The sequence below is a fragment of the Talpa occidentalis genome, unplaced genomic scaffold (assembly GCF_014898055.3).
Source record: "Talpa occidentalis isolate TD23 unplaced genomic scaffold, MPIMG_talOcc4v2.1 talOcc4.5, whole genome shotgun sequence".
NCBI lineage: Eukaryota > Metazoa > Chordata > Mammalia > Eulipotyphla > Talpidae > Talpa > Talpa occidentalis.
In genome coordinates this window covers 128,731,871-128,876,049 of record NW_023604861.1, presented here as the reverse complement: position 1 = coordinate 128,876,049, position 144,179 = coordinate 128,731,871, and positions in this window count along the sequence as shown.

Sequence of the window (144,179 nt, the reverse complement as noted above, 5' to 3'; positions counted from 1 at the left end):
CTCTTAATCCACTCACCCACTGATGGAACGCTTAGACTGTTTTCAATTCTTAGTTGTTGTTTACAGTGCTGCAATGAACACAGTGATGTATATATTTCTTCAAATTAGTGTTGTTGCTCTTCAGACCCAACTGTGGGATAGCTAGATAGCTGATTAATGTTTTTTTCTATTCTTAATCATTTATGTGGTCTCCATAACATTTACCATAATGAATGCTACCAGTTCACATCCTCATCATGTTTCATGATGATGACTTAATTCTTAACCTACTTAAAAAGACAGACATTTTCAAATTATGAGGTCTTTTGACAAACGAGAATCATGAAACTTTCCAAAGGTCATAAGGACAGGAAGTGATACACATACACACACACATGCACACATGGTGTTTCAGGCACCCTGTTGGGGTCAGCATGTCTACACCAGAACAAGCATTGGCTCCATGATTATATTTCCTCATTGAGCAACCAGCTATCATGGCAGGATTACTTGGTCTCTGCCCCACGTGACTTGCCTAACATATAAATAAACTATTTAACATGTTCACTATCCACCAATTATCCATATCACTCTCATGGCCGTAAAGAGTTTAAGTTTCTAACTAGTCAGGAGTCAACTGATTGACTGAAAGTTAAAATGTCACCAAAGTAAGTTGTGAGGGAAAATTTTCACTGCAAATGATCTTAAATGTCTCCAACCAATAGAACATCACAGTCTTCTGCTGAGTGGCCTCTGCTAACAAGTCTGTCTTCAGCATGTCCATGTCTCTGCACAGAGCATCTTGTTTCTAATCAGGTAGTATTGATCATCTTCACTTATTCATTTGTCAAACTGGCATCCACAACAAACATCTAGACACTGAAAATAACATCCACTATTTTGCAATATTATCTTAATTGAATGTCAAATTCAAGGAATGTCATTTTCAATTGTAGAATTAAGAGCCAACAATAACTGTTGGTAAAATTGTATCCCTGTTAATTCGTTCTGCTTCCTAGACATTGCTTTACCATCTGTATGACCAGGTGCTTTGTTCTGGTCTTGACTTTCCTTTTTTTTTTCCCTTTTAGAGGGGATGGAGAATAGAGAATCAGCCAGAGGAAAAAAGGGAGAGAGAAGAAACTAGAAAAATCGGTTAGCTAAAGTTTAATTACAAACTTGATTCAAGCTAATATGGTCACCAATTCATGTAAAGCACAAAGTCTCTGGAAGCATAAAATAAATTTACATTGGTGCACATGGCATGTATCTCGATCAGTTGAAAACATGTGCCTAAAAAGAGCTTAAAGTTCTGGAGAAATATCATAAGGCCTATCTATTACTTAATTAGAGCTGTACGGCCTATCTATTAATTAATTAGAGCTATACAATCTAAATCAGTAATCAAATAATTAGATTTCTGGGCTAATATAATTTGAATCAACTGAATAAATGGATACTTGATTTCATATATATTTCTATGCTAAGTCAATGAAGTTAATTCATTATGAAATTTTCAAAGCAAATGCTGATTTCTTTCTTCAACATTTTGCAATGCACTACCATGAATTTTTTCTTGCCAAGTTACTTTATAAACATTTTTAATTGAATATATTTATCTCTATAGAATCTTCTTTGTTGAAGTAACATTGGTTTACAACATTACATAGGTTTCAGGTATGAACATTTAGAGTCTGACACCTGTATATATATTTTGCTCATCACCAGTATTCTAGTTTATAATCTGATTTCACAAAATAAGGTCATTTGAATGTGGTTCACACACAGAAAATCTTTCAGAAAAACTTCTGCCCAAGGTTATATCCTGCCCAAGGTTATATCTGAAATAGAAATATTTTCCCTTTTAAAATTGTATGTATGGAATAAAAATGTAATACCAAAGTTAAAAATAAAAATTTCAAAAATATAAATACAAGTACATTCTGATAGAACAAAAATATTTGAAAATACCAAATGAAATATATACATGTATATGTACATATGTGCATACACACATATATTAAAAAGAAGCCCTGCCATTTGCAACAACATGGATAGGGTCTAGAGGGTGCTGCGCCCTTAGTGAAAGACAAATACCATATGATATCACTTCTATGTGGCACACAGAGAAATAAAATCAACTGATGGACTAAATAAAACAATAAACTTTTATAATCACCAACCAAATTAGTGGTTAGAAGGGAAGGGCAGGAGGGTGAGTAAATAGGACAAAGGGGCCAACTATATTGGAAGGATGGAATTAGACTTACACTGGTGAAGTTAATGTAGTGTAGATGTTGATTTATGATTGACACCTGAAACCACAGAAGGTTATTAACTAATGCTACTACAATAAAATTAAAAAATAAAGTTGTGATATATAGATGAAAACTTTAAATGTTAATGCATATCATGGAATCTTTACCATTTAGTTAATGTGCATCACCCTAGAGTCTCATTTTTTTCTCTTAAGATTAGAATTCTTAAGACTATTTTCTTGTAAATTTCAAATATAAATTATTGTTAATTATAGTCATATGCTGTATATTACATCCCCAGGATTTGTCTTATACCTACACATCTATACCTCTTTACCACCTTTATCCATTTCCTCTCCAATGCTTTCTACTACTTAATCTGGCTATGTATAAACATTTGTATAACTTCACATTTATATGATGCTTTTCCAGCTAATGAAGCATATATATATATATATATATATATATATACACACACACAAACACACACACATATGTATTATCTCATTAACCTTGCATAGGTAATAATAACAATATCTTTTACATTTGCCAAGTACTCTCATATATTATTTCAATTGATATTTTAGTGACTTACTAATTACATCTCATAAACTACATCCCCCCTTGCAAGAGGCCGGTCCCGAGAAGAGTGCCACACAGACTTGCAGACCCTAGAGACACAAAGAACCCACTCAACCCAGCAGACTTCTGAACACCTTCCATGCATTCAACTACTCTGGTGGAAAATTCTTGAATAATAAATTGATTTTAAATGATATGAGTAATAAACCCATTCACTTGGTTTCATTCTCCTACAGCGAATGCTGACCATCTCATTAATAATTAATGACCACAGCTGCTAATGCCTTGGAAGGAGATGGCTAATTTACATATCCTGGACTCTAGCAAGGGTTCCAACACATTTCACTGGATCCACAGAGAATTATATTTTCTCCAAGGCAGGTAAAGGGCAGAGAGGCATCTACAGTTGAAACATGAATATTAATAAAGTTATAAAGTAGCAGATAACTGAACCATATCAATTATTTATCTAATTATGAGGTTATTAGTCATCTAAAATTACTCATCAAGCAACTCCAGAGAGCATGAGGCACTAATATACAGTGTTGTCCAGAATCATCAGGTCTGCGAAATTTCATCTGACAATACTTCAACATTAATTAACTTTAAGATCTGAAGGATGAGCAGAAAAATGGGAATAGGTAAATTATTCTATGTCAAAAGGGATGGCTCTTTGAAATCTGGGAATGAGTGAAAGTTTTAGTGCTTTTTGCTTGTATTTTACTCAACTACTCCTTACTTTCTGAGGTTACTTCATTTGGAACAACCTTGCCCTTATTCCACTGGGTCAACAGGCTTCTTGGGACTGAAGCCATGCATAAACCAGATTTTAAGTCCATTAATTTAACGCAAAGGTAGGATTCTGCACTCACTGAAAGCCTCACCGTTTTCCTTGTATCTCCATGTAGGTAGTGAAGTTTTCATTCACTGTGGTAAACAGAACAGTTCTCCAAAGATGTTTACATCCTAATCCCAGAAGCCATAAATATGTTACCCTACATGGCAAAAGGTACTCGGCAGCTGTGAAACATTAAGGATCTTGAGATGGGAGATTACCAGGTATTATCCAGGTTGGCCAACACAGTCACGGAGGCCCTGAAGAAAGGAAACTAGGGGCCATAGTCAGAAAGGGAGATATGAGGACAAAAATAACATGCCAATGAATGAGGAAAATGGGGACAGACACTTGAATATGCAATGAAGATGGAGGGAGAGGCTGCAAACCAAGAAATGCAGGGAGGCTCTAGAAGCTGGAAAAGACAAGAAACAAATCCTCACCTAGAACCTCCATATGAAACACAGCTCTACTGACCTATTTCAGACCTCTGACCTTCAGAGTAGTAAGACAGCCCAGTTAAGTTGGTGGGCATTGTCATCACAGCACTGGGAAAAAACATTCACCAATCATTTCCTGAATAAATTCATCATCAGCTTAATTGTTCATATTGCTATCCCAAGGCTGTAGAGACAGTGACCTAACAACATGCACTTTTAATATTTTGTTTTTACATGTAAGAGTAACAAACAACTCCACAAAGAGAAACTTCCCTCAAGAAAATATGAAGGGGTGATGTAAATACACAAGGACAAACTGAGTTAACCAGCTGTCCTCTCAGTCACAGGAATATCAAATAAACCAAAATTTATCAGTGTGTTAGAGTTCCAGCGATAGGAAGGACAAGAGAGCCCTCTAAGACACATTCCAACTTTCAATACATGGCCATTTATAAAAGTCTACAACCTGAAACATCTAAAAACAATTAAAAAAAGGTATCTGGGAGAGTGGAGAGTGAATTGAGTTCTCAGCGGAACTTTATTCAGGATGGACTGAGGGCAACAAAGGGAATTTGCAATTGTCAGCTGAACGGCAATATTTAGTTTTGGGTTCTGGGGGAATGAGGACTCAGCCCCAACTTACCTTTGCCCCTCGGCCTCCCAGGTGAAGCAAGAGCACCGCTGCAGTTGTCTAACTGAAGTACTTAGAAAAGTGAGAGCTTTTCTTCCAACCAAGAGTGACCTTTGTCTCCAATTCCTGCAGGACTTTCTTTTTAATTAAAATAAAAATGACTCCAGTCTCCTTATACTATACTGTGGAAAACCCAATATCCTTCGCAGTGCTTTGGAAGCAACTTGGGAGCAGGCAAAGATTGTTCCCTTCTCCAAGGGTCCTCTGAATCCTCACACACAGTCCTTCCTTCTGCATCCCTTGAAACATACCTAATACAATCCCACTCATTCGTAATATGCTACTTCTGAAGATTTAACAGGCGAGTTCTTGGGCACAGTGCTTTGCCCCAGGCAGGGTAGGTTCACTGTGGTTCAGGCCTCTTAAAAGAGAAGCTGTTGGCATCATCCCCACAGGTTTTTGAAGAGTGTGCAGGAGAAGCAAGCCAGCAGGGGGACAGCAGCTTGGGGCCCCTGCAAATCTATATGCTCTTTTTTCTGGGCTTTATCTGGCATTTTCTCGTGGTCTCTTCCTCTTGCAGCCATTGCTCTTCCTGGCGTGGCCTTCAGCCATCTCGTCCTGAGGAATGCCTCCCCTATATGCCCGACCTCCAGTCTCAGGTGTGCACACTTGCACATGCGCACACACCCACGCTCAGGTGTCCATAGTCGGGCACACTTGCCCCACACCCACGTGCCCTATACATTAACACGATCAAGGCCACAGGTGATAGCCATAGATACCAATGGTGCAAAGGCCTGACCAATTCACTTACCCTACACACTGCAAATAACAGGGAATGGCTTACAATTAAAAGTTAGTCATAACTAACTTGAATCTCTCAGGCTATCCAGATAGACAAAAGACATCTTTTTCTTCCAAAGGGCATTCTTTTCCCAAGGGGCTTGCTTCTTTTCATCTTCCAGGGAACCATTCTAATTCTGGTTACTCCGCAACACAGCTACTCACTTGTCTTTGTCTTAGTCTCTCACACCAGGAGAAACTGGATCCCCTAGCTAAAAGCCCATTAAGGTGTTTTCCAAACAAAAAAGTGATGTGCTCCTAAGGCTCCCACATGTCCCGAGGCCACAGGTGCAAACTGTAGGCAGCTTCTGAAGTAGCTGCTTAGTCTCCTGTGCAGAAGGAAGCAATCTCTGGCCCAGCAGTGATTCGCTGGCCAGCCTGTCTCCAGCTGCAGCTTATTTTTTCCTCTCAAAGAGTACCTGCAACTCATATTTATAAAGAAAGGCCATCGTTGGTTTAAACATCTACCTCTTCACTGGGGCTTAAAAGATTTGGTAGGAACTCACACAACTTCTGACAGAATCTGCACTAAATCCCAATCAGACAAACAGTACCCTCCGAGAAAAAGTGTCAAACACATATAAACATCCCATAGTTAAAAAAAAGACAGCTAATCTGGAAAGTTCAAATACCGCCCTTTGCAAATAGTTAAAAAAGGGGGACTAAAGCTAGTGTATCAAAAACTTTTAGAAATTATCTAATTCCTATTTGCAGTGCCATCAAGGAGATATTATATTTATGAAGCTAAAAGAGCTACTCAGGGAGTTACTGGCTTGACAGATCACATTTCTCCTCAGAGCCAATCAATGCCTCACTTCAGTGGAACTTTGGTAAATTGCTGAGGGGGAATAATGTGTGTACCCAATAATTAAATATTTAGTTAAATTTTCATTTGTCAATAATGATGATTAAAAGTAAAATTATTAAACATGAAAAAATAAAGTATGCCATTTACATTTTCTTCTCAAAAAAAGTAAAATGTTCAAATAAACTGAGAAAGGAACAAATGATAAAAGGGCATTTAGAAAATAGACAGCAGTGAGCATGGAAGCAGTAGACTAACTCGGAGCTTCTCAATTTTGGCTGCACATTTGTAAAGGGCAGGAACGGGCACAGTGCAGGTTTTCTGATGCCATGCAGACCGGGTAAAGGAGGAGTCAGAGTCCTCAGCGGTTTTTTGCAGGTCTTTTATTGGGGTTCACCAGGCATATGGCAGGCAGGGGTGCTGGGGGGGCCGGGAGGCTGGCAGGCCTCCCAGCACCCAGCAAGTCTTCACTCTATCTGGGCTTGCTGGGGTTCATTCTGCTGCTTCTCGGCTTCGGCTTCTACTGCTGCTGCTGGCGTCCCCGTGATGCCGCCCTTAAAAGCACAGTCTTAGCTCAGCTGAATCCCATCTACCTATGCCCACACCCCATTCCAGGTGCCCGCCATCAGGCATGCATTCAGGACAAGGATCCATCATCTATCCTGATGGCGGAAGGGCAGAAAAGCCTGACATTTTCTTTACCCTACAACATTTTAATTACCCTACAGCTTTAAAATTAAAAAAAAAATAAAGTGAATAATAAATAAAAGCATTTCCTAGACCACATTCACAGGGGAGCTAATGAATTGCTGTTCTTAGGAGGGACACAGAGATATGGGGTTCTGCAGAGTGTGCTTAGTGATTCTAATGTGCCAAACTGGGGACTCTATTTTAAGTAAGTCTCTTTTGGTGGGTGTGTGGACCTGGGGCATGGAGACAGGAGGGAGCAGGAAGACCTAATTTTTAAAATGTTTTATATATATATATATAATATACTGTTATAATAAAACGTTACATATAAATGTTATATATAAAATGTTATATATGTACATCTCATCTTATAGGAATTGGAGGTAACAGTTAATGCTCCATTCATTTGTTTGATTGAAAACCCATACTGTGACAGGTTTTCTGACAAGTGATGGAGAAAAATAATGATCAAAATAGGCCCAATCCTATAATTCAAGGAACACAGAGTCTAGGCAGACAGATCATCAGGAAGTAGATGGGCACAGCGTTTGAAGGTGCCGGCTGGTGGGAGGGGGTGAGAGGGGACAGAGCTCCAGGGAGTCAAAGGGACCTGTCAGAGCAGCTGACATCCAAACTACTAGCTGGTCTGCTTTCTACTCATAAGCAATCTTCTCAGCCATTACTTACAATATGTTTTTCTCTTTTTCTAGTTCACTATTGCTTGTCTTCTAGTTCATACCTGATTAGAGCCAATAGATTAGATAGAAAGGAATCAATCTGCAGGGGCAGGCTTACTGGCTGGAAAGAAGAGAGTCTGAGATCTTAAGTCAACAGACAAAGCCAATAGGGGAAATCAAAGCCAACCCAATAGTATCAAAGTCTCGGGACATTTTAAACAGGAACAATCATTTTGTGTATCTCAATATTTCTCAAAGGCAGTAGTAATGAGAGTTTATCATATCTTCCAAAGACATTTATTAAAGGTTAGCTATTGCTATTGCTCATTTTTAAATGTGTGGGAAAGTGTCATTTTGGTAGCAAGGTTAAATTTCCTGTCAGGTGTTTGAGGAAGAGGGAGTTATCAGCCCCTGAGTTATGTCCCTGGGGTGTCACTATTTTGTGAACTTCTAAATTCATGCCTTGCACAGCTCTTTTGGAATTACTGACACTGCCATACACCTAATACTTATATACCCATTTTCATCAACAAGATGTCACTCTCTTCTCACAGACTTAAAAAACTGGGAAGAATAAGAGGCACGTATTCTCATTTATACAATGTTTACTTTTCCATAATGTAGTTTAACAAATTTCTATGGAATTAGTCATGGGGAGGAGTTTAGGCAACAAAAGTAAAGTACAATGCATTAAGGGATATTTCAAAAATAAAAACATGCATGTCCTGGGCTGAAGGGAGAGTCAAAAAATCACCACAAAAATTGAACCTTTCACATGACTGGTCTTATGGATATACCCACATCTTGACTTACCTACCCATCTTCAGGACCAATGCTTTCCCTGGAAAGTAACTCTTGTTCTTACCTTAAAAATAAGATTCTCTCCTCCTTTTAGACAAAACTTGTAGCTTATTTTCTTTTGTTGATCTAACTTTAGAAGCCATCCATTTCTCCCCCTACTAAGAAAATGTAAGTACCATCTTATTTCAATACATTTTCCAAAGCGTAAGCAATTCTTAAAAGAAAAACACCACAGAATAAATAGAAGGGGATGATTAGAGAATGCTAGGCTAAACTTGCCATTTGGTGCCAATCTGGACCTTGTGTTATCCCCTGATTTTTGTAAGGTACAGATCTGATGAGTGATTCTTCTTGATCATCCAAATGGTAACTATTGAGTCAAACACCCACTTTTGTGTTTTTTTTTTTTTTTTTTTTTTCAAATATTAAATTTTATTTTTATATTCCCCCATACAATTGCAAACGCCCCATTCTGACCCCAATCCTACCCCTCCCCCCCCCCACCCCCCAAAAAGTGTCTCTGGTTCATAGTTTTTGTTGATTTTGATTTTCACTTTCTTATATTCATTTTCCTGGTCCCTTATTTAAGTTTTCTAGATTCCTGCTATGAGTGAGACCATCCGGTATTTTTCTTTTTCTTTTTGGCTTATTTCGCTGAGCATGATCCCTTCCAGTGCCATCCATGTTGCTGCAAATTGCATGTGTTTATCTTTTTTGAATGCTGAGTAATATTCCATGGTATATATGTACCACATCTTCTTGATCCAGTCATCTATTTTTGGGCATTTGGGTTGTTTCCAAAGCTTAGCTATTGTAAACAGTGCTGCTATAAACATAGGAGTGCAGGTGCTCTTTGGAATTGATGTTTCTGTGTCCTTTGGATAAATACCTAGGAGTGGAATTGCTGGATCATATGGAAGCTCTATGTTTAGTAGGTCCAGAAATCTCCACACAGCTCTCCATAGTGGTTGGACCAGTTTGCACTCCCACCAACAGTGCACAAGAGTTCCTTTTTCTCCACATCCTCGCCAACATTTGTTGTTGCTAGTTTTTTTAATATGTGCCATTCTCACTGGTGTGAGATGGTATCTCATGGTAGTTTTGATTTGCATTTCCCTGATTACAAGTGATGTTGAACATTTTTTCATATGTCTGTTGGCCATTTGCATTTCCTCTTCAGAGAAGTTTCTTTTTAGCTCTTCTGCCCATTTTTTGACTGGATTATTTTCTTTGTTGTTGCTGATTCTCATCAGCTCTTTGCAGATTTTTGTGATCAGTCCTTTATCATTAGTGTTGGGTGCAAAAATGTTCTCCCAGTTGGTGGGGTTTCTCTTTGTTTTTGTTATTGTCTCTTTTGCTGTGCAGAAGCTCTTTAATTTGATGTAGTCCCAGCTGTTTATCTTTCTCTTCACTATCACTGCTTTGGGTGATGTGTCTGTAAAGATGTCTTTGATGTGCAAATCCCGTAGTGTTTCGCCTATATTTCCTTCTATGTATTTTATGGTTTCAGGTCTTATGTCTAGTTCTTTAATCCATTTTGAGTTGATTTTTGTGTATGGTGTGAGGTAGTGGTCAAGCTTCATTCTTTTGCATGTAGCGACCCAGTTTTCCCAGCACCATCTATTGAACAAACTTTCTTTGCTCCAATGCATAGTCTTTGCTCCTTTGTCAAAGATTAGTTGACCATAAATCTGTGGGTTTATTTCTGGATTTTCTATTCGATTCCATTGGTCTGTATGTCTGTTCTTGTTCCAATACCATGCAGTTTTGATGATTATGGCTTTGTAGTATAGTTTGAAGTCTGGGAGTGTGATGCCTCCATTTCCTTCTTTTTTTTTCAGTAGAGCTTTGGCTATTCGGGGTTTTTGGTGATTCCATATGAATTTCATCAATAATTGTTCTATTTCTTTGAAGAATGCCATTGAGATTTTGATTGGAATAGCATTGAATCTGTATATTGCTTTTGGTAGGATGGCCATTTTAATAATGTTTATTCTTCCAATCCATGAGCAGGGGATGTCTTTCCAATTCTTTGTGTCTTCTTCTATTTCTTTTAACAGTGTTTTATAGTTTTCTTTGTATAGGTCCTTTACCTCTTTTGTTAGATTTATTCCCAAATATTTGATTTTTTTTGTTTCGATAATAAAAGGGGTGGTTTTTTTGATTTCTTCTTCTTCAGATTTATTGTTTGTGTATAGGAAGGCTACTGACTTTTGCGTGTTGATTTTGTATCCTGCCACTTTACTGAATTGATTGATGAGTTGAATTAGTTTTTCTGTGGAGATTTTGGGGTTCTCTATGTATATTATCATATCATCTGCAAATAGTGATAGTTTGACTTCTTCTTTTCCTATTTGGATTCCTTGGATGTCTTTCTCTTGTCTTATTGCTCTGGCTAGGACTTCCAGTATTATATTGAAAAGCAGTGGTGAGAGTGGACATCCTTGTCTTGTTCCAGATCTTAATGGAATTGCTTTCAGCTTTTCACCATTGAGAATGATACTGGCTGTTGGCTTGTCATAGATGGCCTTTATGATGTTGAGGTATGTTCCTTGTATCCCAAGAATTTCAAGGGCTTTTATCATGAATGGGCAAACACCCACTTTTGAAGGAAGAGTTTGAAATTTCTGAGACAGACAATTAAAGTCCATCTAAAGAAGTATATGCATTTGCTTAACTGCTCCTGAGCCTGTTCACTGTTCAAACCTACTCAGAGGTCATACTTGACATAGTGTGTGTAATCTGTGAAAAGCAAGGAAGCTCTCCTTTGTTTCCTGTTGTTTACACAGGGCATTTCTGTGATTATCAACATGTGAGATATGAAACATTCAAATGGACATCTGATCCAAAGAAACATACAGATTCAATGCAATCACTAGTGAGCACACAATGACATTCTTTACAGAAATAAAACAAAAAATCATTTATATGAAGCAACAAAAGACCTCAAACATGCAAAACAATCTGGAAGAGGATAATAAAAATGGAGGTAACATGTTCCCTGACCTCAAACTATACTACAAAGTTACAGGAACTAAAAGAGTATGATGATGCAATAAAAACAGTTACACAGATTAGTGGAATAATATGAAGAGCACAGCAACAAAATCATACAAATATGGGCAACTAATTTATGATAAAGGAGTCAATAGCATATGCTGTAAAGAGAATGGTGCTGGAAAAACTGGATAACCACATGCAAAAGGGTAATACTACACAACTATATTACACAATATATTAAAATCGATTAAAAATTAATTAAATACATGATATAAGATCTGAAATCATAAAATACAGAGAAGAAAATAGATAATAAGATGATTAACAAAGACCTTAGTGTTGCCTTTATGAATCTGTCTCCAACAGCGAGAGAAGCAAAAGGGAATATAAACAGATGGGACTACATCAAACAATGTCTGCATAGCAAAAGTAGCCAATGTTAAAACAAAAAGGCAGCCTACTGAATGGGAGAAGATATTTGCAAGCCATGTATCAACAAGGAATCAATATCCAAAATACATAAAAAACTTAAACAATCCAACAACAAGAAAACATATAATTTGAATAAAAAATAGGCAGAGGATCGAAGTAGGCATTTCACACAAAGAAGACAACAGAAACATACAAAGACATTTTATATCACCTATCAATTAGGGGAATGCAAACTGAAACCACAGTGAGATTTAACCTCACACAGGTGAGAGTGACTTTTATCTAAAAGGCAAGAAATAGCAAGTGCTAAGAAAGATGTGAAGAAAAGGGAACATGGCACTGACGGTGGGAATGTGAATTGGTGCAACCACTTTGGAAAACAAAACTGAAATTCCTCAAAATATTTAAATTAGAACTACTATGTGATTCAGTAATCCCACATCTAGGTATTTACCCAAAGATCATAAAAACATTATTTCGAAAAGACATGTGTACCTTATGATCATAGTAGCGCTAGTCACAATAGCCAAGATATGGAAAAGTCCCAAGTGCCTAATAGATGGATGGATAAAGAAGGTGTGGTGTATATGCAAAATGGGCTTCTACTTAGCTATTAAAAAATATAAAATTTTGTGATTTGTGACAACATGGATGGACCTTGAGATAGACAAATAATTTATTATTTCATCCATTTGTGGAATATAAACCATAAAAATCAAAAGAACACAAATAAAATAAAAAAACAAACCCCTCCATTCTGCCAACTGAAGGTGGTTACCAGAGGAGAAAGATGAGGAGGGCATGGTTAGAGGGGGCAAATCAGTGGTGGAATGGTGCTGTGGTGTGCAGGGTTATATATACATTTTCTGAATGGGAAATTGTACACCTGAAACCTAATGGGTTAAATGATTATTACACAATAAAAGGAAAAAAGCAAAAATCCATGTTCTCGTCACTACTTTGCTCCAACAGTAAATACCTAGCAGGAGTTTCAAAATGGAAAGATGTTACCAAAAAGAAAAAGAAAAATACCGGATGGTCTCACTCATAGCAGGAATCTAGAAAACTTAAATAAGGGACCAGGAAAATGAACATAAGAAAGTGAAAATCAAAATCAACAAAAAACTATGAACCAGAGACACTTTTTGGGGGGAGGGGGGCGGGAGGGGAAGGATTGGGGTCAGAATGGGGCATTTGCAATTGTATGGGGGAATATAAAAATAAAATTTAAGATTAAAAAAAAAATTACCTTTGGCGACAACTCAAAAATTTGATGATAACTTTCTGAAAGCTTCTTGTTGGCAAACAAGAAGAATTTGATTTAATTTAAAGATTAAAGTATTTGAGCTTTCATATTCTTCTTGCCAGAAAGATAGACACATGTCTATACATATACAGTATGTATACATACTGGTGATTACAGGATATCTTTGCAATTTAAAGGTAAGATAAAGTTTTATGAGAGGAGGGAGTTTTCTGGATATTGGGAGACATCAAGAGCCATGAAATTCCTAGAAACTGAATATATGCCCTCTGTGTGCCTTTTATAGGTCAAAAGGGATAATTACTCCCATCCTCAAAACCATGACCTACTAAATAATGGTGACAAAATCATGACCTACTAAATATTGCTACAAAAAAAAAAAATGACCTGCTAAATAATGGTACAAAATTGTGACCTACTAAGTAATGGTAAATATAATCATTAACTAATGATATATAATGGACCTTTTTTAAGAAACAAGATTTATTCCAAGATGATAGTATGTAGGAAGTTCGTCCTCTGCAAGTCTCATCCTCTCTCTTTCTGGATCAAAGCCTTCTGATTTCTCAAGCCATGTAAAAGCAGATAAATGTTCTTCTCACTGATCTGTTCTAAGATGATGATTCCAAGAGCAAGAAAAAAAGAAATCACTCTCTATCAATTCCACAATCGACTAACTAGGTTTGCATTAATTTTAACTCTTACAGAGTTAGCTGAACTTTAGCTTTACCAGAAAATTCTACTATAATCCTGATATCACTATTGTTTTTAAAAGCCCATTTGCACGCCTAATCACATTAATTTGACTCTTAAATATTTTATTATTTAAAGAAAAGTAACTATAAAATAACCACGTGAACCTAACAGGAGTATAGGCCCAAAATACAAGGTGCAGAGCTGAAGAAAAGTACTACGTAGGATCCATGTGAAAGGTTGAGCTAGGATTTGGCAGAGGAAGCATTCAGCTATAGCCTGAAGATAAAGAGATACAGAGCAAAATCAAAAGCTGACTGCTCAGGGAGAAGTATGCAAATAAGGTTGAGAGTTGGAGACAGCCTTATTAATTTTCAGGGGAACCTTGTATACAGTATGATGAACAAAGACCACTCACATGGCAGATTCTGTAGAGATTCGCTGAGGAATAGAGAAGAAAAAAAGGGGGGAAAAAGAAAACAAAACATAATCCAAATCCAGTTGGAAAAAACTGTGTGTGTGTGTGTGTGTGTGTGTGTGTGTGTGTGTGTGTGTGTGAGAGAGAGAGAGAGAGAGAGAGAGAGAGAGAGAGAGAGAGAGAGAACATCCTTACTTAAACTCACACATGCAGTAGCTTGATGTTGTTTGAAGCATATACGTTATCCATCACTAGAAATCAGTTTAGAGTTTTCCTTTTTCTTTTTCTTTTTTTAAAAGATGTATTTATTGTTTATACAAGAACTGGGGTACAGGCCAGAAGCATGGGAGGGTGAGAGAATTCACCAGAGACAGAGCGGGGAGCAGAACAGGTAGACTGATGAAATACACTGCTGAGGGGAGCAGTGGACAAGGCAGCAGAGGTCTGCCCCGCCATGTGGGTTTCTCCCTGGCCAGTCGGGTATCGAACCCATGTTTTAGAGGCTGTGGACAGCTTCACAGTGCTGTGCTCAACCTGCTGTGCCACCGGGGAGGCCCGAGTTTTTCTTTTTTCTAACACAACAGCTTTTTGGAAAGAACATGCCTCTTGAATGATTTATATTGGGGAGAATTGTATAATAAGGTACAAGTACTATTTGATTATAGTGCATGCATTTCTATAGCAGTACTCAATAGTAAAACAGATTTGAAGACTAATGAATCTTGTGTGAGGAGGGTAGCTTGGTGTTTAAGTTAGGTCACGTGCCCTTTTACATTATCATGGCATTATTTTTATTAACCACTATTATTTAGTAACATTCATTTTAAAGAACAGGCATCCATGCACTTACTTAAGATTTTCTATCTTCTGAATGATTTTCAGGATTATGCAGCTGCAAGATTCTTCACAGCCTATCAGAAAACAATCCATGAACCTGAATTTATTTTGTGACGATTTCCCAAAGGTTTGTCCTACAAATCCTATTTTTTATGAAACAAGAATATATGTGCATGTATGTGTATTTATGTCTGTATAATATATATACAGTCATAAAATATACATACATCTATGCACATGCATGCATATACTACACATAAATATATCTGCATATGCATATATATATATATATACATCACATGTTTGTAGGATATGAAGGGTTACACAGATAAGATTTAGATGCTATTTTCCTGAGATAAATGCTTTAGATGGTTTTCACAGTCCTCAGGATTCATCTATTTATTCTAACAGCTTTAGAGATACTTCTGGTCCCAACCAGACAAAATAACCTTTGGAGAAATGAGTTAATTTTATTAAATTCTTTGAGGTTAGTGCAGTCTTACCATGGAAAGCTTAAAGTCATTAACTTCAACCTGCCAGTTAGTTGGCAGATCAATTCATAACCTCTCTGAAAGGATGCTGCCCATTCTCCAACAGAGATGCTTATGTGTAGGGATAATTGTCTATTTGGTGTTTACATATTAGCTACTTAAGTTCCTTACATGGAAACCAGACACACACCTCCCTTGAACTGCTCTTCAAAATTAGGAGTGATGCATATCTAGGTTAAAATTTTAGTAAGAATTGAAGTTACTGTGACCACCACAGAGACTAATCTCTTCAGCAAGTTAAACTCCTTTTTTTATTTCATTGTCTCAAATTACATGAGATGTATACTATAAAATTATAATAAAAATGGTAACAATTATAATAAAAATCGTATTTTACTTGCATTAGCATGTTATTTTTTTTATTAAAAACAAGGTGAGGTCTGTGATGAATATGTTAACATTACTAAAATGCAGAATAGGAAACAGACTCAGGCATTAAATATTTCTAGGTGGGCAGTAATAACAGCAGCAGGGCTAGGTTGATGGGAAAACTTTCTCTGATAATTTCTAATTGCCTCCAAGCCACCTCAAACAAATGCACATTCTAAATAGAATAGTGCATTTTCCATGCCAACAGCTTCAAGGCAAATCCTTTCATCGCAAACTTCTCCACTCACCCAGAGTGGTAACCCTCATGTCTTTCTACATGGAAATTCTGGGGTCAATACAGGGAACATGAAGCCCACCTGTTTATTTTCTAGTGTGAGATGATTCCCTTTGTACTAGCCAACCCAAAGACAAACAAGAACGTTATGAAATGACACTCCAGAAATAAGCTCAATATAGAAAACTTTGGTATGGACAGTTCAAAATACAATGATACTCTGCTACTGACACTATATTTGATTAAAGGTAACATCTACCTTATGAGCAGTCATTTGTGTTCACTCTGTTGCTGGTAAGGTTGAGCTCATAATAAGCTTATAAAATACTCATCATTTCAGTCCTGCTAGTCTAAGAAATACTGAATTCATTATTTTGGAGGATGGAAAAGTTTTCCTTCTCAAATGTGAAAAGGGACTTCCCTTCCCTCTCATTAAAAATAATAAAGAGCATGAACATATCAAGACCTAATCTGCAAATAAGGCAGCTAACTCCATACAATGAGGAAAGGACTGTATCTTTAATAAATGGTGCTGCAAAAACTGGAAGACAGCAGATAAAATAATGAAGATCACTCTTTAACTCCATACAAAAAAATAAATTCCAAAAGGATTAAATGTTTGATATAAAATGGGCAACAATAAAATACATAAATGAAAACATCAGTGATGTGTTCCATGGCATCCATGACAAAGAAGTTTTTGGAAACTTGACCTGTCTGCAAGGGAAACAAAAGGAAACGTAAACAATTCAGATTATTTCAAGTTGAAAAGCTTTTGCACAGTGAAAATAAAAGAAAATTTAAAAGAAATACTACTGAATATGAGAAAATATTCACACAATATGTAACTGACATGGGGTTAACATCCAAAATAAATGAAAACCTCAATCAATTCAACAATAGAAATAAAAAAAAAAACCAATAAATAAGCAACAGATATGGTCAGAAAATTCACCAATTCACCTTTTATCCAGAAGGCCAACAGAAGTCTAAAAAAATGTTCGGCATTTCTTCCATCAAGAGAGATTCAGGTTAAAACCAATGCAATACCATCTCACACTTGTGAGACTAGTACATATAAAAAAGACCCCCTCAACAAGTGTTGGAGAGGATGCAGAGAAAGAGGAACACTATTGTGTTGATGGCAAGAATAGTCAAACCATTATGGAAAGCAAGATGGATTCACCTTAAAAATCTAATAATGGGACCTTCCTGGTGGTGCAAGGGGTTAAGACGCAACCTATGAAGTTGTCAGCAGCCACTGAAGCACAATTTCAATCCCCCGGGCAGGGAGCTACCCACATGGTGCATCAGACCTCTCCTGACTCATCCACTGCTCCCCTCAGCAGTCTATGTCAGTCAGTCTGCCAGTTCTGATCACCATTCTGTCTCTGGTGAATCATCTCACCCCCCACAACTCTGGCCTGTACCCCAGTTCTTATATGCATAAATGATCTTTTTAAAAAAATCTAACAATGGAAATTCCTTATGACCCAGCAATCCCATTTGGCATCTACCCAAAGGACATAAAACCATCAATTCAAAAAACTATATGCTCCGCAAGGATTGTTGCAGAACTACTTACAATAGCTAAAACATGGAAGAAATCTAAGTGTCTATCTATAGATGACTGGATCAGATCTAACTAAGTTAGAGTATACTATTCAGGCAAAAGGAAAAATGAGAGGCAGTCATTTACACAAAATGGTGAGAGTTTTAGGGAGTTACATGTAGCAAATCAAGTTGGAATGACAGCAACATACTGAACATTTACATAACAGATAATTTGATAAACTAAAATATTTATGAAAGGGCCTCCCCTGGTGGCACAGCGGTTGAGCGCTCGGCTGCGAAGCTGCCCGCAGCCTCTGCAGTGCCAGTTCCATCCCTCGCCACCGGTGAGGGTCCCACATGGCGCGCAGACCTCTCCTGCCGCCCGCTGCTCCCCTCAGCAGTGTACTTCGGTCCTTCTGCCTGCTCTGCTCCCCGCTCTGGCTCTGGTGAATTCTCTCACCATCTCGTGCTTCTGATTGTACCCAGTGCTTGTATAAATGAAGAAATAAATCTTAAAAAAATAAAATATTTACAAAAACTAGCAGGCATTTAAAAATGCCATGAAGGTTCTGAGGGAAGGAGGTGGGAGAAAGGAACAAGGGGCTGTCAGCGTGGACTCATGGAAAACTATTTGGGCTATAATCCAATACTATATTTTCACTATATTTTTCAAATTTCTAGCTTGGCTCATAGGAAGCCTTTTCCATTAGTGCCTGCATTCCTTCTACCTTCCTCCATCTTAATGGAACTGTAAATTCTTTGTGTATATTTCCTGTCCCAATCTAACATTTCTTCACAATGACGTGGTATTTTTTTGTTGAGAACTGTGTTAGAAACCAATTCTCAGAGTTTTCACAGCTACTCCCTATTGCTTATATCCTTCCTAAATGGGAAATGTAAAAGAACAAAATTAATAGTAGAGAACATAGGAGGAAACTAAAGGAGGCCCATAGAGTATGGAAGGGTTTCTTTAATTAAAAAAAAAGGAAAACATGCAAAAAATTGGAATTTGCTGTAGTAAAATATATAGAATTTTATTGGAAGGTATCACAATGTATATAGGAAGAAGCGTTTATGATTAGTTTGTTGAAATATCTCTTAATGACAGGGAATTAAATCTAAAATATGAAAAATGAATTCTAAAATTAATTTTAAAAATACAGGAAATACTATAGACAATGGAAATGATAAGGTTGCATAATACACAGCTTATGCTATCCATTTGACCATGAAGTACATAACCTGAGGTACAAATGCACCAGAAACAGAGAACTCCAAAACCTCAAAAAAAGCACTGCCCCTCTGGTTAAGATGGGGTAAGAGAGCAGAGTTTGTGGCTAACAATGCAGTCACCAGGAAAAAACACAGAAAAGGGGAAACTAATTCTACTTGAAGACATTAAAGGCTTTCTTTGGCACCCAGGAATTGAAAAAACAGAATCTAACAGGATAGGAAATTTCAAAGATGTGAACTATTATTCTGTAGCTGCTTTTCACCTCAGGGTCTTTGTAAATCTGGGCACAAAGCTGATAATCTGTAAAGAGTCCAAGCAAAGGACATGCTCCTAAATGGTACAAAGAAAAAAGGAGCTGAATAGGGACTTTAAGAAATTTGTGGGGAAAACAACCACAACTACAACAACAATGCATGGATGGAAATTAAAAACTAAAGACTTGAGGAGCTAAAAATATTGATGGTGAAAAAAGTGAATTTCACTGAGTCCCATGATTAGATATTTGCCAAATTCTTAAGTTACACAATGAGAGAGAATAATAAGAAACAGAAAGGTCTAGAGGGAAATAGTAGTTGACAGTCATTGATGCTATGGAAACAAGGGCTAGAGTTTAGGATCTACAAGGAGAAAACAAAGCCTCCATGAGCACCAGAGGCTCTTAATTATAATTCCTAATGGGATATGCTCTGGGAGAGGTAATGGCTCAGATAGTAGAAAGTGGCATATCTAAAATACAAACCAGTCTCAAGTCAACTCAGCCTCCAAGGATTTATATGAATAGACTGTCACTCCATCTGTGTTATAATCTCAGAAAGTTGATAGAGAAAGTGGAAGGAAGCAATACTTGAATAAGAGCTACCAAGTGAACAGTTTCATGAAACTCTGCAAACCCCAAATAGAATAAATACAAAGAATATCACACATAAAGTAAAACTGCTGAAACATACAGAAAAAGAAAAGAATCCTGTAATAGTCAAACATGGCGAGATGATTACATTCAAAGGTACAACAATAAACTTAAAGTACAAAATCTTGACAGAGGGCCTCCAGGTGGCGCAACGGTTGAGCCCAGCAGTTGAGAGCGCTGGGTTGTGAAGCTGCCCACAGCCTCTGCAGCACCGGTTTGATCCCCAGCTGGGCCGCAGGGGGAGGGTCCCACATGGTGCACAGACCTCTCCTGCCGACCGCTGCTCCCCTCAGCAGTGTACTTCGGTCCTTCTGCCTGCTCTGCTCCCCCCTCTGGCTCTGGTGAATTCTCTCACCCTCCCACACTTCTGACTGTACCCAGTGCTTGCATAAATAAATAAATCTTTACAAACAAAAACAAAAACAAAATCTTGACAGAAATTATGGGAGGCAAACAGCAATTGGACAATTTTTGAATGACCTGAAAAAATGGCTGTCAATCTAGAATTTCATACCTAATAAAATAGCTTAGCTTAAACAGAAGTATATACATTAGCAGAAACACAAAGGCTAAACTATCTGTCATCAGCATGCCTAAATTAACAGTAACAATAAAATTCTAGACAGCAACAAAATGAAGGTTATAAAGAAAAGCAGAAAGTGGTTCTTGAGATCTACAGATGGATTATTCCATGTCTTTCCCAAAGAAATCAGCTCTGTAAACTGAATATTTCAAGCCAGAGTTCTTTTGGCTTCCTATGTCTCACTCTTCTTTTTTTTATAATTAAACATGTTAATCAAAAGCTTTTGAGTAGGAAGATTCCTCTATCTGACCTGAGCTCTCCACCTTCAGACACATTCTCTTTATTGTCTTCATTGGATAGGCATAAAATATATATATATATGTATATATATGTATAGATCTTCAGAAGTCATATAAGAACAATGTGTGTAATATTAGGGAATGAGAGAAGACTTCCAGAAATAAGTGATAGGATAATCTGGCCCCTAAAGGAAAAAAAAAAGTCAATTTTGCCTAAGGGTAGAAGTCAAACTTTGCAGGAGGTTGCTTATAATAAGGTTGAAAAGAGCACTCCACATCAATAAAATGGCAGTGGTACAGTGGATTGAAACTTAAAATACTAATAGCATTCAGAAAACTGTCGAGAGAGAGTTTGAAGGGTAAAATAAGGAGAAGGCCCAGATTATAAATGTTTCTGATCTATTTTTGATGCATAAAGAAAGAAACACATTATAGAGAATAAATTGATAGTATACAAATAAGGTCAGGAAACCTGTGAAGAGACTTGGCATACAGCTGGTTTTAACAGAGAAAATCTGTAGGTTTTCATGGGAAGCAAGTTCAAGTCACCCCATCCTCTTGTCTATAGTCAAAGAATGAGAATACTTATCTGAAAGGTATTGATTAGACAGGTATTGATTAGACAAAAATGATTTGGAAAAGTACCTACCCTTCTTTTTTGATTAAACCTTTTAGATATTTCCAAGACTTATGGTGATAAAGACATGGCCCAGGGTTTACTTCTTATCATCAGGAGACTATCATTCTCTTTCTTTAAAGCACTTCTCCCTCTATCTGACATCTTCTGTCAATCTTACACTCTCTCACTTCTCACTGCCTTTCTTCTATATTGCTGACCTAGATAATTTATGCCAGCTGCCACAGCATAGCACTCCTAAAATCTCAGTAGTTGAACACAACACAGATTTATTTCTGGCTTTCAGACAGTCTGGTAGGACTGGAGGTACACTGCACGGCAAGAGACAAAATGGATGGAGCATCCTGGTTATAAACGCCTCGAGCTGGAAGCAACACACTCCCCTCCAATCAGGGCCCATCCACTGGAAGTAGTTACCAGTTACTGGGCTTCTGCCTGCAAGGGAGTCTGGGAAAAAATGGAGGAATATATGAAATACGCTGTTTTTTAATCCTGAAGAAACTTAGAGAATCATTCTTGCGCAGCTGCTCTGAATTCTCTCCCTCACCCTGCCCCTCTCGCAGCCCCTCCCTCCCAATGTCTCTCTCTCTCTTACACACACACACACACACATACACACACCCATGCAGCAAACAGATATATGCTTAGTTTTTCTTTTTTGCACTTTTAGTTGTCTCAGCATCTGCATGTGCATTATCTAATTTGATAATCTCAGCAACCCTATGATGTAGGCTTTGTTGAGTGTGACTAATCTGCTCAATTTCATGATGCCATTTAAGAGCTGATCCAAGATTTAACTGAGAACTCGTATCTCTAAACTCGATTACTGCACTTCAGCCTGTAGTAGGACCCCTTAGACGACTTGCTAAAGCACTGAAGTCCGAGTTCCACTCTCAATGTCTCTGATTCAGTGGATCTAGTGGTTTCTGAGAATTTGCATTCTTAACAAGTTCACAGTGATGCTGATGTTTCTGGTCTTGAAACCAGACTTGAGGCAGGGCTCAATCCATCTCCATGGGTGGAAAACGAAAGTATTACCTATGACCAAGTTTGGAAACAAATAAATCTTTCCAAATCAAGAACACTTCTCAGAGGATGGGACTTGCTGTCAGCAATGACTGCAGACCCTTAATAATCCACACCCCTGACAAGTTTTGCTTGCTTCAGGTGGGGAGAGCAGAGGCTGGGCTGTGGTTTCTGAGGAAGTGGGACTCACAGGCTTGCCTCCCTCTGAAGAAGCTACCACCAGCTTTTTCTCTGAGCTTCCCATCTGCCCCAGCCCACATTAAGCTCTGGTGCACATGTTCTGTGTTTAGAGGGGAAGGAGAGCAAGAACAGTTTTTCATTTCTCTCTGCCCATGCCTCTGGCAGACATAAGCACCCATCTGTTCTCTTCTCAGATTCAGCCCACCCTTGATCTCTTTTCTTCTAGACTTCACACTTCCCAGAAGGACAGAATTATTAACAGGTACTCCTCCTCAGCTCTCAACTTCCCACAATGTCAGAGATGCCCCCCTCCACATTGCATACCTCGGTCCCCTGGGTTGCAACAGCATCACCAATGCCTACCTATATGTGAGCCTTCCTTCTTAGGGATACACCTGGTGCATAAGTAATAAATAATGAAAATCAATCATAACAAAGCATATTGAGTATGCAAACTCTTCTAAAATGTATAATGAGAAAATTAGCAGAGATCTTTGTCTCGGGGACAAAGTGTGAGACAGAAAACAACCAGCCTCCCTGTGCGTGCATGGTGGCCACTGTCCAAGTAGTTTTGGGTCTGGAAAAACTGGCCCCACAACGCAACCAAAGGGATTCCTGTGCCCTTTAGAGGGGACCAGGGCAGCACTGCCAGACCAGTCCCCACCTCCCATTCCACTCGGGAGGGGGTGCCTTCGACAGTAAGGGTTCATTACAGGACCTCGGGCAGCACGTCCTGGAAATGAATAATGCTCATAAGAGAGGCCTCAAGAAGCCTCCAAAAGGCTCAGTGGCTTGCATTCCCCAAACCAAGAAGGGAGTCAGGAAGTAACTATGGGGCAGAAACTGAAGTAAGGACACACTCTCCCCCGACCCTCCCCTGTGCCTCCTTGTCCCTTCCCCTTCCATCCTCGGGATGCTCACTGACGGCCACTGGTTTTTGAAAATGTTTCAAATTATAGAATTGTCTGTTGTGTTAATGCTCAATATTTGTTTTTACCATTGTGATTGACTTTGTTGCATGTAATTCTCTCTAATTCCCTCCGCTTTGTTGGAAACGACTGCCTTTCCACTCTCTTGTAGCTGTATAGAACTCCATGGTATTCTTCAAGCACATCATCTTGATCCCTTCATCATGGAAGGAGGTCTGGGCTACCTCTGTGTCCTAGCTATTGTGAATAATGCTGTGAGTATTTTTAAGATATTATTTTATTTCATCTATGCATACAAGAGCTAGGGTTTAGGCCAGAGGTGCAGAGGGTGAGAGGATTTTCCAGAGATTGTAGGGAGCAGAACAGGCAGATCTACTGAAATACACTGCTGAGGGGAGCAGTGAGTGAGACAGGAGAGGTCTGCTGCTCCATGTGGGTCAGCTCACTGGCCTGGGATTGAACTCAGGCCTCAGTGGCAGGTGATAGCTTGATAGTACTGAGACTTTAACCCTGAACCATCAGGGAGTCCCTGCTATGAGCATTCTGGAAGCACATGGTTTTACTCATGATATCACCCTCTTCAGCAGGGGTACTGCTTCTACTTATCTTACTAAAAACATACCCATCCTCTCTTATTATCATTAATACTCAATAATGTCATTATTACTAATGATAACTGATTTTATTTATTTTTTTAAAAATGTATTTATTTATGCATACAAAAACTGGGGTACAGGCCAGAGGTGTGGGGGATGAGAGGATTCACCAGAGACAGAGTGGGGAACAGAACAGGCAGATTGACTGAAATACACTGCTGAGGGGAGCAGTGGGTGAGATAGGAGTGGTCTGTTGCACCATGTGGGTAGCTCCCTGGATGGGGATTGAACTCATGCTACAGTGTGGCTAGCTTCATAGTGCTGTGCTTAACTCTTTGCACCACCAGGGAAGCCCAATAACTGATTTTATTAATCATAATTCCATTATTCATTCATCTATCATAAATTTGTCTAAATTTGTTTAGTGTATATTGATTTCTATTCTTTTATTTAATTGTAGTGATTTTGACTCAAAGAGGTTAAATAACTTACCCAAGATCACAAAACAGGCAATGGAATGAACTATGGTTCTGATCTAATTCGGTTTAACTCCAAGCAGCTTGTCATTTTGTATGCTCAGAGGCTGGTTGGTTTCCAACTCCTTTGCTGACTTGCCCCACACCATACTGCTCAGTGCTGAACTCCCCGACTTACCAGGCAGTGCTGATGGTGTTGCCTTTCAAGTGACCTTAGTCCCGCACTGTGGTCTCTGCAGTACTTATATAGTTCATACCACAATTCAGCCAGTGTACATCTTTAATTTTATTTTTGTTTTTAATTTCATCTGGACCCTTCTTCTTCCCACAAGCACTAATAATAGTTCATTTGCATAATTACTCATATATTGCAAACACTTCAGTGTTTATAATCTCAGTTGTATTTTTTGCAATTATCCTGGGAATGATTCAGTTCAGGTTATTCTCTTCACATATTACAGACTGACAGACAAAAGGATACACCTTTTTGACTTTTGACACGCATGCATGCAGATACAAATAATTTGATAGATAGATAGATTATAGACATGTGTTTCCAGTTTATACCGGGCAGTTAGAATAGCAAAGGGCCTTTAAAAATACTTTGGTCTACTCCAGTGTGCTCACAGATTTTGTTCTACTTGATATGAGTTTGTTGGAGAGGTAATGATTGACACCTTCGGGGGGGAATAGGAAGGTCTCATAGGGGGCCGTAATCCCTCCCACATAAAATGTTCCACTTACAGGGCCTTCCTGGTGGCGCAGCCGTGAGCGCTGGGCTGTGAGGCTGCCCGCAGCCTCTGTAGTGCTGGTTCGTTCCCCGGCCACAGGCGAGGGTCCCACAAAAAAAAAAAAAAAAGTTCCACTTAACAAACATTCTGAAGAGCTGGAATGATTTTGATATTTGATATCAAAATTAAGAGATTTTGATATTTGTCTGCATGAAGAAATCAGAAACTGGACTCTAACCCTAACCCTAACTCCCCAGCTAATACTGAAAGTTCTCTGGTATCTTAGGAAAGAAAGACTACATCTATGCAGATTCTGGTTTGGAGTTCTTTCTCTGAATTTGGTAATGGTGACCTTTTCATCTAGAATATTTTAATCCTGCCTTCCCCGGTGGCGCAGCACGTTGAGCAGTGTGCTATGAAGCTGTCCACAGCCTCTGCAGCGCCGGTTCAATTCCCGGCAGACAGGGAGAATCCCACATGGCATGGCAGACCTCTCCTGCCTCACCCGCTGCTCCCCTCAGCAATGTCTTCAGTCTATCTGCCTGTTCTGCTCCCCGCTCTGTCTCTGGTGAATTCTCTCACCTCCCATGCCTCTGACTGTACCCCAGTTCTTGTATAAATAAATAAATCTAAAAAAATATTTAATCCATTAAATATAATAACTTTTCCTATTGGTAGCATTACCATAAGTGAAAAAAAAATATTTAAGGGCCTCCTGGCGCAGCGGTTGAGCGCTGGGTTGCGAAGCTGCCCACAGCCTCTGCAGTGCCGGTTCCATCCCGGCTGCTCCCCGGCCACCGGGAGGAGGGTCCCACATGGCGCACAGACCTCTCCTGCGCCCGCTGCTCCCCTCAGCAGTGTACTTCGGTCCTTCTGCCTGTTCTGTTCCCTGCTCTGGCTCTGGTGAATCCTCTCACCCTCCCGCGCTTCTGACTGTACCCAGTGCTTATATAAATAAATAAATAAATAATAAACTTAAAATATTTAAAATACATAACAATAGTTATAATATCCTATTCTTAAAATAAAATCTTGAAACACAAATAAAATATTCAGGATATGCAAAATTGCAGCTCAGAATATGCAAAGCAGGGGTCTGCAAACCACAGTTCACAGAGCAAATCTGGCCCATATTCTCCTTTTGTAAATAAAGTTTTATTGGAACACAGTCATACTTATTGGTCTATTAAACACAGACAAACTATCTATGGCTGTTTTCATGTTATAATTGCAGAGTTGATTATTTGTAAGAGACCACATGGCCTGCAGGGCCAACAATATTTACTAAGTGGACCTTGGAAGAATAAGTTTGCTATCCTGTTCTAACACAGGAAAAAAGATGAGAATATTAGACTCATATGCCTTCAAGCAGTGCTACTCAAAGTGTGGGTTGTGCAAAGATGTCAGCTTATGATTCAATAAACATGGAAATTGAGAATAAACATTTAGAAACTTCCACAGCAATTTGACAAAGTAATTTTAATGTCTGTTGAATCTAATAATTAAAATAGCAGGTTTGTATTTTGCATGTTATTTTACTAGTTAACATTTGTTTTAAATAATCATTTCCTTGCAGTTTGTTTCTCTTCTATCCACTAATGAAGGAGTGGAAATTTTTTTCTAGGACAATTAGTTTGAGCAGCACTGCTTTAGAGCACATGGTCAAACCTTCCCACTAAAGGGACCAAAACTAATTTCCCACAAAAAGACCCATAAGTTTTGTCTTCTTGCTTAAAAATATGTAGTCAGATACTTCAATACTCTTGTCTCTTGTTAGCTGAAAGCATTTATCTCTGCATTCATTCCTCAGCCCTTCATCATAACATCACCTTCCTCATAGTGACCAGCGGTACAATCTTCTCCAGTCAGGTTGCAAGGGGAAACCAAGATTATCATATAGTATCTCTCCTGATCTTGATCTTGGATTTACCATCAAAGAGTTATTTGCTTTATTGGGCCTCCCAGGTGGCACAGGCGGCTGAGTGCCACACTGTGAAGCTATCCGCAGCCTCTGCAGCGTGGGTTCGATCCTGGCTGGCCGGCGAGAATCCTACATGGTGCAGCCGACCTGTCTTGTCTTGCCTGCTGCTCCCTCAGCAGTGTATTTCATCAGTCTGCCTGTTCTGTCCCCACTCTGTCTCTGGTGAATCCTCTCACCTCCCGCACCTCTGGCCTGTACCCCGGTTTCTTGTCTAAAAATAAATAAATCTTTTTAAAAAAGTTATTTGCTTTATAGTGTGTTTGTGTGTTTCTGTGTAGGGCTTAACGTTAGAAGAAGGGGAAATAGAATATATGAAATTTGGAAACAATTTGAGCATACCTAATCATTGGCCTCTTCATTAATGTATATATTTAAATTATGCTGGAATTCAATTTTAGGCCAGTGGATACTAAACAGGAAAACATTATGTTATTCTTATCTCCAAAAAAGAATACAAGTTCACATAAGTGAGTATGGTAACAAATGTTCATTCTGTGTATCTGCAAATAGCTTATTAGTCACTCAAAATTCCCTCGAACCCCAGTGGTCATAAACTTTTGTTGCCTGTTGCCACTGATGATTGAAATGGTTTCATAAGTAGTAGTGAATGAATTCATCACATCCAGTTAGACAGTAACCCCAAAGTGACAGGATGCATGAGGGGTCTGCCTTCCAGGACTCAGCCTTCCTTTGTAATCTGCACACTTTGCATCCTAATCTACCAGGCTTTCTAATATGTGGCTGCCAGGTTCATTTCTGCACACCAAAGCCTTCTGTGGGAGAAGGCCCTTCCTTGCTGCGCACGGATGGTAAACAAATCAGAGAAACTCCATTATGCTGTATGAAAGCCCAGCATTTTTCTCTTGCTGATTGTAATTAAGTTCATCTAAAGGTCAGCTGCAAAGGGCCCTCTGCTATTACCGCTGCTGTATGTGGAACAGCTTTGTCACGATTAATGTTGAGGCTATGCTGTGAATAGTTCATAGGCAATAGGGCTGAGCAGCCGGAGGACGAGATGGCTGTGCGTAGGTGAAGCCTCACAACACTATGTTCAATCCCCATCACTCAAAGCAGAGGGAGTGAATGGAAGGTGGGATTTAGCTGCAAACCCTACTGCTTTTTGAGGAAGAAATTCCTGATTAATTTACCATTATGAATAGGCAACTCCTCCTACCCCCACGTGATAAAGTCCTTAGTAATTTTTTTTAAGATTTATTTATTTTATGCATGCAAGAACTGGAGTACAGGCCACAGGTGCAGGGGGTGAGAGGATTCGCCCCCTGCAGAGACAGAGTGGGGAGCAGAACAGGCAGACTGACTGAAATACACTGCTGAGGGGAGCAGCGGGAGAGAGGAGAGGTCTGCTGTGCCATGTGGGTAGCTCCCTTGCCTGCCAGGGAGGGGACTCATGCTGCAGTGGCTGCGGGATAGCTTTATAGTGCTTAACCCCCTGTGCCACCAGGTAGGCCCAGTAATTTTAATATGATTTATAGTATGAAAACTGTTTATAAGTGCAACATATTAGTTAGCATTTAGCAAGTATTTCTAATGCAAATGCTTCTGTGATGCCACAACTCAAATGCATCTTTCATGCCACAAATCATAGTAAGAGCATCTTCAGGTTTGGTCTAGGGGGCACTGGATTTCTTGGTTAAGTGTTCTTCAAGCCAAGTGTGCAGCTTACACTTGTGTTTTCACAGAATGTCCACCCAAAAGCTGATACCTACCACCCACCCTCCTTCACTCTCTCAAAAATTCTTAAGCAGTTATAGAGAAGGTTCTAGCACCACCTGGCTTGAGAGTTACTCTACACAGGTGGCCTCAAGTAAATTTTTTAATCCTATTGGATCACAGCTTCCCCAGCACAAAATGAAGAAGAGTTATTACTCAGTCTGTAATTAGGTGACAATACAATTAATCATCCTAAGTGGAACACTTTTCAGGGTAAAAGGGTTTTTGATATAACAGGTAGAAATGAGAATGTTCTAGGTAAACTAAAATCTTTGGTCCCCTTTCTTTTCTTTTTTTTAAAGATTTTTTTATTTATGCATACAAGAGCTGGGACAGAGGCCAGAGATGCAGGGAGTGAGAGGATCCACCAGAGACAGAGTGGGAAAAAGAACAGGCAGACTGACTGAAATACACTGCTGAGGGGAGCAGTGGGCGAGACAGGAGAGGTCTGCCTCACAATGTGGGTTTCTCTCTGGCTGGTCAGGGATCAAACTCGTGCTGCAGAGGCTGTGGATTGCTTCATAGTGTGGTGCTTAACCACTTGCGCCACCAGTGAGGTCCCCTATGGTCCTCTTTCTGATGCCTATTGTTTGAGTAAACAAAAACATGTATATATTGTGAAAAAGCCCAACTGAGCACAGAGTTACTTCATCCTCACCACTATCCTCACCTTCCTTCAGAAATTCCCTAACTGGTTCTTTTCTAAAAAGTGTAGCATCAAACTCGAAACCATAGCTCTAACAAAGAAAATGTCAGTTATCTAGAAAGCAATGTGCAGATTAACTGCAGTACTTTAGTATGAAATTGTGAATGCTGAACTCATTCACGGAAGCTTGTGAACACTTTGAAACAGGATATTTCCTTGATAACCAAGGTCATTGGTACAATGCCAAGGGCCCAGACAGATTCAGGAAGGATTTGATGAGTCAGCATGTTTAACTTGGAGCTGAGTGCTCTGTTAGCTCAACAGCGGCCCATTAGATAAGACCCTATGTTAGAAAGTCAGTCAAATTATGTGGAGATTTCTGGATAACTAGTACATAAGTTGGCCCAGACTTTCATCTGTTAGGTATAAAGAGTACTTTTTCCAATATGAGCTCCAAAACACAGAAATCTGTAAATCTAGCTCAAGAAAGGTTTATTTCATTTGTGCAATGGCCTCAGGTACTCTTTTAAGTTAACATCTTAACCCACCAGTGTACATTTCTCAAAAACTATGAACTAAACATCAGCACATGCATATTAACTAAACCAGGTTCTAATTGGATGCGCAATTACAATTTTAATTCCTTTCATGTACTTTGACTCTCCATGAAGCCTTTGCTGTTAGAAATACCTTAATCTCCCCAAAAGTGATTTAAGCATTTCTCAAATACAGGGGGAAGCAGAAGGTAGCAGTAACAAAATGGTTAATTTTAGTATCAGGAGAATCGTTTTTTCCCCTGCGATGATAGCTGGCATTGAGTATGTATGTGTATGGGATGGGGGGTGGTATTTGTTTTCTCCCTCTTACCAATTTCACAACTGAATGAGCCTCAAGCTTATCTCTTGCCTCAGCAATTCAGAGAGACGCCCACCACAGAGCTGTACCCAGCACTTACTGATAATCTAAGTACTGCATGTAATGGCCGCCTGTGCTCCCAGGGGATCCCACATAGTGGCGGGAGCTAGTGGAGCACAGCATCTATTTCCAGATACAGCCATGCTTGTCTTTGGTCAGATTGAGCCCCCAGCCCACCCCTCTACAGGCTGTTTCATCTTCTAATTCACTGTCTGAGGCTTTGTGCACAAAAGGAATAGGGCAGGCTCTCGCATGGCTAAAGCAAGCATCTGGGAAGCAGACTGTGTGGCCAGAACCCTATTTTCACAGTGCTCTTTGGTACAGTGCTCTTTGGAAGGCAGTGGCAGAGGCAGCTGAAAGACCATGTAATTCAAAGAACCCCACATCCAGGTTTGAATCCAAGCTGGAATATGCGACCTTGGGGAATTGCTGCAAGTCTCTGTACCTCAGCGACATCTGTTATAGAGGTGACCATGCAGGCTGGTGGAGCTGAGAGGCCCAGGGGCATGCACTTCTGTCTGATGGTGGTAGAACTTTCACATCTGTAATGTTTCCTCCTTGACCAGGCCCATCATCAAGAGGGGAAAAAAATAAATAAACATTGAATTTACATTCACATGACAACAGGGATTATTGAATCTCTGCTTTTCTTGACAGTCTTTTATTCAGAAATTCTAGATCTCTAGTCTCTTGTGGCTGTCAGTTGCAGAAAAGTATCTTTTAACTAAAAGTTTCCAGTTCTGAGAAAAACACAGAGAAGGTAATCAGTGTCCGGTTTCTAGCAACCGATGGTTATGAATTTGGCCCTAAGTCCCAGCTATGGCTATCTTCACTCCCAAGCTCAAAGATTTCCAGGGGTCTCTGATCTCCAGCTGAGCTCTGGTTTCAACCTGGCCTTCAGCCTTGGGAATGGACAGAAGCAACCTTAGGTAGACCTTGACCTCCGTTCCCTTCCAATGCACATTCCTGATGTCGCTCTTACCTGCTTGGCTTCTCCTCTGAAACTCCTTCATGTAATCTCTTCTTTGGGGGAAGTCCTGGCCTGCTGCCTTGTATGTTCAGTTCTCTAATCCTCTCTGAGGTCTACTCTCTCTGATGCCTCTCCTGAGGCTTCCCCAGCACCTAGAAATCAGGGATCCCTCTGTGCTCCAATTACTTCCTGAGTCCCTGTTTTGGTTTCCTAAAGGAAATGCAAACACGAGCAGAGATCTCACTGCAACATTTTTACTACAAGGGATATCTTCACCAACACTTAGAAATTCCTCCTTCTGGAGGTCATACGTGGACAAATTGTACTTCTAATGATTGTCTACGTGGTGCAAAATCATGTCAGTGGATCACTGCCTTGATACAGAGCAGTCAGAGAAGAGTACTTTTATACTTCCAATAAGGAATCAAATTTCAAAAATAACTGTAGAGCTGCCATTAGAGAAAGCTAAAGAAAATGAAATGGAGTTTCTTGGTATCAAAAAAAAAAAATCAGGAGGGCCTCCCCGGTGGCGCAGCGGTTGAGCGCTGGGTTGCGAAGCTGCCCGCGGCCTCTGCGACGCCGGTTCGATCCCGGGCTGCTCCCCGGCCACCGGAGGAGGGTCCCACATGGCGCGCAGACCTCTCCTGCCGCCCGCTGCTCCCTCAGCAGTGTGCTTCGGTCCTTCTGCCTGCTCTGCTCCCCGCTCTGGCTCTGGTGAATTCTCTCACCCTCCCGCGCTCCTGACTGTACCCAGTGCTTGTATAAACAAAGCAAACAAAGAAAGAAAGAAATAAAACATACCTCTATAAAAAAAAAAAAATCAGGAGTTAAAATTGTTCATATGTTGAAAGTTATAGCTGACGGCCATAAAGACAAACACTACATTCAGATTAAATACTCTAAATAGGTTCTAGAATATTCTATTAACTTCACAGAATAATGCTTCTAATTTTGTTTTGCAAAGATGTGTGTGTATGTGTGTGTGTGTATTGGCAAAATAAAATGTGAATGTTTCCAACAATGGATTGACCTGTTAGTCTTTACCTAATTTTTTTAAGTGTTAGTTTTTAGGAAAAAAAGTTTTAAGAAAAAAAAATATGTATATCCTACCAGAACTAATTCTCTGATTAAAGGATGCACCCTGACTGATACAGTCACCAACTCTTTAGCTTAATATTTTGTCCTGATTATCCACCACCTGAACATGAAGCCATTGTCATTGAGTTCAGCTTCTGTTGTAATAGGATTCCACTTCTATTCACTAAATTCTGCATGCATTAAGTACAAGTTTTGTACAGCAGAAAACCTAGATTTCAAAGGCTTACACAAGCCAGGGGCATCACTGATCACTGATACAGAAGTTTGAGTGAATCTTCCAGGACTGGAGGACTGTTGACTGGTGACATCTTTACTTGTGAATAAATAGTTTTTAAAAATACCTTTTCATTTTTCTTCTGCATCAGGTTTATATATTTTTTGTTTTTTTCTTGTTTATATGTTTAGGTTTTCAAAAATACTAACCTATGAACAACATTTTCTAAGTAATCTTCCAAAATCATCATCTAACAAAAATAAGGCCTTAGAATCTTTAACCTCCCCCATTTTATTACTGTATCATCTTCCATGCATTATTCTTAAAATAATACAATAATATAATTCATGTTATTATCATCATAACACATAGTCAATTTGTAATTTAGTGTCCAATGTAATTTATACATTTCCCTCTTAAATATGTTGTATTTTATTCATTCATTCTGAATTTTTTTTTTTCTTAGCCATTCTCTCTGCAGTGCATTATCTTAATTTCCCCAAACTTGACAATGTCTTTCTATACCCCATTCTCCAGCACTAATTTAAATAGATAGATAGATAGATAGATAGATAGATAGATAGATAGATAGATAGATAGTACTTCTTTCAAGCTTCTGAAGCTATCACATATATTGCTAATGAGAAACCTGAAGTTATTCTGATTGTTTTTTCTTTAGAAAAAGGGCAATGGGCTAGGTTGATGCCCTAGAAAGATTGTACCCATTCAGTCACACTGACTGAAAGGGTCCATGGTTCTAATCCCTGTGTATACATATAAACTACAGCTGTTCCGCAAAAGCATGAGATGCACTTGGTCCCTCTTCTTGGCGAGCACTGACAATTAGACCAGAGCATCTATCTATGGTCACTGATGCCTTATAATCCATTGTCATTGATTCTTCTGCTCTGGGTTTTCTCTGCATTACTCAAAAATTGCATTCAAGACTTCACATACAGTAATGCATCTATCTATGTAAGTTTTGAAAATATATTTTATCTGTCATGTCTATGTGCTTGGAATAGAGGGCTAGATTTAGCATATGCTTACAAGTCCATTTGAATTTTCCATTTTTTTAAATTTAAAAAGCAAAATTCTTCAGCCACGATTATTCTGATGTGCATTATTTCCTTATTATAAATGTAATGTGTTAGTCGTGAAATGAAACATTACTGAATTACATTTTCTTAATGTCTTTCCTAGAAACAAGACACTTAATGACATTAACATGTAGTACTATGATACCACTGAATAATCCTTCAAGCAAATAATGCAAAGACATTTAAAAAGCAAATGTGTATTAACAATTGATTCAGGTCTTTTAATCAATCTGAGCACGTTTTGAGTTTGTTCTGATGGTCACTGATGCCTTATATTCCATTATCCAGCCCAATTTTGTAGAAATATTGACTGAAAAATTATACATTTAGATATGTTATTAATATTTACAGAGCACCCATCCCAGGTTTATCACTCATGTCACCTTGAGTGGAAGAAGAATGCTGGAACATTATTTAAATTTATGGCGACAAGCTAAAGCAATTATTTTTATTTTTATTTTAGAAACTGGTACAAAGAGTTCCTCTCAAATGACTACCACACAGAATATCCATGACTTTGGATTGTGGTCCATTTATCTATAAAGAAACATGGAGTTTAGGAAAATGACTAACTATAACTACAGAGAAAACAGAGGTCTCTTCTAAAATTACATTTGTATCCCCAAGATTTCTGAGACACAGGGAAAGGAACACTGCCTACTAAGTTGTCCCAAATCTGGGAACACAGTGAATGGGAGCTGCCCTCTGCCATAGAATGGTAAGCCCCAGGGAAGATCTTCACAACCAGAGCAGAAACAGGCACAGTGTAGCTCCTGGTCACTCTCTAAGAAACTCCTGTGCTAACAGGAGGAAGTAACAAAGCCTGCACCTTCTTTCTTCCAAAGAGGGCAACATGTTTGTCTAGTCTCTTCCAGTTGTAAATACATGACACTTTAGCTTAGCAATGTCTATGGGGTTTACAATATACAGTGAGGTCAAAAACAAATTGGCAGTCCCTTCTGGAGAGAAGTTAAATTTTAGACAAGAATAAAGGTCAAAGCTAGATGTAAGTCAAGGTTAAAGAAAGTAGCCCAAGTGTCTAAAGCCTCCAGTATTTGTCCCTGGAGGCTCAGGAGCCATAAATAAGTGTTGTCTCCAGCTACTTTGGTAACCCTTATATTAGCTCTACTTTCATGACCCAAAACTCAGGTGCATTATTACATTACTGTTAGTAATGAATTGGCCAAAATGTCTTCCTACAGTATCCTCATTAGCATAAGGGCTTAGTAGATTCTTCAAATCACAGTCCCTGATTGACATCTATGTAACAGAAGAATTTTACTTTGAAATCCCTCTTCATTCCCACTAGCTAGTGATCAGATCCCATTCTTTCTTTGGGAATTTTCCATTAACTATGGAAACGACAGTTCTGAAATATACCGCCCAGCCTTTGTATATATCTCTATCAGCATCCAGTCAAGGGGGTAGGGAGGTTTGCAGTGGTCTCTGTCCTGTTATCAGAAACCTACTTTTACTCTGATAATGTGTTTACACGTGTGTGTGTGTGTGTGCTTTAATCTCTTTAAGCATTGCAATCATAATTGTTTCAAAGGTAAATTTTAATTCTTGTTGTTAGTTCAGAACAAGGTACCATAAACTGGGTAGCTTAAACAATAGTCATTTCTTTTCTCACAGCTCTGGAGGCTGGAAGTCCAAGATGAAGGAGGTAGCAGGCCTGGCTTTTAGTGAGGTCTCTCTTCCTGGCTGGCTGACAGCTACTTTTTTTGCTGTGTCCTAAAAAATGCCTTTCCTCTATGCACAGGTGCAGTGAGGGTGTGAAAGCTCTGACTTCTCCTACTACAAGGGCCAGTCTACTGGATTAGGATTCCACCCTAATGACTTCATTTAACCTTCGTCACGTACTTAAAGACCCTTCCTATAGATATAGTCACATGTCACATGCTGGGGTCTAGGGGTGCATAAGGGAGAGAGGCAGAGACCTGGTGGGGGATAGTTTAGTCCATAACAGTGTTCAAAACCTTTTCTTTGTTCTAGTTGCTGCCTAGTTGGTGAGGAGACAGTTCCTCAAGACAAAATACAAATTAAAAATTAAAAAATCTTAAACAAACTTTAAAATGGGCATGATTACAATATTCAAAAAACATTTTTTAAAAAGTATAAAGGCAAAACTAAATAAATTTCCAGAATCGAAAAATATAACCATGAATTAAGTAAATGCATAGATACCACTTTTGGCTGAGACCCCACCTGGGCACCATGCCACCATACTACCTGTGCTCTGGACATGGAGGCACAGGAACCCTCCAGGAAGCTTTGCACTTCACTTCCCACAGACCCATGTGCTTCAGCCCTGCTGGGTATGTGTTTTCCTGAATAATATTTTTTGCCAAGATTCCTACACTTAAAAGGTATTTTGATTTGGAATGTAAGATTCAGATCCCAACAGAGATTCTGACAAAGAGAAATGAAATGATTACAGATATGTAGGTAATATTGCCTATATAATATCGTTAAATATTCTGTATTTTGCAAATCACTTGCTCATACATACTAAAATGATAGACTCTTTAAAATGGGCATTGCATTTAAAGCACGTGTATATTTTTCTTTAAGAAATCCTGATGGATTCCATAATTCTAATGAGGATGTTCCACACCATTAGTTTTGCTGCTGCTGTGGAAAAAAATAAAAGCAGCATGAGTAGGGGGTGGGAGTAGAGGGGGGAGCTCAGCAATATGCTTTTAATATGATGATAATGTACTATATGAAAGGCATCTGTTGTGTGGCTGGTTACTTAGTTGTTCTATTTAACTGATTATACACATTTGTGGAAGTTCTAAAGTCTATTATTTATATTTCACTGTTGCTTTTGTGGTCCTTTCTCAATGGAAGTACTGGCGAACCTGCCAGTTCAGCCTGGAGAAATGCAAGCTAACGAATACGATTTTCCTAATGTGTACCAGACACTGCAGCATGTGCTTAAACTCCAGGCTCATTTCACATCTATAGCAACTGTTTGAGGCAGATATGATTTTATTTTACAAATATCAAAAATCAGGACATTGAATCTCAAAGAAGTAGCCCACCCATCACCCTGCTGCAAGAAAAATCATTTGATTCTTTTCCTTTATTCCAGAATACACGCTTTACAGAAAATCATGCAATCTAACTTAATGCTCTACCAGAATACGTTTAATAACAACACACAATTCAAATACATGTTTTAAATCTATTTTTTAGAAATATAATCTTCCACTCAAGCATTTTTTCCCAATAGCTGCTGGCAATGTTTAACTCATTTTGAGTAAAAAGAAAACAAACAAATAGAAAAATGTGTAACAGAAACTCTTTTGTTTTCAATATGTCAAAGAAATGTGTAATTTTGAGGTGGCCTGTAGTTTGGGATTACATTAGATCAAATGATACAAGAAAAGTCCTTATATATTCTGATTGCCAGAGAAATTATTGTAAAATGTATCATATTCGATGTACTTAAAAATGAATGTTCTACCTTAGATCCAGAATGCACAACCATTTATTATATTAAATATGAGATCTGATACAAAACCTACTTTCATTGAGCCTATGTATTTCTATCACAAGCAGGAATCCCTAAAAAAGTTTCCATAAGCCAAGTAGAGATTCCGTTCCCTCCTGACCACTAGCATTTTTACTATTGCCTAGGTCTTCTCCAATGGAAGGGGAAATATCTTCAGAGTCAAGAAGGCAAGTGGGATCCCATAGACATGTGGTTCTGGAGTATCAAGAGAAAAGCCCCAACTCCCAGTTGTAATGACTACTTTCCCCAGAGTTTTCAAAGCAGTACCAACTTTAAAAGTAATGTTTCGTTGTCAACTCGTATGTCTCTGAAACATATCTTTCAAAAAAAGCAGACAACCTAATATATCCTCTTAAAGAATATTAATGAAAGCACTTGAGTAGGTACAATTTGGGGGTTCTATTCAAATATCTGAGCCTCTATTCAAGAGGAAAGACATATACCAGGAGTCCACCATTTCCCACTGAATCCTTCCCAATCTTCTGTGTATGCACCTACAGCAGGCACCCCTGAGTGCCCATCACATCACAGGTACATAGAAATGGTAACTTTAAGTACTAGTATTTCCACTCTGAGGGATCCTTTACTTTTTCAGGAAGTATATAACGATATACATTGTAAAATATTAAGAACACAGAGCATGTAAAATTTTAATGTGCACACAAAAGTCTTTTACAATCTTCTCACTCACTAAGTGGTCCCACATTAAAATAAAATAAATCTTCACCCAAAGAGAAAGCACTTAAAATGTGCAGTCTTTTCAGATTTTAGCCCCCTAAAGAATTCATTTTTCTTAATAGTGTCAGATATAATAAAACCATCCGTTTCAAGGAAAAAAATAATTAAAGCACTTAGCATGATGTTTTACTTTTAGTATTTAAAAATCAGCTATTTCTTATGATCAGTAATTTGGGATTCCATTAGATTTTATGATACTAAATATAGATTTACACAATAGATACTAATGACTCTGGATTCTCAGATTCCTGTTACTTAAGTCATAAGCCAGGATATATGCCAAAATGCTATGTTCTTAAAAATTACACAGAGAATGCAAAATGAACAGAGAATAGATACAAAGAGCACAAATCCTACCAAATGGTATTTTCCATGCAAGTCATATCCTTTCCAAACAGTGATGCTTAGAAGAAACAACTTTCATTGATTCATTGCTTTTTACCCATCCATTTTAATAAATACATTTATTTAAATATGTATCGATTGCTTTCCATATACTAGGCACTGCATTTTGCATTAGGGGTTTAAAAAGTAATAAATAAATAAGAAAAACAAGAGTTTTAGTCTATGCTCTCAATGAGCTGACAGTAATTGGGAACAACATAAAGTTTAAAAAGTATTATTCAGTGTGCTGAGGTGATATACTGCAATGTTAGTAAGCTGGGAAAAAGCCTTTACTTGCCGATGGTGATCTACAAAGGTCACACAAGGAAAGTGTAAAAATAAACAAGTGGGTAAAGGAAAACAACTCCTAGAGAGGAAAACCCATCAAAACAATACTTCACTAGTGGAAGGTGTTTTAGACCCACGGGTCTCAGTATGGTTTCCTTCAAGAACAAAAAACCAGAGGCCCCTCAAGCACTTCTGTAGATTTCTGGGTTTCACATGAATTGCTGGATCAGAGACCATAAGGATAGGCCAAAACACAGACTTAACCTGTACCGAAGTAGACTGTATCCACTATCAGAAGTAAAGAATATGGTATAGAGACATGTCATTTAGAGTGGGCAGTAGTTTCTCAGGAAGGTATTACCACCTTCTTAGGGCTACCATTTTATTTTTTTCTGAATATGTTTTATGTATGTTGATTAACTTACCTTCACTTTTAAAATAAAAAAATACAACATACCAAAGCATCACTGCTAATACAGATTTATTGTGCTTTCTTGCATAAAATCAGTTTCCTAAATTGAGTGATTTTCAGAGCTGTGTCATTGTTCCACTCATTTCCACTGAGAGACACAGTGCTGGATGGGGAGCAGTAAGGTTTCCAAAGAGCAGAAGTATGTGTGAGTTCTTTGAATAACATGCATTGCAGCTACTTAAATTTGTGCACACCAATAGCTCTATTATGGCAACACACACAAAAAAATATCTACCCATATTTGCATATCACAGTTAAGATAAGATCTAGATTAACTTTTAAAGTAGAAACACCTGGCTATAATTTGCAATCCCTCACAATAAATTTCAGCTGTTATCTATTATTCAATAATTGAAATCTGATTATATCTCCCTCATCTAAATAACAAATTTCTTTCCACTTCCTCTTAAGTTTAGAAACCTTTTAATCTTCCTTTATTTCAGTAATAAGCATGGGCAGAAAAAGTAAAAAGCAAAATAACAAAAAATACCATAAGTGGGCCAGATGCAGTCTTTAAATAACTGTTTAATTTTACAACAAAAATTTGCCTTCTTAACATTCTTAAAATTTGCCATGCTGTTAATTTACTTCTTAAGGTAAATTTATTTTTTAGTTAAAAAGAGCTTCATGGTGGTTTTTATTTATTCATATCCCCCCCCACACACACAAACACACACTCATGGGGAGTGTATACAAATTTGTGGCAATTTCTCTCAATCTTCTTAGTCTGATCTCCAACATAATCTATTAAGTTAATAAAGATAATGAAAGATACTCCCAAATTTTACTCATTAGTTGGAAGTTTAAAACCTCCATAGCTTTGTCATGAGAATTTCTTGAGATATGCCGTTTTCCTTTGTCTGAAAGTTATACAAATGCTTATTAAAATAGGATTATGTTTAACTTTGAATATACTGTATTTTTATCATAGTATCAAAATCCTAAATACCAAAGAGAAGTGAAGACTAGCCTATCTGCAATAGAACAAAAGTACATTTTAGGGTAAAAAAGGCGTCAAACATATGCTCACATCTCCCTAGAATTTTATATAGTTTATTCCCACAGCAGTATAACCCAACACCCAAATAAATAGCAGAAATAATAGCCATTCCTTTTCAAGCTAAAATAAGTGACAATAATGCTTCAATTCAACCTTGAATTTTTGTTAAATTCTAGGTTGAACAAATAATGTTTATGTGATCGATACCAAAACTGGCTATCATGTGCCCCCAGATTTTGTCATCTATCTATGACGTAAATATAAATAAGGCACTTCTCTAAGCAGCTCAAAATCCAGTTGTGGACTTAACAAAGGAGACTAAAATCTTAGGTCATAATCTTGGAACTTCAGGTACAATGAACAACTTTGGGTATTTACCTTTTTCAGCTACTCTATATGTGCTTAATTTACCCTAACCATAAACCCTTGCTTTATATCACAACATCACATTGCTGACAATGATGCTATCTTACTTCTTTGTAATAAATCCCCCAAACTCCCATACAACACTTCTCCAAATCTGGGTTTGCTCATGAAAATGTGACTTGGATCATCATCAATCAGCCATTCAATAAGGTGAGAAGCTGTGTGACTAATAAATTGCTCATCCAAATTTGGTGCTACCTAGACACATCATTCACTAGTTTACAACAGTCTTTAAATTATATTCTAACTACACACATTGGCAAACTTACTCCAGAATAGACACAAAAATGACCCCAAGAGTCCATAAACATTTGAGTTTTCTCTGACATCATTATGTGTTATAATTATGAAGTTCATGTATTTGTTTGACTAATGAGTAAATTTAAAAGACAAAAACTACACACCCAATGTAAAAAGCATAAATAAGAGGCAGATTCTAGGAAAATTATAGCCAGATTAATCATACTCTGAAATATGTTAGCACATTTGCTGAGGGAAAAATTCCGGGGTATAAGAGAAGTTTAAGGACAAAAACCTTAATCTCTGTAGTAACTAATTAAGTCCTTGACTAAAATGTTCCTTGACTAAAATGAGTTGCCCCTGATTTGTAAAGATGGGAACCACCTTAACATGTGCTGGTTCCCACAGAGCCAAAAGAAATCTGGCCAGTTCACAAGACATACAAAAACTTTCAAATAAAACATTCTTTCTTGCTGGACAATGTGATCCTGTTTATGACAAACATTTTTGTTTGCTTTTTTATTATGTAGATCAGTTCATCCAAACTTTAACCATATTGGCAAATCATCTCCTATAAAATAGAGGACAGAACTTTGTAGGATGCCTGAGATTATGATCTATAGACTATGTAAACAGTGCCAGTTAAGTCACAGATTTGTGAAGAAATTCATGCTAATGTGAGCATGGTAACTACCGTATACATTCATCTTTTATTTCAGTCCCAGTAAATCAGGGCCATTAATTCACTCAACAAATATTTATTGTGTATTTGCAATGCACTAGGAAATAAAATCAAAACAAATAACCCGACATATTCATAATTCCTGACTTGTGGCAAGTACTGTAATTAACATGGGAAAGTAGAGTGATAGAAAAATCACAGGTTGGGGTGAACTACTTCAGATAAGGTGGCAGAGTGGGATTAGATAAAATTAAAGGATTAAGAAAGAGGCAGTCATGTAAGAAGCTGAAAGTATAGAGTAATGGCACCACAATTCAGACAAAGATTTAGAATATCCAAATTCTCTCCCGTAGGGAAGGACACAGCCAGAGAAGAGAGAGAAAGAGAAAGACTGTCAAATGAATGGAGAAAAAATAGACCAAAATCAGAAAATGTTAATTTAAGTAAAGCCTAGGAGTTTAGGTTTTCTTCTTCAATGAATGGGAAGATATGGATGGTTTTTAAACTGGGGAATGAAGTGATTTCACTTACATTGGAAAAAATATCAGTCTAGCTGTTATGAAGAAAATGGATCACATCGTAATAAATGTGAAAAGCCAATTAGAAGGCTATAGGTATTGTCTGGATGAGGTATGCCTAGTTTTGAAAATATGGTCCCAGAAATAATCAAGAGGAAAGAGTGGGTTCAAGGCGTATTTTGTAGGAACACTAATGAGTTGTCAATAACTTTGATTAATGGGTAAGAAAAAAAGAGAGGAGATAGGGATGTATTTCAGGCCTCTGACTTCACTCAGTGAGCAGTAAAGCCTCCTTAAATTAAATAAGGGAAAAAAAGGGAGAGATAAATTTCTGGAGAAGTTTCAAAATGAATTCCACGCATACTAAACTGAAATGGACTTGAAGCACCCAAAAGGAGATCTAAGTAGACAATTTGAAGTATATACATTAGTCTAGTTGAGAAATCAGTGGAAATTGGAATTTCTTAGTCGCTACCACAGAGAGGTTGACAAAGTTGTGGTAATGAAGGGAACAAGTTAGGGATAAAAGTGGAGATAACTTGGGGCCTCTGAGTGTTCTGTGAGGCAGTTCCTGACTTACACAAATGGAACAGCAGAAAGAATAAACCATGAAGACAATGAAAATAGTCAAATGAAATACTGGAAGAGGATCTGGAGTCAAAGAGGCCAAGGAAGGAATGTCCTTCATAAAGCAGAGACCGAGAGATGGGCTAAGACAAGGACAGAACATCTTCTGTTGTGTCTGTTGGCAAGAACATCTTCTCAGTAGTGATAAAGGCTGAGAACACTGTGGAGGCAAGAGGCAGGGGAGAAGCTGGACACATTGTGTTAAAAAGGAAAATATTTTGAAAAGTGTTTCTCTAAAGGGGGACAGAGAAATGGAAATGTAGCCAGAAGGATCTGCAGAGAAAAGGGACTTTGTTTGATTACATTTGTCAGTTTTTCATTAAGTAGAGTTACTAAAGCATGTCCCTTTGTTTACAAAAATAAGAAAACAATGGAGCAGAGAGTTCTGGAATAGAAAAGAAAAAATAAATGAAGAAACAAAGTCCTTGGCAAGGTGAGGTGGTTGGAGATCCAGGAACCAAGGGGACAGGGTCCCACCACAAGGGTCTTTTGGTAGGAATTTTTTTTTTGATAGGTTTAAAGTTATTTTTAAAATTAGGCCTGAAAGCGAGTCATCCAATATTTGAAGGTCACTAATTCATCTTGAGGAAAACACTCTTCATTATGGAAATGTGAAATGCATTCTTTTTTTTCACCCTCCTGATATCCCTAGGGGAGAAGTTTGTTCTAGCTCACAAAGACCTACATTCATGAATTCAAGGAAAGTAAAAGACACACTTGGAAAAAATAATGAAGAATCCTGAGGGACTGTGCACAGAAAAATCACCAGATTTTGCAACAAGACAAATGAAAATTAGTTGGGTTTTTATTTAATGATTGTGTAGTAATTCTAATTTGGTGGAATGCAGTAACATAAATAAAATCTTAGATGACACCGTAGTAGATGACACTGTCCGATTGCAATAGTATGAGTTATAATTAAGAGAAAACCTAACATGAATAGGTTCTGACAACAGGTAGAATCTACTAGAATCTTGATCATCCCAGGACAACATTTAGGCATGGCTGGCTCAGGTTCAAACAAAATGATGAGACTGTTTCTGCTCTCCTTCATGAATCCATCTTGTTTTCTCAGAGCTGCCTTAATTCTCAAGCTTTTTCTCTCCTGTATAAAATTATTGCATCAAACTCTTTTTTTTTTTAAGATTTATTTATTTATTTATACAAGCACTGGGTACAGTCAGAAGCGCAGGAGGGTGAGAGAATTCACCAAGCCAGAGCGGGGAGCAGAGCAGGCAGAAGGACCGAAGTCCACTGCTGAGGGGAGCAGCGGGAGGCAGGAGAGGTCTGCGCGCCATGTGGGACCCTCCTCCGGTGGCCGGGGAGCAGCCGGGGATAGAACTGGCACTGCAGAGGCTGTGGGCAGCTTCGCAACCCAGCGCTCAACCACTGCGCCACCCGGGAGGCCCTGCATCAAACTCTTTTAATGCACAGATATACTAGAAATAAAGGGAAAGGACAAACAACTGGAAGAAGGCAAACAAAACAAACCGATAATATCTAAGATGTATTTTTATAAAAAATGTATTTTTAGGGCCTCCCTGGTGGTGCAAGGGGTTAAGACACAACCTATGAAGTTATCCATAGCCACAGCAGCGCAAGTTAGATCCCTGGCCAGGAAGCTACCCACATGGCACAGCAGACCTCTCCTGCCTCGCTCGCTGCTCCCCTCAGCAGTATATTTCAGTCAGTCTGCCTGTTCTGCTACCCACTCTGTCTCTGGTGAATTTTTCAACCCGCCATCCCTCGCCACCACACTCAGCTCTGGCCTGCAGCCCAGCTCTTGTATGCATACATAAATAAATCTTTAAAAAATGTGTTTTTACAACTATGAGCCAGAGACCCTCTATGGGGGGGGGGGTGGGGGTGGGGAGGGAGGGATTGGGGTCAAAATAAGGGGGTCGCAATTGTATGGGGAATATAAAAATTAAAAAAATATATATTAAAAAATTAAAAAATAAACCAGAAATACATAAAAAGTGTTTTTATAAATCAATAATATAAACCAATAATAAAATTGATAGAAAAATAAAAGACAAAAGGTATGATGACTGAGCATAACTAGGATAAGAAACATGAATGGCTCAAAAACATGGAAGTTTTTCCATGCCCTTAAAAAACAAGGAAATCCAAATTCCCACTGAAGCACCATTCCATACACACTGGAAAAAACTGAAATGTGTTGGTGAGCACAGGGTACATCAAAACAATGAAATTCCCCTACTTCCTGGTGACTCTATGCGGGCACAGTTGCTTTGGAAAAAAGTGTGACAATACCTGAAGATGCACTTGCCCTTCTGATACTCAATAAATATCCTAGAACTTTTGACAGTGTGTGTATGTCTGTGTGTGTGTGTGTGTGTGTGTGTGTGTGTCCTAGAGAGACTGGCCATCATAACTTACCTATGAAATACTACAAATAAAAATGGCAAAAATGATGCAAATGTTTATCAACAGTAGACGAGATAAGTAAGTAAATACAGTGACACAGATCCCATTAAAGCTCTGACATAAACTAACTATAGCAGATGAGTTACAACACGCATGATTCTCAAGAAAAAAAGTGTTGAGCAAGAAAAGCTGGTTAATGGGAATATGCAAAATGTGATTCTATGAATATAAAGTCCCAAATGGTCAAAATGCCACCAAATATTATTTACAGCTATATCCATACATATTAGAACTCTAACGAAAGAGTAATATAGCATTTAGGGAAGTGGTTACCCCTGTAAGAGAGTGGATAAAGAGGATGAGATAAGAAGGGATGACTTCTAGGTCACTGGAAAATTTTATTTATTAAGCTCAGTGTTGAATACACAGGTTTTCAATTTTTATCATTTTACTCTACTATATTTATTACACATTTTGGTATGTACAGTATATTTAGCAATAAAAACTTAACCAAATCATTATACAGGTAAATTGCTAATGATATTTTAACACTGATGATATGCTGATGAATTTGGTTTGCTTATACACACCTTTGGTAAAGTACTTGGTCATATATGTCTAGAGGTATAAAAATGGTCTCTCCTTTTGATCTCATACTATCACAACTTGAATTTTACTATAAAGAAAAATTATAAAAATTATACTTTCTACCATTTTAACTTAAATGTCTAAAGAAACATTATACTAAATGACACCTTCCAAATTCATCAGGGTGACTCTCCATAAGCTTTGAAACTCTGCAAAAGTTTAAATTTTCCCAGAATGGACTCCCCTCCCACTTTATTTTCCTGGTAAATCCTCTGTATCTTTTAGGACTCAATGCAAGTGCTATTTCTTCCTGTCAATCATTTTGGACATGCATACAAAGTTACATTTCCTGCTACTGTGTCTTCTTATTTGTACATTCACCTCTTTTGGAATAATCACATGTTCATATGATTTCCTATGAGATTGCCAGTTCCATACTTGGAGCCAGGCAGTGGTTCACTCACACATAAATCTCTCCCCAAGAGCAAGTACTATCAATGGCTGTTTAATCAATATTCATTAGTTGAAAGAGAACAGAGATGACATGTTCACAAGAGCATTGTTTATTATCACAAAAGTGCACAACAGCCTGAGTATTGATGAAGGGAATGATCTGTTAATTATTTTCCATCCATTTGATAAACATTCATAAAAATGCTATTGTCAAGTCAAATATATTGAAAAATCTTAATGATATAATGTAAACTAATTTAATTCATGAAAAAGATTTTTTTTTTTTTACTATCCACATTATAACTATGCAAAAAGTATACATTCATGAATTGGAACGAGAAGGCAAAATGCAATAACCTATAGATGACAGAAATGTGAAAATGACTGATCATAGTTTCTTCATCGAAATATTTTCTTGAGGGCCTCCCTAGTGGCACAAGGGGTTAAGACACAACCTATGAAGCTATCCGCAGCCTGTGCAGCACGAGTTCAATTCCCCTGGCCAGGGAGCTACCCACATGGCACAGCAGACCTCTCCTGTCTCGCCAGGGGCTCCCCTCAGCAGTGTATTTCAGTCAGTCTGCCTGTTCTGCTCCCCTCTCTGCCTCTGGTGACTCATCTCACCCCCAATACCTCTGGCCTGCATCCCAGCTCTTGAATGCATAATAAAATAAATCTTTTTTTTTAAGATTTATTTATTTATTTATACAAGCACTGGGTACAGTCAGAAGCGCTGGAGGGTGATAGAATTCACCAGTGCCAGAGTGGGAAACAGAACAGGCAGACCGACGAAATACACTGCTGAGGGGAGCAGCAGGGTGGCAGGAGATTTCTGTCGTGCCATGTGGAACCCTCACTGGTGGCCAGGAATCCAACCAGTGCTGCAGAGGCTGTGGGCAGCTTCGCAGCCCAGTGCTCAGCCACTGTGCCACCAGGGAAGGCCCTAATAAAATAAATCTTAAAAAAAAAGAAATGCTTTCTTGAGAACAAATCATTTTTTTTTAGAAATTACATTAAAATTCTATGTTTTCATACATAATTGGCTGAGATTCTGACTCACAGAACACAACAGCCTTATTCATGGCAAAGTCCCTTCTTAGTACACTTTTCAACATGCACTTGGGAAGCCAAAAAGAAAAAAAAAGCTTCAGATGGACACTAAGGAATAATTTCTACCTAACTCCAACCAACCAAATGACAATGAAGGTTATAAAAATAAACCTTCAATAATGGATTTTCAATAATAATCCTAGGTTGTCAACTAGTTAAGAAAGGAAAAATGAAGATTTAAAAAGAGCCTACTTGAGATGCATAAACATAAACTTTTAAGGATCTCATAAAACTAAAAATTGTGCTGTGAGTCACCCAACTTAAGTATCTTTAATTGCTCTAATCACTGTCCCTTCCTGCTGTCACAGACAGCCATGAGACAGGACTATTTTCCATGTGGGAGCATACACTTACAAAATGAGCACTCTCCTTCAACTTTGCCAAGATGACACATCTGAATTGGTCCTAGCACATTACAAATATAGATTCTTACACTCCAACCCAATTGAGTTTGGGTGGTTTTCCAAGCTTCCTAAATTTTAAGAACTCTGCAGGAGATTGAAATGTACAGCCCAGGTTAAGAAATACTAGTTCATATCATGAACATAATTTTTACACATAAAATAATATGATTCTTGCTTTTTATTTATTAATTTTAATTTTTTAATTGGTGTCCAACAACAAGTGAGTGGATAAAGAAGATGTGGTGTAGGACCTCGCTGAGGGTGCAGGGGTTTGGTCTCAGCACTATCAAGCTATTCCCAGCCACTGTGGACTGAGTTCGATCCCACACCAGGGAGCTGACCCACAGCAGACCTCTCGTGTCTTGCCCGCTGCTCCCCTCAGCAGTGTATTACAGTGAATCTGCCTGTTTTTCTCCCCACTCTGTCTCTGGTGAATCCTCTTACCCCCTGAACCTCTGGCCTACACCCCAGTCCTTAAATGTATAAATTAAATCTTTTTTAAAAATGATGTTTATATATATATACACACAATAGAATACTACTGAACTATGAAAATAATTGAATGTCACTTTTTAAAGTTAACCTAAAGGTTAGTGAAATTAAGAAACTCACTTTTTTTTTAAGTGTCACTATATATAGTATCTTTGGATTAATAACGGCTCCTCAAAGGTTCTGAAAATGCTCATTTAAACACTTACTGTGGCTCTTGAATTCAACATGTCTAAAAACAGTATCTCTCTGATCTTTCTCTTCCTCTACTGAGTCAGCCTCCCACCCACTATACTTCTGGCATACTTTCAATACCAAGAAATCCAACGTCCCTAACTCTAGTGCCCTAGTTGAATCCATCCTGAATATCATCACCAAACTAATGATATTGGGCATCACTCTCTTCTTCAATCTTCAGTAGGTCCCACTAATCACTAGACTTTCAAACTGATGCTTGAGACCTTTATAGTCCACACTGGATTCTGCCAAAGGACAGACCCACATCTGATTCTACATGTTCTTTGCCACTTTTTTCTTTCATTTCCTTCATAAGCTTTACCACAGCTGCCAAGTCATCTGATAATCCCGACTCTTCCTAAAATGTGCTTTAAAAAAATTCTTCAAAAAGCATATCCAACTCACAAATTCCAGTTTACTTCCACTCACCCTCAATTCCAGCTCAATTTCTGACAACACCCCGTTCTACACCAAGACCCTCAGCAACTTCCCTTTGCTTTTGCTTTTATTTGTTTCCCAGTCCTTTGAAGGTCTCAAAAATCTTGGAAAGCCCCACTCCAAGTTTGCTCCAGGAGGGGAGGACTGATTTTAAACCACTTAATTTTCAATCAATCTTAAGCAAGTCACTCAAAAGCAACATCTGACCCAGTATGTTCAGAAACCCATTCATTCAGCCTTGTGGCTTCCCGGCCATGCAGGAGACCTGTCAGAATGAAATCAAGAAAAAAGGCTGATTGAAATTTAACGTTGAACTAACGTTGCTTCTGCAGTAGCCTGCATTAGAAGGGTGATGGGAAGTCCAGGAAGGAAGTGAAAAATGGCCTTTCTTGCTCTCACTTTTTTTTTCTTTTGTAAAGAGTTCAAACGTTCAATCTGTCCTTTCAATGAACCTACTATTTACGGCAACCTCTTTTAACCTATATATAATGCATGAAGAAATGTAGGCAGAATAATGTTGCATGTAGGCGCTCACATGACTGATTGCGTTGAACCCTGAAAGCTTTTGGATGTCAGGATCACGATATTGCCAGGTCCCCAGCTAACTCCACCTGCTAAGGCAACTCTTAACCTTCAGAAAAATTACGCATAAATTTTTATAGTATGAAACTTCAAGTGTGAATTCTGTCTCAATCTAGAGGACTTATATGTCTTCCTCATTTCTTGGCATCTTTTTTCACACTGTAATGCCTCCAATAGGGTTTCATTGATGCTTTCCACTGAGTGACAGAGTCTATAAATTTGTGCAGTGATTTAAAGACCATCTATGGGGCCTCCCCGGTGGCGCAGCGGTTGAGCGCTGGGTTGCGAAGCTGCCGGCGACCTCTGCGGCGCAGCGGTTCGATCCCCGGCTGCTCCCCGGCCACTGGAGGAGGGTCCCACATGGCGTGCAGACCTCTCTGCAACCCGCTGCTTCCCCTCAGCAGTGTACTTCGGTCCTTCTGCCTGCTCTGCTCCCCGCTCTGGCTCTGGTGAATTCTCTCACCCTCCTGCGCTTCTGACTGTACCCAGTGCTTGTATAAACAAACAAACAAGTAAATAAATAAATAAAAACATGCCTCTATAAATAAAAAAAAAAAAATGTGTTAAAGACCATCTATGACATCTGAGCAGAGGAAATACTGAAAATGAATGCTGGTTTTCTCATCTCTTCTTTCCCAATGATTATAGTAGCTAGTTTTGTTTCTTTGCCTCATATCTCATACTCAACTCAAGCCAAAGAAAAGTAAGATAAGCAGTAAGCAAGGACGGGAGACACTACTTCTAAATAAGCAATCGCTCCAGAGCTGCGTCGGTACTCAGAGTGCAGGGACCTTCATTCTCATAAAAGTGACTTGAGATCAATGAAAGGCTGAACCCCCTTCAACCTGTTCAGTTTTGATGACTTAATTTCACTATATTTTTTTTCCAATACGTTCAACAGTACATCTGGAATAGTTAAACCTTCCTACTACACCAGTCCCATCACTTCTGGCAGTTTTTTGTTTGTTTGCTTGTGTTTGTTTGTTTAAGTAGCATCAATTGTTTGGGTAGATTCATCCAAAAGCACAGTCTGGTACAGGCAGTGGGTGTAGGTGGTTTATTTGAGAGCAGGAAAAATGGAGCAATGAGAGGGAGAAAGGAATGGAGAAAATTGCAGTAAAGTATGTAGGCACCACTTAGGACAACTGGGTCTCATTCCTGCAGGGAAATGTCATAATACCCATGTGCTATCAGAATAGATGTGCAAAACTATCTCTTGAAATACCTGGAAGTTCCAGCTTCTACCCCCCATTGTCTTCCAAGACCCTGATCTCCTCTATGCGGTGGCCCCTTGAAAAAGTCTGGACCATGTGGGTATGATATAAGACCTAAAGTCAAGAATCTAAAATTCAGCATAAGCAAATCTCTTGGCAATAATATAACATCATCTTTAGTGCTTACTTTAAGTCAAGTGCTGTCATAAATGTTTGTATCTGCTTACTGCTTTAATTTATACAATACCATAAGGATGATTATAGCTATTTCATAAGAGAAGAAACTGGGTAAGGAGCTATAGTGAGTTCCCAACCTCTACTGAGTGATGGAGCTGGCATTATAGCCAAATAGCCTAAACTCAGAGTTGCAACCTAAACCACTGAGAAAATTGCCGCAGATGATTATTGTCACCCTTTCCTAATTCCTCTCCCTCCAAAACTTTGGCCTAAATGTCCATTCTAGCTAAAGTAGAGGTAGGCTAATTTTTTTCATGCAACTCACTTTCTCTGAGGATAAAGTTCATTGTGTGTTCAAAATGGCAGTGTCAGACAGCAGGGATGTAGAAAGGGAAAAAAAATGAGACACATCCTTAATTGTGCAATGCTTTTATGCCTCTTCAGTAAATAGTGGCATGATCTGAATATGACTGTATAATTTATAAGTCAAACCAGGACATTTCTGAGAGTGAAAGTGGGCACTGTTGATCATGCTAGGACAGTGGGCATACAAAAAAATTATCTACAGTGAACTGATCCCTGTGGATTATCACCGCAGGACTCCATGTCTCAAGGGAGGATAAGATACAGTTAGAAAAGACTGGAAAAGCTTGGTGATTCTGGGTGTTTTTATATATATATATATATATATATATATATATATATGATATAGTAATTCAATTATGATTTTCCCTAACTGAGGCCTAAATACTTCCACAGCCTCCTTTCATTCCACTGCTTTCCTCACACCTGCTCTCTAAAGCACTACATCTCTTAGAGCTCTTCAGAATTTGCCTCTGCAATCTCGACTTTGTCCATACTATTCTGTATTTGGGATGGTCTTCCCATTACTCTTCTGGCTAACGTGGTCACTTGGCCAACTGTTCCCTTTTAACTGCTTTCTTGGCTAACGATTCACTTGTATTCTTAACTGAAGAATAAGATCAACTCATGGCTTATAAACAAAATGTGTAACTGTCTACTATCTACCCCCTATGAAGAAACTAACTTTAAATATAACAACATAGGCAGGGCCAAAGTCTTTGTAAGAAACACCCTGCTGCTCTTTTGGGAAGGTTCCCTTGCTTTTTTTTTTTTTTTTTAATTGTTTTATTTTTTACAGAGGTTCTGATGGTTTACAACACTCCATCTGATTGGGAGGTACAGGTTCACACATCTTCAGTGCACGCTACTATGTTCTTATGACAGTGTGGCTATCAATGCAGGAGGCACAACACTTAAAAAATCAGAAGCTACCATTAGTTTGAAATAGATAAAATAGGACAAATATCCATCTTGTTCTTATTTTAAAATGTCTGTTAATTTTTAAAAGATTTATTTATTTATGCATACAAAAGGGGGGTGTAGACCAGAGATGCAGGGGGTGAGAGGATTCACCAGAGAAAGTGGGGAACACAATGGGCTGATTGATTGAAATACACTGCTGAGGAGAACAGTGGGTGAGACAGGAGTGGTCTGCTGTGCCTTGTGGGTTGCTCCCTGGGATCAAACTCTTACTGCAGTGGCTGGGGATAGCTTGATAGTAATGTGTCTTTAACACTTGCACCACCAGAGAGGCGCCAAATGTCTGTTAATTTTTGGCACGCTGCACTGTTCTTCAGAATGAACAATCAAGTTAGAATTTTAATTACAATTGTACTGGATTAGACATAATTTAAGGGAGAATAATTGACATTTTTTGGATACTGAGTCATTGTGTCCATGAATATAGGACCTCTCATTAATTAGCTTTTCCTTAATGTCATTTGGTAAAAACTTACATTTTTATGTCTTAAAACCCTGCTTATGCTTATATTTGTTTCAAGTTTTGTTTTAGTGGTTTGTAAGAATACGTCACTTAGATGATCTCTTTGTTATATAAAAGTCACTTGATATTTTAATGTTAATCCTCTATAGTATACATACTAAATAATTTTACTAATTATATCAATTATCTATGTTAATTAGATTTCCATAGATAACAAAATAATCTGCAAATAAGCAATTTTGCTTCTTACCTTTCAAGTCTTATCTGTTAATTAAATAATTCATTCATTTTAAAATTTATTGAGCTTTATATTGCTGGCTAGAATTACCAATATAGTATTTACGGGTAGTTGGCAAACATGCACTTATTTCTTGGTACTAGTATTGAACAAATTGCTTTCAATATTTTTTCATTAAGAATGTTAATTTATGGGCCTCCAGGGTGGCACAAGGGGTTAAGCACCTCACTACAAAGCAATCCCCAGCCTCTGCAGCACGAGTTCAATCCTTGGCCAGCCAGGGAGCAACCCACATGGCGTAGCAGACCTCTCCTGTCTCCCCGCTGCTCCCCTCAGCAGTGTACTTCAGTCAGTCTGCCTGTTCTGTTCTTCATTATATTAAGGAAGGTTACTTTACCTTTTATTTTTATTTTGCCAAGTTTTCTCATCATGCATACATGTTGAATTTTATCTAATGCTAGTTCTGAAATTATTGACTTGCTCTCATAATTTTGTACTTTCACGTAGTGAATTATTCCAGCAAATTTCTTAATTCTAAATACCAATCCAAATACTAATCTAAATGCCAAATCTAAATCTAAAAATCCAATATTGTATTTCAGAGAAAATCCAACAAAGTCATGAGATAGTGTTCTGTTTTCATTCATTACAGATATTGCTTATCAATATTTTATTTAGGGTGTTTGCATCTATATTCACCAGTGAATTCAACTAATCATTGCTTATCTTTGTAAGGTTTAGGAATCAGGATTATGTCTCTTCATGTGAACTCCATAATGTGTAGTGGAGCATTACCAGTCTTTCTCTTCTGTATTCATTTTGTAACATTTGATTTACTTGTTCTTTCAATAGTTGATAGAATATGCCATAAAACATTCTGTCTGATGCTTTTATTATGGGAAGAATTTTAACCACTGCAGACCTTCTTCATTTTTAATGGCTATAGAAAAGTTCTATTTTCTATTTCTTATTGAGATCGATTTGGTAAGTTATGTTTTCTTTGACATTTGTCCATTTTATCAAAGTTTTCAAATTTTTAGTACAAAGTTGTTCATCATGTCCACTCATTAAATTTTTAATCTCTGAGATAACTTTAGTTTTGTCTCCTTATCCATTCTTACTATTGATTTTTTTTTTCTTAATAAATCTTCTAGAACTTTATTATGCTCTTAATTTTAGGCTACAAATTTCCATCAAAATTACACTGTAACTTATTCCACAATTTTGATGTGTAATGAATGCATAATTTAGTTCTAAGCACATTCTAAATTTCATTATGATTTTATTTTTAATGTGTTAACTTAAATTTTTAATTTCTTAAAATTAAGAATGTTTCTACCAATATTTTTATTATTGAGTTCCAACTTATAATCATTAGGATTATGGAATATTGATCCAAGTAATATTCATAGAGTATTTCACCAAAAAATTATGAATGCCTAATATTATCAAGTAGGCAGAGAACATTTAGGAAAATGAATGATAAATTGGCACATTAAACTTTAAAACACATTCAAAAATTTAGATTGTAAAAAAATTTAGATTGTAAAATTTAGATTATAAAATCTAAATTTTTGAATGTGTTTTGAAATTTAATGTGCCAATTTATCATTCATTTCCCTAAATATTCTCTGCCTACTTGATAATATTAGGCATTCATAAATTTTTGGTGAAATATTCTATGAATACTACTTGGATCGATGTATCTAATTTTGAAATTTAATAATTCTATGAAAATATTTCTTTATTTTGCCTATGTAGCTTAAGAATTATTTAAAGAAGTATATATAAAACTCTTTCAGGATGATAACATTTATAAGTGTAGCCAGTTGATATAATTTAGATGCACAACTTGTCATTGGCATGTATTTATAGTTTAGTTTGCCTTTTTTCAAGTTTAATAGTCTTTTACCTGGAGTATTTCATCAGTTTACATTATTATAACATCTAATATAGCTGGGTTTATTTTGACACTATTTCAATACTTTTTATTTACATAAACTTTTCCATTTCTTTTCCTCTCTTTTTTAGATATTTTCTACTGTATTTCTCATCTCACTTTTTTTCTGCATTAGTTTGGAATTTACATACTCTTTTCTTTGCATGGTAGCCAAGTGATTTTAATATGCATTCTTGTTCAAATAAAAAGTCATTATTTTTATTCTCTTTGCAAATTAGCATTTATACATTTGTACATTTATACATTTACTTCTCAACCTTTATGTTACTCTTTCCATTTATTTAGCTTTTCTAACCCTATGAGATGGTATTACTCTTTCTTGTTGGAACTAGTTTTACATTTATCTATATTCACCAATTTCTTTGCTTATTATTCCTCCTATTCCTTAGACCTTTTATCTCACCTTCATGAAAATTCCCTTTAGTGAACGGTCTGAATGAGAATGTGTGTAGGAAAGTCCTCTATGTTCCTAATGGAAAACAGTGCATATAAATATCTTACTAAAAATATAATAGTCCTGGGTACAAAATTCAAGTTTTGCTAGGTATGAAATTCAATATTAACACTTTTTTTTCTGAACTCACTGATGATATTATGCTGTATTCCAGTGTCTTACTTTTTTCCCCTTTAGTTTCACCTTTTTATTTTTATTATTATTTTTTTTAAATTTACACCCAGGTGTGGAGACTTTAAAAAAATAGCTTAAGGATTCACTGGTCTTACTGAATTTGAGGATTTCTTATGAATGGAAATTATGTCAGCTGTTATTTATCCTCTCTTCTAGAACTTCAATGAGATAAATCTTATATCTTTGTATTCTGGCTCAATTTTCTCTTAATCGCTCACATTCCCTACCATGTCTTTATTTCTGTGTGCTGTATTACAGATAGTCTTTTATAGATTTACCTCTCTGTCCATAATCACTTTCTGTTCTTTCTATATAGTTTTTACTTTATTTCTAGAAGTTCGTTTGATTCTTTTCAATGTAACTAGGCTCTCACTCCAGTCAAGAAGCTCTTACAAAACACAGCATTACAAAATACAGCAGACAAAACACAACAGCCATAACTTACTGCTCACAGCTCTCAATGCTGGAACTAAAAGATCAAGGTGCCATCAAAGTAGGGTAATGGCTTCTGTGTTGTAGATTTCTGGGTATATCCTTACAGAGTATGCAGAGCAGAGTATTGGAAATGAGAAACAGAGGTTAATTACCTAAATAGTGGCCCAGTATCACCCTATCATGCCCTGCCCACACCATGATAAAAATTAAACAAATCTCAGAATGTTCTAACTGCATCCCAGTAACCAAATGCATCCCAGAACAAAGTTCAAGAATGATTATATGAATACAAAAGTATCTGGTACTTTCAAATTCACAAAGGCTGATAGAGATCAAAAATTAAGTTCTATACAAGACAACAGAATTTAGAAAACCAGGACATAAAAGTGGTAGTTGTTGTTATTATAAGTGTCTTCCATGCATTTATAGAGGCAACAGAAACTCTGAACATGTTAGAGACATAAAAGAGAAAAAGACTATCAAACCACTAGCAGTGGAAACTGCAGTGCCTGAAGTGAAAATTAAACTGGGCGAGATTAACAGCAGAGTAGATACTACAGGATTCATGAACCTGAAAACCTAGGAACACAAACCATCCAAAATGAAACCCAGCGGGAGGAAAACAGCTGAGAAGAGACGGCAAGGGTTTCAGGGAAATGTGAGACAATGTCAAGTCCCTGAGTTACATTTTCTACTTTGTCCAGAGAATTTCCTCACAATGAGTGGGAGAGATGGGCTGCAGTGGATTTATCCCTTGTGGGCGAGCACAGGACAACTACCAGGCTTTTACTATCACTCAAAGGACAATAAAACTCAAATAATTTTTCTCATTGCCAATGAATACATATTCATTCAGTTGACTAGTTAAGATGATCAGCACCATTCATTTGTCATCTATTATAAGAAACTAGCATTCTCTCTGCTGAGCTCGCCAATTTGTTTTACTTGAACCTTCTGTGTGTTGTTTTCTGAAAAGAGCAGTTTCCCACTGTTGATTCTCTCAGAGAAAATATCATTTCATCTTAAAATAAGATGAAATAAATAACATGAAGAAAGATCACCTAATGGCCTACTTTAATACTGCTCATCTCTTTTGAGAGGCTTCCTTGTACTTACAACAGGCTCTCTCTGTACAATCCCAGGACACAGTTTGATTTAGGTTTTATAATCTCTTACCTAGATTAATGCAACAACCTCTTACTTAGACACCAGACCTCTAGGCTTCTCCTATCACCTCCCATTTTGATCATAATAAAGGTCCTTACAATGACCAGTGAGAACCTACAGGATTCCCTCCCCATACCCCCAGATAATCTGACCTCATCTCATAATAATCTAGCTCTTGTTTACATTGCAACAGTTACCAGGCTACCTAGAAATTCCCCAGCACATTTGCACCTACTATTACCATTATCTGAAATTTTCCTCCTTTATATGATTTCATCTCCTTCTGGTTTCTGCTTAGAAATTCACTGTATGAGTAATGTCTCCCATATCCACCTTATATAAAATAACATTCCCTAACCCACAATGACCTTGTTTGTCTCTTATCTCTGGGTTTCATTTTCAGAATACATAGAACCATCTGGCATAATATTAGTAGAAGCTGAATAACAAATCCTACAGTTATCAGGTCCTACATACCAGTCTATAAATATTCCTTTATTTGGACTAAAAGGATATTGCAGATATAATTAAATTAAGAATGCTGAGATGAGATTATCCTAGATTGTCAGAGGAAAAGTAATACACTATGAATTTGTGGATAGTGTATTATTTTGTCTGTTCTAATCCCATATATCCAGAACGCACCATCCATGAAAGAAGAGTCACTGTCTGTTTTGTTCACTGATCCATCTTCATTTCCCTAAATGGTTCCTGATTCAAAATAGAAGCCCAATAAATATCTTTGAAAGTATAAATTAATGAATATTTGTGTCACTGGTATTAATTGTAATGGGGGCTCAGAATAAGCTGAAACCAAAGGACTGGGTGTTTAAGGGGAAGCTTCATGAAAAGGTGGGTGACGAATTTCTTACTCCCAGAAACTGAGATCACCAGATTCAATGTGTGTGTGTGAGTGTGTGTGTGAATGACTTCTTTATTCTCCTAAATTATGCTGAAATTTAGTGCTAGAAATTGCTTTTGCCCTCCTGAACAGAGGTGAAGATAAATATAAATTATTTTCCCTGAATAGATCTTGAAGTCATCATTGGTCACAATTCTATCTAAAAGAAGCATAAATGGCAAAACGTTCCTTGTTCCTGTGTATTCATCCTTTGTGAAGATGATAATATAACAGGTGACAGGACATAAAACATGTACATCCTAAGAGACCTGAGCTTGAAGCAGGACGCTGCCACTTCTAATACCCGCCAACAATTATTCAACACTTGCCATGTGCTGAGAATGGTACCATGGGCTTTGCACACTGCTTCCTGATGTGTAAGTTGCATAAACTTAAGCAAGTCCTTTAACCTTTTAGTTGTAACAACTCTAAAAGAGGATATTTTCTTCTCTAGAAAATAGGTGAAGTCAGTGAAGCACAGAGAACTGAAGGTCAAGGTCATATAACCAGTCCTCTCTGAAACTGGAATTCAGACTTCAGTCTTTCCTGACTCCCATTTCCATTGAACTTCCAATATAATATGATCCTCTCTTAGCTAACTTTGCATCAGTCCCTGGTCTATTCTGATTCTTAGTTTCTTCATCTGTAAAATGGAAAGAACTACACAGGATTGTTGGATATATTCACAAGTGAATGAATTTGCTGAAAATGCTCAAAAAAGAATGGGAGTATTTTTATTTATTTACTTTTTATTTTTGCCTAGAAGAACTGGGGCATAGACTAGAGGTACAAGGGGGTGAGAGGATTTACCAGAGACAGAATGGGGAGCAGGCCAGGTGGATTTACTGAAATATACAGCTAAAGCAGTGGGCAAGACAGGAAAGGTCTGTTGTGCCGTAGGTGGCTCAGCTCCCTGGCCAGGGATCTATTTATAGACTCTGGTATGTAGGACCTGATAACTGTAGGATTTCTTATTCAGCTTCTACTAATATTGTTATTCCGGTAGTGGTGATAGTGTTGAGACTTAACCCCTAGGCCACCAGGGAGGCCCAAACAGAGGTATACATTTTTAATAAATATGCATTTGACCTTGGGCTTTAATTTTATAGGCACAAATAGCTATTGGTGTCCTTAACCTGGTCTTTCCTGAGGTTTCCTCTGCATTCCTACTTATTCTTCAAGTCATCGTGTCAGTCAATTTCCTCATCCCTCTCTCTAAAACAATTTCTCAGACTTTTCTACTGTAAGGGATGTTTGTCATCACATCTTGCTCATGGAGGATTTTTAAGTCCATCTCTCACTGTTAAAACACAAACTTCTTCTACAGTGCAGTGGAAAGGGGTAGATTATGAGTTTTCAGGCAAGTGAACTACGACTTTAAGGAGCATCGCAATTTGGGAGTCCTCTAAAACCACTGTCTTCCACTGAGGCTCTCCTGAGTGGGCAAAGTAGGTTCCTAAAACCCAGGTTCTCATCATTCCCCAGAAGCTTTCTGGGTCTATAAAGTTCAGCGTGAGCATCTCCCCCGGTCAAATGCGAGCACTTCACACCAACTGTTTCTGTGCAGATAGGCCCAGCCCACACTCTCGCCACTCTGCAAGCTGTGCAAACATGTGTGGGCTTGAGGCAGCTCAGTTCTGAGACAGCCCTTCATCTGCTCGTCTCCTCCTGTGCAGACACGAGGCCAAGTTCTGAACTGGTGAGTCCATATGACAAGGAGGGCTGCCGGGGAGTCATGGTGTCCCCCAAGCTGATCTTTCTGCAGACATAACCCAGAAACACAGTTCCTCCTTTCATGAGCGAGGAGGCACTCTGCCAGCCCTTCTAACAAAGCACTGGAGGGTGCGGTCTGCATCGCACGCCTCTTGCTTTCAGCAGATGTTCTGTGCGAGGCTGCCAGGGCGTTTCTGTAGCAGTGAAGGTGTTAAAGCTTCAAGGCCTTCAGAATATGTCTGTGCTGACAGATTGGGGAAAACATGCTAAAGCGCTTATGGTGATGAGCATGTAAAAATAGGGCACAGATGTCTAATTTAAAAGACAAGAAAATTTCTTGGCATTTACATCTTATTAGTCATTACGATGTTTTTCTTGTATTTTATTCACACATTTAACTTTGGGTGCTCCTGTGATTTGCTTTGCCAACTGCAAGCTACCATCCCATCATCCAAAAAATAAAAAAAGGTACTATTGCATTTTGAAAGATCATTAAGAGTCATGGAAGTTTCCATGGTCTTTGCTTAGAACTTCATATGGGTTTCAATATGACTGTGTTCACATTAATGTGCCCACACCATGGACAATCTTGACCTGATTCTATGACAAGGAAGGAGCTTGGTAGCTTGCAAAATGTGTCTCTGAGGAGGAACAAAGACATTTTGAAAATTACCTCTAAAGGTCTTAGAAATAACCTCTCTCTTCTTTTTTTTTAATGGTTAGGTTTTCCATTAATGCAAGTTGATGGCTTTAATAGTTTGACCCAATTCCCAAAGACGATGCTGAACAACTCAAGTGAAATAAAAAATAAGCAGTAGTATTTGTATAAACAAGTCTAATATCTATTATATTTTTATAAGACTTTTGATTAGAAAAAGACTCTGGTGAACTGACTAAATGAAGGAGAAAGATTTTAACTCAATAGGTAGAAGGGGTTTGGAATTTTCAAAATTCTAGAGCAGCTTGCTGTGTTACCATATAGAGAAAACAAAAGCAGAGACGTTGAAACCAGATGAATGGCTTTCCCTTCCTGACACACCGGAGGGTTAGTTTCCCAGTAGTACAAAGAGGAAAGATCTTGATCCAAGTTGATAGAAATCTCAGAACAGAAAAGAGAAAAATACTGCATGTTATCACCATCATCAACACATGTGTTAATTAATGCACAACAACTCAGCTAAGTGCTATGAGATCGGGGCCCTGGGTTCATAACGCAAAGGCACACACACACTCATATACAAACACACAAATTAAAGACTAGATAACCTACTGGCTAAGGGATCCTATAAATATGCACTTAAATCTCAGCTACACTAGGTATTGTCGCTAGGGCATTGGGGAAGCCAGGAAACCTTTTAAAATCTCGGTTTACTTACAGAGGGAGATCACACTAGCAACATCCTCATGCTATTGCATCCACCAAATTCTTATCAGGTATCTTGCAGATTCTGAACACTCAACCAAGAGTGCCTTTTATTATTTCTTGTTGATCCCATTTTTGATGTAATATCTTGAGAGTTAAGTTCAAGAATTATCAATATAAAAAGCATACTCCTGTTCTGCATCTTATTTATTGATCACAAAATATGTTATATAATTGCAGGCACCTGTACTCTCTTTACACAAGAGCTTAACATTTTCAGAGGCTGATAATAAGCTTAATTATGCAAAGCTGAGGACAAAGCAGAAATGGCTCTTGCTGCAGTTTTGATGGGTGGTTCTGAGCAAGGGCTCCTCCCCAGGCTGTCTGTGCCTGAGTGAGCTTCTCTCACCACACCCCAGGCAGTATCTAAAGGCACCTCAATGTTCCATCCTGCCTCACTTAGGGAGATGCACCACAGAAGCGCTCCCTTTATCATTCCAAGTCCTCATGTATAGAATCCGATGAAATCCTTATTCACTAACACTCTGTTACTTTCTAGATATACATGGTCTCAAAATTTATACTGGGTCCCTTTTCTCATTAATTAGTATCAACACATTTTATTCATTTAAGATAATGTATATGAGAAGCATAGCACAGCTCGTGATGCAGGGTAAGCACTCAATCAAAGATCACTATTATTATTATTATTATTAGTCCATTTATAGAAAATCTATTTCTACCACACTTTTAAAGCAATTATTAAAATTAAAATCATTAATTCAATCACTATGTGTAGTACCTAATTTTATTATAATTATCTTTATCTTAATAATCCAAATACTACTACTAACTCGCAGCTATTTCAATTATCATTAATTACTTCTAACTTTATGGCAATCTATAATGTTCTGGCAGGGCCAGCCCTCAGCTAAATATTGAAGTAGACACATTACTTTTTGCTTCTTTTCCTCTGTTCTTTGGTATTCTACTTCTCCTATAAAGACTGGTTTCTGGAAGGGGTCTGACAAATGAATTCTCACAGGGGATAGGCTGATACGTAGGAAGAGGTGATCCTGTGTTCCTCTCTCAGTGCCTGCTGTGTTATACTCTCTCTAGTGCTGGCCTTCAGTATACAACCAGCAACACCAGGTAGATAGGGTAGGGGCAGTTTACAATTCCAGATGTGAATGTTCCCAGTGCCATTGATCTTTAACAAAGTCCTACGAAAGGTCAGACTTTTAAATTCAACAAAACTGCTTTCAAATGATAGAACCAATGCCAGAATTCAAAACTGAGGATATTTTGGGGAAACTGCAAAGTATGTGAACATTGTTAAATTTCCTGCAGATCCATCCCCTGGCCTAGCAGGTAAGAGGGCAAACCCATCCTCACAGGTTCTATCCTGTATGTGGGAATCTGCTGCCTAAGGATAAAATCTGTCTTTTTAGATTAACAAAGTTTTACCAGTGGGTACCAGTCACTTCAGATGCCCAGTGCATTAATTAGCAAGGGAAAAGTTAAATGATGCTTAGCTTTCTCAAGCATCAGCATCAGCATATCTTTAGGTCAGGATGACTTAGAACTAGAAGTCAATCCTATCAAGACACTCACATTCTTGTACGGGATGCAGCAAAAGCAGTAATAAGATGAAAATATATAGCAATACAGGCTCACATCAAGAAACAAGAAGTAACTCAAAGAAACAACCTAATCTCACATCTCAAAGAGCTAGAAAATGAACAACCAAAAAACCTGAAAGCCAGTAGAAAGGAAATAATAAAAATCAAAGCAGAAATAAAAGAAATAGAAATTAAAAAAACAATCCAGGGCCTCCCTGGTGGCACAGGCTGTTGAGAGCAGCGCTATGAAGATGTCCACAGTCTCTGCAGTACGGGTTTGATCCCCGCCAGCCACAGAGATGCCCACATGATGAGGCAGACCTCTCCTGTCTCACCCGCTGCTCCCCTCAGCAGTGTATTTCATCAGTCTGTCTATTCTGTTCCCTGCTCTGTCTCTGGTGAATCCTCTCACCCTCCTGCACATCTGGCCTGTACCCCGGTTCTTATATAAATAAATAAATCTTTTTAAAAAATCCAAAAGATCAATGAAACCAAAAGTTGGTTTGAAAAATAAACAAAATAGACATAGCTTTAGCCAGGCTCACAAAGAAAAATCAGGAGAAAACACATATAAATAGGATTTTAAATGAAAGAGGAGAAATCGCAATCAAAAGAATAATCAGAGATTACTATGAACACTTATATGCAAATAAATTCAACAACCTAGAAGAGATGGACAAATTTGTAGAACTATATAATCATCCAAAGCTGGACAAAGAAGAAACAGAACACCTAAACAGACCAATTACAAGCAGCGCAATTGAGGCAGTAATCAAAGCACTCTCCAAAAGCAAAAGACCAGGCCCAGACAGCTTCACAAATGAATTCTACCAAACGTTCAGCAGTGAATTAATGCCTATCCTACACAAACTCTTTCAAAAAACTGAAAAAGAAGGAATACTACCAAATACATTCTACAAAGCCAACATTACACTAATACCAAAACCAAACAAAGATAGCATAAAAAAAGAAAATTACAGGCCAATCTCCCTAATGAACACTGATGCAAAAATCCTCAACAAAATCCTTGCCAACAGAATCCAACAATGCATGAAAGGGATAATACACCATGATCAACTGGGATTCATCCCAGGGGCACAAGGATGGTTCAACATATAAAAATCAATCAGTGTAATCCATCACATCAACAAAAAGAAAAACCATATGATCATATCAATAGATGCTGAGAAAGCATTTGACAAAGTCCAACAGCGATTTATGATGAAGGCCCTTAAAATTCTCAGGATAGAAGGAACATACCTTATCATGATAAAAGCCATACATGACAAACCCACCGCCAATATTATTCTCAATGACGAAAAGCTGAAGGCCTTTTCTTTAAGATCAGGAACAAGACAAGGATGTCCTCTCTCCACACTGCTCTTCAGTATAATGCTGGAAGTCCTGGCCAGGGCAATAAGACTAGAGAAAGACATACAAGGAAACCAGATAGGGAAATAAGAAGTAAAACTATCACTATGTGCAGATGATATGATAAAATACATAGAGGACCCTAAAAACTCCACTGAAAAACTACTCAAAATAATCAACCAGTTCAGTAAAGTAGCAGGATACAAAAGCAACACCCAAAAATCAGTAGTCTTCCTATACACAATCAATCTGAAGAAGAAGAAATCAAGAAAACCATCTCTTTTATATTTGAAACAAACAAAAAAAATCAAATACTTGGGAAAAAAAACTAACAAAAGAGGTGAAAGACCAACACAAGGAAAATTATAAAATGCTGTTAAAAGAAATAAAAAAAGACACAAAGAAATGGAAAGACATCCCCTGCTCATGGATTGGAAAAATTAACATTATTAAAATGTCCATCTTACCAAAATCAGTACACAGATTCAACACTATTCCAATAAAAATCTCAATGACATTCTTCAATAAATAGAACAAATACTGATGAAATTCATATGGAACCACAAAAAAACACCATGAACGGCCAAAGCCCTACTGATGAAAACAAAGGACAAAGGAGGTTCACTCTTCCAAACTTCAAGCTATAATACAAAGCCATAATAATTAAAACAGTTTGGTATTGGAACAAAAACAGACATACAAACCAAAAGAACAAAATAGGGAGCCCAGAAATAAAACCACACTTATATGGACAACTGATCTTTGACAAAGGAGCGAAGAATATGCAATGGAACATGGACAGTTTGTTCAATAAATGGTGCTGGGAAAACTGGACCACCACATGCAAAAAAAAATGAAACTAGACCACTACCTTTCACTGTGCACAAAAATCAACTCAAAACGGATAAAATAATTGGACATAAGACCTAAAACTAGGGCCTCCCCTGGTGGCACAGCAGTTGAGCACTGGGCTGCAAAGCTGCCTGCAGCCTCTGCATCGCCCTTTCAATCCCCAGCCCCCAGCGAGGGCCCCACATGGCATGCAGACCTCTCCTGCCGCCCGCTGCTCCCCTCAGCAGTGTACTTTGTCAGTCTGCCTGTTCTTCTCCCTGCTCTGGCTCTGGTGAATTCTCTCTCCCTCCCGCACTTCTGACTATACCCAGTGCTTGAATAAATAAATAAATAAATCTTTAAAAAAAGAAAAAAGACCTAAAACTATAAAATATAGGGAAGAAAATATAGGTAAAACACTGCAAGGCATACCTCACAATAACATCTTTAAAGACTCATCACCCAAAGCAAAGAAAGTCAAAAAAGATATTGGGATTACATCAAACTGAAAAGCTTCTGCACAGCAAAAGAGACATTAACCAAAACAGAGAGACAGCCCACTTATTGGGAAAAAATCTTTGCACTCCAACCAACTGATAAGAGACTGATCACAAAGATATACAAAGAACTCACAGGACTCAACAAAAACAAAATAAACAATCCAGTCAAGAAATGGGCAGAAGAACTTAAAAGACATTTCTCCAAAGAAGAAATGCAAATGTCCAATAGGCATATGAAAAAATGTTTAACATCCCTTATCATCAGGGAAATGCAAATCAAAACCACACTGAGATACCACCTTACAGCAGTAAGAAGGGCACATATCAAAAAAAACAAGCAACAACAAATGTTGGCAAGGATGTGGTGAAAAAGGAACGTTCCCACATTGCTGGTGGGAGTGCAAATGGTCCAACCACTATGCAAAACTGTCTCAAGTTTCCTCAGTCTACTAAAAATGGAGCTATCATACAACCCAGCAATTCCACTACTAGGTTTACCCAACGGACACAAAAACATTGATTCAAAAGAACACCTGTACACTTATGTTTATTGAAGCACTATTTACAATAGGTAAAACCTGGAAACAACCCGAATGCCCAAAAATAGATGACTGGATCAAGAAGATGTGGTATATATACACAATGGAATATTATTCAACAATTGAAAAAGATAAACTCATGACATTTGCAGCAACGAGGAAGTAACTTATGATCAGTGAAATAAGCCAGAAGGGAAAAGGAACATCAGATGTTTTTACTTACAGCAGGAATATAGGGGAAGCAAATAAGACATCAGTGTAAAAAAATAATAATAGTACAAAACACAATAAAGCAAAACCAGACAACTATAAATCAGAGACATCCTGCAGGGGAGGGAGAGGCGTCAGAGGGAGGGAGGGAGCAGCACAGAGGACTGAGATGATGGTGCATGGGTGCCTTGGGGAAGGAAACTCTATGGGGACTCCACCTGAGGGGGTGAGGAAAGCAAATATTGTTTAAAAATGAACAACGATGTAAAAAATAAAAAAAAAATACTAATAAAAAAGAAAGAAAGAATGAACACTCACATTCTTAATGTTAGTGACTCACTGTTCCTACCTATATAAACTAAATTCAAACTTGTATTTATTGGAATAGCTCTCACAGAGTGAAAGCTGCTGGACTGCCTCCCAGGATAGATTCCTCATTTTGACTATTTAATCAACTCTTTGTGTAGCTATCTCTGAGATTTTTTTTTTTTTCAGTTAACAAGTGAGATGCAACATCAGAGAACTTTACTCAGAACCCTGTAAGTGGTCACAATACTAAGTGGTATTAATTCCACTAAAAGGAGGGATAATGAATGCCAGGTAGCCTCATGGATGCCTGTCTTCCTCCTGAATAGAATAGCCTGTTCGTGACCTGTCACAGGGAGCCCTCATCATTGTCATCAACATCTAGAGAAAATGAGTTCTGTCACTTGGAGTGAAAAATTGGTCAAACCATGCCTGATGGAAAAATTTCAAATACAGCAACTGATAAGTGATAATTATCATTTCAGGGATCAACAAGCTTTTCCGGCAAAATGCTCAAATAATGTCCATCATTTGTTTGTGGTCACCATCCTTTAAAAATCTAAAACACATTCTTAGGTAGAAGCCCGCTTATCAACTCCTGTGAAGTGAAGAGGAACATCATTGAGAGGGGAAAACAGGCAGGGCTACAGGAAGGTTTGGGAAGGTTTCTGGAAAGAAGAAGGTGGAGATGTGGACTCATTCAACCACTATCCCATCTCCAAACCCTACAGGGTTAGGATTACTTATTTAGTGAGATTGTAGATAATAACATCAGAGTAGACAGATACTAAAATTAAAAGGAAAAAATAATAGGCATTGCAATTATCGCCAGATACCTAACAACGCTAGCCATGTCACCAAGAAGGAAAGAGGCACCGCTCTCTCTGGCTGTGTCCTTTCTTTTTCACCGCCCAGCCCTGAAGGATCACATAGACAAAATGACCTCTCTAAGCGTGGTGAGCAGACAACCGTCAGCAATACGGAAACTATCAACCTGGAGGAGCTGTCAGAAAAGCGATGTGCTGCTGGAGTTATGAACTCATTAATTAAATATCAGTGTATCAAATGGGCTATGAGCTATTAATTCAAAAGCTATTACTGGCTTTGAAGTTGAAATTATAAGCAAAGCAATTAAAAAGTAACTTCTCAATGAGAGAGTTAAGGGAGCATCATATCTGTTTATATACATCAACTCTTTAATTTGGGGATTGAATTGCTCCCTTAAAAATAATGATTATAGAAATGATCAAACTAACTACTTTATTGCAAAAGCTGGATGCTATAGCTAGAAAGAGAATTTGCAATGTTTCCTCTAAGGCAATAATACCATACCATTGCAAATATACTCCACACAAGGAAACAGGGATCACAGTGAAAAATACAAAGCCAGAAGAGTGTTAACACATTTAATATCTTGATATTTGCTTTTGTTTATTTCTTCTTAGACACCATGCCTTCAAGGAGGTCAACTGTGATAGATAGCTGAGCAGTTCAGATGCTGATTTGCAAGGGTGGCCTAGCTCAGTCTACAGCATTGTTTTTCTCAATAAACATTGTCATTGTAATCATATCCTAATAGTTGGTTTAGAGCCTTCCTTTGAAGGCTTTAATACCATTTCTTACCAATTCCCATACCTCCTACCTTCTTTTTTGGCCCTCTCTATTTGACTAAATCTCTTTCCTTTCCCTTTATGTTTTCTCTCTATAATATTTTATTACGCTCCCCTCTCTCTTGGTTTTAAACACATATATACAAAAAGCTGTTATTGGAATCCCTTGGAAGTCAGATATCTCCCTGAATTTCTCTCTTACTAGTGATTTTAATTAGAAACAACAATCTCTCTTCAAAGAAGTTGTTTCTCTGGGCAGAGTTAGCATTCTGGATGTTGGTACCAATGCTGCCTTTTCCTCCTACCACATATGTAGCAACCATTGCTGGTAGGGGTTTGATTAATGGACTAAAACTTATTCTGAAGAAAAATGAATGCTTTTAGTGGCTCGGAAGCAGAAATGCCTATAGTTTATAACCAGTGGCGAACCACTCTAAAAGAGCAGCTGGAGACTTTATATCTATTTAGTTGTGGCTCGTAGGAACCTCTACTTTTTTTTTTTTTTTCTCAGTGAATTCTAAAAGGTTCATTTATTCCTCCAAAGTGCAACCTCTTTTTTCTGCAACAAAACAAAAATGATGGTGGGCAGACCAAAGTTGCCATTGGAAATCATCTCCACCTGGAAAATCCATTCATTCAACCCTCTTTTCTTGAGTTTCTTTCTTTTGCCATGCACTCTTCCAGAAAGATGAGAACACCCACCTTCTTGGAGCATATACTTTCTCACTCTAATACTATTTTAATTAAATGTCAATGTTAATCTGCTTTCTTAGCACACAGTGGGCAACAAAGACTTTTTTTTTCCTCACTTGGAATACCTCAAATTGTTCACCAGATAATCTCAAGCATCAAAGGAACTGAATGGAGAAAAGGTTCCAGCCTAGTGTCAACAACCAACCAGTTCTGGAAAACACTACATTGTCTGCTTTCATTCCAAGTTACAGAGGCTCAAATTCCATCTTCTCCATTTAAAAGATATATGTTATTAAAAACATAACCCTCTCTGAGATTCATTTGCATCATTTGCTTAATGGAGGCTCCACTCAAAAGGCTTTGTAATGATATAATAGGATAATGTATGTAAAACACTTAACACAGTGTTTTCTCCTCAGCAGGCAAGTGTGAGCATCCCCATGAGGTTTTATTTTGTTTTGACAGCCAGAAGCCTGCTAAAGAAATGCTGGCAGACTCTCTTTTTATCCAGGTGCAACCAGAACTAGGATACCAAGTGTGAGAGAGCCTGTCTGATGTCTTCCCTTGGGCTCCTGAAGACACATGGGTAGTTAGTGTCTCCTGGGCCAGACAGAAATTTTGTAAGTTTTATGAGAATGTTGGATTCTGCAATAATATCTCACATTTTTCTCCACAGCTCTTCTGGAAATAATTTATATTGTTTACCAAAAACAGAGCCAAGACCATCAGATTAGCAAAATCCAGGATTTGTATTTATCCTGTTGTTAATGAATGATGGGACAGAGGCTACAGTCATAATTATCCCATCATAACAGATTTGCCTCATTTCTGCCACATGCTACATTTTTGATCTTTGAAACAAAAGGAGAAAATGAGTAGCAGTGTTCTTTGTAAGTTTTTCTGGTGCATCAATATTATCTCTCAACCAGAATCCTGATTCTTTTAATTAGGGGCAAACAAATCACAATCACAGAGATATTAATGCTCACAAAGTCTCCAACCTCTTAAATCTCTTAAGAAACACTTGGTATAATTTAAAAAACGAATATCCATCATTTAAGAGGGAATTTGGCATGGCATATTTGTATTTTGCATTGTAATAGTTAGCACTCTGATATTTATTTGTGGTTTACCTGCTGAAAAGACAGAAGAAATGTTGCACCACCTTTATTCCTAATCCATTATTTTGCAGCCAGAAACAATTATATGAAAAAGTATATGGGGCAGACAAGAGTGCATATATGTGCTTGTGGGACAGAGGTGGGAAAATATGATATTTTCCAAGATAAAAGTTTATCTTTTCCCAAGATAAAAATGTTCACATTCTCATGTGTGAAATGAGTATGTTCTCACTCTAATTGTTTATTTCTTCCCTTCAAAAATGTTATCATTCAAAGAATCTACAAGTCTAAGATGTAATTCAATCTTGACAGCAAGCAGCGGTCATCTCCTCCAGGTCTAACATAATTAATGAAGGCAAATGGACAGTCCAGAAGGGATTTAAGAAATTAATTTAATAAGTCTTTGTGAGGCTATTATTTTACACGGTTGGCTCTGTGCTAAGTGCTGTGGGAAATGAGGAGCTTCATAATACAAGGTCACTTCCTCAAATAAGACTCAGATCCAGGGCAAACACAAAGAAAGATGACAAGTTCATTGGATACTGACAAACTTTAAGTCTTTACAAAAGCCTTCTATGATTAAGCCAATATACATTATTTATAATCTATATATTCCATTATGTTCCCTTTTTGACCTCAGTGCTCTGTCACATTTATAGTGGGATAAACCTAATATTTTTATTTGATTTGTCCTAGTACAACATGATCAACATGATTTTTTTTGTTTGTTTTTTTTAAAGATTTTATTTATTTATACATACAAGAGCTGAGGTACGGGCCAGAGCTGTCAGGGGTGAGAGGATTCACCAGAGACAGAGTGGGGAACAGAACAGGCAGACTGACTGAAACACACTGCTGAGGGGAGCAGCGGGCGAGTCAGGAGAGGTCTGCTGTGCCATGTGGGTAGCTCCCTGGCTGGCCAGGGGATCGATCTTGTCCTGCAGAGGCTGCGGACAGTTTCATAGGTTGCATCTTAACCCCTTGCGCCACCAGGGAGGCCCATTACGGTGGTTTTGAATATTGTGTCTAATATATAGCATTAAGTCACCTGATTATATAATTATTAACTTATGGTCAATCTTATTCCCTACACTACTACCCAGCAACTCCCTCTCCCAACTCTCTCAGCTTTCCTTGCCTCTCCCTGCCCCTTATGTTCTATCCTTATTTCACTTAGACTCTCCACTCTGGCCTTCCCCCTTCCTTCCTCTTCTCATTTTCTCCTCTCTCCCTCTTCCTCTTCTCCATGTTCTTTTCTCTCCTCCTGCCTCCCCATGCTCCCCATCTATCAATCTCTGTATGAAGAAGCAGAAACTGATTTCATAACATGTGTTGAAGTTAAAGGCAGAAGAACTGAGTGATTAAAGATCAGAGAAGAGACTGTAAGAACTCACAAAAGCTAGAAGTCCAGGCAACCATGGTGAGTGATCAGACGATGCTCTCAGTGGCCTTCAGTAGGAAGTGTGAATTCAGAAGAGCTTGTCCAAAGAGGCATTGGTTGTTGATGACAGTTGGCTATAGGCTGATGTGGGTGGTTTGAAGTAGTTCATATGGAAGATCCTATATCTCACAGCTGCCACTTGTTTATAACACTGCCTGCAATTGCCACCAAATGAAAATCTTTACCTTTACTTTAGTATCAGACCAGGACTTCTTTTTTTTTTTAAGATTTATTTATTTATTTATTTATACAAGAACCAGGGTACAGGCCAGATGTGCAGGAAGGTGAGAGAATTCACCAGAGACAGAGTGGGGAGCAGAACAGGCAGACTGACTGAAATACACGGCTGAGGGGAGCAGCGGGCAAGACAGGAGAGGTCTGCTTTGCCATGTGGGATTCTCACGGGCTAGCCGGGATCAAACCTGTGCTGCAGAAGCTGCAGACAGCTTCACAGTGCTGCGCTCAACTGCCTGAGCCACCAGGGGAGGCCCAGACCAGGACTTCTTATTGGCAGATTCTAACTTAAAATTTTATTAGAAGAAGATTTGGTAAAATGTAGTCCTCACATCTCTTCCATGATTTAAGGGACAAAATTGAAGAAGAAGGACATGAGGGTAAGCTATTGGTATTTCGATACTATACATGCATTATCCCATTGAACACTTTCAACAGCCTCCATAAGAGGTATCATTAAGTCCATAGACATTGGTGAGGAAAAGTATGCACAAAAGATTACGTAACTTATATGAGGCATTAATTCAAAATGCTAGGTCCATTCACTACCCAACCTATTTCCATCATTCAGTGAATAAACATATCTTGAAATACTCATTGTGGGCCTCCCTGGTGGTGCAAGTGGTTAAGCACCACACTATGAAGCAATCCACAGCCTCTGGAGTATGAGTTTGATCCCTGGCCAGCCAGGGAGCAACCCTCATGGTGCAGCAGACCTCTCCTGTCTCTCCCACTGCTCCCCACTGCAGTACTTTCAGTAAATATGCCTATTCTGTTCCCCACTCTGTCTGTGGTGGATCCTTTCACCCTACCCCTCAGATCTCTACCTTGTACCCCAGTTCTTGTATGCATAAAGAAATAAATCTTAAAAAAAAAAGAAATACTCATTGTACTATCTAGTTTGTTCCACTTAATGCATTTTAATGATCTGCCAGGTTAGTTAACTCGTTAAGACAGTGAATTAGGATAGACTGATATAATTTACTCTTAAGAAGACCATGTACCACTTTTCTTTCTAGTCACTTACATATTTTCCTGTCATTATCCCATTCTAGATTCTAGCTCAGCTTCCATCCTGTGGCCATCTCATCTTACAAAATCTAATGTTTCTAAAATCTAAACATGGAGACTTGAAACTCTCTTGATTACTTTTAGTTACCCCTGAATCCTAGGTGACAAAGAAAATGGAAAATTACAGAATAGTGAAAAATAAATTGAGAAGTGGAGAACATATGAACAAATATTAACTTACTTAACAGGCCCAAAGAGTGAGGACAAATGTAGCACTGAGGGGAAAAAACAAAATCAAGTGAATGTACATATGACTATATGCCAGAGTGCCCTAGACAACACACACACACACACAGATTAGAGGCCGAGTGATTTCTAAAAGGGAGGCACAAGAGAGGAACAGGATAATTGGTTGAAAGTCTATATGAGAAGAAGTAGAATTATCTAAGAAACTCTCCCACCTCACTGACCATACAAACATGGGTAGCTGCCCCTACTCTTCCTTATCGTGTGACTCTTGAGTGGGGACACTGGGACCAGCTGAGGCCATGTGTGCTATATTAAAAAGGGATAATAATAAAAAATGCACATATTAATTTTGAAACTTTAAGCATCTTTACCTGATGTGTTTCCCCTTGTCATAGCAGCAGCTTTATGCTTCCAGGAAGATAACATGACTAGATATTGACAAACTAACTAATGAAGTAAATAAACTAAATAAGCTGAGTTACAGATAGTTGTGGGTATATATAGTTGTGGGTACTCCAATGATACAGCCCTACCATATCACTCTACAAGGAAGCCTACTAATAAGACAAACATTTATGCACATATATCTTTCAGTGTCTCACTGCTAAATATGAAATGAGAAATAAGACCCAGCAGAAGGAATAAAAGAAACTAACTGAGGAAATGATATATATAGAAAAACAAATGATGCCTAGTGATAAAACTAAAAATAAATACAAGTAAACTAAAGTAAAAATAAAAACAAAACCATAACCCTTTTTAAATTTTTCTATCTTTATCGCAATAAAAGAAGGTATTTCATGCATGAACAGGAACAGAATGCTGTGAATAGGAATGTCTGGAGAGCCACAAAAAGCTCTTAAAGATTAAATTCACTGAAAAGATGCAAGTGGAATTGAGGAAATCTCCCAGAAAGAAAACAGAAATAGACAAAGATGGAAATTAGGAAAGACACAGCAAATAATAAAACATAATTAAAGGGCTAACCCAACTTTTCACCAATCAAATGATAAAATTTTAACAAAAAGACAAAATATATTAAAGGTAAGAAGATGAAATCAGGGCCTCCCTGGTGGCACAGGGGGTTAAGTGTCAGCACTATGAAGCTATCCGCAGTAACTGCAACATGAGTTCCATGCCCGGCCAGGGAGCTAATCCACATGGCGCAGCAGACCTCTCCTGACTCTCCTGCTGCTCCCCTCAGCAGTGTACTTCAGTTGATCTGCCTGTTCTGCTCCCCACTCTATCTCTGGTAAGTCCTCTCACCCCCCTCCCCACCTCTGGCCTGTACCCCAGTTCTTGTATGCATAAATAAATAAATCTTTAAAAAAATAAACAAAACAAAAAACATAGAACATTTCCTTTCCAATGCCACTTGCTCCTCCATCTCTCCCATTTCATCCAAGTCTCCTCATTTCACATTTTGGGCATTTATTCTCTGCAAATGGATCTCTACTAATCAGCAGGATCTTTCACTGATTTGGATCACTTAGAATATATACTCATATTTAGGGTCACTTAGTTCTTCCAAATTTGAACATACAAAATGAAGCCTCTTGTCCAGGAAGGAACCATGATCATTTTCAGAAATTGAATTCCTTCCACTGCCATCTGTAAGAGAGATTTGTAAGTAAGGATTTATAAATCCTTCCAGATGATTCTGTTGGTAATGACTGTCTAACATGGAAAATAGAAGATGGTAATTATTGCACTTATTAGATGATAAAATGTAAAGTGTTATTATGAAGAGAATGAACCAGGAATTCACTGTTGTCCTGCAGGTGTTTCTGACCTTCTGCTGTATAATGCTGTAGAAGTTTGAAGCACTTGAGTTAAATAACTAAGAGATTGACATTTTGTCAAATAGGCAAACCAGAGGGCTTTCTGAAAACACTATATTTGGGTGAAATTTTGATGAAAAAGGTAGAAAATCTGCTGTTATGGAAGTACAGAGTCAGACCACTGAAACCTCTAACTCCCGTGAATTAGTAGTTATTACATGTGGAGGAAAACACAAACTTTGTTAATACTTTTCCCATCCACTGTGAAATATCGAAACTCAGCTGTGATGTAGCATTTAACTGCACATCGAATCAAGAGTCCAGTAATAGAAATTGCCTTTTTGCAGTAGAAAACAGGGTTAGAAGCAAACCAAAATAACACATAAAACAGATCTCCATGGAGAAAATTGAAGATTGTTTCTAGCATGTAAAGATGGAGGATGCAATTCCTGTTCTGTGAAAAGCTTTTTCCTGGGGTTTTAAATTTTCCTCTTGATTATGTGTGGAATCAAGGGGTGTCTGTGTGATTGCACCCATGCATGACTCCAGGAAACAGAAATGGGGCAGAAACAGACAGATGGTGACAGGCTTATTTTGAAACCCAAGCAGCAGAGAGAAAAGGAAGGAATATAAGGCACAAAACTTGGCCTCAGATTTTCATTTCCAGAGTGTATGTCCTCTACTGGCTACAACTAAGTTTACTTCACTAGTCAACAACAGATTCAAAATAAATAGTAAGCAGGACTCTTTTTTTATTTAACCAGCTAATTTATAATATTTTGAAAACTCATCCCCAGTCATTGTTAGCAAGGGTACAGAAAATGGGAGTTCTCTTACACTATTATTTGATATATAAATTGGAACAGCCTTTCTAGAAAGCAATTTATTACACAAATAATTTATTTGTAATGGAGAAGAATTAGAAACAATCTACTGTTCCAAAAGCAGAAGACTTCCATATCCATTAGAGCACATCAATACAAATTAGGTTTTCAACTAATTTTAAAGATAGAAGAAACTGATAGAGGAAACAGAATGATACCACGGTTTGTGAACAAAATGAAATACAAATCAAATATCCAGTGTAATCCTCATAGATGGCATGACAGTAAGGTTTTTTTTTTTTTCAAAAGAGCTGCTGCACTCCAAAATGTTATTATTTAATTTCTCAGCACTGGACAATAGGTGATTTTATTTCTGCTACAACAGCACAATTTTAAATTTTGTTATATAATTATTGTTTCATGGAAAGATTGTTTAAAAACTATACACTGTCTTCTTTTTAAGGACAAATCCTTTTGTATCTGTCAATATATTTTTCAAAGTATATCCCCATATAATCTTAGAGAGAGAATCCTCCTCAGCTAGGAGAAGCACGTCTATATTGCTTTTGTTGAGTCTCAGCTCATAATCCCTTTTTTCTACTGTGTGATAGAACAGACCTCGATGTCAGACTCAGGATCACTGTCTGTGAAAACACAAATGCTGGTGCTCCATCTCTCAATTACTTCAACTTTCTACAAGACCATATCCAAGGAAAATAATTGCCAGACATTCAAGGGGTGCTCCCCCAGAGTGCACTTTCTAAAGAGTAGGTGACTACCCATGGGTTTGCAAAGGAGAAAATAGAAAAGGATCAAGATATATTGTACAAAGTTTAATTTTTTATAACTGTGCCCCAGGACTCTCCCTTGCACATTCTGTTTCCTTCCTAGGTCATGGGAAAGGTTTCCCGAAGCCTCTCCCCACTTCTTTTTTGAGGAAATTCATTCCCCCAAAAAGAAATTTCCCCTGAACACTCCCAAAACAATTGTACCTTAATTTAGTCAATTGCTGCATTACATGAATATTAGCTACTATTTATTTATTATGTGGCCAACATGCTTCTAAGTGTTCTGTTCCCTGCAACCCCCACCTGTGTCAATTCATTCAATCAACAAAACAATCTTACAGGATATTATTATTAGCTCTACTGTGCAAAGAAATCTGAGACACAAGGAAATTAATTCATCTTCCCAGGGTCACAGAGTTAATTCGTGGTGGAGTTAGGACACAAATGCAGGCAGTTTAGCTCCTAAGACTGCCATCTATCTGTCTGTCTATCTATTCATCTATCTGAGCCCCAGGTATCTCTGTGCAGGATCTATCATTCTACTGTTCCAAACACATGGTAATCCATCAAGTCACTGGAAGATCTCCATTCTATAATCCAATATGCCTCCTCAAGTTAGCAAAAATAATTGAAAGTCCCCAGCAATTATTCTCAAAGTATCTATAGACCATATTTCAGTTCATCTATGATAATGTGAAAATACAATATTTTGCATTCCCCCACCACACCACAGTTGTACTGAATCAACATATCTTCAATCTAATAAACTAAGGGGTTGAAGAATTTCTGTTTGGGTCATTTGGGGAGTCACCAGAAGATAGAACAAGGCTGTTTGCACTTGATGACTTTTTGATTCAATGGAATCACCAGAATTCATGGTTGAAGATTTCAATTAGCAAGTTGATGGTTTAACATCATAACCTCTTCCCGAAAAGTTCTAAGCACTTTTCAAACACCAACATACATTATCACAGGACAATTTAAACATAATCTAAACATCCACTTTCTTTGATACATATAGGCTTGAATGGTTGGATGCAATTCTTCACATTTATATTTGGAAAATATGCTATATATAGATATATATGGCATCAGTGTCTGGAAAACATCATGCTTATTCCTTGGTTGGGGGGGTAAGACTGATGTTGTGTAAAGCCACAAAGCTGAAATAAGTAATAAATAAGCCATAGAAAACAAATTAACAATGACATGAATATAGACAATAATATTTTACTGTGAATATGTGACAGAGCTGCTAAATATTGTTATAAGGCAATATATAAATATATCAAATTAACAAGTTATGCACATTAAAATTATATAATATTTTATGTCAAATATATTAAAAAAAAGAATGTGAAAACATAATTTCTATATGCTGATACTGTTCTTTATGTTCTTTATATTGCTCGATAAGTCCGTCAACAAATATTTTATGTACATCTATGGCATCATGTTATTACTATGGGTGTGGCTGACTTGGAGCCTCAACACTCTAGTGATATTGAAGTGAATTCTACTGCATCAGTCATTTCTTCCACTAGTTTGTAGTGAAGTAGTATGGTTGAGAATATTCTATGAAGCATGATAAGAATAACAAGGAAGGTATGATTTTGTCAGCATTTAATTAAGACACCAAATGACAGTCCTCACATATGGAGTTAATTTGTTATGTTTGAAATATATTTGAGCTTTTGAACCCTGGTCTATCACATAAACTGCTCAGACCACCATGATTTCACCTTGAATACAGTTGGTTGTGATTGAAATGTTCTAACAAAGGTCCTCTATTCCATTTTACAACTGTGGTCTGCTTGAGTTCATGTGCTACTATTGCCCATTTTGAAGTTTATTCTATTCTAGAAATTCTGTATTGGACAGTGGTTAGATCATTAGACTATACAGGAAAGCTTTCAAATATTGCCAATCTGAACACTTTAGCTAACTTAAGCCCATTCCTGAGGGAATATTTTCCAATCAGCTAAATAAAAATTATATTCATCCCGCATTTGGCTATTTTCTTTAGCCAAGACAATGAGGAATGAATTTATCTACTTTTCCTTTTAAAAAATGATTTTGTGTGAAAAAATAATTATGACAAATTCACATAGAAACAGTTCGTGGGGCACAACTTTCAAATAAAACTCTTATTATATTGATAGACATTGAAATTGTTGCTTGCTGTGCAGGGACATAAATATCCATTCTGCCCAAAACAAATTTAGCAAAATCAAAATATGTAACACTAAGAACATTTCAGTTTTTCTCTAACACATGGAGCCAGCCATACATGCCAACCCAATTCTATCGCCTCTCCTCATTAAGCTTGAAAGCATATTTTGTGTTGCTTTTAGCAGCTCCTAAAATTTCTTTGTCTCTTAGCACAGTAACATAAAAGTTCCCACCTGACACATCATAAATCGTCCTCAAAGAGCAGTCTGTCCCCTGGTTCACACAGGCTACATCCTATTCTCCAGATACACTGCTAACAGCATTCATGCACTTTTATACAAAACTTAGTTTCAGGATCTGGAAAATGCTTGACCCTGTCCTATCAACTCATAGCAGGGAATGGTCCATTTTAGACAAAGCATTTATTCTCATTGAGAATCAAGGAAGAGGGTTTCCTTTGTGATGAAACACACTGGGAACAATGTAGATTGGGTTATCTGAAGTCAAGGAAATCTGGCCACACAAATACCACCTGAATATTTAGATCTCCCTTGCATACTATGGAATGGATAATGACAGTTTTTCTTTCATCCTTGTCTCTAAAGGATATTTAAGGATGTGTCATGGATAGACCAATTTGTTATTGGTTCCTTCCTTTTCTAAGCATGTTTTGAGAACCTATGAAATTCCAGACACTTTGCCAAGTGATACAATCTCAGATAGAGAAGGCATAGTCCCTGCCCGCTGGTGCACATAGATTTGCATCTATGCTAGAATTTTCAGCAACACTTAAGAGAGGTATTGCTAATCAAGCAATAACTTACTACACAGAAGAAAAAGAGGAGTTAAGAAGTTTTCATGGAAGAATTAAAGTAGGCACAGAATTTTGAGATCAGAACAGGAGTTTCTTAAGTGGTCTTTGGGTAGCAGGTCATATATAAAAGACACAATTTTGAAGACACAGCATATATGGATCAAGTTTTAGCAGTAGTTCAGAGTGAGTGGAATCCATGCATTATGTAGTAATGAGAAGACGAGACTGAGAGTTAAACAAAATTAAATCCCCAAATGCCCTATCTATCAGTATAAAGAGTTTGCAGGGTTTGTTTGTTTTTAAAATATGGTGATATGGTGACAAAGAGCCAATGAATATTGTGGCATAGATCTGTTTTATGGTCAGATGTTCAGATATTCTTATCTTAATGATAATTAAAAAAACAGATACTACAAAGGCAAGTATGCAAATTGCAGAGGGCCATACATTCTGTAATGGGTATCCCTTCACAAAAGGACACTGCACTTCCTGTCAACAAAAGGAAGAGTGAGTTACTCTAAGGAGTGGGTGTTTGGTATGTGACATCCCATGGGACAGGAGTAAACACACCATCAGAGAATTGGAAATGGCTGTCATAGAGAGATATTCACCCACCTGATACTCTTGCAAAGATCAAACTGGAATTGTAGCAGTTTGGGATGACCTCCTGAATAAGGAGAGACATATTTCCAAGTCACCCTCCATTCCTGGCTATCAGTCTGCTAATAGTTAAATACATGCCTGAGGTCATCCTAGATCTGGCCATCAACCCATCTGTGACATGCCTTGACACCTGCCTCCAGAAACATGAATGAGTCCAGGAAAGGTCACCTGAACTATCCCAGACTAAAAACAAAGTAACCAGCCTCCAAAATTATGAGTTATGTAATTAGTTGATTTAATCCACTGAGTTTTAAGGTAAACCTTTGTGGAACAGAACTAACATACACAAAGAGCATTTATTTTAGACCTATAGAATTATAAAATCAGTTTTTCTTATTAGAAAAGCTTTGAATCAGTTTTAACTTGTCAGAACTAGTTTTAACTGGTTTTAATTAGTCAAAACCAGTTTCAACTGCTTGGAATTAAGCAGAGCCAGTTTCAGACATTTTGACACAGTTGGAACTGGTTTCAGCCACTTTTAGCTAGTTGCAACTAGTTTCAGTGAGGTTGAGCTTGTTGAAACCAGGGTGAGTTGGAATGAACCAGTGAGAACAAGTTTCCATTGGTTTGAACCAGTCAAAGCTGGTATAATCCAATCTGAGCCAGTCAGAACCAGTTTCAGTTGGTTTGAACCAGTCATAATCAGTGTCAGTAGGCTTGAACTTGGCGGAAACCAGTTTCACTTGCTTTGAACCAGTCACAACCAGTTCAGAATGTTTGAACCAATTTTTTCTGAAGTAAGAAAATTTCCACCAAGACAAGTATCAACCATGTTGAGCCAGTTGGGACCAGTTGCATCCGATTTGAACAGGTTGGAACCAATTTGGGCTGATTTGAAACCAGTCAGAACCAGTATCAATCAGCTGGAGCCAGTTGGAGCCAGTGTCAGTTGGCTTTGGTTTCACTTGCTTTTAGGTGGTTTCAATTTCACTTGTTTTGATTTGGTTTAGTTTCAGTTGTTTTGAACAAGTAAGAAATCATTTCAGCCATTATAAGCCAGTTAGAAGCAGTGCCACTTGGTTTCATTTTCAGTTGTTTCAGGTTTCAGTTGCTTTGAACAAGTCAAACCCATTTTAGCCATTTTGAGCTGGTCAGACGTGGCCTCAGCAAGTTGGAACCAGTTTGAGCCATTGGAACTTGTTTGAGCTGGTTTGAACTGGTTACTTCTGGTTAGAGGTGGACAGAACAGGTTTCAGTCGGTTTGAGCCAGTCAGAACTGGTTTCAGCCAGCTTGAAGCAGTCCAAATTGATTTCAGCCTGTCAGAACTGGTTTCAGCAGGTTTCAGCTGGTTTGAACCAGCCCAAACTGGTTTCGGCTGGTCTGAACCAACCAGAATTGGTTTCAACCAGTTTGAAGCAGAACGAGTTTGAAGCAGAACCACTTTGAACTGGTCAGAACTTGTCCAAACCAGTCAGAACTGGTTTCAGCCAGTTTGAGACAGTCAAAACCAGTGTCAGTTGGTTTCAGTTGGTTTCAATTTCACTTGGTTTGAGTTGTTTTGTTTTGGTTGGTTTGAAAAATTCAGAAACAGTTTCAGACATATGAGCCAATCAAGAGATAAGTCAGTTGATTTCAGTTTCAGATGTTTTGAACAAGTAACAACTGGATTCAGCTATCTGGAGCTGTTTAGAACCAGTTTCAGCCAGTCAGATCCATTTTGACCTAGTTGGAATCAGTATGACCTATGGGTTTCAGCTGTTATGAGTCAGTCAGAGCCACTGTCATTTGGTTTCAGTCTCACTTGGTTTTAGTTTCATTTGGATTTATTTGATCTTAATTTCAGTTGGTTTGAGTTGGTTTGGTTTCCATTGGTTTGATCAAGTCAAAATTGATTTTAGGCATTATGAGCTAGTTGGAAGCAGTATCATTTGGTTTGTTTCAGGTTTTTTTTTTTTTTTTTTCTTAATTTCCTTTGATCAAGTTAGAACTGGTTTTAGCCATTTTGATCTGGTGGGAACCATTTCAGTCAGTTGGAAACAGTTTGAGCCAGCCAGAGTCAATCTTGTCTGGTTTGAACCGGTCAGAACTGCTTTGAATGATCAGAATGAGTTACAGCTGGTTTGAACTGGTCCAGACCTGTTTAAGCCAGAATGAGCCAGTCAGATCAAGTGTCATTTAGTTTCAGTTTCACCTGCTTTGAATCGGTTTAGTTTCAGTTGGTTTGAACAAATCAAAATGGGTTTGGTTTCAGTCATTTTGATCTATCAGAATGAGTTTCAACCAGTTTAGAACCAGTTTGAGCCAGTTGAAATCCACTTTAGCAGTTTGGAAACAGTCAACACCAGTTTGAAACTGTCAGAATTGGTTTCAGAAAGCAAGTTTGAGCTGGGCTGAACCAGTCAAAAACGGTTTGAACCATTCAGAACCAGATTCAGCTGGTTTGAACCAGTCAGAACTGGTTTGGACTGGCCAGAACCAGTTTCTTACAGTTTAAACCAGTCAGAACTTGATTGGACTGGTTGATTTGGGGCTGGTTTGAACTGGTCAGAACCAGATTCATCCAGTTTGACCAGGCTGGTGACAGTTGGAACTGGTTTAAACCAGTTGGAACTGATTTCAGCTAGTCAGAGCCAATTGAAACTGGATTGAACTGGTTGGAACCAGTCTCAGCCAGTTTGAACCTGCTGGAATTTGTTTCAGCCAGTCTGAACCAATCTAAGCCAGTTTGAACCAGTCAGTACCAGTGTCATCTGATTTGAACCAGTCAAAACTGGTGTAAACTGGTCAGGAACAGTTTCAGCCAGATTGAGCCAGTTACAGCAAGTGCCAGTTGGTTAAAGTTTCATGTGGTTTTAGTTGGATGAGATTTCATTTTATTCAGTTGTATAGTTTTAGTGGTTTGATCATGTCAGAAACAGTTTCAGCTATTATGAGCCACCTAGAAGCCATGTCAGATGGTTTCAGTTTCAGTTGGCTTTGGTTTTATTTGCTTTGCACAAGTTCAGAACAGGTTTCAGCCATTTTAAGCTAGCCGGAACCGGTTTCAGACAGTCGGAACCATTTTGAACTGATTGGAATCTGTTTCAGCCAGCTTGAACCAGTCCGAACTGCTTTCAGTTAGATTGAACCAGTTGGAGCAAGTGTCATTTGGTTTCAGTTTCACTTGGTTTTAGTTAATTTCAATTTCATTTAGTTTGAGTTGGTTTGGTTTCAGCCATTATGAGCCAGTTGGAAGTAGTGTCAGTTGGTTTCAGTTTCAGTTGTTTCAATTTTTATTTGCTTTGAACAAATCAGAACCATTTTTAACTATTCTGAGCCAGTTTAAGCTGGTTTGAACCAGCTGGTACCAGTTTAAACCAGTGGGAACCAGTCTCATCTGGTTTGAACTGGTTCGAAATAGTTGGAACCTGTTTCAGCCAGATTGAACTAGCCAGAATTGGTTTCAGCTGGTTCCAACTGATTTTAGCCATTTGTGACAGGTTTCACCCAGTTTTAACTGGTTTTAGAAAGTTGAAGCCAGTCAGAGCCAGTGTCAGTTGGTTTCAGTTTCAGTTGGTTTCAATGTCAGTTTCAGTAGGTTTGAACCAGTCAGAACCTGTTCAGCCATTTTGAACCAGTCAGAACCAGTTTCAATTGGCTTCAGTTTTAGTTGTTTTTGGTTTCAGTTGCCAGTGGGAACCAGTGTCAGTTGTTCTGAACCAGCTGGAACCAGTTTCAGTTGCTTTCATTTTCACTTGGTTTGAAACAGTTACAACTGGTTTAATCTAGTTTGAGCCAGTTACAAACTGTTTCAGTTGGTTTGAACTAGTCAGAGCCAGTGTCAGTTGGTTTGAATCAGTAGGAACCAGTTTCAGTTGGTTTGAATCAGTAGGAACCAGTTTCAGTTGGTTTGAATCAGTAGGAACCAGTTTCAGTTGGTTTTAGTTGGTTTACTTTTTGTCTCAAGAGAATTCCTAAGACTTTGGGAACAAATCTGACATTAGAAATGGTGAAAATTTAGTACCTGTGGCTATTAAGCTGTGCATTCCAAGATTTAGTATACTAAATATTTCCTAGTTGCAATCCTGAAAACATTTGGACATTCATTATCAATGAATCCTGGCTTATCTTAAAAACCACCCCACCCACTCTTATAAGTTATGAGAGCTCCAAGGTAAATCAGCCAACTCCATAATCTTCATTTACTTTCAGAAATATGTCCAGGTAGTCAAAGTTTTTAGCCATTTGGTCCATACATATTTTTAAAATTGCATTATTTTTTATTAAAATAACATTGGTTGACAACAATGTATATGATTTGGAGGTGTAGGTTCAACACTTTTTCAGACAAATCACCACACCATACCCATAGTCTTCCACCACAGATCTTTGGGTCCCCTCCCTAATTTGTACCTCACTTCCATTTGGTAGCTTCAATTCTACAGTCAGAATTCTAGCATTTTTCTGGTTTAGTTTTGTATGTTCCTTTATTTTGTTTCCCTACAGTCTACTCACAAGTGAAATTATTCAGTATCTGTTTGATCTATCTGTAATCTCTTGAGGAACCTCCATTCTGTTTTCTGTAGGGCCTGGATCAGTCTACATTAGTAGCAACAGTGTATGAGGATTCCTTTTCTCTACACACTCACCATTTGTTGTTTCTGTTTTTTCATATATGTATGTATATATGCCTCATTCCATAATTTTTAAAAAGTGATCACCTTAGGGGCCTCCCCGGTGGCACAGCGGTTGAGTGATGGGTTGCGAAGCTGCTCGCAGCCTCTGCAGCGCCGGTTCGATCCCCAGCCACTGGGTGAGGGTCCCACATGGCACGCAGACCTCTCCTGCTGCCCGCTGCTCCTCTCAGCAGTGTGCTTCGGTCCTTCTGCCTGTTCTGCTCCCCGCTCTGACTCTGGTGAATTCTCTCACCCTCCCGCACTTCTGACTATACCCAGTGCTTGTATAAATAAATAAATAAATAAATAAATAAATAAATAAATAAATCCTCCAGAAAAAAAAAAGTGATCACCTTATTTTCTTGGGGCTCTGACCGTCTCCTCCTGGTGGATTTTAGCACTTTGAATTTTCTGTGTCAATAAAAACTCAGGAATTTTCCCCTCATTCTCCATCTCTGTAGGGTTCTGGGAGGACAAAGGGGCATCTAAATGAGACACCCTGTGATCAGAGAGTCCCAGCACTGAGAAAGGGCCAAACCCTAAATAGGATCCCTGACTTGGCAAATTTCACTGTTTCCGAGAAGTCTTGATTCCACTTTGCTACCAATCCTCTGCTGTATGTAGGTGACAGTGGCAAATGTGTTTGAATTTCTGTCTTCATTGTATTGATTTCCATTTATTTTGATCTTTACAGTCTTTTTTCTTTGTCACAGAAAGTTTTTTGACCAAGGGAAATACTTTAGAGTTGTCTTATATCTAAGTTGTAGCACTTGAAAAAAAAACACTAGAAAGGAATAAGACAAGTGTCAGATAAGGGTCAAAAGAGGAATGATCAAGGGTAAGTTGTAGATGAGCACATCAAGGCAGAGTTAGGGAGAAAAGCAGAGTCTGATATCCAGGTCCACGTTTTCCACTCTGGCTGTCTCGGGCTCTAAGAATAATCATACTCTTGGACAAAAGAATTTGGCTTTGCAGAATTTCAGCTAAGGGTATTAGAAAATTGGAGATCAAATCAGCTATAACCTGATTTCACGCTGGTCTATGCAACAGTACTAAAAACACAGCTTGTGCTTTTAACACCTGTGCTAATAACAGGTCCTGCTTCAATCACTTCAGGTGATTGAAGTCACAGCTTTCTTATTCCAAGTTCGTCCATGCTATGAAGATGCCTAAAACCTGGTTCCATTTTGGGACCTATTATTACTTGAGAAGTGTCCCCTAATTTGCTTTCTAAAACTCCTCAACCTGCAATGGCTAGTTTTCTTTTTATTTAAAAACTTATGCATAAACTCTCTTGAGACTTATTCTATGCTGGCTAGCACTCAGTAGCTTTCCAGGAAGTTGGGTGTCCATTTATCGTGTGCACATCTACCTCTCTTGGTTACAGGACTAGTCAATAGGGTTAAGATCTTCTTCCACCCCTGTTTTTATTTAGAATTCTTGGTCCACAGCTATTTGAGTGTGACGTGTCTAAGTATGGCTTTTTAGCAATTGTTCTTCTGGGGTAGAATACAGTAGATCAAACCATGTCAACAGAGTTTATAACACATTAAAAATAGATAACTTACAAATATTCTATTTTTAAAAGGCTAAGAGAAATTTGAAAGTAATGAGGACTACATGGACTAAAATTCTAGAATGGAAAGAACAGGGATTTTTTGTGATTTACCATTTACTCTCCTGAAAGATTTTGTCCATCCTAGATATGGGCTAATGATCAAAATTGACCTGACTGAGGGATTTTGACTGAAAGAGAAAATGAGGGGTTTGAGGTATGCACAGCTACTGAAACAAATCGTGTAGTAATGGGAACCACAAACACACTGCTGGTTTCCCCAAACACTATTTTCTTAGTGGCATCAGAGTTTGGGGGGCTAGACCAGAAACTTCTAAAAACCTCATGAAATCTCTTATGTTCTCAACACAGTTTGAAAATCCTAACCAGAATTCAAACTATGACGAGTTATTCCCAAGACTTTGGGGAGACAATTTAAGAGGTAAGATTATAGTTCTAGCAGGTGGAAGAGAACCTCTCTGTCTTCCAAGGCTAAGTCAAAATCCCAGGATGCCACATTCTAAAAACAGAAAAATTTGAGGTGGACTGTCTCACTTAATTCTGGTATCCAACACAGAACTTTCTAATTCCTGGTTATGCACATTCTCCACTAACAAAGTGCAGGTGGCCAGAGTGGAGGAAAGTAGCATCATTCACAGTCCTTGTGGTCACTTGTGTCACAGAAAGTCAGGATTTGTGAAGCAGGAAAATCTATCTAATAATCAAGACAAAAGACAGATAATGGAAGCAGACTTGCAAAAGATACAAATTATATTTTCAGCATACAAAGATTTTAAAGGTCTGTTTTAAACATGCTAATCATTTTACGGATTGCTGAGTCTCTTTGATATCTCTCAGCATCTCTGGAATTTTTCTCAATCATTACTGTTTTGAATAGAATGTCTTTTCCACTGTCACCTCTGGAAGTCTGATTATATATACCATGGATGTTTTTATTCTATGAAATCTACCTAACATACTTTGAATTTTAATTATTTTATTTTACTTGCATCTGTTCCTCTTCCATTAGAATATATGTTTCTTTAGGGCATGAATTTTGAACTTCTTTTATTGCTGTATCTTTAGGCCACTGAAAAGTCATTTAATCTAATAAATGCTACAGAATATTATGACTGGGGTGAAATAACACCTCTGAAAAATAAAGAATGTATTATCTGTGCAAAATTCTGAATAATATATGCAACAAATGCAGTAATATGCATCAAAGTAAGAAATAAAAGGCATCTCACTTTTTCAATAATGAAAGCCTAGAAAGGTGTCTATTAAAGAAAGAAAAATAAAACAATAGTCAATATTTATTAAATAGTTACTTTTTTCTTCTCTCCTGCCTCTCAAAATGCGACTTCATGCTGCTTTAGCAGAATTGCTACTTAGCATAATCTCAAAGTATCTATTCATAACAAAAATATAAAAGGAAAGGAACTAAAAACAATCACAATTATTTGTACACATTTGTACGATTATTTGTACACATTTGCATTATCAACTGAAAATTCATTAAATTTAATTAAAGAGTATTAAAAAGTGGCTGAATACAAAATTAGAAAATATTTTCTACATAGTAACAATACTTCTTTGAAAAATACATTGGAAAAGGTATTCATACTAACAAATTCATGTACTATATATTATAATTTTTAGAAAACTAATGGGAAACATAGATAAAGAAACTTTGCTGAGACATAAAGGAAATACAAGGAGAATGATTATGTCCCTAGTAAAAGAGACCAGATGGGATAAAAAATGACAGGTGATATCAAACTTACGTTGTTATTTCCAAATGCTAATACTGTATCTATATAGGTAACACGCACACACACACACACACACACACACATGCAAATGTTCACACTTCACAAATAAAAAGAAATTTGGAAAATACTACTTACTGTCTCCCTTTATTGGACAATCAGAAAAATTCTGATGTTGATAGTTCTCAAATATTCTGTCATCAGTATATACACAGCCAATAATAAATACAGATTGCCTTAACCTAGACTTATTCTGACACCCCTTCTTAACCTATGGCACAGTGTTGTACAGAGTAAATTTTGAAAAATGGTTAAATATCAATAAGTTCTGTCTACTTTAAGTCAAAATTTCAGAAGTAATTGGATAGTAAGTTTAAAATGATTCTAATGTTTCCCTGAATGAATGGCTAATGGTCACTGGTATAAGTCACTTTACAAAAATAGGATCATGAGTCACTTCTTCAGACACTAAAAAAAATACAAATGGGTAATAACTGAAGGAGTATTCTGGAAGCAGAAGAGAGGTGCAGAGCAGCCTAGAAATTCTTGTACATGAACCTACTCATTAATAGGCACCATGCCAGACAGTGCATTTCTTTGTATGCCTTATTTTATCTAAAATGTTCATATCCAAAAAAGAAAATCATAGGGCCTCCCCTGTGGCGCAGTGGTTGAGTGCGGGTTTGCGAAGCTGCCCGCAGTCTGCAGTGCCGGTTCGATCCCCGGCTGCTCCCCGGCCACCAGAGGAGGGTCCCACATGGCGCCCGCTGCTCCCCTCAGCAGTGTACTTCGTCAGTCTTCCTGTTCTGTTCCCCCCTCTGGCTCTGGTGAATTCTCTCACCCTTCCACGCTTCTGACTGTACCCAGTGCTTGTATAAATAAATAAATCTTTAAAAAAAAAAAGAAAATCAAAAAAGTAATAAGGGATTCACAAAGAATAAATAGAGCTGATATCATGGGTCTATCAAGGAACGGGTCTGTCCTCTGTTTTTGAAGCTCCCAGTGAGTAAAGAAACTAAGCAGAAGAAGGAAATCCACAGGAACCCCACTGACTGTTGTCGTTTTGTTATATTTACTCTAATTTTCTCATTAAATATTTAATTCTCAAATATTATAAAACATAAAAGAAAAATAATTAAATTAAATGTTAAAAATATTAATTATGCATAAGAATGCATAAATATGAACTTTTAAAACTTTTTATGCCATTAGATTAACATTGTAGGACCAGCAGGAATAAATAGGAAAATTCAAAGAAAATAAATATAATCACATATACACACATCATTCTTATGTTCATGTGGGTATATGCCTATCATTTTATAAAATTAGAGTACACATCAAATGCATTAAGGCAGGATACACAGCTCATCCTTTTTAAACTAGAATCTCAAAGCCAATTCCTATTGCCCAGCCATAATGCACTCTCAAAGATGTAGTCTAGATCATTTCATAAAATGACATAATCACCATACAGCAAGTAATGACTCTGTCCCCTGTCTCAAGCCCACAGTGAGTGGACAAAACCCTGTGGACAGAACCCTGTTGACTATTGTCTTTTTGTTTTATTTACTCTCAATTTCTCATTTACTTCTCATTTCTCACTCAAATGTAAACCTGGAGACAAGTGTGGGGAAGTTTGGGGGAGGCTTGGGGAGCTGGTGTACGAATTTCCTCCAAGTGGTCTCCGCATTAACAACAGCCGACCAAAGGTATGAAAGGAAGGTAAGTGAATCTACAACATATTTTCACAAAACAATGCAAAGGAGACCACAGACTTACAACTTCCAGATGGAAGTGGAAAAGGTCAGCTTGTCACTGGAAAAGGTCTCACATGTGAGGCCGCCGGGGGCCTGCACTCCAGTTCTTCAACAATATGGGCAAACACCTCTACTTTGATTTCCATAACTCACGGCAATGACAAACCATTCTAAATAAAGTATAAATAAGTCCTGTTCTCCAGAATGCTCACTGCAAAAGTGAACCTATAGTTGCCTTAAAGTTGGAAGCATGTCTTTATAGAGCAGTCTGGGCTTTGTAGGATGGACATGAGCAAAACCTCTTCTCTGTTGGGATATATTAGAGATAATACCCAATTCATGACAATGGGACTTTTTCTCCAGGCCACTGACAGTGATGGCAGTTGGGGTGCTTAGTGTGTGTTCCCTAAAATGGGATTTGCTTGCTGAGGAACTCGGGATCTGTGCAAATATGTTTGAGATGAGATGGTGGAAGGCAGTACCTGAGGACGTGCCTATGAAGACAAAGCAATCATCTAAAAGCAGAAGAAAAGCAGCCTTTGCAAGAAGAAAAGAAGTTGGACCACTGCCACACTGTTGCTAGGCTGCAGAATGGCCTGGGCACTGCGGGCACTAATATACAGAAGGCCTAAGTAGTAGAGGCTGGAAAAGAGGGTCCAGCCATGTCGATCAGCAAACTGTGAGACCCTGAACACACAGAATTTACTGAGCGATAAGAATAATGGGGATATTTTTTGTCATAATAACTAGTCTCTTGAATCCAGTTCCTGAGATTGCTCTACAGGCATAATGATGAAATGGGCACCTTGTTATTAATTACAAGCCCATTTCCAGTACAAATAGGTTTACGCTAATTAGGTGACTTTGGGAAAGCACCTAAGGGTGTGGTTGCCAGGGGCACCGACCGTGCATGGGGAACTGGAATTTTCAGTCTCATCCCAGATTCTATAGGGAAACAGGCTGAAATGAAAATCAACCACCAATGACCAATTATGTAATCAATATTGTTCCGGTAATGCAGCAACTATAAAATCCCAAAGGGACAAGGTTCAGAACGACTGGAGAACATGTGGAGATTTTGGGAGAGATGGGTACTTAAGAAGGGCAAGTAATTTGTGTACCCTTTGCTTATACCTTTCCCCTGAGCTGTATCTCTTTATAATAACTGGTATTTCAGTAAGTAAAATGTTTCTCTGAACTCTGGGAGCCACTCTGGCAAATTAAACAAAGCCAAGGAGAGGGTCATTGGAACCTCTGATCTATTTCAGGTTGGTAAGAAGCACAGGGAACAAGCTGGACTTGCAAGAGGTGTCTGGAGTCCAAGGAGGGGACACTCTGGAAACTTCAATCTATATCTGGTCAATCAGAAGCACAAGTTATACTTAAATTTCCAACTGAAGGGGATTAAGGTGCAGTCTTGTGAGACAAAGACTTAACTAGTGGGATCTGATGTTATCTCTGGGTAGATAATATTAGAATGGACTTGCTGTATCGCACATCTTGCTGGTGTTCAAAGGATTGTTTCATGGTGGTGAGGGAAACATTCCCATCCCCAAATGGAACTGAGCCCATGAATCACTCTTTCGTGTACATTACTATAACATGCCAAGTACTCTTACCATCATAAAATAAAATTTAAGAGAATAAAAGGCTTTAATTGATCCATTACATTATTCAGCTGCCAGAAGTGGTTTTCCACATAGACAGCCCTTCTTATCCCTCCTTATAACTTTTTCACACCTTTGACTCTTCCTGTTGGAGAATGTTCTTCGGATTGCAGTTTTCTGTAGCCAGAGGGCCCTGTATATCCTTCCTCTCCTTACTTTGTATATCCAGCTGGGCAAAGTTTATTCTGTTTTATGTACCATAATCTGTCATGGCTGATTTTGTTATAACAAGATCTGAACAGATGGGGAATGGTTTGCTCAAGAATTACTTGCAATATGAGTGACCTATAGAAAAAATCGGGAACTGGAATGCAGTCCCTGCAATAAAATCTCAAACTCGTTACCCTCCCCACAGGATGCCCATGTATCTCTTCCCACATGAAGGTGTTAATGACTAATCCAGAGACCTATAAAGGAGTCCAGTCCTCAGGTAAAATGTACAAGCATAAACAAAGGAATAAGATAGAAACAGAAAAAGGCAGTAACGATTCTTTGTCATAACTTGTCTTTCTGATTTTTTTTTTTTACTATCAAGTGACATGTACTTAAAAGATACAAACACAATCAGTTAACAATGGAATGGAAATGCTGCAAATAAGGCAATTTCCTTAGAACTGGAAAAGCTCCAGAATTAGACAGATTCCCATCAGCATTTAATAAACTTTTTTAACACCTACTGAGTCCAATTTCATAGTTCTTCAAAGTTCTTGCTAAGCATAATGGGGAAGATAATCAGAAACCCTTATGGGCAATATGCTGTCTGAAAAGAGTATTAAAAAAAAAAAAAGATCAGACAATGAGGGCACCACTAATCCTCTAATCCAACTGCCTGTATTTATGTTGATTTTTACAAAAAAAAAAAAAATTCTAAGTTGTTAATGCCTCCACCACCACTCCAAAGAGACCGTATAAACACATTTAAAAATTCTTCTCTGCATAAGTTCTCTTTACAGCAACTGCTCAATTAGATCCAGCCTACAGCCATTCCCACATTTAAAAAATTGCAACATTAACCATATGATCTTGGAAGAACATTTATGATACAACAACAAAATCCCTATAGTTCCTAAAACAACTTGAGTGGAAAAAATAAAGAAAACAAAGAGAAAGGAAACTTTCACTATTTGTGTTATATGACAGGCTTCTCCTTTAGAAATAAGCTATCCTTTTTTTTTTTGAACCTCCTTAGCCATATTTTACACTTTTTTATTCTCTACCAAGCCTTTCCTGATATCTTGTGTCTGAATCAAAACTTGGGCATCACTTTTTTTTTTTTTTAATATTAAATTTTATTTTTATATTCCCCCAAACAATTGCAAACGCCCCATTCTGACCCCAATCCTTCCCCTCCCGCCCCCCACCCCCCAAAAAGTGTCTCTGGTTCATAGTTTTTGTTGATTTTGATTTTCACTTTCTTATATTCATTTTCCTGGTCCCTTATTTAAGTTTTCTAGATTCCTGCTATGAGTGAGACCATCCGGTATTTTTCTTTTTTTTTTTGGCTTATTTCGCTGAGCATGATCCCTTCCAGCGCCATCCATGTTGCTGCAAATTGCATGTGTTTATCTTTTTTGAATGCTGAGTAATATTCCATGGTATATATGTACCACATCTTCTTGATCCAGTCATCTATTTTTGGGCATTTCGGTTGTTTCCAAAGCTTAGCTATTGTAAACAGTGCTGCTATAAACATAGGGGTGCAGGTGCTCTTTGGAATTGATGTTTCTGTGTCCTTTGGGTAAATACCTAGGAGTGGAATTGCTGGATCATATGGAAGCTCTATGTTTAGTAGGTCCAGAAATCTCCACACAGCTCTCCATAGTGGTTGGACCAGTTTGCACTCCCACCAACAGTGCAGAAGAGTTCCTTTTTCTCCACACCCTCGCCAACATTTGTTGTTGCTAGTTTTTTTAATATGTGCCATTCTCACTGGTGTGAGATGGTATCTCATGGTAGTTTTGATTTGCATTTCCCTGATTACAAGTGATGTTGAACATTTTTCATATGCCTGTTGGCCATTTGCATTCCTCTTCAGAGAAGTTTCTTTTTAGCTCTTCTGCCCATTTTTTGACTGGATTATTTTCTTTGTTGTTGCTGAGTCTCATCAGCTCTTTGCAGATTTTTGTGATCAGTCCTTTATCATTAGTGTTGGGTGCAAAAATGTTCTCCCAGTTGGTGGGGTTTCTCTTTGTTTTTGTTATTGTCTCTTTTGCTGTGCAGAAGCTCTTTAATTTGATGTAGTCCCAGCTGTTTATCTTTCTCTTCACTATCACTGCTTTGGGTGATGTGTCTGTAAAGATGTCTTTGATGTGCAAATCCCGTAGTGTTTCGCCTATATTTCCTTCTATGTATTTTATGGTTTCAGGTCTTATGTCTAGTTCTTTAATCCATTTGAGTTGATTTTGTGTATGTATGGGTGAGGTAGTGGTCAAGCTTCATTCTTTTGCATGTAGCAACCCAGTTTTCCCAGCACCATTTATTGAACAAACTTTCTTTGCTCCAATGCATAGTCTTTGCTCCTTTGTCAAAGATTAGTTGACCATAAATCTGTGGGTTTATTTCTGGATTTTCTATTCGATTCCATTGGTCTGTATGTCTGTTCTTGTTCCAATACCATGCAGTTTTGATGATTATGGCTTTGTAGTATAGTTTGAAGTCTGGGAGTGTGATGCCTCCATTTCCTTCTTTTTTTTTTTCAGTAGAGCTTTGGCTATTCGGGCTTTTTGGTGATTCCATATGAATTTCATCAATAATTGTTCTATTTCTTTGAAGAATGCCATTGAGATTTTGATTGGAATAGCATTGAATCTGTATATTGCTTTTGGTAGGATGGCCATTTTAATAATGTTTATTCTTCCAACCCATGAGCAGGGGATGTCTTCCATTTCTTTGTGTCTTCTTCTATTTCTTTTAACAGTGTTTTATAGTTTTCTTTGTATAGGTCCTTTACCTCTTTTGTTAGATTTATCCCAAATATTTGATTTTTTTGTTTCAATAATAAAAGGGGTGGTTTTTTTGATTTCTTCTTCTTCAGATTTATTGTTTGTGTATAGGAAGCTATACTGACTTTTGCGTGTTGATTTTGTATCCTGCCACTTTACTGAATTGATGAGTTGAATTAGTTTTTCTGTGGAGATTTTGGGGTTCTCTATGTATATTATCATATCATCTGCAAAGAGTGATAGTTTGACTTCTTCTTTTCCTATTTGGATTCCTTGGATGTCTTTCTCTTGTCTTATTGCTCTGGCTAGGACTTCCAGTATTATATTGAAAAGCAGTGGTGAGAGTGGACATCCTTGTCTTGTTCCAGATCTTAATGGAATTGCTTTCAGCTTTTCACCATTGAGAATGATACTGGCTGTTGGCTTGTCATAGATGGCCTTTATGATGTTGAGGTATGTTCCTTGTATCCCAAGAATTTCAAGGGCTTTTATCATGAATGGGTGTTGCACTTTGTCGAAAGCTTTCTCAGCATCTATTGATATTATCATATGGTTTTTATATTTCTTTTTGTTGATGTGTTGGATAATGTTGATTGATTTTCGGATGTTAAACCATCCTTGTGCCCCTGGAATGAATCCAACTTGGTCGTGGTGAATTATCTTATGGATACATTGTTGGATTCTGATAGCTAAAATTTTATTGAGGATTTTTGCATCAGTGTTCATTAGGGAGATTGGCCTGTAGTTTTCCTTTTTTGTGTTGTCCTTATTCGGTTTTGGTATTAGTGTAATATTGGCTTCATAGAACGTGTTTGGTATTGTCCCTTCCTTCTCAATTTTTTGGAAGAGTTTGTGAAGGATAGGCACTAATTCGTCTCTGAATGTTTGGTAGAATTCATTTGTAAATCCATCAGGCCCTGGCTTTTGTTTTTGGGAGGTTTTTGATTACCATTTCAATTTCGCTGCTTGTAATTGGTCTGTTTAGGTGTTCTATTTCTTCTTTATCTAGCTTTGGGTGATTGTAGAGTTGTAGGAATTTGTCCATCTCCTCTAGATTGTTGAACTTGTTTCCATATAACTGTTCATAGTAGTTACTGATTATTCTTTTGATTTCTGCTGTGTCCGTTGTGATTCTTCTCTTTCATTTATGATCCTGTGTATTTGTGCTTTCTCCCTTTTTCCTTTGTGAGCCTGGCTAGGGGTTTGTCTATTTTATTTATTTTTTCAAAGAACCAGCTCTTGGTTTCATTGATCTTTTGGATTGTTTTTTTAGTTTCAATTTCATTTATTTCTGCTTTGTTTTATTATTTCTTTCTTCTACTGGTTTTGGGTTTTTTTGTTGTTCTTTTTCTAGATCTTTGAGCTTCGAGATTAGGTGTTTCTTTGAGTTCTTTCTTGTTTTTTGATGTGAGCTTCTATTGCTATATATTTTCTCTTATTACTGCTTTTGCTGCATCCCATACATTTAGGATATGTGTCCTCCTTGTCATTCAATTCAAAGAATTTTTAAATTTCTTCTTTGATCTCCTCGTTAGTCCAGTGGTCTTCCAGTAGTGTGGCTTTTAATCTCCATGAGGTAGGATAGTTCCTTGCCTTCTTTTTATGATTTATTTCTAGTTTGATGCCTTCGTGGTCAGAAAAGATGGTTGGTATGATTTCAATCTTGGTGGTTATCTTGATGTTTGTCTTGTGCCCCAGTATGTGATCGATCCTGGAGAATGATCCGTGTGCGCTTGAGAAAATGTGTACTCCGTTTTTTGGGGTTTAGTGTTCTATAGATGTCTGTTAAGCCCAAATGCTCTAGGTCCTTATTTAGAGCTTTAGTTTCTTTACTTATTTTTTGTCTTGTTGATCTATCCATTGTTGATAGTGGTGTGTTGAAGTCTCCCACTACGTATGTGTTTTCTCTGATGTCTGTTTTCAGAGAGGACAACAGTTGTCTGATATATTTTGGTGCTCTTTCGTTTGGTGAGTATATGTTAATGAGTGTTATTTCTTCTTGAAGTATTGTCCCCTTGATCATAATGTAGTGACCATTGGGGTCTCTTTTTATTTTTTTGAGTTTGAAGTCTGTTTTATCTGATATAAGTATAGCTGTTCCTGCTTTCTTTTTTGGCCCATTTGCTTGTAGGATTGTTTTCCATCCTTTGACTTTGAGCCTATTTTTATCTTTTGTAGCTAAATGTGTTTCCTGGAGACAGCAAAAGGTTGGGTTTTGTTTCTTAATCCAGGCTGCAACTCTGTGTCTTTTTATTGAAGAGTTTAGTCCATTTACATTTAGAGTTAATATTGATATGTTAGCATCTGTATTTGCCATTATGTTTGTCTTTCCTTTGATTTTATTTATTCTTTTAATAACTTTTTTTTTTTTTTGGTCTTCTTCGTTGTTATTCGTCCCTCTGAGGTTCTGGCTTTAGGATTCCTTGTAGTATTTTTTGGAGTGGGGGTTTATTCGTAATGAAATTCCGGAGTTTCTCTTTGTCTGGGAAGGTCCATGTTCTTTCTTCATGGAGGAAAGAGAGCTTTGCGGGATAGAGTATTCTTGGTGGCATCTGTTTTTTGGAGTCTGGTTGACTATGTCCCTCCACTCTCTCCTTGCCCGTAGTGTTTCTTCAGAGAAGTCTGATGTCAGCCTGATTGGTTTTCCTTTGAATGTTATCTGTTTCTTCCCTCTTGTCAGCTTCATTATTTTTTCCTTGTCCTGGATTCTTGGGAGCTTTACTATTATGTGTCTTGCTGTGCTTTTCCTTTCGTCGTGGAAGTTTGGTGTTCTTCTTGCTTCTTGTATATCAATTTTCAGCTCCTTCTTCGCATTTGGGAAGTTCTCTTCAATTATCTCCTGGAATATTTTCTCTGTTCCTACATCTCTCTCCTCTCCTTCTGGGATTCCTATAACTCTTATATTTCCTTTCCTCATGGAGTCAGATAGTTCCCGAAGTCTTCTTCATTTTCTTTTTCCTTCGTACTTCTCTTTCCTTTTCTGTTTTGGTTCTTTTTATTTCTGTGTCTTCAAAAGAACTTATTCGTTCTTCCATTTCATCTATTCTGCTTTCCTTGCTTTTCCCGGAGTTCTTTAGTTCCTCCATTAATCTCTTTGATCTCCTGCATTTCTTTTACTTCCCTCTTAAGACTCAATTTCCTTCTTCTGATCTATCACTTTTTTAATCATGGCAATTTTAAATTCTCTTTCTGGAAGGCTCAGAAGTTCTTCCAAGTTGCTGTCGTTGCAATCTGGGGAGTGGTTTTCTTTTTGTGGTGTGCTTCTTTCCTGAGGAGTTGTTAGGTTGCGTGTGGTTCTTCTACTCCCTACTGTCTGTTTTTCTAATTTTGTCGTATGCGTTGGGGACACTGCGTTGCTCGGACTGACTGACATCTTGGGTGAACTTCTCCGCTCCCCTCTGGCTCTTCCAGGAGCCATCTCTGTCTTCTGGGGGAGCTTTCTTGCTGGTTTTTAGACAGTTTTTACTGAAGAAATGTCCCTGTTTCAAATGGCGAAGCGGGATGCAGTCCCTGTGCCTCCGGTTTCAGCACACTCTTCTGCGCACCCGGTCTGCCCCGGACGTGGGTGCCTGCTCCCTCTGTGGGCTCAGACTGCTGGTCGGAAGGGGCCTGGCATGGAATAACTTCCTGGCTGGCCACTGGGTCCTACAGAAGCCTTCTGCCCTTTTCAAGCAGTCTTAAGAAATTTCCTGTTCTATGGGGTGTTAGTGACTTTTTTTTTCCTGGTCGCTAGGTGGCGCCAGAGATCTCTCCTATTGTCCTTGGGGGCTGTTTTTTCGCCTCCCCCCACCCCGTGGGACAGGGAACAGAGCGGGAATGGTAGGGTACACCTCAACAGCTTGGGGTGCTGTGTCTGCCTTGTGCCCCACCATCGTGGAGGAAACCCACACACCGAATTTTCGTGCCCGGGTCTCAGTTCAAAGCCCTCAGTTCCAGACGCGGCTGTAGCCCAGTTCAGTGGCGTGGGAATGGCGCCTTTTGCACTGCTCCCGTGCCTGGGCGCCTGGTTCCTGCTCACTCAGGGAGGGACCTTCACGTCAGTGAGGACCTCCGCGCGTCTCCCCACAAGCCTAGGTCGTCTCCCCGCAAGCCTAGGTCGCAGGCGCGGGGACCTGGGCAGCTGCGATCCCGGTCTGCACTTGCTTTTCAAGCGCGCCAAGCGCGCCACTTTTCCGCGTCAGCTTACCGGCAGCCCGGGCTGTGTGCGGTCTCCCGGGGTCTTTGTTCTTCTCTAATGGCGCCCGGAGCGGTTCCCTCACCGCTGCGGCGGATCCTGCAGGGTTCGCCTCAGCTCCCGTTCACGGGGTGTGGTGGCTGCAATAGTTCCTTTCCACGCACAGTCCCGCTTGCTGCGTCGTTTGTTCTTATTGGTCGTTTTGGTTTGATTGTTTCCCTCGTCTCTGCCGGTCGGAGAGTGCCGCCTCTGTGGGGGGGGAGGGGAGCAGGGTTCCGCGCTTCCCTCCCTTCTGGTCCTCTTTTTATTGGCCACTTTCTTCTTCGGGTACTTTGCTGGAGTCACCCGTTTATCTTCCGTGTTCCAGTTCTCACTGGGACCTGCCGTTTTCCTCCCTATTACTTTTTTTTAATGGGAGATCTTACTCGCAGCGTCTCCTCGCCGCCATGTTGCTCCGCCCCCCGGGCATCACTTTTTTAAGGCAAACACTTGATTAAATGTGCCTCTATTGTCCTTTTCTGCTTCCGATGAAAAAGTTTCCTCCATTACAGTAAAACTAATTTTTTTTTTTTTAAGATCAAGACAATCAACTTTCATCTTTCACTCTCAGTACTAAATGACACTAAGTAAATAAGAGCAAGCTTCCAAAATTAATCCTAAATAGTACAGAGACAATATCTAAATTTCCTTTTTTATGGCCAAACAGTTCCCATCCAGTCTATTGAGAAAGAGCGTAAGGGGAAGAGATAATTTACTGCCGGTTAGCTCTGAACCTGATTAATTACACTGGGCAACTTCAGGCTCCAGGCAGCATCTTGCATTTTCAGCACTCCGCCAGGAGCACCAGACTAAGAAAGTAAGGGAAGCTCCAAACTTGTCCTTTAATCTCTATCTGTGCCTGAAACTCTGAATCCGGCATGGTTAGAAATCCAGGGCTTCACTACTCTCTTTCCCCGACTGTGACTCAAAAACTTTGCCAATCATGTTCCAAAGCTACTCTAAAAAATGCATCACGAGGGTAATGACACTCAGCATTTCAACAGCTCTTTATCCCTGTTTGTTAATTATCCTGCAATGCAGAAAATGACAAAGGTTCTTATTTAAGAGGAAAATTAATGGTTTTGCTAAAGTTGAGAAAGTCAGTGAAATTGGTCTCGAGAACACTGGGCATTTTGCCTCACATTCACCCAGGAGGATATATTTACCACCCTTCCTTTCCTGCAGACACCCCAGCAACAGAGACTTTTTCTTCTCCTGTTAAGATGCTCTCCATTTACTGAGAATTTGGGTATATATTCCTTTTATATTATTACATCATTCTTCAGTGAACTTCTCTTGACTGCATCTTCCCCTGAACAATCAAAATGTTGTGGGCACTTGAGAGTCATCATGTCAGTTTCCAGCTTGGGTGAGAGGTAGGGAAAGATCACAGTTTCAACAGATGAAGAAACTGAAGGATGAATCCATGGGATATTTCCTGCTTTCTCATCAAATCTTTACATCCACCCTTCCCAAGCACTGCTGGTTACTCTTCAACCCAACACGATCGTCTCACTGTCTCTCACGCTCTCACTGCATTTACACACACTCCCCCATACATGGCCATATCCATAGTTTTTATGTCTTAACCTAAATCTTTTCCTCTCTTCTTCAGTGTGAAATAATCCAAATCCTCACTTCTCACCCTTATCAGCATATCTCAGATGGGGTCCAATTCATCAGAGATTTATTAAACCATGTTTTAAAGAATTTGGAGGAAGGAGAAAGTGACTGTCACTTTACTGTCCCCCTAGCAAATTTCCTTTCTATTCATTCTGAGTTCTGTAGACTTTGAATATACTCCTAAATCTGACTGGCAGATGAGTGTGAGTATGAGTGTGAATGTGAATGTGTGTGTGTGTGTGTGTCTTCTCTATGGGAAAAACACAGCTCGACCAACAGACAACACTCAAAGTATATTTTAGTAGGTAGGTAGGTCATCAACATTTTTTTTTATCTCTTTATTGACAGGGAGATAAAATACACCTTGCATGGGCCATAGTCCATTGCTCAGAAAGGAAACTACTAAGATTTTATCACACTGACTAAAATATTTTCTAAATGATATTTCCTTTGTCCAAATCCCATGTCCCATTCTGACTCCCTAGAGGTGCACACTGTTATGAATTAAGTGTGTATAGTCGTGTTAGTATTTTTGCTTGATTTTCTGTTTGTTCCTTATGCTTTGACACAAATATATACACACAGTTAATTACATATCACAGGACTATGAAATGCTTTAAATACATAGAATCAGTTCATACTTCATTATTTCCTAATTTGTAGATTTTCTTCAACATAGTACTTTCTGAAATTGTCCGAATGAATAGATGCATCTGTGCCTATGTCATGGAGAGGAAGGAAGGAAGGATAGAAGGAAGGTAGGAAGGTTGGAAGGAAAGGAGAGAAAAGAGGAACAGAGAAGAAACATTCACTGATTTAAATGCTGTTAAATATTGCATTGTGAGAATCTGCCCTATTTCATTAATTAACATGTGTCATCCCAGTGACAGAATCTGGGACAGAACCTGGCCCCAGGTTGTTGCCAATTTCCTGAGTGCACATGATGTTTCCATGTTGTGTGTGGTGTAATAGCATCTTTTCCTGCATCATTTACTGATTCATTTATACTTATCTCAATGATTTGTCTGTTTGTAAATCTGGAAAATTTACTCCATTTTCTTTTCAAATATTCCTTCTCCCCCTCTCTTACTGGACTAACTTTCTCTGAACAATGAACATACCTTGTTTCATTGAGCTTCGCTTTTTTGACTTTACAGATACTGTGCTTTTTCACAAATGGAAGGTTTGGGGCCACCCCATGCTGAGCAACACAGTCAGCATTTGCCAAACAGTGTGTGTTCACTTCGTGTGTCTGTGTCATAGTTTGCAATTCTCCAGATATTTCAAATGTTTTCATAGTTATCATATGCCATGGTGACCTGTGATCAGAGCTCTTTGATGTTAGTTACTATTGCAACTATTTTGGGGATCCACAAATCAGGCCCATAAAAGACTGAGAACATAATAAATATGTACCTGTTGACTGCTCCACAGACCAGCTACCCCACTTCCTTTCCCCTTCTCTGTCCTCTTTATTCCCTGAGACGTAAGTATTGAAATTAGGCAATTAATAACCCTAAGATACTCTCTAAGTGTTCAAATGAAGAGCCACCTGCCTCTCAATTTAAATCGAAAGATAGAAACAATTAAAGTGAGTGAAGGAGGCTTGATGAAAGTGTAGATAGGCTAAAAGCCAGCCTCTTGTACCAGCTAGTCAAGCCATGAAAGCAAAGGGAAAGTTCTTAAAGAAAATTAAATATACTTCTCCAGTGATAATACAAAAAAAAAAAAATAAGAAAGCATAACAACCTATTGCTGATATGCAGAAAGTTTGGGTTTGGATAGAAAACCAAACTAGTCACAATTTCCACATAAGCCTCATCAAAAAAAAAAACATAAACAAATGCTACCATGGGTGTGGAGAAAGAGGAACCTTCATACACTGTTGGTACGACTGCAGACTGGTCCAGCCCCTGTGCAAAAGAGTATGGAGGTCTCATAAATATTAAAAATAGATCTACTGTATGATCCAGCATTTCTATTTTTTTTAAGATTTATTTATTGATTTATACAAGCATTGGGTAGAGTCAGAAGAGCAGGAGGGTGAGAGAATTCACCAGAGCCAGAGCGGGGAACAGAACAGGCAGACTGATGAAATACACTGCTGAGGGGAGCAGTGGGCACGGCAGGAGAGGTCTGTCATGCCATGTGGGACCCTCGCTGGGGGCCAGGGATTGAACCGGCACTGCAGATGCTGCGGGCAGTTTTGCAGCCCAGTGCTCAACCACTGTGCCACCAGGGGAGGCCCTGATCCAGCATTTCTAATGGATAGATATCTACCAAAAGTATACAAGAATACCAATTCAAACACCAATGTGTTATTTGAAGTTCTATTTGCAATAGCCAAGTTATGGAAACAACCTAAGTGCACAATATCAGAGCAGATTAAAAAGATGTGGTGCACATACACAATGGAATATTACTCAATTATAAAAAAGATGAAATTTTGCCATTTGCAACAATATGGATGGAATTAGAGGGGAGTATGTTAAATGAGATAAAAATCCTAGAGCCCTTAAAAATTTTGCTAAATCTACTCTGCCTATGCTTCTACAAAACAAAGTCAGCATGGCAGTGCATCTATTTACAACTGGTTTACTGAATATTTTAAGCCCACTTTTGAGTCTTCTACTCAGGAGGAAAGATTCCTTTCAAAATATTATTCCTGTAACAATGCATCTGGTCATCCAAGAGCTCTGGTGGAGATGGGCAATGTTGTTTTCAGAACACAACATTCATTTGCAGAAGACAGTGGATCAAGGAATCATTTCAACAGTAAGTCTCATAATTTAAGAAATATATTTCACAAGACTATAGCTCCCATCCCTCTTATGGAGCTGAACAACAACAACAACAAAATGAATACTTTCTGGAAAGGATTCATGATTCTAGATGTCATTAAGAATATCCATGATTCATAATAGGAGTTCAAAATACCAAGATGAATGAAAGTTTGGAAGAAGTTGATTCCAATCCTCATGGATGACTTTGAGGGATTCAAAACTTCAGTGGAGGAAGTAACTGCAGATATGAAAAAATAACCAAGAGAATTGGAATTAAAAATGGAGTCTTAAGATGTATCTGAATCACTAGAATCTCATGATTAAACTTTAATGGATGAAGAGTTGCTTTATATGGATAAATAAATAAGGTGATTTCTTGAGATGGAATCTACTCCTGTGAATATACAGTAAATGCAGTTTGAACTGAAAACAAAGAATTTAGAATATTACATAAACTTACTTGATAAAGCACTGACAGGGTTTGAGAGGATGAGCTCTAATTATGAAAAAAAAAATTACTGTGGGTAAAATGCTACAAAAGAGTATTGCATACTAAAAAGATATCTTTTCTGCATGGAAAAGTCAGTTATGTGCCAAAATTCATTATTGTCTTATTTTAAGAAATTACCATGGTCACCCCAAAGTTTAGTCACCACCACCCTTATCAGTTAGCAGTCATCAACACTGAAGGAAGACCCCCCCCACCAGCAAAATGATTTCCATTCACTGAAAGTTCAGATGCTATTTGGTACTATTTTGGCAATAAAGAATTTAAAAAAAAAAAGATTTTTTTTTTTAGTATGTGTATTATTGTTTTAGACACAATGTTATCACACACTTCAAAGACTCAGTGCAAACATAATTTTTACATGCACTGGGAAAACAAGCAACATATGTGACACACTTTATTGCAATATTGGTGTTATTGTTGTGGCACTGATATCTCTGAGATGTGTCATATTAGAAACAATTTAGAGTTTACTAGATCATTTTCTAGATTGCTTAGCTTTTTTAAATTTCTTCTTTTTCTTTATATGCATGCTACACTGTTGATAAATTTTGCTGATATAAAATGTATTTCACTTTCTCTTCAACTATGACTTTTTTTACTTAACCCTTTTAGAATTACTTAATTTCGATGGCTTGATTACTTTTCACCAGAATCTTTTCTTTAAATATGTCTGTTTCTTTCTAATAATGTCATTTTCTTGTGTTAAAAGACTCTACCCTTTCCTTTATTTCAATGAAAATTAGAACATACTTTGCAATATTCATTTGCATGTTGTTCTTTTATATCAACTCTTTGCTTGTATATTCTCCTTTTCTTCAAATCTATTATTTTTGCTCTTGACAGAAGAATTTCTCATGGTTCTGTAATTTTTGCTCGTGAGCTTCTTTTCTGAGAGATAGCTTGCTTGAGAATCCTATGGGAGTCCAGTGTGGTGAATCCATTGCCCTAAATCATTTCAAATTTTGAATCCTGGGTAGAAACAGCATCTGTCTTAACATAATGGCTCATGTCTTCCCCTGGTCTAAGCCACATGCCTACTTTTTATGAGGTGTTTAACGGTTGATGGTGCATCAACCTGTGATGTGTGCATGAGTTTAATCCCAGCTACTCTTCTTACCTGGAGTCTGCAGCCTGACTCTGATCCTAGGACAGGACATCACCCTTAGTGTGCATCCACTGATCTCATCCCTGCCAAGGTCTGACCCAATCAAATCTGAGTTTGCTTCTTTATTTTTTCCACCATCAAAATGTGATTGATTTGCCATTTGTCTACAAAAGTACATACATCTGAGAGGACAAAGTCATCCCTCAACCATATGTATGTGCTTCATGTGCCCTCCAGCAAAGCTCCAGGGCCCCCCATTGTCCCCTCACCCCCTCTATGCCCTTCTTCCACTGATAGATGCCATAATTTCCACAGAATCTAACATAATTTTGTGTTTCGCCAGTTTGTTTTCTCCACAAAGGAGAGAACCCCTATGATAATTATCGTTCACATTCTGACTTATGTCACTTAGCAAAATCATCCCATGGTCCTTCTATATTTCTTCAAAAGTCACTGTTTCATATTTTAATAGCTGAGTAATGTTTCATTAAGTATATATCACCTATTTCAAAGTTATAATTCTTTTTTTATTTTTGCTATAGTCTAAAATTCGGCATGTGGGATTGGAGCTTCCTTCCCAGATCTACTCAGGCAGTTCTTGAACTGCTCTTTGACCAAAACCTCCCCACCGATTTATAAATAGTTACAAACCATAATCCAATCATACTCATTTCCCACAGATGACCTCGTAAGTTTCTTATCTCAGTTCCTGCTTCTTCATATGCATTTCTTGCCCTTACATTGTTACCACCCAGCTTTATTACTGCAATTACAAAATATCTGAATATTTTAAAGGCAAGATTTGCTCTCCCTTGTTTACAATCCCCTTGGCTATTCTTTAACTTTTATGTTCCTGTAGGAATTGTGTTAGAATCAGTATGTGGTACCGTTTATCATGATCATGGGACAAGCCATTACCCCCAATGTATAGACAATCATCCCCAGTGACAAATATTGTTTCAAAGTCACTACAATCAATCACAGTCACAAGGCTGTCTCATCATTCAAGAGCAACAGGCTACTAGGTGTAGTGTAACTGGGACTTTCTGTTTTCTTGCTCCTCAGAAAAGCAGGCAGAAAGGTAATAAGGCAAGAGAATGGGCAGCTACCTGTCCATAGGATAACCTTTCAAAAATGCACAAAACCATGGTCAAGGTTGGGACCTGTCCTGGCCTGGAGGCTGCAAGCCTGTGGAAGAATTATTCCCATATCTACTTATTAAGGAAGGACAAAGACCAAGATATCTCCCATTAATATTTATAAGCAGTAACTCTGAGATTTTTGAACCCAATATCAACTCCCATGAAGGCCCGGGTCACTGAATTAAAGAAGACTGGATCACAAAGTGTGGAAGGCTTATTCTCCTCACTGCATCATACCCTTCTCTGCAACCATTCAGCATGGGCGGTGCAATGCCTGCCAGGCAGTGACTGTGAGGCAGGCACAGGTGAGCAAGGGAGGCCAGGTAAAGGCTCTGTTCAGCTACCAGAGGATGGCAATATTCATTTCTTGGGAGAGGAAGGGGGAAGGTGAGTGTCACAAAGGAAAATGAATCACCACACAGGATCTTCATCAATCTTACCATGGCCTTTTAGCACAAATAGAGGCAGGTAACTGAGCTAACTCTAACCATGTTACAAGGACAGTGTATTATCACAAAATTACTAATTTGTTGAGCCGACAGTACAATTTACACATCTCCAGTACCATCTCTAATTGTCTGACACTTATTTGGTGCTGAAAAGAAGCACACAGCAGGGGAGGGTCTGCTAGGCAGTGGATGCTTAGAAGCCACAATGGGCTACTCCGGCTTGCAGGACTTCACAAAGGATGGCTTCAAAGGGGAAAAAGCCCCATTTCTGATGGGAAAAGAGATTTTTGAAACAGAAAATACTGTTTGATAGAGATAATATAAAAATTGGGACAATTTTTTTTCCATTCATAAGACTGTGGCGAGGGAATCTGAGATGATGAAAAAGTGCTTTGTAAATCCAGAGTGTTGACAGATGTGAGGGAAGCAGACATATTGAGGGGACTGTACTGTTCATCAGGGCTAGATGCTAAACTTATTGAATAATCCACTTTCTCCATTCTTCCTGCAGCAAGCCCTTATGGGGGTTGTTGTCCCCTTTTATTATTATTATTTTTTAAAGATTTATTTATTTATGCACATAAGAATTAGGGTGTAAGCCAGAGGTGTGGGGGGGTGAGAGGATTCACCAGAGACAGAGTGGGGAGCAGAGCAGGCAGACTGACTGAAATACACTGCTGAGGGGAGCAGCAGGCAAGGCAGGAGAGGTCTGCTGCACCATGTGGGTAGCTCCCTGGCCGGGGATCGAACTCAGTGGCTGGCGATAGCTTGATAGCGCTGTCTTTAATTCCTGTGCCACCAGGGAGGCCCTATTGCCCCCTTTTTATTAATTTGACACCTCTAATAGTTAGGAGACCCTAGATGCTCTACTTTCATCCCCTTTAAGTATTTTGACAGATGTGCAGGAAGGATGAGAGTTGCACTACCATCTTCTATTGCCACAAGGCAAAGAGGTGTTTTCTGAATTCATGGTGCCACGCCCTGGAAAGTACAATGTGAGAAAGAGCCAGTTTGGCAAGGAATAGGGCTTCTTTCTCAGTCCCTAAAGCCTGAAAAGAGGAACATAAGATTGGATTATCACCCACCATAAAAGTTAAATGCAACAACCCCTTATGTTGCAAAGTCATGTTTCAATGTGGAAAAATATTTAAAAACCTGTGGCCTCCCTGGGGGTGCAAGGGGTTAAGACGCAGCACTACGAAGCTGTCTGCAGCCACTGTAGCACAAATTCAATCACCAGCCAGGGAGCTACCCACGTGGCACAGCAGACCTCTCCTGGCTCGCCCGCTGTTCCCCTCAGCAGTGCATTTCAGTCAGTCTTTCTGTTTTTTTCCCCACTCTGTCTCGGGTGAATCCTCTCACCCCCCCCCCAATCTCTGGTCTGTACCCCAGTTCATGTACGCATAAGTAAATCAATCTTTAAAAAAATATTTAAAAACCTATGAAGATAAATTGCATAAATATTTTGTGGAATTAAAAGATAGCCCCTGCTAACAAAGAACTTCAAAAGTCTTGTAGGCATTTATACTTACAAGGACACCCACACATTTGTGTGTGTAGAAAGAATTAACATTACAAAGTAATAATGTGTTGGATCAGCTGTCAAATATATGGGGTTCACATATGAACATGCTCTGAGATTTCAGAGAATGAAGAAATTCCTTCCTGCTGGTGAGCAGGCAAGGTTCCATGGAGGAGGCCTCAATTAGGTAGACCCTGAACTACAGGCACACATATATATGAAAAAACAAAGGAAGATAAACACAGATCAGCTTGGAATATCATTAGTATGGGCTTCAAAGTGAGGCTGAATAATCTTTTTAAGGAAGACAGTGAGATCATGTAAGTGGGAACAGAGAATATGTGGAAGAAAGCAGAGCAGATAAAATGTGAAAAGTCATGTAGTGATATTCAGAGGTCCTTCATTACCAGAATTAAAGGAAGGGTTTTTGAGATTAAGGTGGAGACACTGAGTTGTCATGCACAGCATCACACAGCCCCGGTACAGGTCCAAGTGATGGAATGAAAAGGAGACTAGTCTCGGGGATATCAGAAGTGTCGGTCTCTTCCAGAGGCTACCAGTCAATTAGATGTGACTTCAAATGGTTTAAATTCACTTTGATATTCAGTGCTTCAGTAATTATTTTAGCCAAACAACTATGTTGACTACCTACTTTAGCTCGTGATGATTTAACTTTGTTGAATTGTTTCATTATCACAATAAGAGAATACAGATGCTGGAAGAGATTACAACTTTGACAAGATGTTAATCCATTTCAAATGAAATTAACAAGCTAATTTGAAAAATAGCTTACATCTCCTCTTCATCAAATCAAAATATCTTGGTTAAACTTATTGACACGATGTGTAATCTTGAGTCTTATATGGGCCACAGTGGAAACTAAGCTTATTCTGCATCTTGACTGTGCACAGTACCCTTTCATCGAGGTGATAAAGGTGGAATGCATAGTCAATCAGATGGCAAGTGGTGAATTAGAAATCACTCAATCCGGGGCCTCCCTGATGGCACAAGGGGTTAAGCTGCAACCTATGAAGCTGTTCACAGCCACTGCAGCATGAGTTCGATCTCCAGCCAGGGAGGTGACATACATGGTGCAGCAGACCTCTCCTGTCTCGCCCGCTGCTCTCCTCAGCAATGTATTTCAGTCAGTCCATCTATTCTGTTCCCTACTATCTCTGGTCAATCCTCTCACCACCCTTGCACCTTTGGCCTGTACCTCAGTTCTTGCATATATAAATAAATCTTTAAAAATTAAAAAAAAAATCACTCAATCTGCACTGGTGAAAGCAAATTATCATTGATATAGCTCACAATTTAAGAACACAACCCATTTAGAGAGTTTAGCAAATCCAGTTTTTTCACTCTTATTTATTAAGAATATACATAAAGTTGCCTATTACTGATAGACCTCCACTAACTAGAACTAAGAAGTAAAAAATGTTATTACATGTTGGGAAACAATTTTTAAATTATATACTCATTCCATGAATAGAGTCATCCAATAAACATTTATTGAGTACCTATGATTTTGCAAATGCCATTCGGATATTAGACATACAGCGATGAACAAGAATAGTTTTTGCCTCCATGAAGCTCTGATTCAAGAAAAGGACAGAGATAATAAGAAACAAACCAAAAGGACACTCATCAAGTCAGAGAATGATGAGTTCCTTAATGAAAAACTAAGCAGAGTGTTAGGATAGGAGGTAATAAGACATTTTGTTAATTAATGTGGTCAAGGAAAGCCTGCATAACATTTAGAACGAACCTAGACCCAAGATAGGAAAATGACCCTGAAAATATCTTGGGTAATAATACTAAGGCAAAAAGATTAGCAAGTATGAAGGTCTTCTTTTTTTTTTTTAAAGATTTATTTATTATGTATACAAGACCTAGGGTACAGGCCAGAGATGCAGGGGATGAGAGGACTCACTAGAGACAAAGTAGGGAACAGAACAGGCAGACTGATTGAAATACACTGCTGAGGGGAGCAGAGGGCGTGTCAGGAGAGGTCTGCTGAGCCATGAGCGTTGCTACCTGGCTGGCCGGGGATCGAACTCATAGTGCAGAGGCTGTGGATTGCTTCATAGTGTAGTGCTTAACCCCTTGTGCCACCAGGGAGGCCCCAAGTATGAAGGTCTTACTGTGGCATTATGTTACTGTAATGGAGGGAGAGAAACTAGCAGTGAAGCTAGAGCAGAACAAGTACTGTGGAGAGAACAGGTGGTTGATGAGGCTGAAGAGTTAGTCAGAGGTCTGATCCCTGGGCTCTGAGTTAATGTTAAGGACCTTGATTTGAATCAAAGTATAACAGAAAGTCATACAAAGGTTTTACACAGAAGGTTGATGTCATATTATTGGTCTTTCCGAGAGCTCATGCTAACTACTTTGTGAAAAACATACAGAAGGAGGAAAGCATGGCAGCAGGGAAATAAGAGACTTCAATTGTTTGGGTAAGATATTGTAGAAGCTTCAAATATGGTCTTAAGTATCTACACAGTGAAAAGGAATCAGTTTGGGATAGATTTTTGAAGAGTCACAGATATATGACAGTATCCGTCACTTCAAAACTTGACAACACGGCCTCCCTGGTGGCACAAGGGGTTAGATGCAACCTACAAATCTATCCACAGCTTCTGCAGCACGAGTTCGATCCCTGGCCAGGGAGCTACCCACATGGTGCAGCAGACCTCTCCTGTCTGCCCTCTGCTCCCCTCAGTGTATTTCAGCCTGTTCTGTTCCCCATTCTGTCTCTGGTGAATCCTCTTACCCCCACCCACACCTTTGGCCTGTACCCCAGTTCTTGTATGCATAAATATATATATATATATATATATATATATATATATATATATATATATATATAAAACTTGACAACACTTGAAATTCTCAGACTTTAATTTTTATTCCTTTTATGGCTATGAAATCGTAACTAAACATAAATCAATTGGTATTTTCCTAGTCATTAATTATATTAAGCAGTTTTTCATGTTTATATTCCAGTCAGAATTTCTATTTTTGTGATGTTTCTTTTTCCTTTCTTTCTCATGTTTCTCTGGGGCCCTTTGCCTTATGAGAATTCCTTGACTGGCAGTGTGTATTTCATTATGAACAATTCTGTTTTCCATACCTCCCAAGCACAGTAAGGTGGCAGGTTTGGCATAATCTTTTGTTGGAAAGACTGGTACTGAACTGTTCCGCTTTGCTCTTTCATATTACGCATTGTGCTCCAACTCTGAGAAAGAAGGAAGCACAGCATAAGCAGTCACCCATACTTATTGACTTCATAGGCTCCAAGTGCCATGTGTATTAACTGAATAGACTGACTAAAAGTTTGCAGCCTCCCCTGTCCTGCACTTCATCACTCTAAACAACGGCATTCCCGATGCAGGACTGATAGGCACTCATGTCCACCCTTGGTTCTATAGCCACAATCCATTAGTATTGGCTTAAGGTTAGCATTTTGAATAAAAGATCAATTCTAATATAGTTACATTGACTTCTCTGTCTATCAGAGAGTAGATAGAAAGTTGAGAGGGATCAATAAATTCCAAACAACAAATCAGAAAATACACAGCATATAAGAATCAGTTAGTATATATGGATTTCTCTGTGCTAGTCACTGATTCAAATATAGTAGTCCAGAAATAATGTGCTGGCATCCAAATCTGTAAGTCAACATGGAAACTGGCTCTCCAATCTATGTCTTTAGCTGAATAGAAAATAGGAAATAACAAAACTCTTGGCCTTAACTCAAAACCTTACATTCCGTGGGTCTGTGTTACCACTTCAAACTTCTTTCATGTCTTCCCCCCAGGTGTTTTTGTATGACAGTCTAACTTGCCTCATTTTTCTCCTATGCATATGTTTTCCAAACACCACAAACAACACTCCTCCGATTATCAACTTCATCATGCCCTTCTCATGTCTTGTCTGCCTTTAAAAGCCATTCTCTAACCAAGGCCCTGACTAAATCTATCTCTTCTACTAAGCTTTTAGCTGCACAGCTCTGAGGATATCTTCCAACTGGTAGTCTTGTCCAGCAATTATTCCCTTTACACTGATTAGAGACTTATCAGAGCTGCCTCATCTTATCTTTCTAGCATGGTTAATTTCTATCTGTGTTAGCTATTCAACAAAATGATACCTGAAGATCAAGGACTGTGTTTGGGGTATTGATGCATGTCCCACCCACTTAGTAAATTGCCTGCATAGAAGTAGATTCTTCATTAAAACTGATTTAATAGTACAGATCTGCACTTTTATTCATATTTCTTGCTAATTGTTAATAAAACTTGTTAATAGCAGTTGTTCAATCTCCACTGGGATCTTGATTTCCTTTTAACCTGAGTCACTAATTCAGGCAATTTTTACATTTACATCCTGTTCTTACCCATCCTGACCACAGTTTCATCTTTAAGATGAGCACCAACTATTAAAAAAAAAATCAAATTCATGTAATATACAGTTAATGTATTCCTGGCTGAAACACATGGGCGAAAGGACACCCTGTTCCTTCCTGAGTTATATGAATACATCCTGATAGCTCAGAATTCCAGCATCCTGTTCCTAAAGTTCATCATAAAGACTTTAAATTATTCTAAATAAATATAATACAATCATGTTTTTATAGAATTTCGAGATGCCTTTGGGTCTGGAAATTTACAAAGATATAATTAAAGATAACAATTATTAACTAATAAGTTTTTTTTTGATAAACAAAGCTTACAAGGGTATAGTGGGAAAACATGACTAAATAGAGAGGTTCTAATAAGCCTCTCCCCTAAGCACAGTCAGAAGTCAACTATTGCTTACAGAAAACCTCCTCAGCTTATCACCTCCTTTACAAGGATCTTATCACTTTTTATCTGCATTATTAGCTTAATCACCACAGATATGTCCCTCTGACATGGGTGGTTGGTAGATCACTGGACGGAGGTAAGGAAAGGGAGTAAAGGCAAGGGTAATGAATTCAGTCAGTTGAATAAGTTGAGGGTGGAGAAGACTGTGTGACACATTCACCTCTCACAGAGCATCTTGCCAGTGAGAACCAAGTGCAGAGCCATGTGCCCACTGCAACCACGGACATTTCTTCATTCATGGAAATTCTGGCTGTTGGCACAAGGGTAGCAAAGTCCCATACTCCTACTCTAGGGAATGAAGAAGATCTTATATCAGAGAAAGACTCACAATGTCACCACGGTAAGGAACAGAAAGGAGGTGCATCTGGGATGAAGACTTGTTGGGGGACAGATGCATGGATTGATCCCAAATGAAGAGGCAACCAAAGACAGCCCACCCTGGTCGGCCCTCCCTGCCGGACTCCAAATGGAGACTGAGGTCCTCAAATTCTCTCCTTTCTTCCCCGCCCCCACCTGCCACAAGAGGATAACAAATAAAACAAATCCCAATTGCCCCATGTGGAAAAACAAAATAAGATAACACATATGCCTCAGAAACAAGGCGCCTGGTAACACAAGATTGAAATCTGAAAGAGAAAGCTAAATCTCTAGGGACCAATCTAAAAGACACAGAATTGGACAATCTACTAGACAAAGATGTCAAAATAAGTACAAGAGTCTCTTTGAAGCAGGAATAGCAGGTTGTGGAGTTTATTACTCTGAACCAGAAAGAATTCTTCAACATAGAGGTTAAAGAAATACTGAATTAAATAAGGGCAAATAAGCCAAGTAGGCATACGCTTCAGAGGAAAGAATAAGTGAGAGATTGAAGATAAAAATGTATAAATGACTTAAGTGGAAGAAAAGAACTAAAATTTAGGGAACATGAAGGAATTCTGTAAGAAATATCAGACACCATTAGAAGAGGAAACAGATCAAGGGTGAGATGAAGAGCTAGAAAGGGGAGCAGAGGACGATTCAAATAAAACCTGAGAACTTCCCAAACCTAAGGAAAGAACTAACTATAAATGTCCAGAAAGCTGAAAGAACACCAAAATGCCTATTCAAATATGATGGAGAAATAAGATTCCTTCCAAAAATAAAAGCTAATGGAGTTCATCATCACTAGACCTGTCCTACAAGAAATGCTAAAAGAAGTTTTTTCTACATGAAAAGAAAAAAAAAAAATAAAAGAATACAAAACCTTCATCAAGGTGATAAGCAGTGACACAGAATCAGAAACAAAGAATAACAACATGAGACAACCACAAAATACTAAAGGTGAAAAGGAGAGAATCTGTAGAGTCAAAAGGTAATGAATGAGTTGATACATGTACACAAAATAGTCTGTATTAGGTTGTTGTAGTGACATCAGGAAAGCTGCTTTTCCAAAGTTATTTCTGGGATTTAACTTCAGTCTCAGTATTGGTTTTAGTTTGGGTAAGGACTTGTTTTGAGCCTTGCAAGCATCTTGGGATCCTGAATTTATACTACAGTTCTTTGTCCTTCATGTGTCCAATATTTTTTAATTGTGCACTATTTTTATTTCATCTTACATTGGTATAAGAAGAATCCAGAGCAGAAACACTTCAGGGGAAAAAAAAATGAAGACATTGTGACACTACCGGATTAAACCATCTAAATGAAAAAGCAGAGAGAGACACATGAAGGAAAAAATAGAAGACAACTAAAACTTAGAAATAACCAGAAAACAAAAAATATAAATTTATTATGCACATGCACAACTCTGCTTTACAGATATCAATCCATAATTTGCATAAAAAATTCTATGAGCTAGGAATTATTACTCTATGGGAAAAATTCTACCTTGATCACTCTACATCCACTCTCCTCTGTTCTTCACCCTGCTTCAGGCTCCTCGCCTCCTGGTTTGTCACTGAATCCAGCCAGTGGCATATATCAATAATACATATTAGAGAATGGTAAGAAAGAACGTCCAATAATTTTACCTTAGCAACTTCCTTTCTTTCAGGATGTGTTTTGACAATGGATACTTTTCTGTACCAAACTCCACAACTTAAAAAATCTGTGAACTCCTAATAGATATAACTCTCCCAAAAGTCTACTAACCACTGTCTCCCTTTACTCTTTAGACCTAGGAGGAATAAAGATGTTTTTGTTTTCAAAATACTTTACTATGTCATGTTAGTTTTCATTAACCTGCTCACATCTTTGCAAATATTCCTTGCACTAAACTCTTAAGCGTAACATATTATGGCTTAGAAAGCACCCTTCACAAGTAAGGAAAATGAAGCATGATCATTGTAAGTTATTGCTCAAGATCAGAGAAATGGCCAATAGCACAACTGGGATTCAAATGTTGGCTGTCTGGCCCCACAATCTGTGCTCCTACCACTTTCTGGGTCTCCAAATTTAGCCAGACAACTGATGTTTGACACTAATACAGACCGTCAATGTCTTCTGGTCAGTTGAAGGCAAGAGTAAGGGCTTCTTTGCCAGGAAAGAAAAATCACCAGATCTATTTCAGAAAGCATGTGGGCAGAGTTAAGAAAAAAAAAAAGGAAATATTGCTTCTGGCCATGATTTTCGCATAATCTCCTTCTAGGTTTCACTGCCGTCCATTTTTGCAGTTAGACTGTAGATACGGGCAGGCATCAATGTAAGATGAAATAAAAATAGTGCACAATTAAAAATAATGGACACATGAAGGACAAAGAACTGTAGTATAAATTCAGGATCCCAACTAGATACTTGCAAGGCTCGAAACAGTCATTACCCAAACTAAAACCAATACTGAGACTGAAGTTAAATCCAAAAAGTAACTTTGGAAAAGCAGCTTTCCTGATGTCACTACAACAATCCAGTCACCAAGTTGCTTTACCATGAAGACAGTGTTGTTTTAATATCGTGTGTATTAAATGCCTACAATATGTGAGGGATTTTACCTGTGAACCACTGGTAAATTTCTCCACATGTTTGAAAGGTACATATTATAAGTCTTATTTATCAGGTAGAGAGTAGAGGATCAGACTGATGATATTCTCAGAATGAAAGCACAAATGGACGACCAGTATTCAGACCCAAGTGTGACTCTTAATATTGTGTGTGTGTGTGTGTGTTTAAAGAGTATTATTATATTCACAGTTGTAGTATACCTGCAATAACTCAAACCTCAGTGCCTCTGAATAGGTGCAAATCACCTTGAATTCAACTTACCAATAACTTTTTCTCAGTTCTGTATTACACGTGCTATTTTAGTAGACGTTTGAGATTATGCAGATACAATAAGATGCATTTACTTTCTTTTTTTGTAGTTTCCTGAAAGTAGCCATCAGTGAGATAGGAAGAGAGTACAATTCCACATCTATAGTGGGAATTTTCACAGCTGATAGCTAAGATAATTAAAACTTATTAGAATGATCAAACTCTGCCAATGCAGAATACACCTGGCTTTCTGCAAAACACAGGTCTCTGAAATAATTTGTAATCCCAAAATATGGATATTCATGTCCTTCCCCTGATTACTTCCAAGACTATTTAAGAAAGGAACTCCTTAATTCTGGATGGGTCTTCTCTTAAGTGTCTCTGCCACCTTTGTCCTCCCATCCTTGGCAATGTGCTCAGCATTAAATTCAGTACTTAATTATAAAAGATAAATCTTTCCTCAAAAAGTATGGTTAGGTAGACATAAGCTATGAGAGTCTAAAATAATTATTCAATTTCTGTGATCTGCTATAGATATAACCACAAGCTCTAGCGCGTGGGTTTTTCCTGGCTGCCTGCAATTTTCCACCCAGAAGTAGAGGGATTGTGGATTTCTGCTATTGTAGGAAGTGCTGCTATCAGTGTTTACAAAAATGGCTGAGAAAACCCATGTCTGTCTGACAGCTTTTTACCACATCAATTATAAATGCATTTTCCCTTGGGTGGTATTATCTCTCGCCCAAGGAATTTTCCACTGTCCTGGAGCATTTGCTGAGGAGAATTGATTAGGAAGGCGGCTTCCCAGTAGATGGAGAGAAACTGCAAATGCTTCTGTTTGTTGATGCTGTTGCATTTAGAGCATAAGTACTGCAAGAATGTGAACAATTACAGCTGGAAATTTAAGAGGAAGCTGCAATGACAGGATTGGCAATGGGGCCCTGTGGGGCAGAACAGACCCAGATATGTGTGGCCTGAACATATCTACCTGGGCAGGTGGGCCGGACTTATTTGTTGGTCACAGTGAACAGTTTTTTTATTTTTTTATGTCTTTTCGTTTTTGTCTTATGTCCATGGAATATCAATAGTAAATGAATTATTAATAATATGAGTTTATATAAAATTACTTTAAATCATTCTGGGTATATTGCTTAAGGCTTTTTTGTTTATATTACAATTAAAGATGATTATTAATCTTCTTCTATACAGAATACAACATGGTAGTATTTGAATATGAAGTAAGGCAATAGCATCTCAACCTTTCAGTGTTATTACCTATTGGGATTAAACGCAAACTTGTTTTATCAGATTTTTCTAGAACATTTAGCTCAAAATCAATATATTGGAAGTATTTAAATATTATTTTAGTAAAGTAACATTAGCTTGTGACATTATGTAGGTTTCAGGTGTACAACATTATAAATAAACATCTGTATATTTACGGTATGTTTGCTGTCAAAATTCTAGTGCCCATTCTTCACCATGCAATTGACCTATTTGATCCAATTTACCTACTTCTCTTCTTCCATCTGGCAACTATGATTCTGTTCTTACAGTCTAAGAATTTGATTCTAGAAGAACTGTTGTCCTTTTTAAAAGTCCTATTTTCCATATTATATTGTTTTCACAAGTAAGAAAAGTAGAATAAGCAATAAAGACATGAAAAGAAAAATGTTGGGTGCCTCTGAGTCTTCTGGGTGATGCCATTTGGACTCTTTAAATACACTCAGACCTGAGTAGTCAGACATCACTGCCAGGAGCCGTTGGTGCCTGTGACGCAGAGATATGAACTATGATCCAGTCAGGCCTTGTGATGTGATTGCTAAAGTCTCCACAATTCCACCAAAAACACAATGCAAGTTGAATTATATAGAAAACCTCTCTCTCTCTCTCTCTCTCTCTCTCTCTCTCTCTCTCTCTCTCTCTCTCACACACACACACACACACATACACACACACACACACACATTGAATTGGATTCAATTCAATCATTAAACAAATAAACACTGTTCTTACACCAGTTCTTTCTACCTATAATTTATGTTCCTATTACTAACCCTCATATTCAGGCCCTCAGTATCCACTGTCTCAGTGCCTCAGTAGACTTCAAATTGAGTTTCCTGCCTCTACTCTCTCCCTCCCTCCAATCTCAGACTTTGCACAAGATGGTCTCCCTAAACAAGTTCTCGCACAATGCTTTAACCCTACTGATGAGAGAAGACAATGAAAACTTAAACACTCGCTTTCTTACCTACTGATCAAAAAATCAGTTGCCTTTTTCAGGCCTTTAATTACTATCAGCCCTGTGCTCTCTAACCATGTCTAGACATAGGTTTTATCTCCAGCTTACCTTATGTAATTGCATTAATCTAAATAATTTCTCATCTCCATCCACTTAACACAGTATATGTCCTTGAAGATATGACCCAACATTTACCTTTTAATGAATTATTTCACCTACCACATGCCAGTTATTTGGTGAGAGATATAAAAACAAGCTACCTAAACATGACTATGACCCTGTGTCTGTGTTACTGTGAAATCTATTCATTCCTCAAGCCAGACACATAGGTTCAAATTTCACTTCCACCCTCTTCTCCCTTTATCAAAGCACAATTTTCTATTGACTTTACTTTCTAAATAGTTCTCCATTCCCTCTCTTCATCTCTCTGTCTTTTCTCCAGGTTTATCCTCCCATCTTCCTTTTGCCTGGATCAGCACATCCTAAGTGTGCCCTGAACCTGTCCCACCAGCCAAACCACTCCCTGCATCACCACAAAAATGTCTTCTTAAACACAATTTGACTATTCACTCTGCTCCCTGAAGGCCTTTGCCTAGTCTAGATCATCTTCAGGATATCATGGTGCTTTACAAAACTCTTCTCCACTGCTGGCCCCATCTACTAAAATCTCTCCACATTTACTTTTTATAATTTATGTTCCAGCAAGAACAACGTGTCCATTAGTTGCTCAATAAGACATGTGGATGGTCTCCCTGGTGGTGCAAGGGGTTAAATCTCAGCACTATCAAGCTATCAGCAGCCACTGCAGCATAAGTTAGATCTCCAGCAGGGAGCTAACCCACAAGGCACAGCAGACCTCTGCTGTCTCCCCTACTGCTTCCCCTCAGCAGTGTATTTCAGTAGATCCACCTGTTCTGCTTCTCATTTTATATCTCTGGCCTCCATCCCAGTTCTTGTATGCATAAATAAAAAAATAAATAAATCTTTAAATAAGGGCATGTGGGTTTTGTATCTTTTCTTCTTTTTTTCTGAATCTTTGACCATCCCCTATTCCACTGTATATAAGTAACTGTACATGACTCATTGTTCTTTATTGTTTGGAATTAGAGCTTGATTTCCTCTAGAAAATGATTTAAAAGCCTGTCCTGATTAATATCGACAGTCATTTTCACTGCATTGCCTCTCTCCTGCCCACTCCCACAGTGCTTTAGATGTACAGCTATCTATTCATCTTCACGCTATTTCAAAAATATTTGGGTTTGTGGGCCTCCCTGGAGGCACAAGGGGTGAAGATGCAACATATGAAGCTATCTGCAGCCACTACAGCATAAGTTAGATCCCCAGCCAGGGAGCTACCCACACAGCACAGCAGACCTCTCCTGTCTCACCCGCTGCTCCCCTCAGCAGCCTATTTCAGTCAATCTGCCTGTTCTGTTCCCCACTCTGTCTCTGGTGAGTCCTCTCACCCCCCACACCTCTGCCCTGTACCCCAGTTCTTGTATGCATAAATAAATAAATCTTTAAGAAATGTGTGGGTTTGTATCCCTCCGCAGACAGTGAACGCCTGAGAGCAAATAATTTATTTTACCCAGTTATCTGTCTCCTGCTTCTAATATGCGCTATGCCCTCAATACCAGGTTGTAGAAGGAACCAGTGAGAAGCCCACTTTAGTTTACAGCACATAAAACAGTTATAAACACAACAGTTTAACCCAGTATTAGTTGCATTACATCCAATAATCAAACTATTATTATTTAGTCTAAAGATTCCTTTATGGTAGTCAAAATATTACAGCTAAGGTAAATAATTCTTAGTTTCTCTGGCATGTTAGGCACCATATTAAAAACTATATATCTGCCACAGACTATCTAGAGATACAGAGAGGGAAGGAGTATGTGACAGATGTCACCTTGAACTTGGTGTGTACATTTCAAGTTTATAAGATCAGTCAGTTGCAACTTGCAAAGGTGAATCCAGGTCCAGGTAAATGTTAGCATTAGATATTTGAGTTTTGCAAGAAAAACATTTTCCCTTGGGTTGCTCCTTTTAAATACTATGACCAGAAATGTCCACAGGGAAATCAAAGAAATTGTTTGCCTTTACTACTCCTTGTTATATGTGATATCTATTCCAGAATTGTGACACTGTATTGCTTTTGTTTGGCAAGTACAGATTTCCTAAGGGAACTTGAAGTATCTTTTGAAATGCTAGGGAAATAAATTGTCATCTCATGCAATTAATTGGATAAGAATTTATTTGAAATTTACAAAATACATATTAAGGGATTCTTTAAAATCTGGTCACATTTGCATATCTGCTGTCCTCAATTTATTGTCATAGGAGTTAGAAATAAATGTTTATATAGAACAAATAAGTGATGCATTAAGACCTGGTTCCATGTGATGGAGAAGTATTTCAAACAAAAACAAAATGTGTCTTGTCAAATAAAAATATGTTTAGACTATAATTTTAAAAGCTACATGAAATAGCAGTTTGGATAATTTGATAATTTCCTTTGTAATTCTCTACTTAAGACTCTTCTGAGTTTCCACAAATTAGAAACAAAGTAAAAATATCATTTAAAATATGGCCAGATTCTTACTTCTAAAGACTGTGATCCTACATTTCAAAAGAGAGCTTCCCTATAGCCATCTTAATCTTGGGTTGCTCTAATGAGCTTATCTTTGATTCTTTAACAGGTATCTTCTACAGACCTATTGTTATCATGGTAATGTCTTAGCATAGAAGAAATTTAGAAAACGCAAAAATTCTGAGATGATTGAGACACAATCTTAATGCACATACTTTGTAAAATCACAAAGGCAATTTGGGAGACTCATTTTAAGACCATCCCTATCCAGATGTCAGTGGAGGGCAGACAAAGCAAAACAAGGATCAAAGATGCCACTTAGAACTACATGGACGTAGTTCCCATTCCTGGTTTAAAATCTGGAGATTGTACAGTGAGGAGAAACAGAATGAAGTAATCTTAATGTTTTGAAGTCTTCCCTCGCCAAATCCAGCGGATGGAAACCACATGGCAGCACAGAGCTTGGACCAGCTGCATGGGGGGCGTTTCCATGGCCCCTGTTTTCCTACAGATGGCCCAGTGCGGAGAGGATCAGAGTCCTCCTGTCTGGCCAATAGCCACTCGCTACCCCAGGGCCATTAGACGGCACTAACTTAGCTTTGCAAAGCAGCTGATGGCCAAATAACCCAAGTGTAATTAAAAGTCATGTTCAGAAAACAAAAAGAAATCCCTGCAGAGCGGTTTCCAGGAGGAAAGCTATCAGGCATCCACACGGGAGGCCAAATACAAAGGATAGAAGAGCCAAAAAAATTACTGGGGAAGAAAAGGGACCTGGCTAAGGATGGACGCAGGAAGGAAGGCGCCTGGAAACTCACAGGCTCCAAGAGCCGGGCTGCTCACCGCTGATTAGCTCACCTGAAGGTGACAGGAAAGAAAAAGCAGAAAAATCCCTGCCTTGGACCTGAAACAAGAGAAATGCCCTAAGCTCATTAGCATTAGGGAGCCAAAAGGCTTTGTTCCCACACAAAATTAGAGAGAGAATTATAGAGTAATGACCGTCTTCGGTAAACAGACTTAATGCCTAGATGTGGCTCTGGGCCCCGTGTCCATTATGTCTCCCGTGGACAAAAGGAACATTTGTATTGAAATCTCTGACGTCAGCAAATAAGCTGGGCTGTGCTTTCCCTGGGGGACATGTGATACCTACTGAAACTATGAATAATTATAAAGTGGTAAAACAGTTTTGACAAGAAAATCTTTTGGAAAAACAAACAAAAATCCTTCCGTCATCAAGGCATGTTTCTGTGATTGAGGCTAGAAAGAAACATGTGGAATGTGTACTCTGGGAAAATTGTGCTGCCAGGGTCTTCTTGTTGGGCAGGTGAGTAACTAAAATCAGAGGGAAACCTCTTCTGGTTGACACATTTTTTTCTAGATTATTTCAATTTGGCAGAAGACATGATCCCTTAATGAAATATGTATGCTATGGGAGGAGAGGAATAAGCAGAATCATTCTCTAAATTATGTCCAGGATATCTGATTTCTGCCTGTTGAGCAGAAGGAGGGCATCATTTGGATAAGTGGTTTTACATAGTAGAAACCCACACAGAGTCTGATTGTTTTGTAAAGCATGTAGGAGAATGGTATTTTGCTTTTTACAAAGGCTGCTTTTAAATGCCCATAGGGTGCTTAGGGATAACACCCATAAAATTAATTTTGGTCTAAGACTATTTCAATCCAAAAAGCTAGATACACTGGAACTCCAAATGCAGCATGTGGTGGTATAGTTTGACGGAAATGGAGACTATGTGTTATTCATGGGGCTCATTTTGGGAGGATGTGCTCTGGGGGACCCCAAAGATATCACCCCCAGAGCAGCTGAGAGTGAGACTCAATGTGAGGTTTCTGTGAATGTCCACAAGGGGGGAGGAATCATATAGTAAAATTCTGGGTACAGGAATAGCACACAGTGTAAACTCTACAGAGGAAGTTATAAGCACAGATATTTTAAATCACAGGGAGTGACTCTGACTTTGTTTCTTCTCAGATAGGCAACTCCAGTATGGATGTCAAGAAGAGTGCTTGGATTTTAAAGAGGACCTCAGTATCCCTAAGGAATCTTAGGGAGTTAGTATAATTTAAAGCAAGCATGGGGACTGTTTTCAAAATATATTGAATGGAACTAGTGCAAGTAGTTGACTCCTGTTTTGTGTGTGTGTGTGTTGGGGGGCTAATAGATACAGATGTTTTCAGTGGTCTGAAGCAGCTAGGAGTGATGATTAACAAAATAAACCGAGAACACAATTCTAGTTCTGCCTATACATTACTCAACTTGTGAAATTCACTTTGCTCATTGTGACATGGAGATAACAATAGAACTTATGCCAATGATTGCTGTAAGCATTAAATGTGATAATGTCGGCCCCAAGCTTAGCAAAGCATCTGTCACAAGATGATCATTTAAAAATCACAACATAAAATAAGATAAATGAAAGAGACTCAATATATGAAGGATTTTTTTTTTTTATTTAGTGAACTATATTAGAGAGTCACAGTGAGAAACTTTGAGAATAAGTTTCCTTCCACTAAGAAAACTCAAGGAATACAAAGTCTTAACTCCAGAATAATTAGGATTACAGCAGCTGCTAATGTATAAGGATACTCAAACTCAACAGACCAGAGCTGTATCTGCAGCCTTTCCACTGTGTCTCTAAATGGTAAAGGACAGGTGGTTCCAGATGACCTTTCTCTCTTATTTTATCAATTTGCCATAGCACACCTCTTATAATACCTGGACAAGAACACATCACACCTGTATGTAAACTTCAAGAAATTCATTTATACAAGTCCAAAGGCCAATTTCGAATTATTAAAGTAAGAGATAATAGAAACAAAGTAGCATGAGAAGTCTCTGTTTTTTTCATGTGATGAAGAGTTTGGAAACTGACTGAGCTGGGGAAACAGAAGAAGTTACTGGGATGTGTCTTCTAGTCAGTGCTGGAGGAGACGTTTCTCTCTGGTGAAGAGGGAGCATGTGTGGGTTACGGTGGCACCTACTGAAAACCATGGGACTTTGATTTCTCTCAACCAAGTTATTCTTCTCAATTAATCCAAAATACCCCAGATGGCCACATATTTTAAGGACAGGCAATAATTAAGTAAAACAGAGGATTTTTGTTTTGATGAAGAAGTTAACTGGTATGCATGCTTGCTAGAGCTGCAAATCATTGTCTTTGCCAACCCGAGACCTTAATACTTACTATTCAAGACAATCTTCAAGAATTTAGAGTAGAATGTGATTATTATTTTGGTATAAAAATTATTTGGCTTACCAGAGCAATTCTTAAAACACTGGAATGGAATTTAAGTACACTTTCTACTTTTTTTGAGAGATAGAGAAAAATAAAATCTCTATGCACAACTTGTCAGAGAAGATTTTCTTAGTAAAACAAAAAATTCAAATATAATCTAGAGATCATTGTAATGATCGCAGCTGGTGAAGGAGGTTAGAAAGTAAAATCAAAACGAAATATGATCTTGTTTGCATAAGTTAAATCCCTACCCTGAAAGGATGTATTTGCCTCCAATAAATTTCAAATACTTGAAGAAGCACTTCCAGAGACTAAAGCCAAAAGCAGAGAACTTTTAGCTTTCTTTTCAGCAATCAGAACTTAGTTATACTTGAAAAAAAAATCTACATAATTTCTTTTGGAGGTGATTTTTATTCAATAATTTTGAAATTTACATAGATCCATAGTGGCAATAAATCTCTACTGTCTCTCATACAGATGGGTACCATGAATGATGAAGGTTTTGCCAAGCATTGCCTAACTGACTTGAGGACAAAGAGAGAAAATACTGGGACTTGAATTCAACCTGAAGGGTTTTAAAAAACATGCTTATTCCTTGAAGAAAGCTTGCTTTCATCTGCAGTGTGAGCCAAGGAATGGCTGGGACTCTGCTTATCCTCACCTTTGTAATTTAGAGCTTTCAGCACTTGTTGGAATCAAAACAAGAAGTAAGAATCAGCTGGATGTCAAAGTTGTAGCTCCTTGAAATTTACTTCTGAGTAAAAAGTGGCTTATAGACTGTTTATTTTGTACAGTTTGGGTTTATTTACTTTTTCTGAAAGAAGGCATCTATTTTTGCATGAAAAATGAGAGGCATGATATTTGTGAAGGTTTTTGTACTTAATATATATGAAGGAAATGAATTTCCAATGCAAAAATAAGTATGTGTGTGTGAGGGGGGAACTCGTTTGTGTTTATGTGGATTTTTCTGTGAAGAAATTTCAGAGTTTAGCAAATTCTCATGAAGACCTGAGAGTAAAAACACCTTTGAATAACCGATGTGTACGGAAACTGTTCTGAATGATTAAAAATAATAGAATAAATGAGTAAATAAGTACAGGAAGTTGAGATGATGAAGGCTATTAAGAAGAGTTGTAATTACACCTTTAAATGCTCTTATTAATAGAAGAGAAGAGGGAGTGAAGAGACTATCTTTTCTGAAGTTGCTTAGGAAATGTCAAGGGTTGGGGCCGAATATGTTCGATGTCTCAAACAAATGAAGCCAATCAACAAATATCACCCCCTCAAGCAGGATGCATTTGAATGTGAAAACAGATCCTTCATTAATCAGAAACACAGAATCACCAAGGTCAATTACTGAAATGCAGAGTCTGATTCACTACATCTGGGGTGGAGCTTGAGACTGTGCATTTCCAATAAGCTCCGAGATGGCAGCTCTGCTCTGCTCCTGCGTCCCAAACAGTCAGGGCCAAGGCTAACAACAAGTGCTGTGGCAAGGTGAGCAAAGCAAAGGTGGCACTGGGTTTCCCTTGACATGCTGATTTATCCTGCTTTTGTGCTTGGTTGACTTTTCCTTGTTACTCCTAGCCCAGAGCAAGGGATCACAGCCTCGAATCTGCATGATCACAATGCCCAACTAACTCTCCCCCCAGGCTAAGATTTCATCTCCCCAAACTGTTAAAATTATGATTGTTATTATCATTACAATTACTGTTATTCACACCACCTACAAGAGACCCTTCATTGGTCCATCCTGGGCCACATTAGACATTAGTCACCTTCCAAAATATCATGATGATCATAGGGCTTTCATGCTTCAAACCTGCCAACAGCTTCAATAGATTTCTTAGGATGGGTTTAAGGCCACCCCCCTCACCCCGCTCCCCGCAACCTTGCAACAATCACCAAAACTGTTACAGAATTAGAGCTTCCCGGGTGAGGCAAATGTCAGCTCCATGCCATTCTATATTAAATGCAAACTTCCACCTACCATTAGCTGACTTAACAAGCAGAGCCATCTCTTGATGAATTATACTGCATCTAGAATGTTTTTGTGTCTTTTCTCTGATTGACAGGTAAGGCCTTCCTTCACAGTAATCCTCTGTTATTCTGTTGATCACAGATTACCAAGCATTAGTGTGTCTAAATCAGGGTTTAAGAGTAGATGTTAGTAATAAAAATACATTCTCTAATTGGAAATCTTGAAGGGGATATATATACTAAGACCAAGGATAAATTGACAGATGCTCCTTGTTTTTCTTGTATATCTTAATAATATATTAACCTAGTATCTTATTCAATTGATAAGAGATGGGTATGTTAGGTTAGAAATACCCTACAGTTATAAGGGGGTTCAGTTTCCATGAGCTGTAGAATTCTTGGGGAAAGTGTACATGTTCACAAATATTCATATCAGCACTATTCATGGGAGCAAAAGACAGAAAGATAACAAATGTCCATCAAATGATGAGTAAATAAACAAACTGTGGAATAGTCATTCCATGGAATATTACTTAGCTCTAAATGAGAATGCAGTACTGCTACATACAACAACACGATGAATGAAAGATGGAAGCAGCATGTAATGTGAAAGAAAAAGCCTGGACAAAAAAAGTCACATGCTGTTGGACAACACTTATATGAGATTTCCAGACAAGACAAATCCATGGAGACAGCAGCTTTGTGACTGCCAATAGCAAAGGGGAGGGGAGAATGTGAGCAACCCTGTAATGCATACGGGCTGTGCTTTTGGGGAGAGGAAATATTTTGGAACTAGATAGAAGTACTGATTTTACAACACAATAAATGTAATGCCATTGGACAGTACATCTGCAAGTGGTTAAGATGATAATTTTATATTATATGAATTTTATCTTCATTGCCCAAAATAACACATATTTGGACATTAGATTATCTATTCCTTGCTGGATTCATTGGACACAAAAATCTCCCATAACAGCCAGCAGATTGGCTATATTCTCTTTATAGTTACTACCAGGAACTCAAATATCCAAAATAATTATGAGAGCTTCTGACACAGATTTCTAGTTCCTTATGAGACACAGGGCAAGCTAGGGTTATTAGGCAGTTTTAGGGACAGTGCAGGAGGGGACCTCTGAAGAATTAAGGGAGGCTTCAGAGATAAGGACAACCAAGGAAATGTAACCAATTCCACTGAGAAAAACAAACATCCCAGGACCATTGTTAACAAAATGGGAAAAACAAACATTCCAGCACCACGGACAATATCCAGGATGGTCCTGGTTTTCTTCAGGTGATAAAGAAAAAGTGTGGAGATGCTCTCCCGGAAGACTAGGCCATAAAGATAAAGATGTAACAAATGGGGAAAGACAAACCTGTTAGATAAGGAATGTGAAGATCCCCCACTCAGTAGCAAATTAAGTGAGACAGCCGAAAACTGACCAATCACAAAGAGACTGGTGGAGCTTTAGAATAATCAGGGAAAGAAGGTCTATATTCCCTGAGACACGACTCCACTTTGGCTTCCTTGCCCCTCCCAGGCCTGGTTTCCTGGCCTGGGAGTCCCACTTTATTTCTGCTCTTTTTCTCCTCAATAAACTTTTTCTTTCTCTAAACAAACCTGCCTCTTCTCACGTGCTTGCCTGAGCGTCTGCGAAGTTCCTGCTGCGGCTTCGTGAGACACCAACCCGTGGGGGTCTAGTGGCTGGGGCTCAGCGCTGCCCTGCAGCCTGGGATCCGTTCCTGGCTGGGAGACTAGGCCTGACAATTCCGGTATCACTTACAAGGGAGCATGTGATACAAATTTTCAAATCCTCTATGATAATCTCACCAATTCAAATCAATCTATCTAGAATTCCAGGCTCTTCATAATATTATTTATCTTGACAAACCTTATTTAACAGAACTCCCCAAATTTTGACCTCTGCTCCATAGATTAGTTACCTTGGAATTTCACAATTGCATGAACATGCATTTCACCCCCATGTCTTTCTTCATGTTATTCATCCCAGCTGAAATATGCCCTATCCTCACTAGATGCATCCTATCCTCTAAGCACTGGGAGAGTTGCATCAGTATTCATTGCACCCCCTTTTTTTAAAGATTTGTTTATTTATGTGTATAAGAACTGGGGTATGGGCCAGAGGTATGAGGGGTGAGAGGATTCACCAGAGACAGAGTAGGGAGCAGAACAGGTGGATTCACTGAAATACACTGCTGAGGGGAGCAGTGGGTGAGATAGGAGAGGTCTGCTGTACCCTGTGGGCCAGCTCCCTGGCAGGGATCGAAATCATGCTACAGTGGCTGTGGATAGCTTCATAGTGCTGAGACTTAACCCCTTGTGCCACCAGGGAGGCCCCATTGCCAGCCTTTTCAGAATTATGTTCTTTCCTACTGAAAGAATGAGGGATATTTGACCCTATAGCTCCAAGATGTTTGTGTTGGCCTTGTCTCCTCAACCAGTTTGTGACAATCAAGATCTGAGACTATCTATGTCAGTATGTCTTAGATAAGAGGACAGACTACTGATTTCAAAATAACTGACTTGTTTTTTCCAAGAATGATTTACCCAGAAAAGATAAGTATTAACCTAATAAATAATTTCACAGCTTGCTTCAGGAACTTCCCACAGATCAATTTATGAGACACCTAGGAAGGAGCTTACTTATTAACCAGTTTACTTATCAAGATTCACTTCAAGTCCTTCACTCTCTGCGTCTGCCATTCTAAGCAATCATATTACAAATTCTGTCCAATCCCAATCAACTCCTAGACCTTGAAACATCTGCCTTAAACCACTTAAACTCAGACCCTAAAGCCCTACAAATATTTGAATATTGGTTTCCCTAGTTCAGACATTGCTGAAACACTATCAAGATGGTGTTCTCCCTTAATGCAGTAAATCCTAACAAAGGTTAATATTTTTTTTTTTGCTTGTTTAGGAGATTTCTAGTGATAATTTGGGGGAGTTGAGCATCCTAAAGTATGAACAGGGCTTCCTAACACCACTTTATCCACTCACCCTGTTGAATAGAGGGGGATGCATTTCCGAGAGGAAAAATAGCAGGAGAGCAGGGCTTGTGCATGAAGTGTTGAAAAGAAAAAAAGAAAAGAAAAAAGAGTAAGCAAGCAAGAGACAGCCTTGGGTGTCATCGGATAAAGAAATTTCACGATGTGAGTCATCATCATGTGAACAGCATGTGTTGTTAAGAGCAAAGACCTTGGAAGTATCTGCTTGTGAGTTAGAACTTTTCTTCCAATTATACATACAATTATTAGCCACCTTCTGGGACATATAGTTTCAAATAGAATGGGCTCTTTCCTGGAAGTTTAAGGTAATCCTTCTTAAGTTGGAGCACAGATCTCTAAGGAAACCAGAGGATGCAAGGAAGACCTCTGGAAGAGGGACCCCTCTCTCTCGGGGGAGTGCCTAGGAGGGCTGAAGTGATTGAACAATCACTGACACCTATAATTCTGCAGTGAGTTCATCTCTCCATTAACATGCTTAGCACTGATTATTTCCAATTACATTCTTGTGCATCACTGGTGATAACCACATGGATTATTCATTACATTATGACCTGAAAATTAAAGGAAGAATGAAGGTTTATAAATAAGAGAAATAACTGAATTTAAACTGGTGTGTCTGGGGAAGAAAAATCCAAAGCTCAAATGGAAAATCTCTTAATCATGCTTTCAGGAAAACCTTAGGATGATTACTAGAGAGGGAATTATAAAGGATACTGCATTTCAGTATTAGGGGGCAGGAAAGGTGTTTTTTAGACTAAATCATAACTACAAAAGCAGGAGGCATAAAGTGACAGTCATGGTATATACTTTAGACTGAATATTTGTGTCCCCAAAAAATTCTTATGCCAAAGTCCTAATGATGTTATTTGGAAGGGACCTCTGGTAGGTACTAGGTTATAAGGGAGCGTCTCAATACCGGGATAGGTGTTCACATACAAAAAGAAGAGAACAAAGTCCCCTTCTCTCTCTACCATGTGGGGACACAGAAATACAGCTGATACATCAGAAAAAGGGGTCTCATCAGAGACCCAGATGCCTGGCCATGCCGGCATCCAGGTCCTGCATTTCTATCCTCAAGAACTGTGAGAAATAAATATCTGCTGGTCAAGCCAAATGGTCTATGGAATGTTGTAACAGCCTGAGGAGTGGAGATCACAAGAGTGGGAAATGCAGCACCTGTTGAGAACAATTTTCCTTCCATTTGTGAGATAAGGGAGCAGTCTCGAGTCCATGGAGAGTATAGTAAGCTGACAAAAACTTACCTAGAAATGAGATTCTATTTCCTAATTACTTTTCTCCCAAGATATTTTCATCTACCTTCATTATAGCACTCAACCTGCTCTGATGTACTTCCTGCTTACTCAGCTTGATGGTGGACTTTTCAAGGGCAGGAGCCTCACAAAGTGCTGCAGTCAAAGTGCCCCACAAATTGCCTGGCACTTACAGGTGCACTTTTAGAGTTGGTGCATGGATTCACACAGTCTTAACTCTCCACTGGCTTTACATCTGCTTTCTTCACAATCTTAGAATTTCCAAGCACAGCAGGACATTGCAGAATTTCTGGCAGATTTTCTACCTATCTTTTCTTTTCTAATTACTAATCACTCAGTCTAGAAATGCCTCCTGGAGGAGCTTCTTAAAACATTTTTCTTCTAAGGACTCAAGAATAGTGAGCTCTGTCATCCTAGTACTTTGGGAAAATAGTAAAATTCTTCTTCCAATATTTGGTCATAAGTTAAATGATACATCTGTAGATAATTCATAAAATAGGTGTATGTAAACCTACCTTAAGAAAAAAGAAAGAAAAGAAAGGTTTCCAGGTCAATGAGATGATAAGAGTAGCTGAGTACATGAACAAGGTCAGGCAAGACTGCTGGGTGGAAGGAGTGTTGGACCCTAACTTGGACCCGATCAGGACAATCAGAGCCACCAGTTCTGGTGGTGGGACCTGGGGGAGACTGGTTTGCTTTCTCCAGAAGCCTCTCTCCCCTGCTACCGAAAACCCTTGAGCAATTTTTCAACATGACTATGTGGACCTCTTTCTCACCCCTTCCCTGACCCTAGATCTTATAATGCTAACCAGGCCACTGACATTCCTTCCTGGGACATCTTTAAGCTGCTAGTAGTCTTCTTGGGCTCTTTCTTAGGACCATATTCATGGAATTTGGCAGAACAGCTGAAAGGTTTTACATGAATCATGTTCCATGTAACTTGGTGGCCTGCCCCCCTCCACTTTGCCTTTGTCGTTTTATATCACCTTTCGTCATTAATATAAATGATAAGAAATGTGTTGTTTCTAAAATACAGATTCCCAGGGCCCGCTTTTTGGATTCTGAGAGCAGTCCTGAAGTTACATGTGCAAGTGCATATTCTTAAAAGCTCCCTCTGTGATGTTGAGTCAGCCCTGGCCTGGTGACACATGACTCAGAGGAGTGCGGCTTACAGACTAAGAGCACCAAGAATGGCCTGTTTTTGCATCTTACCTGGGAAGTAAATTATTATAGAGGTATCCGCTTTATTTATCTTCATTTCCAACACATCGCTGGGGAAACAATAGTTAAGATACCTCATCAAAGCTCTCGTGGCTTCCTTGAGGCATAAGTTCCTGTAGAAGTAAAAAGCAAGGCTGGAAGTTGAAGGGTTAAGTCTGTTTTCACCCAAACATAAATGAGGTAGAGGAAGAGAAAACAGATTCTGCCCCTGGAGGTTTGAAAGGACTTAAATGTTAGCACTAACATATTGAACCTAATTCTCAGCTTCAGAGGTAGTCAGGGCAATCACCCAAGAGATCAATGCTTGCTCTCCCTGGGGACAGACACTCTCCTGCCTGTCCTATTCCATCCCCTAAACCTCATTTCTGACCAACTGCCCAAGACAGAGAATCGTTGTTATTGTTTTTTTTCTTCTTACTTTTCTGTGAAAAATTCATTTAGGACATAACATCATAATTCTCCACTCCCACTCATTTTTCTTCTTTTGGTGAAAATCAATAACCTATAGGACTGGATTTTATGAAGGTTGAAGCAGTTAGGAGAAAATAAAGGAATGAATCTTTTGGCTCATCAGATTTCACACACCCACCCACTTACTCTCTTTGCACAAGCCAGGAGAGACCTAGGGACACCCAGGCATGAAGGCTATGTGTTTTTGGCAACCACACAGAGAGAGACAGAGAGCTAGGGAGGAGTGGGGAGAGAGAATGAACTACATGAATGCAGATGCCTAGATTCTGGTTACAAAGCTTGTTCCATGAATAGAAGCCAACCAGTAAGTATATGTTTACTGCTCAATGACTGACTTAATGAATGAATTAGCAGATGAGCACCCAATGGTAAATGACATAATTCAAGTTCAGAAGATGTTAAAAACTTATCAGAAGACTCTAATATTCTTGTTAATAGTATCTAAAGAAATCTAACCTCTTAAATCACAGGGTATGACGAGCAAAACAATATTGAAAGGTGCTTAACATGGCAGTGGTACGTTAGGGATGTTGGACTAGGAATTAGAATTATGAACAGTCCTAGTTAGAATAGTATCATCCAAGGTCAGACTTGGGACAAGAACAGTGGTAATGGATAAAAGGGGACAGCAAGAGGTAAAATATAAAAAAAAATGTAATGTGAGGGTTTCAAGAAAGATTGGACTATGGAATGAGAAACAAACAATAATCTTGGGGAAGACATTTCAAGAAGTTCTCTTCTGGCATAAATTTTACATATAGTTAATTTTTATCTTTGGATTTTCACTCTGATGAGTACGTACTGTTTGTGGACTTTGCACTTGGACTTTATTTTTGTTTATTTGGTGCTATTTTTCTTTAGCATGGCTGTTAGCTTCTTTGGAAAATGTGTCTGCTCCCAAGAAATTAGGAATCAGAGCTTTGGTTCCAGATATGTGTTTGAGAAGCTTGGGGTAGTTGACAAGGAGGGATGAGAATTCCCTGGCTGCATCAAACATTTAAAATGGGTAAAGTTAAATAAAAGTTTTAGGAAAAAGCCAGGGTTTAGAACTAAGCATTATATACACTACAATGGATGCACCACCTGCAGGGTCAGGACACAAAGGTATGAGGCCACAGGGCTGAAACCAGAGATGCAATGAATATATGAAATGTCTAGATCAGAATAGGGACAGTCAGAGTGATGAAGGTAATAATATACTTTGAGTAATTGCTGTGTGCCAATAATATGTTAAAAGTTTTAAATTGTTATCCTTACATCAATATTGAGGAATATATTCAAAATTAATAAGAATGCCTAAGTAATATTTTTTTTTTATTTTACCACTATGTTTATTTCTTCTCTAGCCTCAACCTAATTAATGTTAGAATAAATGCACTTAGTAATATGTTTTACCTCAGAAGAATAAAGTGAATAAAAGAGAATGCAACCAGGGTCAAAACTTTCTGCATTTATTTTCAATAATAGGGAGAGGTTGAAGAAGTGAATGCTAATTTACCCTAATGGAAGAAGATACCATCCTAGTGGCCACCTGACTCCAGAAATCTCTGTCCTTCCCAAACACATTATGGTGTCACCATGGTCCTGGAGAGATTGCTTTGGGTGTTAAAGAATGGACTTAGAAGTGTTGTGATGCAATCCTGTTAAAATTAAACCTCAGAGGCAATTATGAGAGGAGGTTGGGGCTACCTTATTAGATACCTCTCACATATTTTTAAAATATATATGCATTGGATATTATCATGCACATTTTAGATAGAGACACACATGCATCATTGGAAAATTCAGTCAAATTGAGGACACAGAAGAATAAAGTCAGAGTTAGCAGTCAGAACACTGAGTCCCATGAGAAAGGGATTCGTGTGGTACGGCAGGAATGCAGAAAGGAACCATCTGTCAGATTGGAAGGTCACTGAGACTTCTGGACAATGCGATTCCTGAGTTAATCTTGAAGTTGTCTAAGAGAGTAAGCACATCTTAGGAGCAGAAAATGCCTATGGAACATTAGTATAACGGTGAATTTACTAGAGTACAACTAGCTTGTCTCCATTCCAGATGGAGGAGAGAAGCTGCTCCTCTCTCGGGGTTGTGAAGAACATCCTTACAACTGGGACTCTGCATCAATGGAATGGACAGCAAGCATCTTTATTGTATCTACTAAGGAAGACAGTCTTGCCTCCACCAGTACATACAAACCATCAAAGAGATGCACTTTTCTAAGATTAAGGGCTGTATTAACAGTTACATTTTAGAACACATCATATATCTAAAAAAATAACCAAAAACTTTTGCATAACACTTGCCTTGAGCTCTCCAAGAGCTCAAGCTTTCCAGTGAGTTTGGGTTCTCCGCACTTTGTGTCACAACTCTTTTGAAATAATTTCTCAGAGTCACTCGCTCAGGCCTCCCTGTAAGACTAGACCATCTTGAAAGATTGAAACTTTCTTTGGATGACAGTCATCACCTCCAAATTTTAATCCTATAAATGGGGAAATTTTTTTCTACAAATGATGGTGACCCCTTGGTGGGGGAAGGACACAGATTTGGTCCAGATAAAAAGGAAGCACACTCTGGCCTATTTTCTTCCCCTTCTGCTCTTCTCCACACCCCTGTGCAGCTTCCTGGTGCTCTACGGTTCTCCCAGGATCACCCCTGCAGCCTCCACACTGAACTACTGACATGGTCAACATTTGACAATGAGCCCAAGGCTCAAGTCTTTCCCAGAGCTGATTATCTTAGGTCTAAGAAAGTATTTATTTGTAAGAGATAACTAGGCTTCAAATCTTACCCATGTAATTGTGACTTCACATATTTTGATATGACTTTCAGTCCTAAAGAATTAAAGCAGATGCTTCAAGTCCAAGGACTATCCAGGGCATAGCAGGAAGTGAAAACAGCAGCAATAAGATGAAGGTACAATATTAAGCATGAACGTTACTAAGACTGATAAAAGGCTGCAGAATATTCATTTATCTCAGACTCAGAGTCATATATTCCTCAAAGCAGGATATTTTTGAATCACCAGATATCATATCCTGAGTCTCTGTTCTTTCTCATTCCAGTAATTGTGTTGGATTTTTCCTTTTAAGAAATCAAGCCCTCAGACATTGAGATTAGCCAATATATATTAACAAGGCTAACACAGAATAAGGTGAATAATGTAATTTTCCTTCAATCAAGTATATCAACTCTTGATAACTTAGGGTATTTTTTTCACTGTAATAACTTTTTTTATTTTGTATATTTTATGTCATTTTTCATTTTTGCACAATGTATGCATTTTCTTTTTTGTATCTTTCTTGTGTGCAAAAATGAAAAATGATGTAAGAATTATATAAAATAAAATATTAACAAAAAAAACAGGGTATTTTTTTGATGTCTGTCACTAGCTCACCCATTATCTGGAATAGACTGCAATTAGCAAAAGCTTTTTCCTTCCACCCCAAGAACATAATGTGGGGAAGGACAGAGACATCTCGGGAATAAGAATGTGAATCTTTCTTGCCTCCAATACAAGTGCTTCTCAACTGCCCTCTCTTTATTATCATTAGGTAGTTACAACCCTGATTTGACAGCACAGATACATCTAATTAGAGGATTTGGGAAGTCAGTTTAAATGCAAAATCTTTAGGGTAAATGCCTCTGAGTCAGACTACTTGAGTCACATTCATATGATAGAGTTTTAAAAGCCAAAATTAAAAAATAAAAATAGTACCTAGATTGTATATTTTAACATCTGGAGGAAGCCTCATTTGTTACCTGGACTCACCTCCTGTCACCCCTGCTAAGTCTTAATATTTTCTGGTGAAGAAAACACTTGTCCCCACTAAGAAGGCACAGTGGGGATGACAAAACAGCACAACCTTTCCTTTCTCTATTCTTGTCACAGAATTACCCAGTCATTCAACAAACTTTGGTAAGTGCATCCTGAACACCTAGGCATTCTCTCAGCATTATAATAGAAGGATCTAGCTTTTTACTGTGTATGGTGACAGCTGTTAACTAGATTATTGTGCTGATAATTTTTGCAATACATACAACACTGAAGCATCATGTTGCACAACTGAAACTAATATAAGGTTTTATGTCAATGAGAAAAATAAAAGGATCTACACAGCCACCCACTCTTGAGTAGTTAGCTACTTGCTGGTTTGATGGCCAGATGAACATATAGCAACTTTTCCTTTCTAAACTGATGTTTTCTATTCTGCATGAGGATCTTTGATGGTCTCCTTTTATGTAGAACCTAGTCTTGGAATAGGCCTCTAAGCTCGGAGTAACAGCAGTGAGTCTACACAATCCCAGAGCAATGCTGGTCTATCCAAAGACAGAGCATTGGAGTAGACAGTGTGAGTTAGGAATAGCTGATTTACACATGGTCAATTGCCCAGAAGAATTCACAATAAAAAATATGAAATATCAGGAGTAATGTAAATCCAATATGGAACGGATTCACCAAAAAATGAATCCATTTGTGTGAACTTGAAACCTAAGCTTTTTCTTTGTTACAAGGGACACAAATCCACCTTCTTTTCTTATCTAATATGATGATTCCATTATGAGAACAGAGAGGGAAATACAAATGTGATCATTCACAGCATCAAGGAAAGTTGCCAAGAAAGCAGTAATTCTTTACACAGCACAAAGTTCACCCAGGAATCAGCACCCACAAGCAGAGGACACTGAAAATAGAAATCACCCAGAAATCCCTGGACCTTTAACTGTTTGTGATGAGCAAGTATACCTGGTTGCAGAGAAGAACTTGGGATACGTTCTGTCTTTTCTGCCTGTCCCAAAGATGGGCTCATCCCAGAACCAGAATGCTGGGAACCATGAGCTAAGGCAACAGTGCAATGGCCATGTCTTCTATAATTACCGGGTGCTTCTCAGAGCCTCTAAGATTTATGTGCCTGTCAAAACAAGGGAACTGTACAGAGTATGACCAAATACACCAGTTTTCCTACATTAATTGTGGTTACCCGTACTTCCTTTCAGTGTCAAAAATGTCATTTAGATGGTTAATTATATGGGAATCACTCACTATACCCCGCCTTCCAGAGGACATGCAGAGGGAGGCCACAGACACCATTTTTCCTTATAGCAGAATTCACAGTAAAGCCAAAAAAGTAGACTGAGGTAAGTCATGGAGAATACAAACACTACCTAAACCAAACAAGTCAAAATACGCTTCCATGCTTTGCAAATAGTGACCTGTTTTCAGTTCAACCTGGCTTCATTCTAGCTTAATATCTGATCCACATGCATCCTGGTTTATTGCCTTACCAGATGATCATCTATATCATTTAAATTAGATGCTTCTGGAGGGCAACAATCCACATGGCATAGTCAAGATGATGCTGTTGATGAGGATAGAAACCTCTTTCCATACTTTACAAATAATCCATGGCAATATTTCAAGTGATCTCAAATCCTGTGAGTTACCCTGATTTTATAGGCAAAGAAACTGACTCCCAGTTCAAGAATGAGCATTAGTTTGTGTTGAATTAGTTGGTGTTGAATTGTTGGCACTAGGACTTAGCTGGTTTCTCTGAATGTACATTCAAATCCCTGTCCACCAGAGTGCACCTGTAATTCACTCCTAATGGTTATGATTACAATAAAGAAAACCAAGGCACAAATAGAATGGGAGCAGAAATTACTTAGGAGGCTTTTTAATTATCTCATAACTTCTCCCTGTCAGCCCCAAACTATCACCTGAGTTTTTTCCCTGGCTCATTATCTAAGCTAGAAAAGTCTTCCTTCAAAAGCCTCATATCCTCCACAAGTTATTCAAGTTTTCGTGACCTCCAAGAAGCCTTCCTTGGTGCCTCAGGTACAAGGGAATTTCTCTCTTCTCTAAGCTTTCAATATTGACTTGCAAACACTTTCATTTGGAGACTCATTCGTTAACTACTTTTCTATGACTCTTATTTCCTGAGTATCTTTTGAACTTACCGTGGACAGAAATTACAAATGTTCATTGCCGCAGCCCCAACTTCCCTCCACCCACCCACCCACACCAAAAGCAAGACATGAGAGACATGGCAAGCAGACACAACAATGGACAACACAGGATGATCAAATCCTCTTGGGAAGTCCTGGTAGCCTTGTCTCTGACTGTGAAACTCATCCTCTGACCGAGTTTAGGCCCCTGAAGAGCTGTGAAAAGGAATACATCAGGTCAGGGATCCACCAGCACAGGCATCTGCCTTTTGTCCTCCCTGGCCCCTTACACAACCAGTTCTAAAGGGCTCCTGTCAAGGGTGGGTGGAGCGAGGCAGGCCTGAACAGATTTCCACAAGGAAACCTCCTTCCCTGGGGCTGGGATGTGTTAATAACTGTGACAATCCTTGAATTCTGATGTGTTCAAGTCTGTAACCATCATGTGGATTAAGCACCATTTCTGCCATGGACCACAGTGTCCATCCTTGTGGGGTTTCAATATCAATCGTGGCAGGTTCTACAATTTCAAACCTGTTAATTTGACTCAGATTTCAAAGTGTTGGAGAAATCTCAGAGGGAGGCTCAGCGGGAGGGACACAATTATAAAACACTTTTACACACCATTAAAAGACAGTAGGTGTCCGTGCATGTAAGCATATGTGTATGTGCCTGTAATTTTGTGTGCATGTGTGTATGTATGTGCACATAAGAATGTGTGTATATGTGTGTGCACGTTCATATTTTAGAGCCTGACAATTCTCCCTGCCTGGAATACTCGTTCCCGAGACATGCACATGGCTAAATACCTCACCTCCTTCAAGTCTTTGTTCAAATGTTACCTTCACAAGGAGACCAATTTGACTATTAAATGTAAGATTGGTATTGTCCTTCCCTGCTAGCTCTTCCTGAATTATTTTCCTTTTTATCCCCCTCCTTTTTATTTTATAAAAGATTTATTTACTTATGCATACAAGAACTTGGGTACAGGCCAGAGGTGTGGGAGGTGACAGGACTCACCAGAGACAGAGTGGGGAGTAGAACAGGAGGACTGACTGAAATACACTGCTGAGGGAAGCAGCGGGCAAGGCAGGAGAGGTCTGCTGTGCCATGTGGGTCACCTCCCTGGTAGGGGATAGAACTCATGCTATAGTACTTGTGGATAGCTTCATAGTGCTGATGCTTAACCCCTTGCACCACCGAGGAGGTCCCATCCACTTCCTTTCTAATGTCTCATAAAATATACCCATGTAGTCCATGTGTTATTTAGTGTGTATCCTCTCCCTGGAATATAAGGTTTATGTGGATGGGAGCTTTTGACTGTTTTTGTTCATTGATGTATAGCAAGAAAGCACCTGGGATAGGCCAAGTGCTTAGTAGGTACATTTCTATAGAATGGAGCAGACTAGAAAGAATGAATGAATATTGCATGTCTATCAAACCTTGGGTGTTCCAGAGTTTCACCTAGAGATAGTGCAGTCAGAGAAAGTGCCAGATGTCCCTGGTCACAGAAATATACGGCAGTGTGCAAATGAGCTCAGACTTTTGGTATCTAAGAACTGAGTTCCAGATCTTCTCTGCCATATGGGAACATTGGGGTTTCATCTGTATAAGCTGTGAACAGAGTTTACTAGAGGAGGGATGTGGGTATTTCAGGGAAAAAAAATAAATAGGGGCAAATATCAGGTCGACCTGCACTTGGAAAAGTAAGACCCTGAGCTTCCCAGAGAAGTTACCTTTACTCACAGTCCCTGGGTCTTTCCAGTCTAGTTCTCTGAAATACTCTCCCCGGACATCGGCCAGGGCCTGCTCCAGAATACACTCAAGTATAAACTGAGTCAATGCATGAAGGAACAAAAGCCATCAAGGACTAGCCAGTTCACCAACCAAGGCCCTAAACCCAATTCCTCATTTTTAACAGAGGAGCTGATGTCTTTGAAGATTGCATACCTGTGTGAATCTCTACTCTAACTGAGCTGGTGTCACCAGTGTAACTTCTGCTCCTGACCCTAGAGTGTCTGGCACAAATTTTGAGACATGGTGGCTAATTCAGAAAATTATCCAGAGGAAGAGGCATCTGAGAGTAGGACAGGCTGGGCAAAGCCTTCCCCTCCAATCCCCAGGGTGTGTCCTTGGGCAGCTACTTAGTATCTCTTTATAAAATAGGAATAGAAGCATCTCAATCCTAGTGTCATTATGAAGTTCAAGTAAATTAGTACCATGTGAAATCTCCAAATAGCGCCTGATACAACAGGGATCTTGGCAACAGCTAGATGTTCTGAGCTAGATGTTGTTCTGAGTTGTTATGACACTGATTTTTGCGATTCCTCGCCTGCAATGCTGCTCAGTCACACATTTCTGACAGATTTAGCAGATTAAAGGAGTTGTGCACCAGGAGTCCAGGAGCTCAGGTCCAGTTTCACTCTGTCCAAAATTAGCCATGTCATCTAAGGCAAATCACTTTTCCTTCTGAGCTTTGGTTACTTAAGAGGGTTATCACCAGACTCACATACGGTCATTGAGATAAATGTACCTTATGCACATTCTTCTAAGACTCTTGGGGTTGTCGTTTCTCCTTGACCCTGTGGCAGATGCCAGAGAGTTGATAAAAGCTGCACAGGGGACTAGAGCTTCTTCATAACTGGTTCAGGAGCAGGCACAGAGGAAATGTGTAGAGACTCGGGTGCTGGCCCCCTGGCACAGTGGCTGACTGCACACAGGTTGGCTATGGGCAGGAGAAAGGTATCATCTGCTACTGGATTGACACTCAGTGGAGGGAAAAGCCACCTTAGGCACAAGCACAACAAGATGGGAACATGACAGTGAAATTTTCTCTTTCCCCGTCTTCTGTGGCACTTAACTTGCTGAACTATAATTGCAGGATTTCCTTATCTGTATTTCCTGCCAGAGGGTGAGTGCACTGAGGGCACAGACTGGATATTTGTATCTATAGTCAAGCATCTTGCAAGGCACCTGATACAATAAATATTTGTTGTATCAGTAAGACGATAAATAAATTGGTAACAGAGCCCCTGATGTCAACAGGACATTATTGTCAACTGGTATCAGTAAGAACAAAGCTCACGAGTGACTTGGCTGTGTGTTGCTCTGTGCAGAACTGCACAAGCACCGTGATGCCACTTTCCAATTAATCCCCAGGGTGGGAACTCAAGTAGGTGTCCCTCTCTCTGTTTCATGAATGGGAAAACAAAGGTTCACAAAGAACAAGAAACATGAACAAGTTGACAAAACCAGCAATCAGAAGAACCAAGCTTTTCACTGATGGCTGCATGAATCCAAAATGCTGGTACAGCCCAGGGTGAGGTATTCAGCCTGTGAATGGACTAATCAGAGGCCCCAAGCCCAGAGGTAACCTCAAATTGAAGTAGACTGGGATCCCACAATGTTCTGCTTCTCCACCTGAATTTTAATTTTGTAAAGCACATATTGTTAAAAATCTTTGAAATGCTAGTTTTCTCAGCACCAAGTCTTTACTTGAGTTGGTTTGGCAAATCCATGAGACAACCTGTCCTCAACAGCGCCACTGACAGCAACCTCCAGGAGCCCTGAGCACGGGCAGCTGGGGAGGGGCCGGGGCCTTCCGGCTCAGGAAATTCAGTACAGGTGCTCTGCTCTTTCAAAAACACAGTTCTTCCAAAAATTCAGTCTAACTGAATCTCCATTTGCCACTACATTGCAAATCAGAGTTTAAATGGCACTCTCTGCAATGCTCCACAAAAGCTGTTCTAGTGGGAAGCTGATTTTTAGCTTCATGCCAAAGATCCTGGGCCTGTTTGTTAACAGGACTATTAGCTGAACACCAGGCAAAATTTGGGTTCTTCAAAGCACTGATTTGTTTCTTAGGTGTCTGATAATTGCAGACATTGGAAATTCTGAAATAAAATAGGACTCTCCTGGCATTATGGATGAATTTAATCTGGTAACAATTAACTTGATTAATCCCACATGAGAGGCTGAGAGAAGCTAGAAACAGAGCAAAATGATCCATTTTTAAAGTCCTTTTCAGAAAAGAACTAATTCAGGATAATTTATTCACACAGTCCCATTATAATCTCAAAAGGCAATAAATGAAACAAGAATTATTATTTCTTGGGACCACTGTTTCCAGTATTGTTTTTACGTGGATTAAATATGGGGAAGGGATTGACAATCCTGGAGAATTAAGACCCATGTGTCTCAAAGGATAGCAGTGATATAGCAGGGAAACCAGAAAAAAAAACAAACAAGAAAGATGCTATAGGGCCTCCCCGGTGGCGCAGCGGTTGAGCGCTGGGTTGCGAAGCTGCCCGCGGCCTTTGCAGCGCCAGTTCGATCCCCGGCTGCTCCCCGGCCACCGGAAGAGGCTCCCACATGGCGCGCAGACCTCTCCTGCCGCCCGCTGCTCCCCTCAGCAGTGTACTTCAGTCCTTCTGACTGCTCTGCTCCCCGCTCTGGCTCTGGTGAATTCTCTCACCCTCCCGCGTTCCTGCCTGTACCCAGTGCTTACATAAACAAAACAAACAAACAAATAAATAAAAATCATAAATAAATAAAAATACATGCCTCTCAAAAAAATTTAAAAAATTAAAAAAATTTAAAAAAAAAAAAGAAAGATGCTATAGGAAGAGGTGTGAAGAGGCAGGGGCTGGTTCAGAAGACTCCTTTGCCCCTGAAGCCCTAACTACTGAGCATCTAGCCTCCTAGGCCATGACCAAACCATAGTACATTGATTTCCCCAGGCTGGTGCAGATTTGAAGAAAATCTGGATATTTAAGGTATGGAATATCTAGCATCAAGACAGGTGAAAATTCAACAACTCTAAGAGCATTACTGAAAAAGAGACAGCTACAACCTGGGGGCAAAAATACTCGAGAACTGGAAGATCCTCCCAGGATAAGTTCAGAGTAAGATCAACAGAGACCAGATGTCAAAGATGAGAAGCAGTCAGCACACCAGCTGCCTGGTGTGATGCTGCTTTGGACGAGAGCTCCAGGTTCAAGTCCACGGTCCTCTACTGATTTATCAAGGCTTGTTAAAGGGCAGCGGCTAAGAATAAAAGAATGAACCATACCTGCGTGGTCTTGTTTCTCCTGAAGCTGTATTGTAGCAGAGAGAGAAGATGCAAAATAGAAAACAGATGATTGCAGGTTGGTAAAAGTGACCTGTCACAAGTCACTTGGCCTTATTGTGTCTCTTTCCTTAATATTCAGAAACACAAAATAATACTCACCTTGCCTAGATGACAGTGAAGGGTGAGAAGCAAATGGAAAAGTTCATGAGAAACATTAACAATTCTATCCAAAGAAGATGTTATGTTATTGCTTTAAATTGCTTTGAAAAGGATGATAAAAAATTACAGTAATTAACATAAAAGAAAAGAGTAATGTGGATACTGGCTCCAAATAATGCAGGATGGCTAAAACTTTTTAGAAAGAGAGAGATGTGGAATCAAGTGGAGAAAACAGGCATCTGAAAGTGTGGGCAATGACTCAGCTAATGGCAGTGGCCAATTTGTAAAGCATCATATGTTCCCTTCCACGAGAGAGCTGTCACTTTGGGACAGTTTCTCTGTGCCAGCAGGAAATGGCTGGAGGAGACATCGAGGAGTCCAAGAATCCAGGATTGGGAGCTCGTGTTCTCAGCAACCAATCACAGATGGACTTTGATCAACCTGAGCTACAGCAGAGAGGAAATTTTGATAAAGAAGACAGAAAGCAAGAAAAGATGCTCATGAAGAGTGGAGAGTTGAGAGAGGCAGGGAGATCGAGGGGGAGATAGATAGGAACAAAGCTACAAAGAACAACTCTGTGCTGCAAAGATGTTTAGATTAAGTGGGTAAGAGAAATGATGGGGGCTCAAGAGCATTACGTGTGGCTTCACATTGAAAATGCCTGGAAGCTGAAAGGCGGCAGGTATATAAATCACTGAGCACGACCCTTAGTCCAGAGCAAGCTCTGATTAAATGGTAGTTTCATTTTATATCCCGCCCCGTCCTTTTTACTACTACGAGACTATTGCAATCAGGTGTCGCATTTCTGAGGGTTCCACAGTATCTCTGCTACAGACATACACAGGCCGGGGTTTAGGAAGAGGTGGCTGCATCTCCATAGTCAAGTTTTCCTGTCATGTCTAAAGGCTGTGACAGCTCAGTTGAGAATAATGAAACTCCGCAGTAGCTCACAGGAGGTCAGGTTGGAGTGTAGGGACTTCACACACTGAGAAAAGTAGAAGTGGACCCTGAGATACTCTTGGAGATTTTGCTAGAGACAATGCAAGCAATGCTTGCTAAAAGGAAGGGGTAATGGTTCAGGAATGCACACTTCCATGGGAACATGTCCAGCTGCTCACGTAAACGTTATGCAGTTTACAGACTGTATGCAGATAATGGGTACTCCAGTTAAG